We start from the raw sequence: 144,179 nt of genomic DNA, 5'->3' as shown, positions 1-144,179 counted from the left end.
TTTTTATTTTTTAGTATTAAAAATCTCTCTTCTGAAGTTTTCAGTACAAGGTTAGATTGAGCTCATAGCCAGGGACTATTTAATTTACACTTTATAAGAATTCTCTCACTCAATTCTCACATAAAGTGTATGTTTTTAGTAACTTTATTTTACTAATGAAGAAGATGAAACTTAGGTTGAACAACTTGCTCAAGGACACAGCAGATTCAGGATTCAGACCCAGATAGCCAGATTCTAGAATCTTTGCTCTTATCCAATGCACTGTTTCCCTTGGCTCCTCCCAGTAAGAATCCTGGGACTGTTGTCAATCAATCAGATTCTCCTCTGTGCATATTTACTTTGAACATAGCCAAGTCTTCATTCACAAGCAACAGTTGTAAGAATAATATCACCAAATTACAATGTTCTCATTTACTGAGAAAAAGTTGGGTTAAAAAGCTTTAAATCATTCAAAAGTAATAGAGCCTTTAGAAAATCTATCAGTGGTTATATTTATAACCACTAGAGGTAAATATAGAAACTTGTTTTGTAAGAAACCACCAGTCTTTCAAAGTGACTATATCATCTTGTATTCCCACCATCAATGAACCAATGCAGGACCTTGTTCATGCTAAATGCTTTACCACTGAGCTACATCCCTAGTCATTATTATTATTACTTTAAATTTAAAATAGGTTTTAGGTTTTTTATTTTCTTTTGTTGAGTTATAGGAGATCATAGAAACTTAGAAATAGATGGGGTTTTATTAGCATTTTAAAAGTTAGATTGTAGTAACTACAATTTATTTTTTAATTAATAAAATAAAAATCTATTTCTAATAAAATGATAATGGTGGGGGATCATTTTCTTGTAGAAAACCTTTTAAAAATGCATGACAAATCTCTAATAATTCTATTACAGGTTTAAAGTTTGACTAAGCATTGTAGTTGTTGGATTGCTAATATTGATGTGTTGTTAAATGATAGATCAACCTTTGTGCTAGGTAAGGAGAGAGAATACACCATAGTGGTTAAGAATATGGGTATTCAAGTTCGGATCTATTGTTGCCATTTATTAGCTAGATGACCTTGAGCAGATTACTCAACCTGTTTAGGTCTCAGTTTCTTTATCTGAAAAATAGGGGTGACAATATTACTTATTATTAAGGACTAAATCCATCCTCCAAAATTCAGAATTTGAAGCCTAACTCCCAGTGTGGCTTCATTTGGATGTGGTCTTCTCAGGAAATAATTAAGGTTAAATGAGGAACTAAGAGAAGGGCCATCACCCAATAGGATTAGTTTCCTTATGGGAAGAGAATGCACTCTCAGTTTCTCTCTGAGGAGCACAGAGGACAGGCCACCTGAGCACACAGTGAGAAGGCAGCCATCACCCACACCCTTACCAACCTCACAAGCACCTTGATCTTAACTTCCAGTGTTCAGACTGTGAGAAAACAAATGTCTGCTGTGTAAGCCTCCCAGTCTGTGGTGTTTTGTAAGGGTAGCCTGAGCTGAATAAAGCACCTACTTTGTAGGACTGTTAAATGAATCTACCTTCTTTGGTTTGTATCTTAAATATCCTCTAAAAGATCACATGTTGAAGGCTTGTTTCCCAACCCATGGTGCTTTGGGGAGGTAGTGAAACCTATAGGAGTCAGGGCCTGGTGGAAGAAATTTAGGTGACTGGAAGTGTGCCCTTGAGGGGGATATCAGGACATTGGCAACTTTCTTTCTTATTTTTTGTTTCCTGGCCACCATGAGGTAAACAACTTTACCCCATCATCTGCTCCTCACCATGATGTTCTTCCTTGCCACAGGTCCCAAAACAATAGGACCAGTCCATCATAGAGTAAAACCTCTGAAACCATGAGCCAAAATAAACCTTTCCTCTTTTTAAATTGATTTTCTCAGGTATTTTGTCAGAGCAATGGAAATTTGATTAACACACATAAATGTACACACACGCCTGTGTGCACGCACACACACACACACACATACACACACACACATACACACAAAGTGATTCGTGCAACGCCTGGCACATGGGAAGTTCTATAAGGATTAACTAGTGGTGTTGAACTCAGATCTGGACTTAGGATATTGTACAGTGTGTCATGAATAATTTTATATGGACACACTGAGTTTTGATAAACTTTGAGAAACTATTTTAAAATTAATTAAGGGGGTATATATTTTGTTATAAAGTCAATTTGGTCAGACAAAAGCAAACATACCAACCTAGATTAGGGCCAACATCTCATGACTTCTGCCCTTTCCCTACCTCTCTTCAAATGTCTGGATTCATATTTATTTTTAAAAAGGCACCCTGTTCCCCCTGCCAAATAAAATCTTACACCAACAATAAGTTGTCATGAGTCTCAGGGGAAATAGGAGACAGAGCAGGAAATATCTGTACAGAAAAAGGAAGCCTGTAAAACATAGATGGTAGTTGTAATTTTAGTGATTCCAATATGAATGGCATCAAGTTGAACTCTAATTTTAAAATAGTGGAGGCCAGAATGAGTAAATGTTAGTTTGAAATAACTGTTTTTCCTATTAATGTATTAAACTTATACATATTTGGATTCTTGTGTCTTCTGATAATTATTATGAAAGTCAATTTAAGATGGAAGAATAGTTTTCTGAGGAGGGTCAAGAACCATGAGAAAAGAAATAATAAATATTAAATGTAAAATATATTTTTGCTTTAATACTTAAAAAATATTAAAATATATTTTTGCTTCCAAAGTATCATGTTTAGGAGGAAGAGTTGAAGAAGTAGGGAAGAAAGGAAGAAACCCAAAGAAAGAGAGAAATTGGAGAAAAAGAAAGAAATAGAAATAAGTGTGGGGTGGGGGTGTAACTCAGTAGTAGAACATTTTTTCTGGTGTGAAATCCTTAGTTTGATCTCCAGTATCAAAACAAACAAACAAACAAACAAACAGCAGAGTTGTTTAAATTTTTTTTTTTAAAAAATTAGTTCTAAAGATTTTGAAGGATTTTTTTGACAAGGTCATTAATAAGATTCTTCCAAGGGAGAGGAACAATTTTCTCCACACTTTTGAAACTTAAATTGGGCTATTAATCAGTGCTTAAACCCCTTTCACTGCCCACACCCTGGAAAGAACAACCTTTGGCCTGTGACGCTGATGGACCTCCAGGTTTGGAGATTTACCACTTGGTCCAGTTCTATAGTAGGACTTAACTGGTGAATAATAGTGCAGTGCCCTCTTTCCTCAAGGATAGGGAAGGCCATGTCTGAGTTGGGTGATTCCATCTTGCTCACCATTTGCAATCCACCCCTGGATTGCAGCTCTGTAAGCTACTGTCTCCACAGGGATTGATTAGGTCCTGATAGAGGCCACCCATGAGGCTGTGGCATTTAGGATCACATATGTGGGGCATGTGTCAGATAGGAATGACAGATATCTTCACCTTCTCTCCTTTGTCTTTAGGCTATCCTCCAGTAAGAGGATAGTTTTTATAGTTTGGTAGTAGAGAAGGAAAGTTTAAATTCTTCCAGCCAGTATTTTTTGAGCATGTACTATGTGACAGGCACTGGGGATACAGACAGGCACTGGGGAAGGTATTAGAGTCTCTGCCTCCTTGAGTCTGCAGTCAGGGAAGCAGTAAATATCCCACATCATACCATATTTTGTACCCCTCTGCCCTTTACCAAATTAGTCACATCTTCCAATACACAGATGGAATCTTGTCCCCTCTGGACCCTTCCACTGGGCACCAAGCTTGTATGTCAGAAAGCTGAAGCAAATAAAAAAGAAATCTTTGATAACTAGAGAATAAATTATTTGAAAGGCAGCTGTTGCGTTTTCTCATTTTAAAAAGATTTTTATTTTAGATAATTCCTAAACATTATTTCACCCTATCTTGACCCTCATTCAAGTAAAGAAAAGCAAAACAAAACCTTTGCAAATTTTCTAACCCAGAACAGAATTCTTTACAACAAGGACAACCTCTGCAGCCTCCTGGTAGAAAGTTCATTCTTTGGGTTTCCATGATGACAGCCTCTCTTCCTTGCACCCTACCTACTTCTTATTCCCCAGGCCTAATTGGAAGGCTGGTTCCATCATCTTCAATAGGGTGGAATTAGGAACAGGCTGTAAGAGTGCATTCCTTCCAGTTGTTCTGGTTATTCTAGCGTCTACTCCCTCTTTATCATCTGAGCTGGCCTGAAACCTTACTATGATCCCTTAGCAATGGAATGCCTACCCATCTTTAGATCCCCACTCTTACTCAGCAACAGAACACTATTTTTTTTCCAGGTATTACCATCCCACCTTCCCAGCTTCTAGGTCATAAGGATAGTGGCAATCCCATCCCCCTAGCTAGGAATCCTGCCGGGTTTCTGTTCTCGCGACTAAAAGGCTCAGGGGTCACTCCAGTAAAACTGGGCTGACTGGGCTGCGCAAAATAACCACACAAGAGACACAAATACCTTTTTGTTTGGGGTCGCTCCTCTGACCTTAAGGGTCCGCAGGAAGAGAGAGAGGAGAAGCTATTCAAATGAGGCAAGGAGTCAGTTTCAGGGGGCTGAGTCTATCTTCATGATGTCCACTGTCAGCAGGTTGACTGACACCTGGGTAGGCCACACCCAAGGGCACAGTAAGAGAAGGGGACACACACAAGGCACTTCCATGGAAGATTCTATCCTAAACAGGGCAAGGAGTTATATTACAAAGGAACAGGTGAGCATAGCTTTACCCATGGGGCTGTAGCAAGACACACCCATGCATGAGACATGGACCCTCGGACCAAGAAGGGTGGGGAAAGCTCTGCCACATTTCTGTGACTGAGCGCCTCAGCACCCAGCCGGAGAGTGTGACTCAGTCAAGTGCAAGATTGGTCTCCCACAGAATCCATTTAGGGAGCTACTTGTGACTTGATCCTGGTCAATAAAATAAATAGGCAAAGAGAAGAGTAGAAAGACCTGTAAACATTTTCTTGCTCACAAAAGGAGACTTGTGAGAAGAGATATCGTTTGCAGCTACATGTGGAAAATGGCATGATAGCAGTCATCTACCAACTATAACCAGGCTAGCTTGAGAGCAAAACTGACTTGATGAAAAGGGTAGGCTAGAAAGTTGGAAAGAATGTTGGTCTTCAATTATGAATCTGAAGCTGCTGACTCACCTGACCCCAGGACTACCCTACCCAAGACTTCTCACTATACAATACATCACATTCTCCTTATTACTTACATCGGTTGAGTCAGCATCTTCTGTTAAACCTGAAGGGCTCCTGATACACTTCCATAAGCATGGAAGTCAAAGAATCACAACTGGGGATCCTGGGCTGGTTTTCATTCTTTCTTTCTTTTTTATTCTGTTTGGTTTTGTTACTCTGTAATTCCAGGAGGGAAAAAAAATGACAAGATAAGAAATTCATGCTGTAGATTTATTTGCTTATTTGTTTTTAGTTAGATTTTAAAATTTTGAGATAATTGTAGATTCACACATAGTTGTGAGAAATAAGATAGATCCCGTGTATCTTCTCCCAGCTCTCCTCAGTGGTACCATTTAGCAAAGTTATAGTAGGCTTCCCTTCATGCTCATCATCTATCATACAACAAGGTTTGTGATTTAGGATGAATTCCATGAAGTATCATGGGTTACATTAGGGGGCAATTTACAAAGCAAGAATCAACAAGAAAAGAGAAGAGATGGGCCAAGTTTCTCTGCTGGGCAGATGGTGGATGGGCATTCCAGGGGAGGAATGATTCCCCCTGATGTTCTCCTTATAGGGCATGAACGAGAACAGCCCAGTTGGAGGGAAGCTCTTTAGACTTTTTGAATAACATCCAGACTGGGGTTAGATACCAACGTTTTTATAGGAGTCGTCTAGAGAAGTCAGCTGTCTAGCACATGATGACTTGGTCTTGGGAATAGTTTGGGTGCAACCTCTCCTGTGGGGAAGACAGTGGGGGCAAACCAGATAAGCCACCTAGGTCAGTTGTTGACAATCCTGATTGTGGCACTGTGAGTCTTATTCACCTTTATATTCCCAGTGCTTGGCACAGATCCTGGCATATGATTGGTATATGAGCAATGTCTGATAACTTAATGAACAAATATACTTTGTGCCAATCAAAAACAAGAGATTTTGTTATTGCTGCTGGAACAAGAGGAAGGCTAATCATGTACATTGTTGCCCACATTTCTTGAATCCATGGAAGTCCAGGCACGTTCTGCTTTTACTTTGGTGAAACCTCTCAGAAGAATCTACAATTCTATGAGAAGGCTCCCCTGTCTCAAGCGAGATCTCCTTCTATTGAATTTCAGCCATTTCCTTGCAGTTCTGGCAAATCAAGCCAGCCTCTGGGATTTGTTACAGCAGTCCTGAGGCTCTCCATAAAGTAAAGCTCTGCAGGCAACAGCAACTCTGGAATTTCCCACAGCCGCTCCTAGAACAATCTTCTAAAAGTTTCAGGAGGTTAAAATAGATAAGGAGTTTAATGGGAAGTTAGCCACTGTTTGTAAAAACATTTTTTTTTAAATGAAAACAGTTTGAAAAATAACATCCTTTACACAATTTTCTTAGGACAGATTTCTAATCTCATCACTCCTAAAAATTCCTTTCAGAAATTTTCCCCAATGGAGTCCCTGTCTTGAAAGATTTTTTTTTAAATAAACAAACAACTCTGTAAAATAATAATGAATTGATTTTCCCAAGAGGAAATCAAGGAATCAAGATACTTTTTTCCCCCTAACTAAAATTCATTCTTGATGCTGTATTTTGAGTAAACTAACAACTACTTTTAAGTTTCCTGAGAAACTGAAAATAACTGGAGGAATTCTCATCCTCTGTCTACCCCGCCCCCTCAGACACTGGTCATTACTGTCCTCAACTGCTAGGTATTCTAGCTTTGAAACTAGTGTTCCAGGGGGTGCCAGGCAGAAACAGAATGAACTCTGCTAGGTCTTTTGCTATCTATTTGCTCTCCTTAATGGAAATGGGTGTTCCCCTGTGGCAATTATTCCTGACTTAAGTTCTCCCCACCTAGGGGCTGCTAGTCCCAGCTCTGTTAAGATGACATAGAAAGATGTAACAAGCGATCCAGCATAGCCAACACCTCTCACCTAAGAAACATTCCTTTAAGGTGTGCACTAAAAGTACTTGTTTCCTGTAAATGAATATCACCACCATGGTTTTGCTTTCTTCGTGGTATAAAGTTGTCAATTTAGGATGGGGGAAAAAAATTCCCAAGCAAGAGCACAGCAAAACAATAACTTTTGATATTTTCTAAAAGAAAAAAGAATATTTTTATGACTCTTACCATTGCCACAATACTTTTTGGGGGGTAAAGATTCAAATACATGGGAGCTTGGAAATCTGACCTTGGCCAGCACAAGAATAGAGAGAATCGGTACTTCTTAATTTCCCATTCAGGTTCTCAGTGTTCCAGGAAGCAGTTTGCTCAAGTTTCTTTTCTCCATTTAGCTCTCCTGAATGCCCAGCTTCAGTGCCCAGACATCACTGCCAAGGATCCTGCTGGCTCATTCAGCTGCCATTCAAAGAAATAGCCCTCCACATCGCCTCGCACTTGGAAGGCTGTCTTACAGCATAAAACAGGTGGAAGGACATTCTGCCTTTAGAGTTCTGCTGGCATGTCTCACTACTTCTATTTCCCAATGCCAAGAATGACAAAAATCTTTTGTGTATGTTCGGGGGTGGGAAAGACCAGATATTACTGTGAACAGCAGTTAACTTGGCTGTTCAGACAAGATTCCCAGGGCAGCTGTTATAACTCAGACAGCAATAGCTCTAACACTTGGCTCTGTTGCTAGGATAGATTGATAGAAACTTTGGAAAAATCATTTAAAAACGTAGGCTCTCATGATACTGTTGGATATGGTATGGATCAACTTATAGATAACTGAATATTTGCTAGTATTGTAACATAGAAGTACATAAGCAAAGTACTCAACTAGGATAGTGTTTACACTTCCATTTTAAACATCTGTTTTCAGTAAAGTCATTAGTTATCTGTTGGCAAAAATTTGAACTGACATATGATTTGCAATCTGTAGCTACATTTGAGACTGGGTTATCTTTTTATGTGTTGTCACAATTCTACTTAAAATAACAAATCAGTTAACTTCACAATGGAATTATACATTCCAGTTTGTGAACTTGCCAGTTGTTTGTTAGCCAAAGACTAACTCATGCTTAATTTTTAGTCTTGACACGTACATGTACACACACATAACCTTTTTTATTTTTTTTTGTTTGAAGAAAATATTATCTTAGTGTTCAAGAAGTAGTTATTTATACGAAAATAAGTTTGTACTTCAGTGGAAGATAAAAGTGCTGACTGAAATAAATTATTCCTGGAAAGTGAATTCTCAACAGTTCTATGAATCTCATGGCTTCCTAGATTTTACTAATGTTTATTAGTTTAAAAAAACAAAGTTTTATGATTTTGCTTTGAACATATCTGGACCAAATTGAAGATATGCAATTGTCCCCATTCTAGAATGAGCTTAGCACGGTCATTATTGACACAGTTAATGATTCTGTATCATTAGCAAAGCATAGAATTAAAGTTGACATTGGCTTCTGTTGACTTACATATTCATTTGGTTATTTGATTGCTGCTAGAAAATTAGACACACCAACACAGCCATCTGGCTTTCCCTGTCTGACCATTTCCTTGGCTTACTTACTGTGTCGCTTCCAGTTACTAATAATTGCCTCCACCTTCCTGGGTCAAAGTACAACATGGCCTCTGCTGCTGTACTGCCCAATCTAGTCTACCCTGCCCAGCAGCTGCCTCTCACCTGTGCAAGTCTTTTCTGTCATTTTTGTGCCCAGATAGGCTCAGTAGTCTCTGCCAGTTCTGCCATCTACTTCCTAGCAGATTCCTCAACTCCTGTGGTATCTTCTTCCTTCACATTTTTCCTCTTCTGGGGCCCACATCTCTAATACACCTGCTTTCTGCATCTCCTGACATCTTTCAGCTTGTCTGTTGGCACTTTTCATTTGCCCACATATTGATAAAGCCAAACCACAAGTTAAACTCTTGGCCTTATCATACTAATCTTGATTTCCTTTTTCTGACCTTTTGTATATGGCACTGATACTTGATCTTACTGTGATTCCACTCTAAGCTTTCTTATCTGCATTGTTTCTGGGAGAATTTTCCCCCCTTGCCGCTTTAAGGTGGGGAGCAACCTCCCCATTCCTGCTTTTGAACCTACAGCAATAGCCATGCTTCCTGCCCACTGTTGCCTTCTTTTTACTGCCTCTGAGCCAGGCCTGCTCAGCAGGTTCCCAGGCTGGCCCAGATTCGCTTGGATGCTCTTGTTACCACCTGCTTATCTACCCTCCACAATTGCAGCACTTTTTGGACAGGTTGACAATGTTGCCTCTGCTCATTTTGCTTAGGGCTCAATGAAAAAAATGCCTACAGATCAGAATAGATGAAAGTCAACATAAGTGGAGGAAATGAAACCAACTGTGAGGAAAGAGAAATAGGAAAGGAGATGGAATTAAAGAATCTAAGTAGAATTATTAGTAGCAGTAAGAATGAATAGAACGGAAGACCGGTGGGTATGATAGGTAAGAGATTGTGTTAGGAGTCTGTACTTGACCATGAAATCCTACCAACTTATAGCCTTGATGTTTGCTGGTCACATGCCCTTCACAGTTAAAAGACACAGTTTAGTGATCCATTCTATTTAATGAATAAATACCCTAGAAGAACTAATGAGAAAAAAAAACTAATGAGAATGAATTTAAGAAAGGAAGTTCTCTAATACCTTAAATATGATTTGTGAAGTCCATGGGGTAAGGCTGATACATAGAACAGCAAAGGAAACCTGTAACTTTAATATGAGTTTTAAACAATTTTATCATATCTGCAAGAGAGGAATATAAAAATGTGGAGAGGCAATGTGCTAAAAGGTTACATTGTAAGGATGGTTTCCACTCTTCTGAAATAAGGCAATATAGGGCAACCCCACCTAGTAATAAATTAGGGTTGCTCTCCATGAAAAAGGAGGGGGAAAGGTTGTTAAAAGGCAAGTCATCATCACAATCTACTTTTCCATGTAAATTATTATATATTTTTTCAAATAATATTGGTGAAAAAGATAACAGATGCTCAGACAATCACCAAGATTTATTTTTGCAGCATTAGTGTCTGTGTTGTCTATACCTCCGATCACACTTTAAAATTTACTTCAAGGTAAATGAGAGTTTAGGAAGGATTCTCTGTAGTCTCTTTTGAATTTGTGGACAACAGTTGGGACTTCGGTGGGAGGATGGGGGAGGCATATCACTGTAAAGCTTCTAATGTTATAAGGAAGACTATATTTTTAATTACACTCATTAGTCTGGAAATTAGTATTTCAAGACTGCTAGTAGTTTATATCTATGATTAGCTATCCACTAAATGACTAATTTTAAATAAGTCCCCTATATGACTGATTTTTATTTTCTGAGAAAGGATTGAGGGATGCAGCTTTAATAATAGAGTCATATCCTTGCAATTGAGGGATCCAGGAATAGTAAGGGAAATGGCCAAATAATCTGCAGGTGATTCCACCATAACACTCCTACAGTGGTATTCTTTATAATTCACCTACATACAAAGTACCTACAAATGTGACAATGAACCTGTATGAAAAAGTGGATCCTAGAAGTGAATCCTTTTCCTCCACAAGAGCAATGTTATAACGAGGGAAAGGATTACCACCAAGAACTCAGAAATAAATAGATTATAGATGTGAACAAAATGTACGATAAAAGCAAAGTTACAACTATATGCCTATATAGCAATTTAAATATTTTAATATGCTTTGTACTAAAAAAAATGAGTATTCATACACTGTGCACTTTCCTTATCAAAGTATTATAATAAAAATTTATTTCACACACAAAAAATGAATTTCTGCTAAAGTACATGATGTAAAATAAATTTTTAACCTTTAAATATTTTATTCATTTCATAGATCATTGAAAATGAGCACTAAGAGGTTCAACAAATTCATTTTAGAGATAAGAAAAAAAGATCAGTTAAATTAAATAAATTGCCAAAGGTAGGTAAGTCAGGACTAGACTACGGCACCACTGAATCCTAGTGTAAGATCTGGCACTCTTATCTCACAGCCTAGCAGTTTAGTAATTCATTCATTGATCTTCATGACATGTGGAAGAAACTTTGGGGGAATTATTTCAATAGCTCAGATCATCTTTAAAAAGTGTACAACAGCTGGGTGCAATGGCTCACACCTGTAATCCCAAAGACTCTGAGGGTTGAGACAGGAGGACTGCAAGTTTGAGAGCAGCCTCGGCAACTATACAAGGCCCTAAGCAACTCAGTGAGGCCCTGCCTCAAAATAAAAAATAAAAAGGGCTGGGGATGTTGGGATGTGGCTTAGTGATAAAGTGCCTCTGGGTTCAATCCCCAGTACCAAAAAAAAAAAAAAAAAAAAGAAATTTAAAAAAATAAAAAATAAAAACCATACAATAATGTCTAAAATATGTCTTTTTTTTTCTTAACCAGTTTCTTCTTGTAGACAGATGGAATTAAAATCATAGTTGTTTCAAATAATTGTCTATAATTCTTCATTCTCTCCACTAGATGGTAGATTTTTATGTGGTCAAACTGTCCAGTGATGAACTAAAAGTAGGGAAAATTGAGCTTAAGTCAAAACAAATGAATATAGTAGATTACTTTAGTAAAATGGATGAATTTTTAAAATATTAAGTTAAAAAAGCAAATTGCAGAGTATGGTGCTGTTTTTACAAAAAACTGAACAGTGGGTTGGTATGTAGTTCAGTGGTAAAGCATGTGCTTAGCATGTGCAAGATGCTGGGTTCAATTCCAGCAAACACCTCTCAATGTTAAAATATTCATGTGCATATATTTTATTTAGGAATGCATATATGCATTGGATGATAAACACTGAATTCGTGGAGTGGTACTTCTAGGGAAGGATATTGGAGACAGGAGCTGGGAGAGAAGATACAAGAGGTTTCATCTAAATCTGAAATATTTAAAAAGTTTTAAAAATACCCCAATAAAGAGCTTTGGGAAATATAAAAAAAATATTGATTAGACTTGGCCTCATGATGAGTACCCAGAAGTTCATTATATTATTCTTGATGCTTTTTGGTATTTTGGAAACATTTTGTGATTAAAATAAAAAGAAATAAAGAATGGTACAATCACATTGTAATGGGAGGGAACTGCATATTTGCAGGAAAAAAATTAGATCTTTAGGAACATTTTTTTGGTGTGTGTGTGTGTGTGTGTGGTGCTGGGAGTTGAACCCAAGTCCTCAAAATGCTAAGCAAGCACTCTGCTGCTGAACAGCCTCAATTACATATTTTATTTAAAATTTTATTGACATAATTCTATTTATGGATGAAGAACATTATACATTAAGACCCATTCAAGACTTAAGTAACCCAAATGCAAGCTGATGTCCTGACATTTTTGAGGTGTAGCCACTTCACAAAACTTCATTCCAAAAAACAAATCTGATTACAGAAGCTTTTGGAGATGATGAAGCTCTGAGGTGAGTGTGGCTGTGGCCATTTGGCTCTCACACTCTGGAAATATCCTTGTTACTAGTACTGTTGACATATGTGATAGGAAAGAAATCTGATCTACCCCAAGGCTATATGACAGGGTTATGTTGGATTTATCTTTTCTTGGTAGAATGGTAGTGGAGATTCACAGTCTCTCTTTCTCCCTCTCTCTCTCTCCTTCTCTCTCTTTCTCTCTCTGATCAGCCTGACAGATTTTAAAAATCCTTATCCCTTGTCCAGAGAACTCCGTAAATTACAGAATATTAAATTATGCCCAAACCTGGTATCCAAAATTCTGTATTACTTCCTCCTCCTCATCTATTTGAATGTATTTAAAACTATGTATTCTCCAACTTGTAACTCTATCTTTCCCAACAGGGTGAACTTGATATTTAAATTCCAGTTTCTTACTTAGAGTTCTGTCATCTACACCAAATTCTGTGTTTAGTTACTCTATTTATAGTTCACAGAATCAGAAATATGTTCTCTAATTTCACTGCTGTTTGAATTCAAAGTCCTTTCATCTGATTCCACTATTCATTAGTTTCTCTGAACAGATAAGTAAACTGTTCTTAGCCTACATTAAAGTAAGTGAATATTAAACTCAAGTTTTTCATTATATTCATATTTTGAGGCCCATCAAACATTTATGTTAAATTTCTATAATTCCTTTTTTCTGATGGAATGATTTTGGGTTAAAGTAGAAGGTTTTTTTTTTTTTTTAAACAATGACTTTCATTCAAAAATTATCAACCTAGCAAATGAGAGGGAGCAGCAAAATAAATTAATAAATAAAAATAGGGCTGGGAGATTATGAAAGAAATCAAGATCACAGATGAAAGTGATGGGTTTGGAGCATGGAAATCAAATTAAAAGAAGGTAGGATGGAGAAAAATTCATCCTAACAAATTGCAGATTTAATGGCATCCAGAAATGCAAATTGAAGCCAAATTTCTAAATTATGGTTTGTTCCAAGGTTTGATCTGTGATCCTAGAGAGAGTTAGCTTTAAATGTCCCTACCCAGGGGCCAGTTCTACATCTTTGTGGGAGATACTTTTTTTTTTTTTTCTCTTACCAGACACAATGACATTCATTACTTGCTATCTGCAATGCAGTTTTCTACTTTTCTAAAGGGAGAATATACTATGTCCCTGTCTCACAGTGACTTTTTTTTTCTTGAGTTATTTTATCATAGCCCTCTGAAATTGGTAGCTATGAAAATAGCCAACGTGTACGAATGAAAAAAAAAATTCTGATTTAAAATTGGCATAGGAAATGATGGGATGGTAAAGAATGGTAAAGAAACAAAGATTTCCTCTCCTCTCCTTGTCAAATCAAATGTCTTATTATCGAAGAATGCAAGACAATATTGCATACATGGGCAGAACTGTTTCTAAATAAAATGTCCGGCATGAAAAAGCTGCATCTGTTCCTAATTAAGCATTCTGTAAATAAAGCTTTGCTCTTCATGTCTTGTTTTCCTTGAAAACTTCCATCAGAGATAGTAAATGGTGTGAAGCAGTGGAGACACCCAGCGGCTAGTGCGGTTAACCACAGCAACAGCTTATTTCTTGGTGCACTGTTTCCTGTTTTGTATGTGTCCATTTCCTCTTGAAAAGATGACACCGAGTATCTCTAAACAGAAATTTAATAATTTAGTAATAAATATGAAATCCATGACTTGAATCTCACTCACAAATTAGGTCTTAGTCTAAAAGATGAAAGAATGTGTGAAAAAGCAACATTTTAAATTAGTATAAAGGAAAAACAACTTTCAATCCCGCCTAATTTATTTTTTAAAAATATAGTTTTTGTAAGACATGAAGGTAAGTTTCTTTTTTTAAGTACTAATTTCAATTTAGGAAAAATTGTATATAAAGACTGACACTTGAAACTTGAAATTAAAACTTAAAATTTGAAAATGTCTGACACCACTGAAATTTTCAACAAAGAAAATACATTAACATTTTAAAATATAGGACTGTGGGACTGGGGTTGTGGCTCAGTGATAGAGTGCTTGTCTAGCAGGCGTGAGGCACTGGGTTCAATTCTCAGCACCACATAAAAATTTAAAAAAAGGTTATTGTTATTGTGTCCACCTACAACTAAAACAAATATTAAAAAATATATAGGACTGTGAAAAGAACTGGTATATTTTATTTAAAAAATAAAAAGAAAATAATGTTGAGAAATAATGACAAGACTTGATGCTGGGTAAAGGAATAAATGAATGTTAAACATTTTTTTGAGTCTGGTAGGGTGGCTCATGACTGTAATCCCAGTGGCTCAGGACTGAGACAGGAGGATTGTGAATTCAAAGCCAGCCTCGGCAATTTAGCAAGGCCCTAAGCAACTTAGTGAGATCCTGACGCAAAATTTAAAAATAGAAAGGAAAGAAAAAAAATAATAAGGCCTGGGGATGTGGGTGGCTCAATAGTAAAGCACCCCAGTATCAACCCCCCCATTTTTTTTGAAGAGCGCTTTTTTCCTTATCAAAACAGTGAAACAAGTTAATTTTAAAAATTAGACAACATAGATCAACAAAAAGAAGTAAAGGCCAGGCACAGTGGCTCAGGAGACTGAAGCATGAGGATTGCAAGTTCAAAACCAGCCTCAGCATCTTAGCAACTCAGCAAGACCATGTCTCTAAATAAAATACAAAAAAAGGCAGGGGATGTGCCTCAGTGGTAAAGTGCCCCTGGGTTCAGTCCCTGGTACAAAAAAAAAAAAGTCAAATGCTTACTACAATTTCATTCTTAATACTTTGGTTCATATATTTCCAGAAAATTTCCTTATACATAGATAATTTTTCAAGTAAAAAGGATTTACCTGAATGGTGTTGAAAACCTTTAAGAGATGGAGCTTAGTGGGAGATTTTAGGTCATTATGGGCATGCCTATGAAGAGTATTATTCGAACCAGGGTGTGTGTGTGTGTGTGTGTGTGTGTGTGTGTGTGTGTCTTTTTTGTACATCAGGTAAATGGTCTTCCTCTATCACATCCTCCAACTATAATATATTGCGCTGCCACAGGCCCAAAGGAATAAGGCCAATCAGTTATGGAGTGAAATCTTTAAAACTGTAAGCTGAAGCAAACCTTTTTTCTTTTCAAGTCCATTATCTCAAGTATTTTATTGTAGTAATGCAGAACTGACAAATGTAACAGTTTTTTGGCATTGCCTTTTTCTCCTTATGTTATGAACAACCTCTATATCAATATCTATTCATCTATACGTAATTTAAGAATACATATAGTATTTCATTATATGGCTGTACTATACTTAATTTAACAAAATCTTTACTGTCAAATACTTCCTCTCTTCCTCACTGTCCCTTCCTTTCTTTTTTTTTTTTTTTTTGCAGTACTGGTATTGAATCCAAGGATACTTTACTGCTGAGCAAAATCCTCAGCCCTTTTTATTTCCTTGTTTTTAAAATTTTGAGACTAGGTCTTTACTAAGGTGTTAAGTCTGTGCTCCTCCTGCCTCAGCCTTTCAAGTAGCTGGGATTATAGATATATGCCATCTTGTTTAGCACATGCCTTTTAAAGATAGCATGTGCCTTTTAAGAATAGTTTAAAAATTATTAATTATGACATAACATAGAGAAAAGTACATATAATTTTACATACACTTTATTTGGGGGGAGGGAAGAATTTAGGGTAATTTATTTCCAGCTTAGCTAACTCCACATAATGCAGATCCAGTACATTGTACTCGTTACATGAAAACATCCTCTTCTCAATGAGAAACCAGCAATGTCCAAACCTTAACTTTAGCGATTTAACAAGTTATTCGTGGATTGAAACCAGAAAAACTATACAAAACCAAGGTTTCAAATTTAGTTTCCATTTTTTTCCTCATCCAGGAACACAGTGCTTTGCACACCAGATAGGTTCATCAATATTGCCAAGTTTAATTTAATTGAATAGTTGACAACCAATAATCAAGTACTTGACCTACATATATATTTTAACAAACAGTATAAAACAGTGTAACCACCATCCAGGTCATGAAATAGAACATTATAATCCCCTAGGATACATATAGCCCTTTCCTGATTGTAGTCCTCTTTTGGGGAATTTGATATCTATTACCAAATTACTTCCCAGAAATGCAATTGTTAGCACTCCTGCAAGACTATATCAGGTGTCTATCTTAGAGAATGGCTGTGAAATAACTTGCAATCAATAGTCAATACGAACGAACAACCCAACAAGTTATATGGAGTGTCACATTGGCATTGGTACAATTGTACTTTTATTTCTAAACAATATTTGAAAATATAATTCATTTTTGAATTTTAGTTTACTGTGGCTGCCTATGATATTTAGCACAGTACCAGGCATTTTTGGCTTATAATGACCTGAATAGGAAGCTCCCCCTACCAAGTCATAATCTAATGTAAGAGGGTCAAACCTAAAGGCACCCTATGGGTCTTATTAGAAAAGGAATGGAATGCATTTCACAAAGCATTCTCCCAGTTACCTTGCTTTTTTTCCTTAGGTTGTTCATCTCTAGGGGTCAGATTGAGGCAATGCTGGTATTTGATGTAGGTTTAAGAGGAAAAGTATCCTAGAGTCAAAGAGCAGAGCTTTTACTGGTGTGGGTCTCCAAACTGTATGCCTATAAATATCTGATGTATGTATTATGCATGTTTGAATGTATATTTAGATATATGATGTATGTGGGTCTGTACATATTTATGTCTTACACAGTTAGAATTAATTTTCCTTCCTCAAACCATATATATCAATTAAAAAAGAAGTTAGTGGGCTGGGGATGTGACTCAGTGGTAGAGGGCTTGCCTAGCATGCATGAAGCCCTTAGTTCAATCACCATCACTGCAAAAGAAAAAAATGTTAGTCATATTTCTTAGAAAAAATTAGTCTGACTTATGAGCTTGGCTTGACTAACAAGGACAGTCAGAATCCTTCAATGAGATCTGATACATGAAAGCCATAAGTCTTAAAGATATAAGTTTGAGGTTAACAGTAGTTATTTTTCCCTGCTTTGGAGAAGCCCTTCAAGGAACAGTACCAGTATATCATTTGGAGATAAGCAGGTTGGGGAAAAGGAACTCCTGGATCTAGTCATGTCTTTTTGATAGTTAGCTTACTGTTTCTTGCAATGCAATGAACTAAATGATACATAATCAGCAAATTTTAAAGTTTTGGATGACCACATGTTTTATATTAACAGCTTGACTAAAGCAAGTTAAAGTAAATAATACCCATTCTTATGGTTATTTCAAGATAAATTTCAATTGATTAAAAAAATGCAATGACTAATGTATAATGAGTGACAAATGTTCATATACTTTGACTTACTAATTTTTCCTGGTAATATATTTCAAGAATAAGGGATTAAACATACCAAGATGTCTATAGGAACATTATTTTTATAATAACAGTTGTGAACCCACAAATCTAATATTTGAGAAAAAGATAAAAAAATTATGGCATGTTTATTATTTTTTGAAACTCTATTTCTAACAAATATGGCTATACAGAAATACAATGGAAAAAAAGAGTTTACAAATTCACTTTTAAGTGAAAAAGGAATTTCTAAAATTGTGTATGTATACTATTATTACAACATTATAAAACTATATGCATTAATTGATTACATATACACATATAATGGAAATTGGAAGACAGGAGGAAATAAGAATAGTGGTTGCCTTAGGTCAACGAGTATACAATTAGACTGAAAGTTCTACAAATTTTAAAATGTTTTAATTTAAAAGAAAATCATAGCTGATAAACAATCCCCTGAAATAATCTAAAAATGGTTTCTGTTGATCAGTCAAAATGAGATCATATCTTCATAATGGAGGTTTCTAAAGGAATTTTGAAAAAACTGGAGAACCAATATATAAATGGTGAGGATCAAAAAATATTGTATCTCACAGAAATTTGAGAAAAAAACCAATGTAAACTTAAAATTTTTCTTTCCTTTCTTTAAGCTTACTTACTGCTTTAGGTTCCTTGGGATCTTCACAAATATTATTAGGAGGAAGCCTCAAAGTTTCCCCTTCCTGAAGTAGTATGATCTGAGCTGCAATTTGGGGCAAGAGTGAAGGAAAGATGGTTATGTTAACTAAAGAATGACTTTAATAGGTACAAAAGAAGAGATATGAGCATATTATAAGAGTTTCCAGTCACATGGGTAATAACAATAACTAGATTAAAATTCTGAGTTTGTCAGAGAAGGACCTGGCAGGAAAATGGCCTGTGTTATTGCCAATCACAAAATGAAAAAGTGGGTAAGAGATAAGAATTAGGTACAATACTGAATCTTATGGCTGTTTATTATGCTGGGTGAATAACAAGCAAGTTTACAGTCAATCCGGATGTTGCTTTCAGCTTTGTGAATTTCCTAGCAGATGTCTGAAGAGTGACGTCTCTCCATTGCTTTTGAACTTTGTCCCTGTGGAATTCTGTGGTTTCATTGCTTAGCTCTTTTTTGCTAAGTCTCTTCAATATGACCCAGACTCTCCCAGACACTCTGGTATCATACCCAAGATAGAGGACATGAAATAGTTATTCAAAGCCCCTACAAAACTGTAGCTGGAAGTGAGGTTAAATAGAAATACATAGGAAAATACCATAAAATTGTAAGATTTTTATGTCAATAGCTCTACTAATTACTAACAGGGTGACCATGAGCAAATTATTTCTCTACTGCTCATTTTTCCTCTCTGTAAAGTAAGTACTGTCATTCAATCAATAATATTTGTTGTTATTATCCCAAAAAGGATTGTATGGAGGCAATAATGGTGTAAAAATAACTAAGACATAGTATCTAACCTAAGGGACCTCATGGTGTAGTGAGACGGACTTTTTTTTTTTTTAATATTTTTTTAGTTGTTGCTGGACCTTTATTTTATTTATTTATATGTGGTGCTGAGAATTGAACCCAGTGCCTCACACATGCTGTGCAAGCGCTCTACCACTGAGCTACAACTCCAGCCAGTGAAACAGACTTAATGAAGACTTTATTAAAGAAGTAATTATCATATGGTCAATGCAATATTTGATTTTACATGAAAGCACACAGAAAGCATTTAAGGAGGGGGCAGAAGTTTTAAAGTGGCCTTCAGGATTTATCCTGAAGTGAATCAAAGAGATCATCATATAACAATACCTAATGAACTCCAAATTTGAAATAGGCATTCCACCAATGTTAAGTTGCTTTGTCTTCATTCTGGAGTGATCTTAGTTATATGTTCTTGCAACAGAATTGAGCATTTTTGCACTGGGCAATATCAAAGTTGTGAAACCTAAATCTCTTCAGGGAGATAACGTCTGCGTTCTTTAGGAATGATTGTTCCAAAGACTATGCTTGGGAGAGAAAGCTCTCCTATTACTTTGTAAACCCTGGAATGTAGCAAGTTTTCTTAGTCAAAGCTAGCTGGCTTTTTAAGAGATTCAACCTAGTTTACAAACCCTAGGGAGTCATGAAGAGCAGTATTTAGAGAAAGACCCAAGAAGGGGAAAAATTGTGAACTCAGCCAAGATTTTTTCTCCAAGAACTTTGGCCCTTTTCTTTGACTAGTTATGTAAATTTTTAAAAAGCGTTATGTGTGTTTTTGAAAAACAATTTTTCAAGATAATAAAGAAATATAAAAATCTGTATGTGTAGATTGTTGAATGCTTGGCATGAATGGATGAAGTAGGTTTCTGGTGTATAGTCTTTGAAGCATTTTACCTGTCATTTCCCCCTTTCTCACCCACACCAGTCTCTTTCCCTACTGGCTGACCTGAGTCTTAACTGGGCCTCCAGAAAGGCAGTATAGAAGGTGTTAATGAAGATATAATCTGGGGGAAATGTGAGGAATAATTGGAAAAGACTACGGGAAGGAAGAATCACGTCAAATTACTGTTTATCTTTTGCAAATGGGCTGAGATATCAACTTACATCATTTCTCTTATTTTCTTCTGCTTTTGGATGAGACATAAGGTAGCTGGGCATGCAGAAGGGTCTGTGACACCCCTGTTACCCTATTTTGTGTTTATAGTCACTGTGTGCTTGTCTTAATATCTCCAAAACTTCTTGAAGTAAGTATATTTTACTATTCCTATGTCCTCTATTGTAGTTACTGGCACAACTATTAATATAAATTGGATATAATCGGATATAATTGTAGCTTATACTACATCCTATGAAACAGATCACCATCTTTTTGGATGCTGTCTCCCAATTCTAGACATAATTAGGAGGTCTATCATAATGGCAGCATTCCTTAAGACATATCTGGTCTATAAAGGAAAGCAACCACTGAGATTTATAAGGATGTATGCGCTCCCCTCGCTAATGTCCTCTTCAATGCCTTAGAGATGGGATTATCTTCTGGGCCTTCTCATAGAATAGTGGAGGGGGTGGGTGTCTATGTAGTTAACATGTGCTATAGTTTAACATTCCTGTCTCCTTAAGCCCTTGGATTCCTTTCTCCACATCATGCCAGTAAAGCTCTGGCATCTCAGATGTGGGCTACCACTGAGTCCAAACTTCAGTCAACCAATCAATAAATTGTGAGAGCCATTCTTAGCCACATGAGCAAACACATTAGACCTATAATCTCTAGCAAGTGTACCCATAAGCACAATATGGTGTTGTATTTCACCCTTTTCTCTTTTTCTGATACTCTTAGAGTAGACTTCCATGCACATTCCCCAGATTTCTGACATATATTTGTTAAGTCTTGTGATTCTTTTGGTGTATGAGCTAGTTTTTCCTGGATTGTAGTGTATACCTGTCTCTGTGGAATACACTGAGATTTAACCCCAGTATTGATACAGTGGCAATAGCAGGTAGTTATGATGGGTCTTGAGAGTAAGGAACATCCCCTTTTAAAATTTTGCTCTGACGCTAGGTATAGTGATGCATGCCTATAATCCCAGAGGCTTGGGAGGCTGAAGCAGAAGTATTGCAAGTTCAAAGCCAGTCTTAGCAACATAGCAAAGCCCTGTCTTAAAATAAAAAATAAAAACAGGCTGGAGATATGGATTAGTGGTTAAGTGCACCTGGGTTAAATCCCTTGATATAGGGAGAAAAAAAAAAGAATACTGAATGAGGTTATCACTGAGTTTTTGAAGAAAAGAAGGCTTATTTCCAGAGGGTAAGCTGCATTCATCAATAGGGAATGCTTAAGGTGATGTAGAGTTTAAAGATTTTTATTTTCATTGGGTCCAAGTAGATGTCCCTATTCTAATTTTCAGAATCCTGTTCTTTACTATTTAGTGCCCTAACTGTCACATGAAAACTTTTATAGGATTATGAATTCAATTGTTTCTATAATTCAGCAATATTTAAAATAAAATTTTGCAGCTCGCGCATCGCGAATGCTTATAGTCCCAGCATTTGTCGGGCTGAGGCAGTAGAATCACTTGAGCCTAGAAGTTTGAAACTAGCCTGGGCAACATAGTTAGAACTCATCTCAACACAAACAAAAAAACAACACACAAAATAAAATTTTATGTTTGATTTTCAATGAAAACACCCTGATGTCTTTAAGTACTAAAAGATCCTTTTACACTTATCATGGAAGCCTTCTGTTCTTAGATTGTGACTTGAGCTGAGAGCTGAAAGATGCGAGTTTGGCATCTTATTTTTATAAAGGCTCGAGATCATTCACAAGAATCTATCCCATGCCACTGTCCCTGTAGTCATATTGATTGACATTATGATAAAGTGCAGCAAACATTTGCTTTAGTTGGTACATAATCATAATCAGAAGGTAACACCCCCATAAGCCATCATTTTCTAGCATCTCATTTGTTACTGGTTGGGGTTAGGGAAGGAAGCTTAGTTGAAACCAATTTTCAAATTCTATCTTTGTGTGTCTATTTCCTGGGACCACTCTTGATACCAATTCTGTATCAGTTGAGGTCCAGTCAAGAGACAGAAACCACACAATGCTTTAAACATGCAAGGTTAAGTATAAAGAATCATTACTTAGAATTAGAGTAATAAGGGGATAACTAGAAAGGAACAAAGAATATTCTAAAGAATTTAAGAATAACAGAGAGATCAGCCACAACCCTTAGGGTTAAGATAGGCAGTTACTGCTGAAGTCCAGTGAGTGTGGCTCACTGGATGTCAGAGAAATTGTGTTAGGGTTCAAAGCCACCTAAAGAGTGTGAAGAGATGCTGTTTATGGAGGTTGTATTCAGGGTATTCTGCTGCAAAGCCATTTGAGGGGGTTTTAGAGGAAACTGTTCATAGGCTTTGCTTGCAAATTTGCACAAGAGGGTTGCTGGTTAAGTTGTTCATGAAGTGGTGCTACACACAACTGGTCATTGGGCACTGGTGGAACTGGGTTCTGCAGAAGCAAGGAATGCTATTAGAACAGAATTCACATTCATTGTAGGGGCCTGCCTAAATTATCCAGGTAATATCCCAGTCTCCTCTTCTTCCAGTGTCTCTCTACTGCCCTCTACTGATAAAGCTTAATGTCACACCAGCTGGAAAATGTCACACTCATGCTGCAGTGAAAACTTTATAGGACTTAACTCTACAAAGCAAGCAAATAAGGGTATATTTGGAACATTGAAAAAATAATTTTATAATTGGCTCAATGAAAGGCCCATTACCTTTAACTGGAAAAAAATCTCAAAATGATTACTGATTTTCATTGTGGGCTCTGAAAGTCCTTTTAAAAAATATTTTTTAGTTGTAGTTGGACACAATATCTTTACTTCACTTATTTATTTTTATGTGGTGCTGAGAATCAAACCCACGGTCTCGCATGTGCAAGGTGAGTGCTCTACTGCTGAGCAGCAACCCCAGCCCCTGGACACAATATCTTTATTTTATTTATTTTTATGTGGTGCTAGGCAAGCACTCTACCACTGAGCCACAATCCCAGCCCTACAAATAGCCTTTTTGAAGAGCTGATAAAAGCCATGGACACTTCCTCTGGATGAATACATTTAGATCAGTGAGATTATAGAAATTGATGGCACACAGGGGTGTTATGATTATGATTATGGGCGAACTAAAGCAAATATTTGCTGCACTTGACCATACATACACACACAGTCCTATAGACAATTCAGGGGTATGCATATTCTGGATGTCTGTCTCTGAAGCTAGATTAAGAATTCCCTGGATTAGGGCAGCAACTCTTCCTCAAATTTGTTTCAATTTAGTGACATATTCTTAACTGTATTTGAAAGTAGGGTAGGAAATGTAAGATCTCCAAATTCTACTAAACTGTGTTTGCTTTTTAGCAACAAAGACAGCAAACATTTGAAAAATATAGCCAATATTTCTAAATTTGGAGGTAGAAAATTGATGAAAATTCTTTGGGAGAAGAGAGGCTGAATGCCAGTGGAAGGGCAGGCAGTTGTGAAATAATTGCAATATTGGCATTGGGATTAGGACAAGGATAGTCATAAACAGAAGGCAAGAGTTACCTATTATCACCTGCCATGCTTTGGTAAGATTTATGGTAGCTTGCTTCCAATATGGGACCAGTGGCCCTTAATTCCTGTTATTCATACATATTTTCTTCCCACATTGACTCAGGGCTGATCTATGTGACCCAAAGAGCACATTATAGATGACAATATGTGATTTATGAAATTATATTAAGGTCTCTTAGATCTCTTGTCCTGGGTGAATCCAGATGCTATGTTGTGAGGACCCTCAAGCAGTCCCATAAAGAGGCCATGTGGGGAGGAACTGAGGCATCACATCAAAAATTAGCACTAATTTGCCATTGTTATGAGTGAGCCACCTGGAGGGTAGATTTCTAGTACTAATTCAGTCTTGAAGATGACCCAATATTAGCTGGAATTTTGATTGCATGCCATGAGAGATTCAAACTAGAACTGCAGTTCAGCTGCTTCCCAAGTTTCTGACCCACAATTTTTTTGAGGTAATTTATTTTGCAACCAATACATTCTTTTAGGTCAAAATTCTCAAAAGGTGAAAAATAGAAAGGATTTGTGTGTTTTATTGCACACACATACACACACACTTGCCTCCAGCCACATTTCTGGTCAGTGAGATGCTATTTTGCTACAACATTCTCTAAGCATTATAAATCACTGGATTGAAATCGCCAGAGAAATTAGAAGCTTCTGTCTTAATCAAATGATCACTGTAAATACTGACTAGAAATACAGTTCCTGAGAAGCAGTAAATCCAACTGTCAAACCAGCTTATTCATATTTCTATTAATATAGAAACTGATTGAAACGTAGATGCATCATTATGGAAGCTATTCTACGGAAATCACAAAATGTCTGAACTACTATATGTACCAAAATTTATGAGTTATTATAAACTAGTGTGTCCAAAGGTGTCACTATTCTGAGAGATCTGGAAATCATTCTCAAGGCTGGTTGAAGGATTCAGGGCTCTTTTGTCTGAAAAAGGCATGCAAGGCACTTAATGTTTATTTGAAGGGAATAAGGGGAGACATATTTTGGACTGGTCAAGAGGGGAAGGGTAGACCTAAATACAAATGATTGGAATACAGATTTCAACTCATAATGATTATGGCTGTTTAACAATTGATCATGCTGCAGTGAAAACTAGGGTGCTTCTTCTTCCTGGAAAGGTTTAAACAAAGATTGGCTCATGGTCCTTCAGATAAATGGGAAGAGAGATTCTGGCAGTATTTGAAAGAGTGATCTAGATGGCCTCTAAGGTTATTCTTGAAAGTCTTTTCATCTTGAATGTTTCATATTATCCATGAATATTTTTAAATGAGAAAGTTCAGTGTAATGGAAAGACTGAGTATTACAATAGAATCAAAACTATATTTAAAAATTAATAGTTGTGTGACTTTGTGTAACAGACACCCTTTCTGAGCTTCAGTATCCTAACTACTGTTTTGAAACAGGGTTGTTTTGAAAATTCATTAAATGACATATCACTCAAAACACATATTTGGCATTTAAGGCATGCACAATATGCTTCTTCTCCCTTCTTCTTCTTCTTCTTTTTTTTAAGGAGATGTGGTCTTTCTATGTTGCTCAGGCTGGTCTTAAGTTTCTGAGTTCAAGTGATTCCCTGGTTTTAGCCTCATGAATAGCTAAAACTCCAGGCATAGCCACTCCATGTGGCTCTTCCTTCCATTTTCTATAAGATGGTTTAAATCAAACATCTGGGACCAATTAAGATTTTTAAAGTACAGTGTTGAAATAAACTAGTTTTCATAGGGTTCCACTGTTGGTTTTCATTTTTTAAAAACAATACACTTGAATGAGATTTGATTAGATGCTTTGTGGCACAGCATCTTAAGAAATGAAAAGAAGGGAGAAAGTGGAAATGGAAGGAATCAGAAGCCAGATGGCCAACATCACCTCTGAAATCTGCAACTGCAAGATCATCACTTGATTAAAGCCTTTTATCCCAAGACAGCAGTCAAACAAACAAATGAAAAACTCAAATATATCAACACCAAAAGAGCATTTAGCTTCCTGGAAGGTACTCCAAATTTTAGTAAGAAAATTTCACTAACAAACACTTGATTTTCTTTGAATTTTTAAAAGAATCTGGAATCTCATAGAATGAATCAGTATGTGCTTTTCTAGCCATTCTCTTTCTTACCTTGATGATTAAAAGAATTAGAAATAAACACTCCACAAACACTGGAAATCACGTTTTATTATTTATAAGTAATTTTCTTCAAATTTCTCATTTACCTTGTTACCGAAGACAGCTACCCAAATGGGCAGAAATTACCCTGAGTTAATAAAATAGTTTCCATGAATTGCATAGTTAATACTATTTAGGTACATTTATTACTATCACAAATTTTTTTTTTGTTGTTGTTCTTAACACTGTCATGGCTTTATTCAAAAACACAGTTGCACAAAAGTATTAATCTCAAAGTTTAAGGAGAGATTCTTAAAGAACTTAACGCACTATATACATACTGCAATACAAAAAGCATTAAAATAGGACCCCAAACTTCTACAAAATATAACCCCTCCCTTACTTATTTGCATGAAAATACCACCCACAAAGCTAAATAAGTTCTTAAAAGTTATCTGGAGGTTCATGTGTTGTTTTCAAACCAAAGAATTCTAATTTTGATCACACAATAAGATGATTGATAAGAAAGTCAATATATAGATTCCATTTTAAAAATAAGTATTTTATAATCTGGGCATAGTATGTAATGAAAATTCTTAGAAAAGCAGGGCATATCAATTGTTAAAAATTAGGAGAAAAAAAGTTAATCTTTTGTACTTTCTGATTCCCCTACTAAATTTATTCCAAGCGTTTTATTTCAGTCAGTTGTGCAACTGTTTTAGTTTCTCCACAAATAACCTTTAAAACGCCAAGTCATACATTTTAAACTAAAAAAAAACAAGCAGCAGTAGTACTACACTCATAATTTAGATGTGTCCCAGCAGAGAAGAATAGCTTCAATTAGTTTCCTGAAACCAACTTTTAAAAACTTTACAAATATTCAAAACAAAGAAAAAATGTTTAGATAGTCAAGAAGAACAAAGCAATTACCATGAACATGGAAGCTCCTTGACAAAAATAGAGATGTACTTGTCTATTCATTATATTTTATTTAGTAACCATGTAAGTAAGCACATACTCATACTTATCCCAAATATTCTTCTATTTTAATGGACATTCACTTGAAAATAAGTCTTAATTTTAATATTTAATCCCAAATATTTTTCCAACTGCCTACAATATTCCAATTAAATGCTAAATCTGGTAATGCTTTAAAACTATAGGAAAACTAAAAGGCCTACCCAGAAAAATTTTAAAAACTGTGCAGGGTTGGTATCCAAATAATTTGGGATGCTAACTTAAAAATTGACTTAAATGTCTCATTAATTATCAACAGGCAATGAACACTGATGCTAATTCAAAAACCCTACCCTGTCCTTTACTTTCTTCATCCTACTTATATGGTCTTAAGTGTTGTCAGTCAAGAAAGATTTACAATAAGCAGAACTTGCTGCCTAAAATTGTATCAATAACAATATTTGTATCTCATAAAATTCTCAGTTTCTTCCACTCTGTTTAAAACCCAGAGAGATCTGAAAAGGTGGTTGAAGTATAAGGCTTTTATAAGGTTTTCTGGGTATACAGAAGTTCCCAGCTTTCTTCTGGGATATAGAGAGGGGAGTCAACAAGAAGGGAAGGTGATCATAAAGAAATCGAAGAGAGGAAAAAAAAATGCACATCTAAAACAAAACAAAATAAACAACCATTGGCATGTTATGATCTGCAGCCTAAAGAGCGGGCTCACCTGTGTGTCTCACTTAGTATAGGCAATTTTTCCTTCAGAAATAAAATCATCAATCACCACAAAATCCATGAATTATATTACTGATTAGAACCTCCCCCAAATCCACAAACTATATTGCTGAATAGAACCTTTATTATTCTGCTTCTACTTTCCAACTTAATTCATGTGACAAAAAAACCACCCGAATATCCTTAGCTATTTAAAAAAAAAAGTCAATGCCTTCAAAATAAAGATCCCTGGATCATCTCTAAAAAAAATAATCAACTTATTCAAGAGACTACTGTCATTTCATATTACAGATGACTGTAATTTCAGTTAATTTATAAATAACTTTAAAATCTTATGAATGAAATGCACCAAACTTCATCTGTGTAAAAGCAATCATGTTTTAATTATGGACTAAAAATTACTAATACAATGAACTTGAACTTGAATTAGAAAAATTAAGCTTCTAAATATAATTGCTAGAGAATATCTTAATGGGGGAGTGTCAATGAAATTTTTTCTCTACATACAATGATCATTAATAGACTAGTAAATCTTAACTGGAATGATAAGGCAAAACTATTAAGAGCACACTTTTCTATAAAAAGTTACACATTATCTTATGTTGGGATAGCTATTGTACATGAAAAAATAAAGATGTAATCACTCTATTGCACACCCAGAAATGCTGGGGAACCTGGTCTTAGAATGATCTAGTCATCTTCTTCTTCTCCCATCATCTTCAGCATCTTGTTTCCTCCCCCCACCCTGCAGACCTTCTTCTTCCTCTTCCTCCTCCTCTTCCCCATCTTCAACATCATCATCATTATCTTCTTCATCCTGAATTTCTTCTTTCATCAAGTAAGAAAGGCCCACTTCTTCTTCTCCCTCTCCCAGTTCTGATCCTGCTTCATCTTCATCCTCCTCCTCCTCCTCCTCTTCCTCATATACTTCAGGTGGACCAGCTTCATCTCCATCATCTTCATCTCCATCCTCATCCTCCTCCTCTTCGGAGTCAGGTGCTTCATTATCCTCCTAATCAAATCCATCTAAGTGGACATTTGTGATCTCACAGTTAAACAAGTCAATAAAATAAGTCTTAATTTTAATAGCAATCGTTCTTTCACATTTCACATTTCCAATCTGCAACATGTACATGATTTTTCTTTTTTGGTCTGGTTACTAGGGACTGAACCCAGGGGTTCTCTGCCAATGAGCTACATCACCAGCCCTTTTTTATGTTTTATTTTGAGACTGATTGTCCTTGATAAGTTGTTAAAGCTGGCCTCAAACTTTTGATCCTCCTGCATCAACCCTCAAGTCGTTGGGATTATAGCTGTATGCCACCATACCTGGCATATTAATTAGTTTATAGCAGTCTCTCACCAACTGTTACTATCTTGTATCCCCTCAATAGTGATTATTTCTATCCCAAATTCCAAGTCAAACACTATCAATATTCTGGGGACCACCCTTTCATACATTGTTATAAACACATATATACATATTTTGACAAAAATGGTACATTTATTTTTTATTGTGGCCCATTTCAACAGCATCAGAACATTTTTTAGGTACTTACTCAAGTAGTTATAAAGTTAAAATCATTTTTGTCTGATACTACATGTTCATATATTTCAAATTATTCCACTTTTTTTTTTTTTTTTTTTGTATTAGGGATTAAACCCAGAGGCACTTTACCACTGAGCCATATCCCCAGCCCTTTTTATTTTTTATTTTGCGGCAGGGCCTCACTGAATTGCTTAGGGCCTTGTTTAATTGCTGAGGCTGGCTTTGAACTTGTGATCCTCCTGCTTAATCTCCTGAGTTGCCAGGATTATAGGTCTGCACCATAGAGCCTGGCATTCATTATAATTTTAGTTTTTGTTCACACTAGTGAATCTTTGATGGACTCTGCTTTAAATTGTGCCTAACATTGTGAAATGCACTTTCTGTCTTAATAATTGTTTTTATTCATTCATTTATTTATACCACCATATTCTTTGTTATTACTGGAGCAAAGAATTCCTTTTTAAATAATTGCTAGTATACATTTCAATAGCAATGTACATTTTCTCGTGCCAAGTTAAGATGGTCACATCATGTTTAAAGGATTCCTGGAAGTCTGAGTCACAAGCATAAGTGACAGGAGCTGTAGGGATGGAAGGATGATGGTGGTTGAGACTTCTTGGCTTAATAGGAATTTGAGATAAAAAGTTTTAGAAAGGACAGTCAAGCGTTTATATGATGACATGATGTTGCCACTAAGGACCTAGCTTCTGCCATGCTTGGCATGCAGACTTTCTATTCTTCTGCTTGTTATTTCATGCATGGTTGCTGCACCTCTAGCATAACATACCTTCAAAAGACAAATGTAGGATAAGGATGAGTTCTGCTCTATGGAGCTTGTCCTAAAAACTTTCCTGGGAACCCCAGTAGTAACTTCAAATTTCATTTCCTTTGCTTGACCTGTGTCATATGGTTGCTCCTAGCTGCAAGGAAATGTGAAAAAGTTTAAAAAATTTTTTTTATTAACCTAGAATGTTAAGGTTCTGTTTGGGTGACAGAGTAAACAAAGAGCAGAGTTTGCTATAGAAAACCCGATCACAGAAAGCTGTGGTCATTCCATGATTGGCAACAACGGGGATTTCACTTTTATTTCAGAACAGCACTTGGGAGGGTACCGCTAAGATAGGTAAAATGTCCTACCATAAAAAGGTGGTGTGTAATGGGGGAGGAGGATGGAAGGGATCCTGCTGCATTAGCTGCTGACTGGAAATTCTTCCACTTGGTCACTAATCCAGTGGTAGTTTGAAGTCCTTATTGTATTGAGAAAGAAAAAGACCAACTTCCCCAAATTCCCTGTATTATCAGTTTGCATTCTCCTGTAAGTTGAAGTCTGAAGCAGTGAAAATGCACATTAAACAAACTTAAATTTACTGACTCCTAAACCCATGCAAACAATGCAGAATAAACCAGCAATAAATTGTGGACTCAATCTCTGTTCCTATATCAAACCTATCCTAGTTGCAAGGAATGTGAAAAAGTTTAAATCAACCTCTGTTCCTATATCAAACCTGTAAAACGGAAAAATAATACTATTATCCCTCTTCAAGCCCCATTGTACTGAACACACAGTAGTAGGTATTTGATAAGCACTTGTCAACGTTTGTTAAGAGAACCAAGACAAATTGACGTTTGAGAGACGGCCATACTCCCTAATTATACCTCGCTTTACATGGACAGTTCATTTCCTTTATCAGCATGCAGTTGGGTAGGCAGGACTGTTCCCTAAATGGAGACTCAGAAAGGGTAGCTAGGTTCCCACAAAGCAGAGTGCTCCTTACACGATGTACCCATGGCCTCCCCTCCTGGCACCGTGCTTTGCAGATAGTCGACATTTAAAAAATTTTGAGCAGTTTGAGTCAGCATTAGGGAGGGTATTAACTTTAGCAGAGACAACCCATGGGAGGAAGAAGCACTTCCTGCACCTCCAGGGTGTGGTCAACAAATATGCTAACGTCACCTAAATTGGTGTTGGGGGCCAGGGTTGCACCAAGAGCCACCGCATTCAGGCCTCAGCCTACGGCGATGCGCAGCTAGGTTCAGGACGTCCAGTTACCCGCAGTGCAAACACCGCGGGAGGCGGCGGGGCTGACCCGGCCTCGCGCAGGGGCGTTCCGCGCGTGACGCACTTCCGTTCTGCGCCTTCCGGCTTAAAGAGGAGCTGGACCCCCTACACAACAACAACAAAATCTGCGCGCTCGGGGCCGGCGCCGCTGCCGTCGTCCCGCCCTCCTGCCACCTGCCGCCGCCTCCGCCCTAGGGGTCAGTTGGAGAGCTGGGCCGCGCCCTTTGGCCAACTTCTCTGACTGCTACCCGCTCCGCCTCGCGAGACCCGGGGTGGGCCGTGCCGGCCTCCGCGGAGCAGCAAGAAGGGAGCGGCCGCCGCCGAGAACGCCCGCCCCGACTGTGCTGTTGGCCGCCCTGTTGGGCGCGGAGGGCGGCGGTGGCGGGCCCTGCTGCCGTGTCTCAGGTACCCCTTTCCCGACTAGCCGCCCTGCGCAGCCCAGCTACTTCCCCAGCCTGCGCGGCGGGGCAGTCGCGTAGGGGCCTTATTGCGTTTCAGGTTGGGGGTTGCTGTAGGGGCGGGGCGGTGACCCTGGTGGTCGCGCCCCCACCCTTCCCATCCTGCTTTCTCATCGCTTTCTCTTTCCCCCCGCCTCCCTCCACAGTCCGGAGCCAGGCGGAGCCCGGACCTGGCGGGGAGAGCTGCACCCACGGCCGGGCACCCAGACCCCGCCGCCGCCGCCACCACCACCACCGTCTCTGTCCATCCTTGGTACTGGCAATGGCCTTCGTATCGCCCGATGCACTCGTGACTGAATTGAACACAGAATACTAAGAACTCACTTCCGTCCCCATCCTAGCCGCGCCGGCGGTAAACACTTCGGCTCATTAGGGCTCATTGCTGCTCCTCTTTGACCGTCCGACTTTGGGGCACCATGGACCAAAGTGGGATGGAGATTCCTGTGACCCTCATCATTAAAGCACCGAATCAGAAATACAGTGACCAGACTATTAGCTGCTTCTTGAACTGGACCGTGGGGAAACTAAAAACGCATCTATCTAACGTGTACCCTAGCAAACCAGTAAGTGTGCAAAGCCGGGCACAACTGCTCTGACCTGCTATGTTTTTGCCATGTACCTTCCTTCTCCTGGTTCATCCCGTCTCTTCTTGAATAGGTCTCTTTAGTTTTGAGGCTGTGGTTGTCTCCTGAGTGTTCAACCATTATTAATATCTTCCTGATGAAGACCAGTTAATTAGTAAGAGGGTGCAGAAATATCAAGAGACGTAAAATTGGCAGATATGGAAAGGGACCGTTTTCCGTAGTCATCAGCCTAAAAGGAGAATGACATGCATTCTTTTTTTTTTTTTTTAAAGATAAAGAAGTGCTACAGCCCTTCTACACTAGAATTCCATTTTACTCTAAGTACCTCATCCAGAAATTCGTTCATTGTGAAGATAATTTTTTTTCCTTGGAAATAAGTATATGATTCCAAAATTATACTTTAAAGCCTGGGTTTCAAGGAGCAAGTTGTATATTAATTTTCTTCCACCAGCACTCCTTTCTCGTTTTTCTCCTGAAGAGGAAGGACACAGAAATCTCTTTAATTTAGAATAGTCCTTCCAACCCTCTCTCCACCTCCCAACCATTTAGTATCTTTTTATTCCTTTCATAGGGAGTTCATATCACCTGTTTCCCCAAGATCAGTGTGACTTTATTTCCCATTCTGAAGCATATGTGGAGATTGCAAAGATAAATACAGATGGACAGTGTAGATCCATTTGTTTCTAAAGTCGGATTTGAAAGAACCTAATTGGTAGTTAAGAAGTCTTGAAATAGTTAATGAAAGAAGGTTAGTCTCATGTAGAGTGAGGTTTCCATATTCTTTGTTATATACATTTTTCATTATTGAACAGTGTTCATTTACTTAAACTTTTGTTTAAATATGGAAAAGGTGTGTATTTTAGGGTGGGAACTATTTTTGCATCAGACAGATATACACATGGGTTTACTAGAAGGCATTTATGCCTTCTAGTCTTGTTTTACAGCCTAAGTTAGGAAGACACTTAAGATATTTATGAATTAGGACTCTTTCAATGTTGCAGTATTAAGTTTGGTTAGGCTTTTAGATTTCTAGAATAATCAGGGAATTAGGACAATTATTGTGAAAACAGGAGGGTTAGAAAAATAACTCATTGGCATTAGCTGTGTTTGTCAGTATTTTATGATACAAATAATTTTAGTAGAGGGCAAAAACCCCCCTGAGGTATGTAAGTACTTGGAACAGAATAGCTGGAGCTCTGGTTTATTCAGAACTTTTGTTTAAAAGTTTCACATGGTAGCAATTTGTTAAAAAATTTCTGCTTTACAAAAAATTTTCTATTGCATATGATTAATTTTACACAATTTTGAAATGAAAAGTAGCTTTTCAGAGTAGTCAGAATTGAAAGTCATAGTGCTGTTCACAACAGCCAAAATATCATTTAATATCATAATAATAGCCCAAGTACATTCTTGATCATATATGTACTTATGTGAGATCTTTATGTTGTACTGTTAAAGCAAAAGGGACTTGGTCTGCAGTCTGATAGAACGAATTATTACTGTTCTGTAACTTGTTTTTTTTTTTTTTTTTTTTAAGTATTAGAGAAGGGAATATGAAACCTTTTTACCTTATCTGCCTGGGAGAAACCTGTTTTTGGCAGTTTTCCCCTTGTAGTGCTAATCACTAGTGGAGGACTGTAAGTGCCTTCGTTTATGAGCTGCTTGAGGATATCAGTTGCAAAACTTCTTTCTCAACCCTTCTGCCTTTTGTAGACACACAGAGATGCTTTTTGAGGCTTTACCAAATAATATGCATCCTATTCATGACTCAGCCTTGTGGTAAACCTAACTTTTTTATCCTCCAGCAAGTTTTCTCCAAGTAGATTGTAATATCAAGTAATAGACTGTCATTTCCAGGTTAATGAGATTTGGACAGGGGATGCATATGTTTACTATTACAAATTTCACTAAAAACTGTATGGTTATTAGATTTGGCAGGTTTACATTATGATCATTAGAGATTAATTTGAAGTATCACAGTCATTGAGCAGATCAACTGTTCAGTGGTATCCCATAGCTATGGTAGTCATCAACGTGGAACTTGGGGTCCTAAAAATTTATTTTTTGATGTTATTTTCACGATTAAGCAATAGTATAGCAGAAATTATGTTTTTTATGTCCACCCACACTGACAGCTTTTCAAGTGCTCTTTGGTGGTTTTTAAATTTTATTTATTTATTTATTTAGATAGGGTCTTGCTGTGTTGCCCAGGCTGTTATGCAATTTGTGGGCTCAAGAAGTCCTTCCACTTCAGCCCCCAAGAAGCTGGGACTACAGGCATGTGCCACCACTCTTGGCTGCTTTTTTTAAAAATATTTTTTATATCTATGGACCTTTATTTTATTCATTTATTTATATGTGGTGCTGAGAATCGAACCCAGTGCCTCACCCATGCTAGGCAAACGCTCTACCACTGAGCCACAGCCTCAGCCCTGCTGTTTGGTTTTTAAGAGATCATTTCTTGTGCCTCTTCCTTAATATCTGCCTGGTGGAGGTAGGTGGACTTGGAAGCAGGGGTTCCAGTGCCTTGTAGGAGTAGGAGTTCCCCCAGTAAGAAGGAGAAAAGTTGATGGCTTTGGATGATACCGTTCTATTTGGATCTGATGGGCCTTGGTTCCTGTGGCAGTGGCTTCTGGGAAAGTAAATGGGATCTGCTGGGGGAGGAGGAAGAATAGAGATTTGAAGTTGTCTTTTTTAGGATTCCTGTAAGGACAGGTCACATGTTTACATGCTGTTAATGGAATTCTTGCTAAACTCTATAAGTGTAATCCTGAAGTCTTAAGATCTCAGCTTTATGGTCAGATGTTGATTTGACTTAATCATAGGTGAATATTTAATCTCCATATGAATATTTAAAATTCAACTCCCCCTCCCCCTGTAAACTTACCATACATGTACCCCGCTCCTCAAAAAGCACATTTCTTGAGCTTCATCTATTTATTTAACTAGGATTTTATTGACTTGGCATTCAAATATCTATGCAATGTGAAGATGATGATGACTGTCCTTTGCTCTTATGAAGCTCAGGTCTAGTGGGGGATACAGACATATAAATAAGTAACTATACCACTATGGTGACTAGTGTTATACAGGAGGGGTGTAGTGTGTTGTAGGAGCACAAGGGAATGGTTAGCTTTTGTGTTGGGGGTGTTAAGGGAATGTAGCTATTCACAGGGTTCACAGGGACATTTACATTTTTCTTAAAGAGTTGATAACAGTTTTAAGGAAGGAGAGAAGTCAGAGTCTAATAATTTCCTGTTTTAAGTATTCTTTCATAGTTAATGTTGAATTGATGACTAGATGCTTTCTATTACTTTATCACATAGTAATACAGTCCTTAGTAGAAAGATGATAGATCTTTAGTGGGCTATGGAGGGGAAGGTACTTTCTAGGTAAGGATTCAGGAAGTTGCCATATTTATGAAAATATTTCCAAATCATTAAAATCTTCAGATGTGGATTTGAGCTCTTTTGCAGTTTAGTTAACTTTGAATGGTATTGATAATTGGTTTAAGCTTTAGTTTAGGAACTGGAAAGTGTACCAGTTCATATTGATGAGAGTATGAATAGTTAGTTGTGGATTCTATTCTAATATGACTTTTTTTTTTTTTTTAACTTGATGACTTTAGTTTTTTAGGTCCTGAAATTGGACTGTAGTGTGAAATCTGAAATTTAGGTAATTGCTACTAGATGGTGAAGATACTTGTCAAGAAAGGCCACTTTCACTTGAGTTTGGGACCTTGATCTGAGTTTAGACTTAATTATCAGAGAAATAGATACCTAAATGGTTGAACTTAATGTTGTTCAGTTAGAATGGACTAAGAAAACTTAAAAAATACAAATTTCTAAGTTCAATTATTTACTTTTTTCTTTATCTCTTTTTACTATCTGTTTTTATAGGCAAACTGTAACTAAGATGGACCTGACTCACCTTGAATTCAGTGTTAAAGGCAAAACTTTTTTTGCGCTTGCATTCCCTGTTTCCCATTTTCCAGTTCTGGGATCAGAGTGCTTCTTGATTGTCTCCTCTCTGGGTACATTCCCTCTGTCTTTGCTGTTCTTGCTGTTACACTAAAGCAGTGACTTTGAATATTTAGGTCTTTTAGCTTTGCTGATGAGCCGATCTGGTCTGTGCTACTTTTTCAAATTTTTCTTTTATTCTGAGATTGTGTTAGAATTAAAGCAAGAATAGAACCAGGCATATAGGTTCTATTCTGAGAATATATTCTGAGTCTTTAATAACATTCCATAACCAAAGTGCCTACAATCCAGAAGGAAGTCTTCCATTCATTTTCAGAGGAAGTAGCTTGTATTATATCATTTGAAATTTGTATCTCTTATTTTTGTAATTCCCTGTTACCTTACATAGGTAATTTTAAAAATCGGTCAGCGTAACCACTTCAGAACTCTTGATTTCAAGGGGCTATGATAATCCATACACATAGATATAAGACTGTTGTCTTATAAGTCACCGCAATATAGTTCAAATTTTTAAAACCATTTGTGAACAAAAGTACTATCAAATTGAATGTGAAGGATGATGAGAAATAGACTTAAGTTGAAAACTTTAATGACTGCTGACTAAAATTTCAGTCATTTAAAGCCTTTTTCTAGTATCTTTTTGGAAAAATAGAAGTACTCTGAAGGTAATGTTTGTTTTAATCGTGCATTAATGCTTTTTTAAAAAAGATTTTTTAAGAATTTGTAGTTTAAGTTTCCCTTCTTTACAGCCTACTCATTTGATTGTCTATAATCCTTTTATTGTCTATTATCCTTTTATTCAGCTGCTCTGATTTTTAGGCTACCATTTGCTAAATAGTTACTATTGTGTAATTCTACTTGCTATGCTTTATCACATTTATTTCTTATAGACACCTTATGGCATAAGGTTTATAGATGAGAAAACTTAAGTTTGGTGATTTTTTTCCCAAGGTCATAGAACTCTCAATAGAATTGGAATTTGAGTCCAGTTTGGTTTGACCTAGGCCCTTAACCATTTTATTCACATTAGATATGAGGACTGTAGAGTAGATGAAGAAAGGTAGTTAGGGTCTTGGCCATGTCAGTTATATCTATAAACTAAAAAGAACCAATTCCACTATAAAAAGAGGCAGGTTTGGATGGTTTGTTGTCTAATGGCTGTGATGAATGAGTAACGTAGCCTTGCTATTATGCTAACACTTAGCAGTCTAGTATGTAGTTATTTATGTTTATCCTGATAAATTTATAGGGAAGCTATGGGAATATAATCTTAACTCTGCAAACTACATTGTTGTGGCCTATATTTTCATAGTTTCTATGTTTGGGTATTCTCTATTGTACATACATCTGATATGTGAGTGACCAGTGAATGGAAACTGCTAAGCAGGAAATATCCCTTTGGAACTCTAGAATATTACTCTTTTTTGTGGGGTGGGGGTGGGTACTGGGGATTGAACTCAGGGGCACTAGACCACTGAGCCACATCCCCAGCCCTATTTTGTATTTTATTTAGAGTCAGGGTCCCACTGAGTTGCTTAGCCGCTCACCATTGTTGAGGCTGGCTTTGAACTCATGATCTTCCTGCCTCAGCCTCCTGAGCTTCTGGGATTATAGATGTGTGCCACTGCACCTGGCTCAGAATATTTGTGTTTAGTCTTTGTACCATTTGTTGCTGCAACGACTGGACAAGGCTGTTTGGGTAACCATGCTTGCATTCATAGTGTTTCTGAATTTCCTGGGGCTTTAGATTGGGTGAATTTAATTGTAAATGGAAGGGAGATGTATTCCAGTACAAATTCACACAATTTATTTTCTACAGAAATTTTGTGCATTTCCTTGTACTTAGTGCTTTAAAGCTGTTTGAGACTTTTGACTGAACTATATGTAAATACTGAAATGTTAAAAGTTATTACTTTCAAAGGATTTGAATTATAGTTATTTAAATTATTTTGTTAGGTAAAGACGATTACTCTTACTGATCCAGTACAGACTAGATATTTTACATTTTAAAAATTAAGATTTTAAAATTTCCAGGTGGATGGGCTGGGGATGTGGCTCAAGTGGTAGTGCACTCCACTATCATGTGTGAGGCACTGGGTTTGATTCTCAGCACCACATTAAAAAAATAAAGATATTGTGTCCACCTAAAACTAAAAAAAAATAAATATTAAAAAAAAATTTCCAGGTGGAATTTGATTATACTAAAGTCAAATGTAGTAGGAATGTGATTTTTAAGGCATACATAATTATGACATACATTTAATCTTTCACTTAAAAAATTTAATCTTCTAATACTGTGAATTTTTTGAAATATAAAAATATTGTTTGTTTTTTAAATTCAGCTCTCAGATTTTTGTATTAAGTGTATTTGAGTTGGATAATATTTTAAAATTTAAAAATATTTTGTATTGATGCATTATAATTATAAATAATAGTGGGATTCATTATTTTCATTTTTTAAAAAATATTTTTTAATTGTTGATGTACTTTATTTTTATTTATTTATATGTGGTGCTGAGGATCAAACCCAGTGCCTCACATATGTGAGGCAGGTGCTCGGCCACTGAGCCACAACCCCAGCTTCTTCATTTGTTTTTGATGTCTAGTTAGACATTAAAGTATATATATTAATATGTAAGTATATATATTAATGGTATATATGTAAATGTTTTAAAAAGAAAAAATATTCATATTTGGACTTATTTTTGAATAATATACGAGTAGGTGAGCTTTCCTTGCTTTGTTATTTTGCAACATCTGTTAAGTGAGTACCAGAACTTTTTTGACCCACTGTTTATTAAGGTTAAGCAGTCATTTATTTTGAATGGAACATTTCTGTGTCTGGGCTACTCAGAGTACCATTAGGATGTTTCCATCTTGATCTTGATCTTGTTTGGCTGAACTCTGCTGTACCATATATGACCAGGTTTTTCTAAGGTAGGATAGTGGAAGTGATAAAAGGTGTGTATCTGATAAGAGTTGCTATTTGTTATAGGAGTAAGTGCTGGGAAGAATAGTGGTGGTGTTAACAGAAATAGTTTTAATTATGTTACTCTGTGGAGCCAGTAGTTTTATCAGTAGAATCTTTTAATTGAAAATTTAGTTAGTACTTTTTGATTTGCTAATCCTGAGTTTCCTGGATTCTTATAAAAGGGATAGCTGTATTTTTTTTTTTTAATTCAGAGAAAAATGATCTTTATCATGTTAAGCTACTGAGATCTTGGGGTTTGTTATAACAGCCAGCATCACTTACGCAAACTAATAAAGAAAGGGATTTTTTTTTTTTTCGTGAGTGGTTCATTAAATTTATGGATAGCATTTTCTTTATTTCTTTTTATTTATTTATTTTTAAAATACACAACAGCAGTGGAGAGCATTACAATTCTTATTACACATATAGGGCACAATTTTTCATATTTCTCTATATAAAGTATTTTCACCTCAATTTATGCCTTTATACATGTACTTTGTTGCTATTTTTTTTTTTGCATTACAATTCTTAATACTCATACATACCACAATTTTTCGTATCTCTGTATATAAAATATGTTGATACTCAATTCAGGTCTTCATACGTGTACTTTGTATAATGATGTCCATCACATTCCACCATTCTTGCTAATCTCCTGCCCCCTCTCTTTCCCTCCCACCCCTCTTCCCTATCTAGAATTCATATTCCTCCCATGCTCTCCCTCCCTATCCCACTATGAGTCAACCTCCTTATATCCGAGAAAACATTCAGCATTTGTTTTTTGGGGATTGGCTGACTTCACTTAACATTATCTTCTCCAAGGCCATCCATTTACCTGCAAATGCCATGATTTTGTTCTTTTTTAATGCTGAGTAAAATTCTGATGTGTATATATGCCACATTTTTTCATCCATTCAAAGGACATCTAGGTTGGCCCCACAGTTTAGCTATTGTGAATTCTGCGATAAACATTGATGTGGCTGTGTCCCTGTAGTATGCTGTTTTTTAAGTCCTTTGGGTATAGTCCCAGGAGAGGAATAGCTGGGTCAAATGGTGGTTCCATTCCCATATTTCCAAGGAATCTCCATATTGCTTTTCAAATTGGCTGCACCAATTTGCAGTCCCACCAGCAATGTATGAGTGTACCTTTTCCCCCATATCCTTGCCAACACTTATTGTTGTTTGTCTTCATAATAGCTGCCATTCTGACTGGAGTGAGATGATATATCTTAGAGTAGTTTTGATTTGCATTTCTCTGATTGTTAGAGATAATGAGTATTTTTTCATATATTTGTTGATTGATTGTATATCCTCTTCTGAGAAGTGTCTGTTCAGGTCCTTGGCCCATTTGTTAATTGGGTTATTTGTTTTTCAGTGCTTATCTTTTTGAGTTCTTTATTTACCCTAGAGATTAGTGCTTTATCTGATGTGTGAGGGGTAAAAGTTTGCTCCCACGATGTAGGCTCACAGATTGTTTCTTTTGCTGAGAAGAAATTTTTTAATTGATTCCATCCCATTTATTGATTCTTGGTTTTAATTCTTGCATTGCAAGAGTCTTATTAAGGAAGTTGGGGCCTAATCCCACATGTTGAAGATTAGGGCCTACTTTTTCTTCTATTAGACGAAGAGTCACTGGTTTAATTCCTAGGTCCTTGATCCATTTTGAGTTAAGTTCTGTGCATGGTGAGAGACAGGGGTTTAATTTCATTTTGTTGCATATGGATTTCCAGTTTTCCCAGCACCATTTGTTGAAGATGCTGTCTTTTCTCCAGTGCATGTTTTTGGCACCTTTGTCTAATATAAGATAATTGTAATTTTGTGAGTTAGTCTCTGTGTCCTCTATTCTGTACCATTGGTAAGAAAGAGATTTTTCTTTTTTTTTTTTTTTTCATTTATATCTTTTTTTTTAAATTTTTTTTATTGGTTGTTCAAAACATTATAAAGCTATTGACATATCATATTTCATACAGTAGATTCAAGTTGGTTATGAACTCCCAATTTTACCCCAAATACAGATTGCAGAATCACATCGGTTACACATCCACATTTTTACATAATGCCCTATTAGTAACTGTTGTATTCTGCTACCTTTACTATCCTCTACTATCCCCCCTCCCTCCCCTCCCATCTTCTCTCACTCCCCATCCACTGTAATTCATTTCTCTCCTTGTTTATTTTCCCATTCCCCTCACAACCTCATATATGTAATTTTGTATAACAATGAGGGTCTCCCTCCATTACCATGCAATTTCCCTTTCTCTCCCTTTCCATCCCACCTCATGTATCTGTTTAATGTTAATCTTTTCTTCCTGCTCTTCCTCCCTGCTCTGTTCTTAGTTGCTCTCATTATATCAAAGAAGACATTTGGTATTTGTTTTTTAGGGATTGGCTAGCTTCACTAAGCATGATCTGCTCTAGTGCCATCCATTTCCCTGCAAATTCTATGATTTTGTCATTTTTTAGTGCTGCGTAGTACTCCATGGTGTATAAATGCCACATTTTTTTTATCCATTCATCTATTGAAGGGCATCTGGGTTGGTTCCACAGTCTAGCAATTGTGAATTGTGCTGCTATGAACATCGATGTAGCAGTATCCCTGTAGTACGCTCTTTTAAGGTCTTCAGGGAATAGTCCAAGAAGGGCAATAGCTGGGTCAAATGGTGGTTCCATTCCTAGCTTTCCCAGGAATCTCCATACTGCTTTCCAGATTGGCTGCACCAGTTTGCAGTCCCACCAGCAATGTACAAGAGTACCCTTTTCCCCACATCCTCGCCAGCACTTGTTGTTGTTGGACTTCATAATGGCTGCCAATCTTACTGGAGTGAGATGGTATCTTAGGGTGGTTTTGATTTGCATTTCTCTGACTGCTAGAGATGGTGAGCATTTTTTCATGTACTTGTTGATTGATTGTATGTCCTCCTCTGAGAAGTATCTGTTCAGGTCTTTGGCCCATTTGTTGATTGGGTTATTTGTTTTCTTATTGTTTAATTTTTTGAGTTCTTTGTATACTCTGGATATTAGGGCTCTATCTGAAGTGTGAGGAGTAAAAATTTGTTCCCATGATGTAGGCTCCCTATTTACCTCTTTTATTGTTTCTCTTGCTGAGAGAAAACTTTTCAGTTTAAGTAAGTCCCATTTGTTGATTCTTGTTATCAACTTTTGTGCTATGGGTGTCCTATTAAGGAATTTGGAGCCCGACCCTACAATATGTAGATTGGCGCCAACTTTTTCTTCTATCAGACGCAGAGTCTCTGATTTGATATCAAGCTCCTTGATCCATTTTGAGTTAACTTTTGTGCATGGCGAGAGGAGGGGATTCAGTTTCATTTTGTTGCATATGGATTTCCAGTTTTCCCAGCACCATTTGTTGAAGATGCTGTCTTTTCTCCAGTGCATGTTTTTGGCACCTTTGTCTAATATAAGATAATTGTAATTTTGTGAGTTAGTCTCTGTGTCCTCTATTCTGTACCATTGGTAAGAAAGAGATTTTTCAATCAAGGAAAAAGTGTTACAAGAAAGTTTGTAGAAATAAAGTCATATCAGTTTTGCAAGTTGAATTGAAAAATTTTTCCACATTTTTATTGGTGGGTGCATTAGTTATACATTTTGATGTGATTTGTTGTTACATATTTGTACATGCACACGATATAACAGTATAATTTAAAGTTAGATTTAATTTTGATTGAGATCTCAAAATCTGTACCTTGCTTAATGCTATAGCTTATAATAACAAAATAACTGGTTGAAAATTCAGTTAACTGTCATTTGTTATGTCTGACAAGTATTTTACCTGATATTTACATTTAATTAAACTGAAGAGGCAATATTTTTAGTGACAGAAAAATTTTCAAGTCTAATTTTTTTGCCTAATTTAGGCACATAAAGAACTTATTTTTCTGTTTTCAGTCATAGTAAAATGAAAGAATTTCTTTTCCTTTTATAACTTCAGATAATCTGAAGGCATTTGAATATGCAGATGAGATTAACAATATTTTTCTTACTGAGTTATAATTTACATACTATAAAATTTGCTCTCTCAAGGTACAAACATAATGGTTTTTACTATTTTCAGTAAAAGGGATACAGACCTTTTTGTTCTTGACATTATGTTCCACTTAGGGGTACACATGTGAATGCGATTACAGAATGTGATTTGTTTCAAATGAAATAAGCAGAGTGTGCGAAAGGGAATAAGTACTGTACTAAGTTTGTAAGTCAGGGAGACCTGGTTGAGGACGTTGTTAAAGCTAACATCCAAAAGATGATTAAGAGCCAGTTATATAGGAGCTGGAAGAGAGTAGTGCAGGAAAGGTGTGTGAGTTGGGAAAGAACTTGGGGATCTAAGTGAATGCCAGTTCTCTTCTCTAGTAAGGAGGAAAGAATACTATCATAAGAGGTTGGAGAGAGACAGAAGCCAGGTCTGGCCATAGTTAGGAAATTAGAATTAAATTCGGTATAGTGGACTCCTGCAAGGTAGGCGAGCCTGCGACCCACCGGAAGAAGAGGAGCAGCGGCCTGCTGAGAGGCAGAGCCGCCCCCCACCCCCCGCGCCTGCCAGGTAGGCGGAACTGTGACCACCGACAGAAAAGGCCCAGTGGCCCGCGGCGGGACAGAGCTTCCAATCACTCCTGCAAGGTAGGCGGGCCTGCGACCCACCGGCAGAAGAGGAGCAGCGGCCTGCTGAGAGGCAGAGCCGCCCCCTCCCCCTGCGCCGGCAAGGTAGAGGGAACTGTGACCACCCACAGAACAGGCCCAGCGGCCTGCTGAGGGGCAGAGCCGCCCCCCACCCCCCGCGCCTGCCAGGTAGGCGGAACTGTGACCACCTACAGAAAAGGCCCAGTGGCCCGCAGCGGGACAGAGCTTCCAATCACTCCTGCAAGGTAGGCGGGCCTGCGACCCACCGGCAGAAGAGGAGCAGCGGCCTGCTGAGAGGCAGAGCCGCCCCCTCCGCCTGCGCCGGCAAGGTAGACGGAACTGTGACCACCCACAGATCGGGCCCAGCTGCCTGCTGAGGGGCAGAGCCGCCCCCCACCCCCCGCGCCTGCCAGGTAGGCGGAATTGTGACCACCGACAAGAAAGGCCTAGTGGCCCGCGGAGGGGCAGAGCTTCCAATCACTCCTGCAAGGTAGGCGGGCCTGCGACCCACCGGCAGAAGAGGAGCAGCGGCCTGCTGAGAGGCAGAGCCGCCCCTTCCCCCCGCGCCTGCAAGGTAGACGGAACTGTGACCACCATCAGAACAGGCCAGACCTGCAACCGACAGAAAAGGCCCAGTGGCCTGAGGAAGGGTAGAGCCGCCCCCCCCCGCGCCTGCAAGGTAGGCGGACCTGCGACCCACAGGCAGAACAGCCCCAGAGGCCTGCAGAGGGGTAGTGCCGCTGCCTGCGCCTGCAAAGTAGGCAGAACTACGGCCACCGACAGAACAAGCCTAGCGGTCCGCAGAGGGACAGAGCCGCCGCCCGCGCCTGCAAGGTAGGTGGACCTGCTACCGACCGGTAGAGCAGGCCCAGCGGCCTGCCGGCGTGGTAGGCACATTGCCCCAATAGGAGGAGGGGCAGAGCCTCCCCCCGCGCCTGTGAGGGAGACTTTGCAACTATACAAGACCAATATAAATATATAGGGGGAAAATTCAATAGCACAACAGTTTCACCAAGTAGAAAGGAAAGCGAACAGTATGAAGAGACAAGGAAAGAAAGGACCACAAGCAATGTAGGTCAACTCAACGTTAGAAGAGGTAATAGCTGCAGCAGATGGAATGTCAGATAAAGAGTTCAGGATATACATGCTTCAGATGATCTGGAGTCTCAAGGAAGACATCAGACAGCAAAATCAGACAATGAAAGATCACTTCAATAATGAATTACATAAACAAATCCAAGAAGCAAAAGATCAACTATACAGGGAAATAGAGGTTATAAAAAACAAACAAACAGAAATCCTAGAAATGCAGGAAGCAATAAACCAACTTAAAAACTCAATTGAGAATACTACCAGCAGAGTAGAACACTTAGAAGATAGAACATCAGACAATGAAGATAAAGTATTTCAACTTGAAAAGAACATAGATAGCTCAGCAAGACTGTTAAGAAACCATGAGCAGAACATCCAAGAAATATGGGATAACATCAAGAGACCAAATTTAAGAGTCATTGGGATACAGGAAGGGACAGAGTTTCAAACCAAAGGAATGAGCAATCTATTCAATGAACTAATATGAGAAAACTTCCCAGACTTGAAGAATGAGACAGAATCCCAAATCCTAGAAGCCTACAGGATGCCGAATGTGCAAGATCATAAGAGACCCACACCTAGACACATTATAATGAAGATGCCCAACATACAGAATAAGGAGAGAATTTTAAAAGCTACAAGAGAAAGGAAGCAGATCACATTTAGGGGTAAGCCAATCAGGATAACAGCTGATCTTTCAACACAGACTCTGAAAGCTAGAAGATCCTGGAATAACATATTTCAAACACTGAAAGAAAATGGGTTCCAACCAAGAATTGTGTTTCCAGCGAAATTAAGCTTCAGGGTGGAAGATGAAATTAAAACCTTCCACGATAAACAAAAGTTAAAAGAATTTGCAGCTAGAAAACCATCTCTTCAAAACATCCTTGGCAAAACATTACAGGAAGAGGAAATGGAAAATAACAATGAAAACCAACAGTGGGAGGTAGGACACTAAAGGGGGGAAAATAATCAAAGAGGAAAACAAACCATGTTTAGTAACATAAATAAACAAATATGGCTGGAAGAACAACCCATATCTCAATAATAACCCTAAATGTTAATGGCTTAAACTCACCAATCAAGAGACACAGGCTAGTAGATTGGATCACAAAACAAGACCCAACAATATGCTGCCTACAGGAGACGCATTTGATAGGAAAAGACATACATAGGCTGAAGGTGAAAGGTTGGGAAAAATCATATCACTCATATGGACTTCGGAAACAAGCAGGAGTGTCCATACTCATATCAAATAAAATAGATTTCAAGCCAAAGTTAATCAAAAGGGATAAAGAGGGACACTACATACTGCTTAAGGGAACCATACACCAACAAGACATAACAATCATAAATATATATGCCCCAAACAATGGTGCAGCTATGTTCATCAAACAAACTCTTCTCAAGTTCAAGAGTCTAATAGACCACCATACAATAATCATGGGAGACTTCAACACACCTCTCTCGCCACTGGACAGATCTTCCAAACAAAAGTTGAATAAGGAAAGTATAGAACTCAATAACACAATTAATAACCTAGGCTTAATTGACATATGTAGAATATACCACCCAACATCAAGCAGTTACACTTTTTTCTCAGCAGCACATGGATCCTTCTCAAAAATAGATCATATATTATGTCACAGGGCAACTCTTAGACAATATAAAGGAGTAGAGATAATACCATGCATCCTATCTGATCATAATGGAATGGAACTGAAAATCAACGATAAAAGAAGGAAGGAAAAAGAATACATCACTTGGAGAATGAACAATAGGTTACTGAATGATCAATGGGTTATAGAAGACATCAAGGAGGAAATTAAAAAATTCTTAGAGATTAATGAAAGCACAGACACAACATATCGGAATCTATGGGACACATTGAAAGCAGTTCTAAGAGGAAAATTCATTGCTTGGAGTTCATTCCTTAAAAAAAGAAAAAACCAACAAATAAATGATCTCATACTTCATCTCAAAATCCTAGAAAAAGAAGAGCAAAACAACAGCAAAAGAAGTAGAAGGCAAGAAATAATTAAAATCAGAGCTGAAATTAATGAAATCCAAACAAAAGAAACAATTGAAAAAATTGACAAAACTAAAAGTTGGTTCTTTGAAAAAATAAACAAAATCGACAGACCCTTAGCCATGCTAGCGAAGAGGAGAGAGAACTCAAATTACTAGCATACGGAATGAAAAAGGCAATATCACAACAGACACTTCAGATATACAGAAGATAATCAAAAATTATTTTGAATCCTTATACTCCAATAAATTAGAAGATAGTGAAGGCATCGATAAATTTCTTAAGTCATATGATCTGCCCAGATTGAGTCAGGAGGATATAGACAACCTAAACAGACCAATATCAATTGAGGAAATAGAAGAAACCATCAAAAGACTACCAACTAAGAAAAGCCCAGGACCGGATGGGTATACAGCAGAGTTTTACAAAACCTTTAAAGAGGAACTAATACCAATACTTTTCAAGCTACTTCAGGAAATAGAAAAAGAGGGAGAACTTCCAAATTCATTCTACGAGGCCAACATCACCCTGATACCTAAACCAGACAAAGACACTTCAAAGAAAGAAAACTACAGACCAATATCTCTAATGAACCTAGATGCAAAAATCCTCAATAAAATTCTGGCGAATCGGATACAAAAAACATATCAAAAAAATTGTGCACTATGATCAAGTAGGATTCATCCCTGGGATGCAAGTCTGGTTCAATATATGGAAATCAATAAATGTTATTCATCACATCAATAGACTTAAAAACAAGAACCATATGATCATCTCGATAGATGCGGAAAAAGCATTCGACAAAGTACAGCATCCCTTTATGTTCAAAACTCTAGAAAAACTAGGGATAACAGGAACATACCTCAATATTGTAAAAGCAATCTATGCTAAGCCTCAGGCTAGCATCATTCTGAATGGAGAAAAACTGAAGGCATTCCCTCTAAAATCTGGAACAAGACAGGGATGCCCTCTCTCACCACTTCTGTTCAACATAGTTCTCGAAACACTGGCCAGAGCAATTAGACAGACGAAAGAAATTAAAGGCATCAAAATAGGAAAAGAAGAACTTAAATTATCACTATTTGCAGATGACATGATTTTATACCTAGCAGACCCAAAAGGGTCTACAAAGAAACTACTAGAGCTAATAAATGAATTCAGCAAAGTGGCAGGATATAAAATTAACATGCATAAATCAAAGGCATTCCTGTATATCAGCGACAAATCCTCTGAAATGGATATGAGGACAACTACTCCATTCACAATATCTTCAAAAAAAATAAAATACTTGGGAATCAACCTAACAAAAGAGGTGAAAGACTTATACAATGAAAACTACAGAACCCTAAAGAGAGAAATAGAAGAAGATCTTAGAAGATGGAAAAATATACCCTGTTCATGGATAGGCAGAACTAACATCTTCAAAATGGCGATATTACCAAAAGTTCTCTATAGGTTTAATGCAATGCCAATCAAAATCCCAACGGCATTTCTTGTAGAAATAGAGAAAGCAATCATGAAATTCATATGGAAAAATAAACGACCCAGAATAGCAAAAACAATGCTAAGCAGGAAGTGTGAATCAGGTGGTATAGCGATACCAGACTTCAAACTATACTACAGAGCAATAGTAACAAAAACAGCATGGTACTGGTACCAAAACAGGCGGGTGGACCAATGGTACAGAATAGAGGACACAGAAACCTATCCACAAAACTACAACTACCTTATATTTGATAAAGGGGCTAAAAGCATGCAATGGAGGAAGGATAGCATCTTCAACAAATGGTGCTGGGAAAACTGGAAATCCATATGCAACAAAATGAAACTGAATCCCTTTCTCTCGCCATGCACAAAAGTGAATTCAAAATGGATCAAGGAGCTTGATATCAAATCAGAGACACGCCGTCTGATAGATGAAAAAGTTGGCTACGATCTACATACTGTGGGGTCGGGCTCCAAATTCCTCAATAGGACACCCATAGCACAAAAGTTAATAACTAGAATCAACAAATGGGACTTACTCAAACTAAAAAGTTTTTTCTCAGCAAAAGAAACAATAAGAGAGGTAAATAGAGAGCCTGCATCCTGGGAACAAATCTTTACTCCTCACACTTCAGATAGAGCCCTAATATCCAGAGTATACAAAGAACTCAAAAAATTAGACAATAAGAGAACAAACAACCCAATCAACAAATGGGCCAAGGACCTGAACAGACACTTCTCAGAGGAGGACATACAATCAATCAACAAGTACATGAAAAAATGCTCACCTTCTCTAGCTGTCAGAGAAATGCAAATCAAAACCACCCTAAGATACCATCTCATTCCAGTTAGATTGGCAGCCATTATGAAGTCCAACAACAACAAGTGCTGGCGAGGATGTGGGGAAAAGGGTACACTTGTACATTGCTGGTGGGACTGCAAATTGGTGCAGCCAATTTGGAAAGCAGTATGGAGATTTCTTGGAAAGCTGGGAATGGAGCCACCATTTGACCCAGCTATTCCCCTTCTCGGTCTATTCCCTAAAGACCTAAAAAGAGCATGCTACAGGGACACTGCTACATCGATGTTCATAGCAGCACAATTCACAATAGCGAGACTGTGGAACCAACCTAGATGCCCTTCAATACATGAATGGATAAAAAAAATGTGGCATTTATACACAATGGAGTATTACTCTGCATTAAAAAATGACAAAATCATAGAATTTACAGGGAAATGGATGGCATTAGAGCAGATTATGCTAAGTGAAGCTAGCCAATCCCTAAAAAACAAATGCCAAATGTCTTCTTTGATATAAGGAAAGTAACTAAGAACAGAGTAGGGTTGAAGAGCATGAGAAGAAGATTAACATTAAACAGGGATGAGAGGTGGGAGGGAAAGGGAGAGAGAAGGGAAATTGCATGGAAATGGAAGGAGACCCTCAGAGTTATACAAAAGTACATACAAGAGGAAGTGAGGGGAAAGGGAAAAATAATACAAGGGGGACAAATGAATGTCAGTAGAGGGGGCAGAGAGAGAAGAGGGGAGGGGAGGGGAGGGGAGGGGGGATAGTAGAGGATATGAAAGGCAGCAGAACACAACAGACACTAGTATGGCAATATGTAAATCAATGGATGTGTAACTGATGTGATTCTGCAGTCTGTACATGGGGTAAAAATGGGAGCTCATAACCCACTTGAATCAAAGTGTGAAATATGATATATCAAGAACTATATAATGTTTAGAACAGCCAACAATAAAAAATTAAAAAAAAAAAAGAACAAAACAAAGACATAAAACTAGAATTCTATACCCTAAAAAAGTATCCTTCAAAATTGAAGTAGAAGCCAGACAAGGTAGTGCACGCCTGTAATTCCAGTAACTGAGGAGCCTGAGGCAGCAGGATCGCAAATTTGAGGCCAGCCTCACCAATGTAGAACCCTCAGCAACTTAGTGAGACCCTGTCTCAAAATAAACGATAAAAAGAACTGGGGATGTAGTTCAGTGGTAAATCAACACTGGGTTCAATCTTACTCAAACAAAAAATTAAAAAGATTTTGTTGCTAGGAGACCTGCTTTGCAAGAAATGCCAAAACAATTTTTTCAGAGATAGGAAAATGATATATGTCAGAAACTTGGATCCTCATAAAGAAAAAATGAAGTTTGGAGAATAAATAAGTTAAGGTTAAATAAAAACTTTTATTATCTTATTCTTATCTTACATAACATTTTGTTCTAAATAAGAACTCAATAATGTATTTGAATATATATATATATATATATTGAATATATGTATATATATTGAATATATATATATGCACATATATGCTTACATAGGATTTTGTGTGAGTGAAATGAATGATAGTAATGATACAGTGGCAGGATGGATGAATTAGAAGTATTTTGTTATTATAAGTATTTTTTTATGTATATTATAAACTCTAGCACAACCACCAAAATATGTAAAACAAAATGAGTATAACTGATATTCTAAGATAGGAAAGAAAATGGAATCATATAAAACTCTCAATTAAAAATGGGCACCCATTAAAAAAAAAATTCAGTATAGTGGTGATCCATCAGAGAGTGACAGGAGTGATTTTTGTTCTTAAAAGATCACACCAACTACTGACTTTAGAATGGAAGCAAGGAAATCAATTAAGAAGCTATTGCAGAAGCCCAGGGTAAGTAAGTAATAACGTTTTAGATTAGGAGATGGTGATGGAAGAATGTAGATATATCTGTGAAGGACTTGTAGAAATGATCTGTAGGATTTACTTCCAGCCAGATATGGGAGGCAAGATAAAAGAAAGAAGAATGGAGAATTATGCTTAGGTATTCTGCTTAAACAACTGATGGCAAGTTGTTTTAGGATAGGGAAGAAACGAGGAAAGTTTTGAGAATTGAGATCCATTGTAGATGTTTTGGCTTTGAGTTGCCTGTTAAGACATCTGAAGGTGTCATGTGTTGTTGCAGTTGGATATGAGTCTGGGTCTGAGAGGGAGAGAGAGGACTTGGATAGAGAGACAAATTTGTAAAACATATGAAGAAATCTAGCTTTTAGAATTGGATGGAGACTTTAGCGAAGGACTCTGTAAGGGCAAAGAAGAGTCATTTGAAGAAGTGTATAAATGCTTCATAATGTTTTTTGTGTGCCTTGATCCTTCTTCCAGAGGTGCCAGTGGGGAAAGCTGGGGTGTCTTTTCTTCTTGCAAATGTCAGGATCTTTTGCCGGGTGCTATTGAGTCTTTCCCTTGTCCTGGGACTTAGCCATTGCCCAGTCTTTCTGTTCAGTAGGTATAGGCTTTAAGAAGAATTTGGGGATAAGGGATTACCACTCTTTCTCTGGGTACTAGTAATACTAATTCAGTCAACTATATTTTGGGTCAAATAAGATTTGTGTTAGGTCTTAAAATTTAATTGTTTGTATATGTTTTCAAACTGGGACCCACAGTTTTCAAACTAGGAGTACTCAAAATCTTTGATAGTCTGGATGATCACTTTATAGCTATCAAGAGATTCTATGTTTTTAGCTAAATAATCTTCCTAAGTATGTTTGACTGGATTGTAGATTTTTTTTTTTTTTGTACCCGGGATTGAACTCAGGTGTGCTTAACCACTGAGCAACATCCACAGCTCTTTAATTGCTGAGACTGGCCTTGAACTTGTGATCCTCTTGCTTCAGCCTCCCAAGCTGTTCATATTATAGATCTGTGGTACTGTGTCCGGCAATTGTAGATTTTTCAAGCTTGGGCTTTTGGTGTCTGTAAAGTCTCTGAGTTTTTGTTTCTGGAACCAATTGTTCTAAAACCTATCTACTTGTGAATTATGAAAGTAAAGTTTTAAAATTAGATAGTCAATATACTTAATATATGTATTTTTATCCAGTGATTACAAATATAAATTTTTCTAGCATTTTTGTTTCTTATTTGGAAATGACACTTTTGATAAAGCATCTAATTAATGATAGCTTAATAGGAAAATGGAGATTATCCATATAGAAAACAGATAATATATAGATCATTTACATTTACAAGTAGTTGGTAAACTGCATTTTTCAATAAAAATCTGAAGCAAACTGACTCATGTTTTGGACATGAACTTCTTTTAATAAATTTTAAATTTTTTCTCTGTGTAGATAAAATGAATTAAGACTTCCTTTTGTTATTTACAAATGTCATTTTATTTTATTTTTTTAAAGAGAGAGAGAAGAGAGAGAATTTTTTAATATTTATTTTTCAGTTTTCGGTGGACACAACATCTTTATTTTATTTTTATGTGGTGCTGAGGATCGAACCCAGCGCCCTGTGCATGCCAGGCGAGCGCGTTACCTCTTGAGCCACATCCCCAGCCCACAAATGTCATTTTAATATGAGACTTGGAAGTTGTTCTAATATTGATTGGAACTGTCCTTTTTAATTAATAAAAGATAATCGTTGTAGTTTTAAACCTATTTTTGTGGTGTCTTAATCATGTTCTTAGGCATAATGAACATATGCAGTCTGATGTTACACATAACTTTTCAATACTTTCACATAATCACATTGGATATTGATGAAACTGCAAAATGCATATACTAGAATTTAGTACCTAATGTTCATTGAATGCTCACTAGGCATTGTGCTCAAAGAGATTGATGTGCATTTTATTGTTAATGAAAATTTAATTCTGTGAGTTAGATATTATTATTGTCCTCATTTTATAGAGGAGGAGAAAAGGAGAGGAGGATAGTAAGAAATAGTAAATATATACACCTAAATATATATAATATATACAAGGAGTTTTGCATGAAAGGAAAGGAAAGAAATAGAACAATAGCTGGAAGGAAAGTGGCATCAAGAGAGGGTCTGGAATTCTGTTTTATTCTTCTTTGGTGTTGAGAGTATTTTTAACATGGAAGTTAAGTATAGTGTTCAACCCTTTATGTAAGAAAGGAGGAGAAATAGAAGAATGTGTGTCCAGGTTTGTTATATCGTTAAAAAGAAATGATGGAAAGTAGTCTAAAATTATAAGGGGTATAGGGGACAAATTAAATTTCTCTGTACCTTTTTCTAAAGTTTTAATGTTATTCCCATGTATGTCATATACAATTTTTTAAAAAACCCCAATTAAATAGAAAATCATTCCTAAAAAGTAATTTAAGAACTTAACAGTATGATGATGGTCAAAGCAGTGAGAAGAATTATTTCAACTTACTTTGAAATGCAATATTTTGGTTGCATATTTCTAGTGGCATATATCTGAAGGATAGAAAAATGCTACAAGAAATCTTTGATTTCATATAATACTGATAGTAACAATTCCTTTATTGTGGGCTTATATATGGTAGGAGAAAACAAGTACACTTGCCAATGGCACATTTTTTAATGTCATTAGCAAGCAAGATTTTCAAGAAGATAAAATAAGAAAAAATGTTTAATTTAAATGGAAAATAAAAATATGAACTCAGGATTTAAGTTTCTCTTTCTAAAAAATACTTTTTTAGCTTTGCTCATTGAAGAATCCCAGAAGTGATGACAAGTAAAAATAAGCACTTGTTATCTCTCAGATTTTGGTCTTCAGATATCATTTCCTGTTAAAAGGAATCAAAGCTCCTGGAGCAATGACTGATTCCAGGTCTATAAGTACAGAGGATGAACCTAGGATTTTGTATCTGAAAAAAGGAAGCTATTAGAGTAGACACAGGTCATGCCATACTAGAACCAACTTAAAGGATTTTCTGGCCAAAGATGGAATAAGTTGAGTATAAAAAAGGGGGGGGGGGAGAAGATATCTTTATGTTGAAAAACATAAAATTCTGCAAGCTTATAATGATACTAAAAAAAAAAAAGCTTGTTGGTCACTGTAGAGGTGGTTTGCACAATCACCTTGAAAAGTGATAAAGGGAAAGAGTTATTTGTACATCTTTGCTGCTTATATGGACTGGGTAACTGAATAGTTTATAGATAAAGTTCTTTCAGAAGAATTGTATCTAATAGATACAGAAGGACTCATAGGATTTTAAAAAAATAACAGTTCTCTACCCTAATGAAATAGTAGAAATAATAGGCAAGTGAATGTAAGTAATCAGTAAGGTTAATGGGATCTTTATAAGGGATGGATTAGGCTGACAGTATCTGAACTAATTGATTGATCACAGCTTTATTAAAAGTAGATCATCTAATCCAAATGTGCTGATAATGATGTAATGCAGGAAGCACATAGCACTGTTATATATAAGTACTCTTGTCCAAGAAAAAGGAATCTGAATATAATCAATCCTGTACAGCTAACCACCACAGTGTATAGTATCAGGAGGATATAGTCAGCCAGAACAGATTGGGAAATTCTCTAAGACAGATTTCATGATTCCTTCAACAAATAACATGGGAAAAATGAAAAGGAAGTGTAACTGTTAAAAGATTAAAAGAAATTATAACAACCCAAACCTGTGTGTGAACCTCGTTTGAATTCTGATTCAGATAAACCATCTCTAAAAAATATTTTTGAGTAGGTGGGAAAGATTGAGCTGTATTGTATTACATAATAAGGATTTTTTTTGTTGTTGTTGAATGTGGTAACATTGGTTATTTTAAGAAAATGGGTTACAGATACACACTAAATCTTTACAGGTAGAAAGAGATGATATGTGTTGTTTGCTTTAAAATACTTTGGGTGGAGGAGAGAGAAAGGGGAAATGGAATAGATAAAATAAGAATAGAAGAATGTTTGTAGTGGTTGAAGCTGAGTAGTCTGTGAGTTCTTGAAGATGGTACCTGGGGGTTCATTTTATTTCCTCCACTTTATGTATGTTTGAGAATTTTTATAGTAAGGTACAAAAACTCATTAAAAAAAGACAGGTGTCCTTTATGCAGAATAATGATATGACATAGAAGTATCTGTTGATAACTTCTTTAAGTTCCAGTGTAATTTCTGGAGTTCTAGGGTGCAGGCCCTGGCTCTGGGGATCTCAATAGACCAAACGTGGCTACCTGTCCCAATATGCCAATCAAAGAGATGAACAATGGTAAAGGGCACTAACAGAGCTTTAATCAGTGTGACCACACAGGGAAGATTAGATTAGGAATTCATTGATCAACAATCTTTCAACAATTCTTTCAGGGGCTGACAGAAAATGTGAGGTTTTATAATAAAAGAAAAAGTTGGGGACTTAGGTGGGTAGGGTGTTTGCATAGCTGGCAGGCCATCTTGGTAAGGCCGTGGTCTGGTTGATCATTATTTCAGAACTGGTTCTGTGAAATTGTGGGAAGGCTATCATCACCTGAGGGGGGACAATTTAATTCCTAGGTGAGATGATTCCTTCTGTGTAGGTGGGAAGCCTTCCTTCAGTCATGGGGTGCTTCTGTCATGGGGATGAAATGCCTCATAGGAATAGGGTGTTTCTGTCATGGGATAATTGTTCCTGCTTAGTGGGGCAGTCTTATCATGGGATGATCTGTTCTGGGAGGCTTGCCATTGCTTGGGGACAATTTTATTTCCCTATCATAAAGATGCTTATCTATCAGACCTCTGGTCCTGGAATCTAAGATATCTGCAGAAGAAAGTGGCTCTGGGGGCTGGAGTTGTAGCTCAGTGGTAGAGTGCTTACCTAGCACATGTGAGGCACTGGGTTCGATCCTCAGCACCATATATAAAAATAAATAAAGTTATTGTGTCCATTTACAACTAAAATTTTTTTAATAAAAAATGTGGCTCAGAAGGAAAACAAATTAAAAGAGGTAAATGGAATTAGAAAGGGATAAAATGAAGTTGGTTAGGTCTGTGACTTGACTGTCCTTCAATAATCATGTTATAGAAATTTATAAAGAATTAGATAATTCATTTTTGCCAGAGGTTTACATCATTCATTATCTACTTAGCTTTTAACTTATATGTAATTTACACTTCACTGATGGTAAGGGTATGGGGGAAAAACAAAAAAATAAATTCAGTTTCTCCTACCATCCACAATACAGATACTTCTGTGACCTCGGCTGAAAAAAATGTGAGAATTTCTCCCTACCAGCAAGCAAGCAACTCTGTAGATAATTCTCCAGGAGACAGTAGCCGGGTGTCCTCTAATTCAGTTGAGTTCTGACACTGTCTGGAGATGGGCTCAGTCCTTCTCCCCACTATAGATTCTTAGTATGAGAACAATTTGTTATTTCTGACCAACCTGCTATAAATGAGGTTTCTTTAGACTCCCTTTTTGGTTTGGTTAATTTTCTAGAGCAGGTCACAGAACCCAAGAGAAACATTGACTTATGTTTACTTATATACTCTAAAGGATATTACAAAGGATCAGATGAACGACCAGATGGAAGAGATACATATGGGGAGATATGGAGAAGCGGTGTTGGAGAGCTTCTGTGTCCTTTCTGACATACCACCTTCTAGTGGAACTACTGCTACTACTAACATATTCTGTTGAGGAATTTCTCAGAACAGTCTTTTATGGGTGCTTTATTACATAGGCATGATTGATTAAATCATTGGCCATTGGTTTGTTATTTCAAAATTTGGCCTCTCTTTTTGGAATTTGGAGGGTGAGACTGAAAGTTTTAACTCTTTAATTACATGAGCTCTTTAGGGACCCCTAGCCACCAGTCATTCCTTAGCATGCAAGAGATACACTTATCATTGCAGAGTCTAGGGATTTCAGGAGCGGTATTGGAAGGAAATAGAATGAAGACCAAATACATATTTCACAACATTGTGGTACCCCACTCAGACTTTATATGAATTAATAAGAACTTTGGAGACTTGTGATATTTATCCAAAAAACCTCTTATGTTGTATTTGGTTGTTTTCATATGGAGTGTCTATTTACCTATTTTAGAAATGGCTACTTAAAGGAGAAACTGTACTTAACAGTTAAGTATCTTGGCAAACAGTGCCTTTCCCTTCATCTTTGGAGTATAAGGATACCTGAACCTCAGACCTTAGTCAGTAGGATAATTTCTGTTATGACTGTTTATAGTATATATAACTATATATATAGTAACTACTCATATAGTCTTTTATAATAGCCATGTTGAACATATAGTCTGTTTAAAAATTGTTATAGATTTTGATTTTTGGATTTAACAGTTGATATAGCTGATATTGTTTTAATAGGCTTATTTGCAGGTGAATGTTCAAGGCAAATAAATCTAATGAAGATGCTTCAATGTTAAGTATGCAAGCAGTATAGACATTAGCAGATTTATCATTAAGAATAAAATATGACAGAACTAACCAGTATATATTTTGTATCCTGGTTGCATATACAGATGACAACTGAATCTCCAAGTATTTGTGTTAAAGTTTTTCAAGTCTTGTGATTCTGAAAATGTATAAAGCTATTTGTGCACAGTGTCAGAGATAATAAAAACTAGAATAGTTACCCAAATTGTAATTAAATTCAAGTGGCTTTTGAATTAAAACCAATAAATTGTTCTGCATTATGTTAGTAAAGAAGAAAATAAGTCTTATGTATATATTTTAGATTAAAAGCACTGATAAAACAATGCAAAATAATTCTGGTGACCTTGAAATTTTATCCTGCTATTGACTACTTAAATATTCTTGTGTATGTGCCGGGAATTGCACCCACTAAGCCACATTCCAGCCCTTTTAATTTTTTGAGACAGTGTCTTACTAAGTTGTCCAGGCTGACCATGAACTTGTGATCCTCTGCCTCATCTCCTAGAGTCTCTGAGATTATAGGTGTGCATCACCATACCTGGCCTATTGTTAATAGGCCAACCATTTTTCTCATTTATGTAATATTGGAGGTTTTTAATGATAGTCATACATGCATTATAGTTGAAAAGACAGATTCCCAATTTTTCCTTTCTTTGGACCACAATTTAAAAATATGATAATTATTTGTATTATTATAGGTTTGCTGCCAGTTGCTGAGTACTTTAATTATCTTAAGTAGAAATTAGAAAAACAAATTATTAATTATGTCAGTTTTTTTGCTGAATTATCCCTAAAGGGGGTTTTATATTACCTATATTTAGTCATATTTTTCCCAACTTAAAATTTGTATAATTAGTAAAGTGATTTCGTTTCTTTATCCTATAGTTGACGAAGGATCAGAGATTGGTTTATTCTGGCAGACTGCTTCCTGATCATCTGCAGCTGAAAGACATTCTCAGAAAAGTAAGCTTTTCTTTCACTTTTTGAAACCAAATATATTCATTTTGTGAGAGATGTTTCTGCAGTTTTATCCAACTAGTTCAATTTTTATTTAAATTAACCCCTATGGTTTAGCCTAACAGGTAAAATAAATTAGAAAGTAAACAGTGTGATAGGTTCAGATTAGTTTGAGTAACAGTGTTATATTTTCATCTGATAGCTAAATTTGAGGAAGGATTATATATTTGTGTTGTTATTTGTCATCTTTTGGAAGAAAACACTAATGACTTATATAAGTGGTATAGGAATAGAGTGCTCAGTAGGTAGTGAAAGACTAGTACCAATTTTTCCTCTAATACCCTTTACTGCATGACAGTTTAATAGATTGTTTGGGTTGGAAGTTTCATTTCAGGATAGGAAGTAGAATGAAGTTCTACTTTTGTTCCCATCATCAAGCTCTGAATGCTAATCCTCATCACTAAAATATATTTATTTCAGTGTATCTTTTTGACAATGAGCTTGAATACTAGTTATTTTAATGGCAGCTTTTAGCTCATACTTATTTGTAGGATTTATACTTTGAAATTTTACTTTTTTGTGATTATAGCAGAGTTGAATAGCTTTATATTTTGTTTTTGATCTTTGAATAATTCTTAATATTGTTGTGGATAGACCTGATCTGATTTAGAAGATCTGCATTTTATTCTGATATTTATTGTGATGTTTATGTATACGGTTGTTTTTTCTGCTTAGTTGACATTTTAGCTTTGCCAGTGTGATTTGGTACAGTCATTTTCATTATGTAGTTTCAAATAGCTAAAGTGGTTTAATATTTGCCCCCTCAAAAATAGTGGAATTTTGTGGCAGATTCTCTTTTCTCTTTTTACAGTAGACTTTATTTTGGCGGGGCGGGGGGGGCAAAATAGGTTTATAGCAAAATTGAATGGAAGGTACAGAGATTTCCTTTCACATGATGAACCCATCTCAGTGCCAACATCCTGCACAAGAGTAGTACACTTGTTATCATCAATGCACCTATATTGACACGTTATCACTTAAAGTCCATAGTTTACATTCGAATTCACTCTTGTTGGTGTACATTCATTCTGTGGGTTTTGGCAAATGAATAATGACATGACTCCATTATAGCATCATGCTGAATAGTCCAGAAAACCTCTGTGTCTGCATGGTTGGTTTTTTTTTTTTTTCCTGTTTATAGGCATTTCTGCTGTCTGCTTTGAAATGCAGATATCTTTACTATTTTATCTAAAGGATAGCTTGGACCTACACATGAATACTCTTTAAAAGGCTTTTGCTGGGCTGGGGTTGTGGCTCAGCGGTAGAGCACTTGCCTAGCACATGCGAAGCCCTGGGTTCGATCCTCAGCACCACATAAAAATAAATAAATAAAATAAAGATATTGTGTCACCTACAACTAAAGAAATACTTAAAAAAAAATTTTTTTTAAAAAGGCTTTTGCTGCCAGAAATAGTTTTAGAGAAGAAGATTTAAAAATTAAACTGCTTTAGTGGAAGAACTGTTAGATCAAGCATTTTGAGCAGTATGTTTACATTTTGAGTAGACCATTGAACTGGTTTTGTTAAAGGCATTGTTAAATTTTGCCATTAGCTTTACTTGTTTAGTTATAAAATATTTTATAGAAATGTTCCCCAAAAGTGAATGAACACTGAGTTATGATTAGTATGAAAAATTTGAACCTAGGTTTCTAAGGGTAAACATTCTATACTTGAATACTTTTTTTTTTTTTTTGGTACCGAGGATTGAACTCGGGGGCATTGAACCACTGACTATGTTCCCAGCCCTGTTTTGTATTTTATTTAGAGACAGGGTCTCACTGAGTTGCTTAGCTCCTCGCTTTTGCTGAGGCTGGCTTTGAACTCAAAATCCTCCTGCCTTAGCCTTCTGAGCTATTGGGATTAATAGGCATGTACCACAGTGCCCAAACTATACTTAAATACTTTTTGATATTCATACTCAGAAGCTGAGAGAACATTGTAAATTAGTAGCACCTTCAAGCATATTTTATGTCACACACTGTCTGTGATGTCTTTTCTTAGCATTTTAATCCCATTAACTTCTTCCCCTGAATTCCTAAATCAGTTAGAGTTTGTGCTTCTCAAGTTTTATGCAAGAGACTCTTTTATATGTTTCTCTAACTATGCTCTAATGTACTTGTTGTCTGATCTCTTAACAAATGTCTTGAGACTTTTTAAGGGGCTGAGCTTATCTTTCTTGGGTTCATCTCATCATTAAGCATGATTCTAGGTTCATGGTAGGCAGTTGATAATCAGTTCTTAGTTTCTAGTAGTTTTGCTTCCCTTTCTCACCACTAAAAATCTCTTGTTTTCTTTCTGCCTCTTTTTATCATTCTGTTGTTGTTGTTTTCATCTTCTTCTTTTTAAATTGCTAATGCATCATTCTTCTTTGACCTTTATTTTTTCCTCATCTTGTACTAGCTTTGTCTGAGTGTAAAATATGCATGAACTAAGCTTAAATGCTATGCTTAATCATTGTTTAGCATATTTTCCTTCAGTTGTAGGTTTGTGGAAACACATGGAATGTTTATAGAACAGAGTTTAAACATACGTATAATTGTTCCAGATAAAAAATGTTTGACTTAAAAATTGGGCACATTTCAACAACAGCTAAAATTAAGACAAATGAAACTACGATGAAGTTATTTGAGTTTCTTTTATGGGTGCTAACTCTAAAGTAGTTGAAATAATTTCACTATTGAAAGTTGGTAGGTCTAAGCTTCATGGTGACTCTTAACAGTTCTGATATTAAGGTGCTATTTCTTTTATATATTGAAATAATAGATTCCGTTCTCCCAACTTTATAGCATTGTTTGCTTCAAGACTGCTTGGAATGCAAAATAATAATTTTTTAATATAGCACATACTTAGATTATTTTTCAGACATGGAGGGAAAATATTGAATTCAATATTTGAATTATATAATTAATTCAAATATTAAAATGGCAAAGTTACCTTCAAATGACAACAGTTTATTACTAATAACTGGCTAGACTAGAAAGGAATATAAGTTTTAAGTATTTTAGGTTAGGTACTAACATTTTTGAATTATATTTTCTAGGACTCCCTTTTAAATATGTAATCTTCTTTAATTTTAGCAAGATGAGTATCATATGGTTCATCTAGTTTGTACTTCTCGGACTCCTCCCAGTTCTCCAAAATCCAGTACCAACAGAGAAAGTCGGGAAGCGTTGGCATCCAGCAGCAATTCTGTGAGTTGTTTTAGGAGGAGTAAACATTGAAGTTTTCTGATTCTTCTTCTTCTTTGCCTCTCAAAATCTAAATGGAAAACAGAAGAGATGTAACCTGTGGGTTTTGAGATTGTTTTTTGAATGATTGGAATATGGCATTTAAAATTTGTTTTTAGAATCCTATTTACTATGGGTTATAATTTACTGAATGGCAGGCATTAATAGAGCCTATCTTCACAGTTTAATTAATGACTGAAATACTGAGAAAACAGAATTATGAAATGGTTATATTATATAGATTTTCAGGCCAGTGAAATTTCAACAAAATAATGTATCTAATGTATTTGTTCAAGGTAGGTTAAATTGTTTAAATTTGCAAATACCTTAAATCTTCTTGAAATAGTAATTGATCAAGGATTTTGTATGTATTTTTATTTTAAATCACTGGATTTGGGCATACATTCAGACTACAGGGGAAGAAGTATTTAATGTACTTACCTATTTTACCTATTTCAGACTTGGTTTATTTATCTCTCTGTTTTTCCATCTGTCTAAAATTGTTTTGAAAATTTTTGTAATATTTGAACTTTTCAATTTAACCGTCTCTACAAATTTTAAAGACATTGATACTGATATCTTTTTTTAAATTATTTTTGATTTTTCCATTGAAGTTTAAACGATAGATTTGGAGTGAGAGGATTGGGATTAGTGGAAGCTTGCTTTAAACTTCAGGCAGGTAGCTATGATTTGGATAAGTATACTTTCCTTTTTATCAAGAATCTAGCCAAAACTTTTAAAGAAGGGATGAGTGGCAGGAGTGATAACTAGTTGAAATATCTTCCAATACATGCTAGTAAACTGCTTCTTTATGAAACTAGGTTTCTAGTTGTTCTACTTAATAATATAGCATGGTAAGTTCTAGTAACAACTATAGGAATTTAGCTTACATCAAATGGAAATATGCTTTATCTGAACACCCAAGACTCTTTATATGCTTCCTACCTTGATTATGACCAAGGGTCAAATATTGGCATTGGCATGAAGTTTTGTATGTAGTCTTAGACACAGTTGTATTGCTTCGGATTTTTGTTAGGAAAGAACCTTCTGATTTAATTGACTTGTCTAGTGATTCCTAAGCTATGACTTCATGTCATTAGTATGTATATTTTTTTTCAGAGTGTTAAGAAAAATTTAAAGAATATCAAAGGAATGTTAAATTGAATCGCCCTAAATATTTTGTGGCTCAAAACCTTCAGAGGGATTTAAAGAAAAAAAAAAAAAGTGTTAAAAATCTAATCACGAAAGAATTACCTAAAAGGTCAGAAGTCATTAGGTCTAGTGAAATTAGGCTATGTTGATGAATGACTAGGTTTTTCTTCTATTAACTATATTAATGAATATTATATCAAGATGTTCCTTTAGTGAGAAATCTTGCCAAGAAAAGCCTTTCCAAGTTTATGTCCCAAATAATTGGAGTCTTTATTTGGTATCTAGTTTGTGTGAAGTAGCATAATTTTTTTTAATCTTAAAAAAGATTAGTGCATTATAGTTATATATATAATAGTGGAATTTATTTTGACATTCATAAATGCCTATATTGTAGTTTTCTCCATTTTTATCCCCAGTACTCCCTTCTTCTCTACCTATCCCTATTGCTTTAAATTTTAGTGCATTATAGTTATACATAACAGTGGAACTCATTTTAACATTCATAAATGCATATAATGTAGTTTTCTCCAGTACTCCCTTCTTCCTCTCCTCCCTCCCCCTATTGCCTTCCTCTACTCTGTTGATCTTCCATTTAATTTACTCAGTGCATTATAGTTATATATAAAATTGGAATGCATTGTGATTATATTCATACATGCACATAGCATAATTTGGTCAACTTCATTCCCCAGTTCTCTCCTTTTCCTTCTCCTCCTCCCCGAATTAACATCTTAAAGCTTTTGTTAGTTTTGCAAGAGACCTATGTGCTTGGGACCAAGACTTCTGTCAATTGGAAGGCAGTACAGGTAAAATACAATTTCACCAAAGTTGAAAGGATGTTAAAACAATGTTATACCCAACTTTTACAAAAGTGAAAAAACTGTAATTTATATAAAATGAAATTATGTTTTAAATTTACATAAGACACTTGGATAAACTACTTTCAACAAACAGAGGTGATATTTTAGGCACTATATTGGTTAAGGTTATTGAATCAGTGAACATGAGAATTAAAAAGTCCTGTTTGGTATCTTACTCATTTTGTAAAAAAACAATATTTGTTTGTGGCATCTGTGAACTTATAGACTTTTAGAACTGAAGGGAATCTTGAAAATCTGGTTCAGTCTCATTTTCTATAAGAAAATAGAGATTCTTGAGAGATTAAGTGAATCTTTAAGGTTGTCGTCTTTGTTAATATCAGAGGTAGCATCAGATTGTAGATCATGTATTCCTTCTTGTTCCTCATCATGTTAAGCTAGTGTGTTACCAAGAGCATGTTACACAGTACCTGGTGCATAGTATCTATTTAAATGACCTAGTAATTAGTTTTATTGAGCATTTTCTGTGTGTAGGCATCATGAAAGGAACTTTGCATTCATTAGTTTAATCCAAAAATGTGGTATGAAGTTTTTGTTTATTGTTCTTCTACTCAGCTTTATGTAGTTGATAAATGCATTTATGTATATTGTTTAGTTAAGCAGTTTTAACTTTCTGACTTCTTTAGTTTTATTAAGATTGAATCATATTGGGTCATTTCTAAAATTCAGTTACTTTGCGGAGGGTATTTATGAGTACATTTTTTAGCATGCCTGTAATCTTGTGAGTGTAATAAATTAAGTTTCCTTGAAAAAAATAATTCCATTTTTGTTTTAGAGTTCAGATCATTCAGGATCAACAACTCCATCATCCAGTCAAGAAACTTTGTCGTTAGCTGCCGCGTCTTCCTCTGAAGGATTGAGGCAGCGTACCCTTCCACAAGCACAAACTGACCCAGCACAGTTTCCATATGTAATGCAAGGGTAAGTGAAATTAGGGTGCTTGGATCATACTTTTGAGTAGGTAGACGCCTAGGAAACTAATTTTTTTTTTTTCCTTCATTCAGTTTCACTATTGAGTTACTCAATTTACTCTTCTGGAGAGTAGGTGGGTGAGGGAGGGTATACTTCTGAGAGTAGGAATTGCAATCTGTTTTTCAGATCCTCCAGGCTTAGGAACAACTGAGATAGAGTAAAAAACCACCCTGGCTTACAAAGATACATGACCCTTCTATATTATCTAGAATCACTGAATTGAGTGTTCTATAGAGGAGGCTTTTAAAGAAGCTTACTATGCCTACCTTATGTTTAACAACTACAACAGGCCTCTTTAGTTTGGCAGTTCTGTAGGAAATACAGCTAGCAGCCACAGGGTAAAAGCACATTTTTCAGAAATCAGAGATAGGATCTTAGAAAATATAGTTTGGACCTCAGTTGTTGTGTGAAGGCAGATGCTTTATTGGGATACTTTCATTTATTTATATTTTGAAGTAAAGGAAATGTAAGTAACAGGTAGTGATGATTGCTTTGCATTGTACATGAAACCCTGGGGCTGTAGTGTGTGGCACTGTTCCCGGTGTATGTTGGTGAGCTAGAAATGGCTAGGACGCAGAATGGTAAAGGAGGTGATGTAACTGAGGACTGCTATACTAAATAGGATAGCATGAACATTCAGGTTCACACCTTTTACTTAGAACTTGTATCTTAGTTCATTTTTTAATATAGAAGAATAAAACTGAATATACAGCAAAATATAAGAAGCCTCATTTGTCTCATATTTCTTTAGTATAAAGACTTTCGTGTCAAAGTAAGCATTTAAGATGAAGCTGGTTATAGACTTTTATAAGGCCCTATGAAAATATTTTTATTTTTAGAATATGATAAGTATAAGCCAAAACTTAGTTATTTGTAACAGGCAGAGTTCTTAGAATTTTCATTGTGGAACAGTAGCTTATAATACTTTGTGTCTTATGACAGTGATTCATTTCCTTTCTTTTTGTCAGAGTAAGACAGTACAGTGCCTCTTATACAGATGATTTTACTTATTTTATTTAGTATAGTGGCGGAAGGTGGGAGTTTAAAAAATAAGCCTAGAAGAATATAATATGATATATTAATAGTGGTTCTCTCTGGATGATTTTAAACTTTTCCGTACTTATTTATTTTGTAATAAACAAAATAAAGCTTGTAAGATAGCAGGTCTTCAGAAAAGACATATCAGTAAAAGATTAGTAATTTTTCTAAACTAGGTTATAGGGGAAATCAGTCAACAAGAGAGAAAAAGAATTAGCTATATTGGCACCAAAGTAGACATGTAGACCAATGATACAGAATAGAAGACACAGAAACAAACCACAAAAGTACGATTATCTCTTACTAGACAAAAGCGCCCAAAACATACATTGGAGAAATGATAGCCTATTCAACAGATGTTTCTGGGAAAACTAGAAATCCATATGCAGAAAAATGAATCTGTATCTCTCATCCTGTACAAAAATCAACTCAAATTGGATTATAGACTTAGGCACTAGAACAGAGACCTTGCGCCTAATAGAAGAAAACGTAGGACCAAATGTCCACCACGTTGGCTTATGAACTTCCTTAACCAGCCTCCTAAAGTGCAAGAAGTAAAATCAATAAATCAGATAGACTCAAACTAAAAAAGTTTCTTCTCAGCAAAGGAAACAATAATGTGAAGAGAGAGCCTACAGAATGGGAGAAAATCTTTACCACATGTACCTCAGATAGAGCATTTATCTCCAGGGTATATAAAGAACTAAAAAAAAAAAAAAAACCCAAATAATCTAATCGATAAATGGGCTAAGGAACTGAATAGACACCTCACAGAAGAAGAAATACAGTCGAACAACAAACATGAAAAAATGTTCATCATCTCTAGTGATTAGAGAAATGCAAATCAAAAATAAGATTTCATTTCACTTAAGTCAGAATGGCAATTATCAAGAATATAAGTACGATAAGTGTTGATGAGAATATGGGAAAAAGGTACACTCATACATTGCTGGTGGGACTGCCAATTGGTGCAATCACTATGGAAACCAGGATGGAGATTCCTCAGAAAACTTGGAATGGAACCACCATTTTACTCAGCTATCCCGCTCCTTGGTTTATACCCAAAAGACTCAAAATCAACCTAGTACAGTGATGCAGCCACATCAATGTTTATAGCAGCTCAATTCATAATAGCTTAGCTATGGAACCTACCTAGGTACCCTTAAAAAGATGAATGGATAAAGAAAATGTGGTACATATACACAATGGACTATTACTCAGCCTTAAAAAGAAGGACTTTATGACATTTGCCCATGAGTAGATGGAGCTGGAGAATATTATGCTAAGTGAAATAAGCGAAACCGAAAAGAATGTTTTGGCTGAATGTTTTCTCTGATAAGTAGATGCGGATCCATAATGGGGGGCGAGGCAGGGAGAATGTACAATGATTATGCAGAGGGGAGTGAGGGGAAGGGAAGGGGTATGGGGATGGGAAGGCCAGTGGAAGGAGATGGACATTATTACCCTATATACATGTATGATTGTACTACTGGTGTGATTGCACCATGTTCAGCAGGAGGAAGGAGAAGTTGTGCTCCATTTGTGTACCATATGTCAAAATGCATTCTACTATTATGTATAACTAATTAAGACAAATTAAAAAATTTTTAAAAAGCCAGCTAATTAAGGTATTATTACTATTTTTTAGCTTTATAATGAAATTTATTTTTATTTTTCAAATTTCTAAAATTTAAAAAATGTGTTCTTTTTAGCTATACATGTCAGCAGAGTGATTTTTTGTTGTTGTTGTTTTTTGGGTTTTTTTGGTAGTACCAGGAATTGAACTCAGGGGCACTGGACCACTGAGCCACATCCCCAGCCCTATTTTGTATTTTATTTAGATACAGGGGCTCACTGAGTTGCTTAGTGCCCTACTGTTGCTGAGGTTGGCTTTGAACTTGTGATCCTCCTGCCTCAGCCTCCCAAGCCGCTAGGATTATAGGTATGCAACCCCAAGCCCAGCTAGTAGAGTGTATTTTGACATATTATACATATGTAGAATCTAACTTATCGTAATTAGGATCCCATTCTTGTGGTTGTACATGATGTGGAATTTCAGTGATTGCATATACATATATGAACATAGGAAAGTTATGTCAAATTCATTCTACTGTCATTGCTAATCCCATCCTCCCTCCATTCCTTTCATTCTCCTTTGTTTAATCTAGTGAACTTCTGTTCCTCACCCCCACCTTCCATTGTATGTTAGCATCCACATATCAGAACATTTGGCCTTTTCATTTTTTGGGACTGGCTTATTTCACTTAGCGGGATAGTCTCCAGTTCTGTCCATTTACTGGCAAATGTGACAATTTCTTCTTCTTTATGGCTGAGTAATATTTCATTGTGTGTATATACCACATTTACTCTATTCATTTATCTGTTAAAGGGCACCTAGCTTTGCTGTTGTGAATTGTGTCACTGTAGTATGCTGATTTAAGTCATTTGAGTATATACACCAAGGAGTGGGATAACTGGGTCAAATGATGATTCCATTACAGATATTCTGAGGAATCTCCATATTGCTTTCCAGAATGGTTACACCAATTTGCAGTCCCACCAGCAATGTATGAATGTACCTTTTCCCCTACATCTTCACCAACATTTATTGTTACTTGTATTATTGATAATTGCCACTCTGACCAGAGTGAGATGGAATCTAAGTCTAGTTTTAATTTATGTTTTTGTAATTGCTAGAGATGTTGAACATTTTTTTGTATGTTAACCATTAAATAAACCTTAAATTATATAACTGATCTTAAATTATAATGCAGAGCTATAGTAACAAAAATGGCATGGCATTGCATAAAAACAGACATGAAGACCAGTGGAACAGAATAGAAGACTCAGAGACAAACCCACATATATACAATTATCTCATACTGGACAAAGTGCTATAAACATACATTGGAGAAAACATAATCTCTTTAACAAATGGTACTGGAAATCCATATGTAGTAGATTGAAATTTAACCCCTATCTCTCACCCTGTACAAAACTAAAAGTGGCTCAGGGACCTAGGCCGACCAGAGACCCTTCACCTACTAGAAGAAAATGTAGACCCAATTATCCATCCAGTCAGCCTAGGAACCAAATTCCTTACAAGACTCCTGAAGTGCAAGATGTCAAATCAAGAATTGATAAATGGGATGGTTATCAAACTAAAAAGCTTCATAGCAAAGGAAACAAGAACATGAAGGGAGAGCCTATAGAAAGGGAGAAAATCTTTGCCACCTGCATCTTATATGGATCATTAATCTCCAGGATATATGGATCATTAATCTCCAGGATATACAGAGAACTCAAAAAACATACCATCAAAAAACCCCAAATAACCCAATCAATAAATGGGCAAAGGAACTGAATAGGTACTTCACAGAGGAAGAAATTGAATGATCATAAAGGTATTATTAAATGGATTAGAAAAATCTGAAATAGTATTTATTTTGCCAGAAGTGAGGGGGAAAATAGTAACAAAACTGTTCACTTAGGGAATCTATTTGAGCTTCACTTAGGGAGTCTATTGCTAGATAATATGGATTTTTAGTCAGCAGGGCAGTATAGTTTAGTGTTTACACAGATGCTGAAGCCAGCCTGCTTGGGTTTAAATCCAGAATTTATTCATTCACTGCTTAAGCAAGTCTCTTCCCTACTATGCTTTATTTAGTTTGTTCATTACTTGGAGGGCAATAGTACTTATTGGATTTCTATATGGATTAAAAGAATTAGTGGATGTCAAGTGGTTAAAACAGTAATAATAGGTGCACAGTGATGTGTTAGCAATTACTTTTAAATTCATTCATCCTTATGAGTGAATATTGGACATCCATTCAGCAGACAATTTATAGGCATTTTGTGTGCCTGGTACACTAAAGCATTCAAATGAATGAATGCCAGTGCATAGTGCTAGAAAATAAGACTTTATATTTGGAGAGAATACTTTATGATTTATAAAACAATTGATAAGATAGTTCAATAAATACATTATTTAGTTCAACAATGAATATGTTTTGACTATATAGTTGTTATATTTTAAATTTTATTTAACACAGTCTTAAATATACTAAAGCAGTAATATGGTGACCTGAAATAATTCATCATCAAAATAAAAGCTCTGCTCCTCATTTTTAAATTCCAGTAAAATTTACATTTAATTAGTTAGGCTTGTGTTTTCTATCATGTAGGTTAGTATTCTCAATCTTTAGAGATTTTATTAAAATTTCTGATTCCTCTTTCCTTCTCCCTGAGATTTTCAATCACTAGTTTTGGGGTGGTTTTTAGAAATCTGCCAACCTAACAAGACCTGTGAACTTCACTTTGAGAAGTCCTTATGTAGAGGATTAGTTGTCTAACCAGCTCATGAGGAAACATGAGAAGGGCATAGCAGAACTGCACATCACCACACTGTCTGTCCCTTTACAAAGTCACATTTATAAATCTTACTGTTTTTTGGCTCATTATGTTGTGCTGTCACATTTATTTATCTTAACTCTAAAAATTGATGACTGGTTTATAGAATAACCAGTTTTTTATATATTCAGTTTTTCTCTCTGAAATAGTAATAGCCCTTGTTTTATAATAAAATTGAAATCCTACTCATTATACTGTTATGGTTTAAATATGAGGTGTCCCCCAAAATTCATGTGTGTGACAGTGCAGGAATGTTTGGAGGTAAGATATCATGTAATTGGTGAATTAATCAATTTTAATGGGTTAATAATTTGAATGGATGAATGGTGATAACTGGCAGGTAGGGTGTGTTGTGGAAGTAGGTCACTGGGCTTGCTTTGGGGGATTATGTTACCTCTACATTCAGCTTAAGCTCTCTCTCCTTGTTGGCTGTCATGAACTGAGCATTTTTCCTCTTCCATGCCCTTCTGCCATATTCTGCCTTGTCTCAGTCTTAGAACTAAGGAATCAGCTAACCATGGATTGAACCTCTGAAGCCATGAGCCAGAATAACCTTTCCTCTTCTAAGTTGTTCTGTCAGGTGTTTTGGTCACAGTGATAAAAAGCTGACTAATATATACCTTCCTATGTTGTCTGTTTTTTAAAGTAAAAATTGCTTGAAGCCATCACTCAAAAATAGTTGCTACTTACATTTTTATAAATATGTTTTAAACACTTTTCTCTGTCTACTTTTTCAATGGAAATATCATACTTTTTATTTTATTTTATAAATGCTTTTAAAATAACATAGCTTGGATGTATTTTCAGATAAATATAAATCTTCAGCATTTAAAGTCTGTTTTTTTAATTATCTGGATATACTAATTGTTTACTCTTCTATCAATGGAAAGTATATTTATTGGTTTTGAAACTCTCAGTTGCATACAATAAAACTCTTGTTTTTCTTGCTCCCAGGTTTGTAAGACACCCAGGATAGCTATGCTTCAGGCTGTAGGTTGAGTTCAGTTCTGTTTCATGTTGTTCCTTCTCTGTGGATCAGTAATTCCCTAGGACATGTTCTTCTCATGGTAAATGACAAACACAAGAAGGCAAGCTAACCCCTGAGCATATTTAAAACCTTATGTGTTACATTTATTAATATTGATTGTCCAAAGCAAGTCACAAGGATACTCATTATCATTGGCATGGGGGAGATATTACAAAGTTACAGGTAGTGCTGTGCTAGAAAAGCTTAACAGCTGGCGTTTCTGCAGGAAAAAAAAAATAAGCCCTGGATTTCCTGATTTCTGTGGTGTAAATACTCTCACCGTGGCCAATTTTAAGACACCAAGGTTTGACTCACAAAATTCCTGAACTTTAGCCATCAGCTCTTGTAAGCCAGTATGCATCAGCACTTACCACCTTTGCCACTGTGTGGCAGAGGTTTACATATGATTCTGTTATCAAAGAGTGAATAATTTGAGACAATTGTCTAACATAAATATTTGGGTTAACTTTTTCCTACTAAACTTCACTGAAACCAACATTCTTAAGTATGGTCATAATTTTAGGATACATTGTGAGAAGCGAAATTCCTGAGTCAAAGTGTTCTTAAGACTTTTTGAGGCTCTTAAAGATTATTGTAAAATTCCAGTAAAGAAAAGTTGTATGCTATGTTATTCTGCCAGTAACAGTTGTTAAAGAGCATGTGTCCCCATATCTGTGCACATACTTGCCATTGTGATAAATTGGAATGTCCTTGTTTTAATTTGATACAGGATAAAGTGACATTCTATTTTGTTTTATGAATTGCATACTTATTGGTTCATTGATATGTTGAGAAATTTGTGACAGTTCTATATCTAAAAGGATATTAATAATACTGAGTATCAGCACAGGCTAGGCATTGTATTAATAAACATTTATACATGCCTTTCTTCATTAAACTTTATACCAACCCTGTTGGTCTACGTACAATATTCTCCCATTTTATGGATGGGGAGAATAAAGCTTAAAGGCTAATATAATAATATAGCTTATTGAAATTCATAAACATGGTCAATGTCAGGACTAGAATTCAAATCCATATCTGAATTATAAGTCTTTGTTCTTAACAATCTTACTGAAGTGGCTATTTTGTCTATCATTTGATTAAGTATTTTTTCTAAAAAATACTGTCTATCATTAGTATTTTGACTTTATAAATACAAATGAAAAGATAGTAAAGAATATTGAAATAGATAATGGACATTGTAACTCATTATTAAGTTCTGTTGTTTAGGGAATGAGGACAAGTAAGAAAGTCTGTCTACATGTGCACTAGAGATGCAACTTTTTTTTTTTTTTTCCAAATATTTTCCATCTATGGTCGGTTGAATTCTTAGATGGAGAATCCATGGATACAGAGGACTGATTGTATCAGCAGTTTCCTTGTTGTGAATTTTCTTGGGCCATGAGAGACCAAGTTATTCTCTTACTTTGTTTTCCTTGCATAAAGAATAAAACATTTTCTATGGAGACAGACATATTACACATCCCCAAGTGTTACATTTCCCCTATGTTTCTGCTATTTTATTTGACTCTTTGCCCAAAAGAGAAACTATTTTCAGTTGCAAAAGCAATATGTGTATATTAAAGAGTAAAAACAGTAAACCAAGGGGAGAAATTACCCTATCCACTCATCTAGAGACAACTACAGATTAAACATCTCTAATCTGAAAGTCTAAAATCCAGAGTGCTCCAAAATCTAAAACTTCTTAAGCACCACCATGGTTCCGTGAGTGAAAAATTCATGTGACCAATTGCAGTGAAAATGCAGTCACACTAAATGTATAAAGTTGCCACAGTCTGGCTGGGCACACAATCACGAGCCACCACACAGCTTGTAGATTCAAACAGCAACTCTTTATTCCCGAACTCACACCAGCCATCTACAATCACGTTCTGGGGAAATCCACGTTCTCTGCCCAAATCCACCTCCACTGGGCTTCTATCTCTCAAAAAATACTGTCTGAATCCCGTGAGAACTTAAGGGGAACTCAGGCAGCAGGATACGCCCTATTCCCAGCAGGAATAATCTTAAACCTTAAACCTGGAACCTAAACCGGGAACGCCCTAATCCGCCTTGGTCCTTGAACAAGGTCACCTACATTCAATGTCACTGCAACATGGGGTACGCTGGCAAGGAAATTGTCATACCTACTTGGCTAATGGCTCCCAGCATAAAGTTACCTTTAGGCTCTGGGTATTAGGTGTATATGAAAGGTAAATGAATTTCATATTTAGACTTGTCTCCCATTCCATGGTATCTGATTATGTATATGCAAATATTCCCAAATACAAAAACAGCTGAAATATGAAACACTTCTGTTCTCAGGAGTTTGGATAAGCAATACTCAGTTTGTATTTAACAGTTAACATTCCCTTTTAGTGTCTTTTTCTTTTCAAATGATTTTCTTTAATATAGCTGTAATTCTTTACTGTGTTGTTTACCTTACATGTTTTCATTCAGCGTTGAAAAATAAACTAAGTGAAATTTACAATTTACAAGTTTAAGTAATTGCTTACTATCAGTACTGTATTTTTAGTGTTTTCTTGCTGTTCACATAAAGTTGTTCAGTACACATTTATTGTACTAAATTAATTCTACAGATATAATAATGAATAAAGCCCTTTCTGTATTCTTGGGAACACATACTTTGGTTAGAAAGGAGAATAAACAGGCAGTTTCTTCCTTTTTGCTGTTTCTTAACAGCTTATACATGTGCATGGTACCATAAAAAACAAACAAAAAAGTATACAAGAGTTTCATTACTATGTGTTCTAGTTACCCAATTGCCCTCCTCAGAGGCAACCAATCTTAGCTATTTCCTCTGTATTATTCCAGGGATATAATGTGCTTACATGGCATACATACACATGCATGTATTTTAACATAAATTATAGCATTCTTTTATACATATTGCATTCTTTTATACATACTAGACTACAGCTTGCCTTTTCACTAAATATGTCGATAATTGTTTTATATTAATGCAAAATAGCTGCCCCATCTTTTATAGTTGCAGAATATTCCATAATGTGGATTATTGTTGAGAGCCACAGCCGAAGGGGCCCCAGCAAACTTCCAGCTGCCAGCAAACTTCCAGCTGCCGGCTGATGATTGGCTCACAGCGGCCCCAGCAACATCTAGCTGATTGGCTCCTCGGCCCCAGCAACATCTAGCTGATTGGCTCCTCTGCGGTGATGCTCATTGGGCTGTTTCCCTGCCCTTTCAGACCACGGAGCTGCTCATTGGGGGACTTTTTTCGCTCCGCCCACGTGACCCAGCCAATCGGCCTCAAGAGCAGGAGGATTGTGGGAGGCGGAGAGAAGCTTGTGGGGGAGAGAGAGGCTTGTGGAAAGCCGGTGGTGGCAGTTGAGGCTCTGAGGGTTTTTCCTGAGAGGCTGTTTTGTTTGGCGTGTGTGGTTCTAAAAATAAAGTTAGTTTCTTTTGACAAGTGGCTCCTGATTGTGCCCAGCCAGACTGTGGCATTTGGTGGCCCGTACGGGGAACGAACCCGCGACCTTGGCGTTATCAGCACCAACGATTCGCTTGCTCATAAGCCAGGTGTTTTAGTAATGGCATTGCTTGTTCTGTATTCCCAAAAACTCTGGTAGCTGTTTGAATAAGCCTATCTACAAATTCAGCGTAAGGTTCATTAGCTCCTTGTATTACCTTAGATAACTGACCTTGTAAACCTCCATGTCCTTGTAAAGTCTTCCATGCCTTAATTGCATCTGCAGCAATTTGTGCGTATACGCCAGGATCATATGCAATTTGTTGCTGCTGATCCTCATAAGGTCCCTTTCCTAACAACATATCTAGATTTCTCTGAGGATAACCAGCTGCTGCATTTCGCCTAGCCGTCTCCTTGCAAAATTCCTCATTGGCAACCTTCCATAACAGGTATTGTCCTCCATTTAGCACAGCTTTACACATATTAGCCCAATCTGCTGGCGTCATGTTCAAGTTGTTAATGGATTCGACCATGCTTACAGTGAAGGGTGCTTGAGGACCATAGGTTGTTACAGCCTCTTTTAGCTGCTTCACTGTTTTGAAATTTAAAACTTGGTAAAATCTCTGCCCTCCTGCCTCAAATACAGGGCATGTTAATATTTGAGATCTTGTCTCAGGATCCCAACTATCAACTGCGGGGGTTGGGGACCTCCCAGCATATGGAGGTGGCCTTGTTAGTTGGACACTTACGTCCTCTGGTGATAGAAAGGTGTTAGTAGCAGTCTCCTGTAGAGGTGGTGCTGTTGGTTGGACACTTACACCCTCTGGTGATAGAAAGGTGTTAGTAGCAGTCTCCTGTTGTAACTTTCCCCCTGATGGCTTTTTCTGTTTTACACTTTCTTTCTCTGTCTGACTAGCTTGAGAGGCCTTCTCTTTTACTTGAATCTTTTCCTCTGTCTAACTTGAGAGACCTTCTCTTTTACTTGAATCATTTCCTCTGTCTGACTAACTTGAGAGACCTTCTCTTTTACTTGAATCAATATGTCTTCTTTCCTCTACCATTGTCTGAACTGAAGGCTTTGGACTAAGCAAACAAGATATGAACGTCCACAATGGCAATGTGCCAACTGGCAGAGTCCCTGGGCTTTTCTTTTCTATTCTTTTTAAATCTTCACCATGATGGTTCCATTGTGATATATTTAACAACTCCTCCTTAAAAAGCCATGGGCTACATTTTTGTATTGTATCAACGTATGCCCTGATTGTTCTTGATTTTACTGAGATGCCTCCTTCCTCTAACAATTTACTTAACACTCTTTCAGTTTGTTTTTTACTAATTTCTGATCCCGTATTTCTACTATAATACAACCCAACAAGATAACGCCTAACAAAACTGAAACAGAGTGAAACAAAATTGGAATAACACAAAATCATTATAATAGCCTCCTGAAATGTCCATCCGTCCTTTCTCCCTATCTGTTCCTCAGATGTGAGCGGTTTTTCTTCCATCTTACACATCTCCAGGGACCGGCAACTTAAAACAAAAGTGAAACAAAATAACAAAAGAAGAATCTTAAAATGGCTACCCATCCTCTCGCCCTGCCCTCAGGGGCGAGCAGTTCACTTACCCTCAGTCGCTCCCCGTGCTAGCCACCAAATGCCGCAGTCTGGCTGGGCACAATCAGGAGCCACTTGTCAAAAGAAACTAACTTTATTTTTAGAACCACACACGCCAAACAAAACAGCCTCTCAGGAAAAACCCTCAGAGCCTCAACTGCCACCACCGGCTTTCCACAAGCCTCTCTCTCCCCCACAAGCTTCTCTCCACCTCCCACAATCCTCCTGCTCTTGAGGCCGATTGGCTGGGTCACGTGGGCGGAGCGAAAAAAGTCCCCCAATGAGCAGCTCCGTGGTCTGAAAGGGCAGGGAAACAGCCCAATGAGCATCACCGCAGAGGAGCCAATCAGCTAGATGTTGCTGGGGCCGAGGAGCCAATCAGCTCCTCGGGAATGGAACCACCATTTGACCCAGCTATTCCCCTTCTCGGACTATTCCCCAAAGACCTTAAAAGAGCGTATTATAGGGATACAGCTACATTGATGTTCATAGCAGCACAATTCACAATAGCTAGACTGTGGAACCAACCTAGATGCCCTTCAATAGACGAATGGATAAAAAAAAATGTGGCATTTATACACAATGGAGTATTACTCTGCATTAAAAAATGACAACATCATAGAATTTGCAGGGAAATGGATGGCATTAGAGCAGATTATGCTAAGTGAAGCTAGCCAATCCCTAAAAAACAAATGCCAAATGTCTTCTTTGATATAAGGAGAGTAACTAAGAACAGAGTAGGAGAAGAAGATTAACATTAAACAGGGATGAGAGGTGGGAGGGAAAGGGAGAGAGAAGGGAAATTGCATGGAAATGGAAGGAGACCCTCAGGGTTATACAAAAGTACATACAAGAGGAAGTGAGGGGAAAGGGAAAAATAATACAAGGGGGAGAAATGAATGACAGTAGAGGGGGTAGAGAGAGAAGAGGGGGAGGGGAGGGGGGATAGTAGAGGATAGGAAAGGCAGCAGAACACAACAGACACTAGTATGGCAATATGTAAATCAATGGATGTGTAACTGATGTGATTCTGCAATCTGTATATGGGGTAAAAATGGGAGTTCATAACCCACTTGAATCAAAGTGTGAAATATGATATATCAAGAACTATGTAATGTTTTGAACAACCAACAATAAAAAATTAAAAAAAAAAAAATAAAACAGCACTCTCTTCCTCCAAAAAAAAAAAAAAAAGTTCTCTGTAAATTTTGATGTCCAATATGTTGCTTTTTGTGTGTCTATGCTGTTTGTTCCTATTGCTTTTTAAATTAGGAAAGCTCTTCGTCCAAAATTTTGGTAAATAATTCTCATTTTCTTTTAGATGATCTCTTTATTACTTTATTTTAGTCTACTTGAAATTTATCTGAACAAATGGAAAAAAGTGAAGCATTTAAATTTCCCTTTCCCTACCACCAACTTTGGTGATCACTTTTTCTAGCACCAGATAATTTCCTTCTTGTTTAATGATGCATCCTCCAAAATATATTAAATTCTTATATGTTTCATTGATTTCTTTTTATATACTTTAATATTAACTTGTAATTTAATATCCAATGATTTAATTCTTGTTTTTATGGAGGGTGCTAAATGTGTATCATGTTATCTGAAAGGTAATAAGCACAATTGAAAATTATAGTATGCCAGCTTGAGCCTGGAATGTATTTTAGCAATTCTGTATAGTTCAGTAGTTTTTTTTTTTTTTTTTTTTTTTGTACTGGGCATTGAACCTAGAGACTCTTTGCCACTGAACCACATCTTTAGCCCTTTTTATTTTTTATTTTGAGTCAGAGTCTTACTGAGTTGTTTAGGTCCTTGTTTAACAGTTGATGAGACTGGCTTCGAACTCGGGGGATCCTGTTACCTCAGCCTCCTGAGTTTCTGGGATCATAGGCCTGCCCCACCTTGCCCAGCTAGTAGTTTTTAATTTATTGGAATAAAAGGAAGAAAGCATGTAAGAATCATCTAGGGGAGTTCATTTAGTTTGGCAACATGTGTTCAATAATTGCCTTGTGTTTTGGACTGTAATAGGGTGAGGTGGGAAGCTATAGAAAAATTTTTGAGTGATTATTTGTGGCTTTTCTTCTGTCTACTTTAAAAAACAATGACCAAGTTCAGTCTCCCCATTTTTCAACTTCAAGTAACAGATTTGTTTGAGGTTGTGTTTCTTATTTATAGTAGAGATTGGTGGAGCTATGCTTTCAGAGGAAGGGGGTGGTTTTTCCTCATTGGAAACCATCTTACTGGTAGTACTTGCTTTAGATAGTTTTCAGAGAAGTATCAGCTTCCTGTTTTATAAATGCTGAGATCTTTGTAGAAATTTTTTTATAATATTTCTCTTCCCTGGTTTTCTTTCTAGGTTTGTTCAACAATTCACATCTTTTTAAGGGAAGAGCTGTGTTAAGGTTTTATTTTCCCTTCTTATACAGGACTTGTCAATTGCCCGGAGCCACTTTAAGAAAGCTTCTCTGCTTTTCCATCTTAATTGAGTATTCAGGAAAGCTTAGGAAGTAGGGGGAAAACTGTTATCAGGAGACTCATATTGGCTCCCATTACTCCTTCAAGGATAAGGAAAGTTTCAGTAATACATAGGGAACATTGAAGAATATGGAAATGAGTATTTGTGTCTCATTTAGCACCAGGTTTCCTAAAGTACAGCCTCTTGGTAAGTTTTAGCCCTTACCCCCAGCTGTTCTAAATTAGATCTCTATTATCAACTATTACCAATTGTATGTGTAAATGGTTTTTAGAATATATAATTATCATTAATTACTCATCACACACTGGGTAAACAAACTACTATCAGTCCAAGATAAAACTCAAGTAATAGGGTTGTGGCTCAGTGATGGAACTCTTGCCTAGTACTTGTGAGGCACTGATTTCTATCTTTGGCACCACATAAAAATAAGTAAATAAGATAAAGGTATTGTGTCAGTGTACAACTAAAAATTTTTTTAAAAAATTCAAGTAATATGAAGGAGAGTTAGCAAATTCATAAATTCTGCGCTTACTTATATGTGTATCCCCATAGTTGTCTGGATATATATGAATTTCTACAGATCTCACATTACACACTTTGGAGACATGTTCTGAGATAGGGATTGTGGGGAATTAAAAACAAAACTAGGCTGACATTTATGGAATGTAGGTAACAACCCTCTGTGGAAGATTCTGTTATTAGCTTCATTTTAGAAATGGAGAAACTGAGCTGGGGCTGTAGCTTAGTGGCAGAGCACTTACTTGCCTTGCATGTGTGAGACACTGGGTTCAATCCTCAGCACCACATAAAAATAAATAAAGGTATGCTGTCCATCTACAACTACAAAAAAAAAAGAAAGAAATGGAGAAACTTTGGCATAATGAAATAATGAATTTATTTTTTTTAATTTTTTAAATTTTTAAATTTTTTTATTGTTGGTTGTTCAAAACATTACATAGTTCTTGATATATCATATTTCACACTTTGATTCAAGTGGGTTATGAAATCCCATTTTTACCCCGTATACAGATTGCAGAATCACATCAGTTACACATCCATTGATTTACATATTGCCATACTAGTGTCTGTTGTGTTCTGCTGCCTTTCCTATCCTCTACTATCCCCCCTTCCCTCCCCTCCCGAAATAATGAATTTAAATGAGTTTCTCCACAAGCTTACTGAATTAATAGAATTTTAAGCTTTAAAAATATATGCATAGCCAAGTGTGGTACATCTCTATAATCCCAGTGACTTAGGAGGGTTAGGCAGGTGGATTGCAAGTTTGAGGTTAGCCTCAGCAACTTTTTGAGGCCCTAAGCAACTTAGACCCTGTCTTAAAAAGTAAAAAGGGGTAGGTGGGAATGTGGTTCAGTGTTTGAGCACCCACCACAGGAACCTCTCCCCAATTACGTATAGATTTAAAGATACGTATGTGTACACACACTTTCTATATGCGCACAACATTTAGGCCACTCTTGGCTCTTTAAATGTATTTCACAGATTTTTGTCATCTTCATTTTTATTTTGCAACTAATTAGCTCGTGTGTGTGTGTGTGTATGTATGTATATATGTGTGTGTGTGTGTATATATATATATATATATATATATATATATATATATATATATATTGGTACTAGGGATTAACTCATGGGCACTTAACCACTGAGTCACATCCCTAGCCCTTTTTATATTATTTACAGATGGTCTCGCCAAGTTTCTTAAAGCCTCACTAAGTTGCTGAGACTGGCTTTGAACTCCTGCCTCATCCTCTTGAGCCGCTGGAATTACAGGCATGCACCATTGCATCCGGCTGACATTTTTAATAATATTTTAAGCTAATATAAAATTTCATTTGGCTCATTTTCTCATTCCTCAAGACATTTTGTCATGAAATTTATTTTAGGACTTTGGTTCTTAAGGAGAATGTACATAAAGTACTTTTTGGCTTTATGGGCTGAGATGAGAAGATAGGAAATGTTCAGGCTTGCTACACACATTGTGAATGACTTGCTTTATCTATATACTTGGTCATAGGTTGCATGGTCTTATTTGAAGAATGTTGAAAATTTTTCTTTCCCGTATGATTTGAAACATTTTGATAATGGTTGACTTGAATTCAGAAATAAAAATTGAGAAGAAGTGCTTTTAACTCTTGAAGCATTGAAATACTGTATTTTTTTCATTTCTTTATTGCAGAAACATAGACAACCAGTTTCCTGGACAAGCTGTAGCACCTGCAATCCCAGTGTATCCTGCTTTCAGCCCACTGCAGATGCTGTGGTGGCAACAGATGTATGCTCATCAGTATTATATGCAATAGTAAGTTAATCTGAGTTCATTTTTTTTTTTTCAGTTATTCACTGTTACTTGCTTTATTTTGTATTTTATCCTAAGTAAGTTGATTTGGGATTTTATCTGCTTATGTATTTAATCAGTTATTCAAAATTATGAGAAAGAATTCAGGAACATCTCAGCAGATACTTTATTTTAAATTTACTTGTCTAAAGGAAAAAGGGTTCACCTCTAGTTCACATGAGGTAAACCTGGCCTTGGCTCCTCCCCTTATTACATTTATTAGTATTCAGATGCTTTTGCTAGTAAAACATTTTATAAATTCAAGAGGAGAAGACATAGGAGAGTTTTACTGGATGGCAGCAGGTCTACATGAAGAGATAGCTTATAATTAGTTTATAAGGTAATTTAATGAAAAAGAAGAGTGGTGAATGTGGCTATTCTTATTTCTTCCACCTCTCCCTTGTCATCTTTGACTACTAGACTGAGAGAGCATCTTTTCCTTAGCTGCACATGGATCAATCTTGGCTCCACTTTTCCACTGGAATTTGCACTTACCTAAAAAATATGGTACAGGAGTTTTGATACTCCATATTAGGTTTATGAAGAATATCTTAATTCCATAGGAAGTCTTTAAAAAATATAGTATGGTAAAGCTTTTTGTTCATTAATTTTTTTTTTTTTTTTTTTTTTGGTGAATATTTCAGTCAAGCTGCAGTTTCAGCTCAGGCCACATCAACTGCTAACCCAGCCCAGCCTGCTGTATCACAGCCTCTAAATTTGCCACATGTTCCTGGAGAAGAACCCCCACCACCCCCAAACCTTGTGGCCCAAGAAAATCGACCCATGAATGAGAATGTTCAAATGAATGCACAGGGAGGTCCAGTGCTAAATGAAGAAGACTTCAATCGTGACTGGCTAGACTGGATGTACACATTCTCACGTGCTGCCATTCTCCTTAGCATTGTTTACTTCTATTCTTCTTTTAGTCGGTTTATCATGGTAATGGGAGCCATGCTACTGGTTTATTTGTGAGTGATGTTCATGAACTTGTGGGTTCTTTTAATTAATTTCTAAAATTGTTCAGCACAGAACCTGACGTAGGATATTTGTTGTAAATGTTGAGTTCAGGGTTATGGATATTATGCTTTGAATACCTGAAATATTTTTATACCAAAAGCAGGGACAGGCTATGTTGAGAAGAATGTTTATCAGAATTTTAGAATCAGTTTTTGTTTATTGTATTTTATTAAAATTATGAATTCAATGAGATATAGCCTTTTAATTAGAACTTGAAGAAATGTATGATGTACTCCTGCCTAAACATGTTTGTTTTAATTATAGTTACCAATAGGATGTCCTATCAATACAGGTCATGTATTTTCACAAGTAGACTGATTTTTCCCTTGTCCCTCTCTACAACAAACCAACAAATATCTAGTTATATTTCATTTTGAAAAATGCCAAAAAAGGTTTGTACTCCCGATCTCTGTTAATATCTCACATAGAGTCATTTAAGCCCATGGTAGACTTAGATTTAAATTGATTTTTGTTTTGCTGTCATTGCTTTGAGAAGGGTAGTTCCTGACCTGAAGTGTGGGAGATTTGTTTTTTTTTTTCATTTGTAATAGTTTCATCATTTTTCTTTTGTAGGATATTAATGTTTTGTAATGTTACAAATAAAAACAATTTCAACCTATTTTCTCTTTCCTGTATTATACTGAACAGACACCAAGCTGGATGGTTTCCTTTTAGGCAAGAAGGAGGTCAGCAACAGGCTCCCAACAACATTGATGTTAACAATGATGGGCAAAATGCAAACAACTTAGAACTTGAAGAAATGGTATGTTATTGAAGTTTTGTTAAACTTTAAATACAGATATTTCCTTAGCATTGTGTGGGACCAACATATTCTGTAAATATTTTTGGAATGGCACGTGAAGAAAAGCGAACATAAATTTTGGTGGTTTTATTGGTGAGAATTTAGAATATAATACCAGATTAGTCATGTATTAAAATTAAGTGGGAAGGACTAACATTCTTCCTGAAAAAGGCCTAAAAAGGAAATTATGCACAAGATGAGACTTTATTGCATTACATTGGTGGGTTCCCCTTTAAACTTGACCACCAAATTGAAGAATATGTAAGTTCAAATTTATTAGTTTTGACCTTCCCCAAAATTTCTAATGGCAGCTTGGGAGGCTGAGGCAAGAGGACTGCAAGTTCAAAGCCAGCCTCAGCAAAAGCAAGGTGCTAAGCAACTCAGTGAGAACTTGTCTCTGAATAAAATTCAAAATAGGGCTAGGGATGTGGGTCTGTGGCTGAGTGCCCCTGAATATGCCCCAGTTATCCCAACTCCCCAAAAAAGATTTCTAGTGACCATGTATTAACCATTTCTGATTAAATGCACATATTCTTCCTTTCCAAAAAGAACTTAACTCTCTTTTTCTTTTGTGAGTTGATACCAGTGGTTCAGATCACTCAGGAGTATGTTTCTTGTTTTGTTTAAAAGGAGCGCCTTATGGATGATGGGTTTGATGATGAGAGTGGAGAAGATGGAGGTGAAGATGTCGGTGCAATTCAAAGGCCTGGATTAATAGCTTCAGCTTGGTCTTTTATCACCACCTTCTTTACGTCACTAATACCAGAGGGGCCTCCCCAGGTTGCCAATTAGACCTGAAAAACTGTGCCTGCAGCAAAGGAGGGTCTGACTTTAGGAAAGTGGTTTAAATAACAGTGCAATTTCAAAAAAAAATTTATAACTTTCTTTTGATCATCATGTACAGAGGTGTTCTTTTCTTTAAGCTCCTCATATGAATATTTTAAGCACAAATGGACTACTAAATGTGTGATTTTTTTTTTTTTTTTTTTTAAAGATCCTAACAGAACATAGCATAACAATATTGGTCTTCCAGGTTTTTTTTTTTTTTTAATTTCAATTATGTGTAGTGTATCAAGACAGACTTACTTGGGCATATTATTTCTTTAAAGAGCTGCTTCAACTATAAATGTCTATAGCTAGTAGCCCAGCCCTTCAATGTGTAATTTGAATAAATATATCTATTTTCTGTGAATTATCCTGAAAGTTTTAAACAGAATGACCTCATAGTTTTTAATAAAGAATATTATTTACCTAAAATGTGCTAGTAGCATCTTGCCCAGCCATAAGCAATAAACTTGTCAATAATCTTAATTTTGACATTTCAATAAATGATGGAAACTTTCTATTTTAAGGGCATGTATCCCATCTGTTGGAATTAGTACTTTAAAAAGAAAAAAAGGCAGCTCTTCAGTGGAATTAACAGTGATATAAAATGTTTGATACAGGCAGTACTTTTATAAAAAAAATGCCAGAAATTGCTCCCTGTAATTTTTTAAATAAAAAGTCAATTATGAATTATGGTAAATGGTCTTATGGGATATTTGTTCAAACTTTCAGTAACTAACCTATTTACCTGCACAAATCTATGTAAACTTCAGCTGTTGTTTAGAAGGGTTGCTGAAGTCTTTAAGGTCATGTTTACCTTTTTTTCCTGTCTGATGGATATTTCCTAATTCTTAGGTAATCTGGAGCCTTTGCAGTTTATTTAAAAATCTCTGTAAAAGCCAATGTAATATTTCATAAGAAAGGAGTAAAGTTTTATAAGATAGCCAATTAAAATCAAACAAATGTGGATGGGAGAACTTATGTCATGTGAAATGCATTGTAAAATTATGAAGGTACTACTGGCATAGGAATGTATAGTTAGGTAACAGAACAGAGTGGGAGATTTAGAAAATACCTATGAATTATTATCTAAGTTGTTTACTTATAATGTTAAAGGTGACATTTCAAGAGGTAACTGGTTTACCCTTTGAAAAGTAAAATTAGGCTTCTATCTGTATGTGTCAATGAAGACATCATGACTCAGAATCAAACCATGGAAATATGAGTAGAAAATATAGGAAAATAATATTGGGGTAAGAAACTATCTTTATAGCAGAATTCCTAAAAGAAAAGATTGCTGTGTATGTAATATTTTAGCATATATAATTTAAAGACAAATAGGTGAAAAAAAAGATTGAAAATATAATAAATGGAGTCTCCAGCCGGTAGAAAAAAAAATTGAGGTCCAGTTTAAAAAAAGAAAAAGACACCCAATTAAGAAATGGGTGATAAACACTGGGGTGGTGGGGGTGGAGCAAAGTACTATAGTATCTAGAAGTTACTATCAACTTTGTAAGATGATACTTGGTATTGAAGCTATAGGGGAATGTGAAGTAGCAAAATTGTGTGCCAAATCATTCATTGTCATCCTGTTATTCTTAGAATAAAGATAAAACTAACATGATTTACAAAATCCTGAAAGATCTGGTAGCTCTTGCCTCCTTTCAGTCTGAGCTCCCTCTTAATTTCTGGTCTTCCAATTCCAGCACTTTCCCCTTCCAGGACTTTTGAAATTGCTGTACTTTTTGCTCAGAACATAGTCCCTTCCTTTGTTTCATTAATATTAATCATGAATGGACATCAGCACAATTGCCAGTTCCCTTACGGAAGCCATTCCTTGGAAGTACAATTTCCTTCTTTGCATTTAATGATGATGTTGTTTACATTTGTTTCTTTATTTGACTTACCACAACATATGAGGGATTTGAGGTTGGGGAGTATTTGTGCTCATTTATTATATCCCTAGCCCTAGAAGAGTGCCTGGTATTTAACTCAACACTGAGTGAGTGCATACGTTTCAATCAGCAAAAGTTTGAAAAGATATCCTGCATGTGAGATTTAGCTTTCAAGATATTCATGGCATTTTTTTTTTTTTTTTTGTAATTGGAAGAAATTAGAACTAACAGTTATTCAACAGAGGAGTACGTTTGAATGCTGTTTGAGTCCATGACTAGGGATGGCTTTTCAGGGCTGATGGAATCCTTGCATCTAGAAAGAGGGTCTGAATTTTAATCTGGGAGTTAATTGTTAATGCTGGCAGAAATGCTCCATGGGTCAGATCCTAAGGCAGGGTCAGGGTGGGGAGAGAAGATGGAGTTCTGTCTCTTCTGTTGGGAACTAGAGAGAGGAGAATTGGAACTGTGGAATTTGTGGGGGACTGGCATTGTGGGGGACACTACTCTGGAAGAAATGAGCAGGTCACTGCACTGCAGCCTCAGGCTGAGGTTTAAGGAGAAAGTTCCTAGTCATAGATCCCCCTTAAAGGGGTGTGGCCAGGGGTTCCCTACGTTTTTAATTCCCTTATATTAGCCTCACTCTTAGTAAATCCTCATCAAAAAATACAGTCCAGGGGCTGAGGCTGTAGCTCAGTGGTGAAGTGCTTGCCTCGCATGTGTGAGGCATTCAGTTCAATCCTCAGCACCACATAAAAATAAATAAAGATACTGTGTGTTCATCTACAACTAAATAAATATTAAAAAAAACACAAAAAACTACAGTCCAGTGTTAGCTGTGTATTGGATGATTCAGGGAGGGGCTCTGTCCATACTGGGGCCAGATGGTGTCAAAATGGCTGTGGTAGCTTAGAGATCATTTCCAGATGGCAGGAGAGCAGCACAGAGAAGCCTAGGCTCTGTTCTTAGACCAAGTGATGGCTGGTGACAGCCAGGATATATGTTTCTGGAACATGTTAATATTTGCATATTTACAAGTCCTTACCTAAGAACTTCTCACAATTACTTACACATCACATTAAAAGCTAGACTTTCTGCAGTGAGAGGTGGGTAAAAGAAAAGTGATTCTGGACTGGAGAGTTGGACCTTTGCATTGTAGTTTGGTGACATTTGATGCCACAACCCGTCAGGATTTTGACTGGTTTCTTTGGCTCTTTTCATCATCACTACTGAAATTTGGCTTTTCAAATTAGTGGGAGAAAAGGCCCTGTTTGCAGCCTCAGTTGTACAGTCCCACTGGCAGTTTTGCCTCATGGTACTGCAGTGTGGTGACTCACACATCAGCTTTTAGTTCTGAGTAAGAGCTTGGGGCCTGTTGTGTGGAATAGTGGTGCGGGATCTGCAAAACTGGCCCAGGCTCTGGCATGTAGTTACCTCAACTACCAAGTTGTTTGGAAGGCCCAGTGTGGCCAGAGGGCTCCCTTTTGTGGGTGGTAATGCCAGCATCACAAGCTTGAACTGCAGCCTGGGAAAGTCATGGAAACCTGCTGCAGAGTGTGTAGAAAGCATGTTTATTGGATCTTACATCTCACACATTAATGAATTATGAATTATTCCAACACTTTGGATGTTTGAATGTTCAGACATTTAAGAAGAATTAAAACATTTAAAACCAAAGAAATCAGTGGTAATGCTGTTGATGTCAAGTTCTGTGGAGTGACGCAAGTCTTATTAAAAAATACTGTGGAGTACTTGACAAAAAGTTGTTTCTTATAGAGGGAGCCCATAGTAACTACTCAGCTTTCCTGTTTCAGAGCCCTCAGGTTTCTTTACTGGTTAAGATGCTTATTAGTAAATGGGAAGAAGCCCAAGCACCATGAGGCCTCAGCCATGGTGAGGATTGGACACAGAAGCTCTGACTCTTCTTTCCAGAGCAAATCCCTGTGGTTACATTTGGGGGGTACACCCTAGGGGCCCCAGTCTAGGGGATCAACTTCATGAGTTATGTTGTCAAAGCTCACTTCCTGATCCTACTGCTAAATTCTCTCTTCCCCCAATGGATCTACTTTCCAAAATAAACCTTCCAGTGTCTGCATACATTGCCATATGGGGTGGCAAGCCATTGCACACAAGAATCTTAAAACCACAGGATGAACAAATGGGAAGATTATGACCTGTGTAGGGTCCTTACCTGTTACCACCTCTCAAGGAGGAAATGCAGGGGAGAGGCTGGTTTTGTGCCATCCTTTCCAGCTACATAATAATAAGATGATGAACTAGAATGCTCAAACTCTTATTGATATTTGAATATTGGTTGTATTCGTGCTCTGTGCTAAGCATTATACCTGCAATTTAAAAAGTCCTTACAACAACACATATGAGAACACCAAGATTTACATAGCTTGCCAAAGTCACACAGTAAGTACATAACAGATTTGAACTGGTGTCTGTTCTACTCCAGATTTTGCACTCTTTAGAAAGTAACTAATTATACACAAATAAGGCTTGTGGAGACCTGGCTTTAGGCAGACTGAAGAGCTTGTCTTACACCAACCCTTCTGCTGAGAAAATTGGAAAAGCCAGAATATGCATACTTATTAAGGCACTGGAGGGTTGTTGAGAAAGTAAGAGCCAATATTCCAGAGTTGAAACCTACAATTGGTGTCATTTTTTTCCCCTCAAAGCACTTGCTAATTCAAGGACAGTGGCTGAGAAACTGAATAAATCTTGTAAGACTTTTTGGTAACAAAGCCCAGGATCCGAGTTATTCTGAGGTTCTTGAATTGTCTGGAAAATGATGAAGACACTAAAATAGCAATCAATAAAGCAAGGGGGCACATTTCAGTTTCTGTGGTATTTCCTAAAACAATGTAAGAGTAACAAGATAATAGCTGGGGAATTTGAAATAGCAAAGTAATCCAAAAGAAGTCAAGTAAGGAGTAAAAGCGCCATAGAACCAATGGGAGCAAGAGAAAACATTAAGAAGGTTGATTTAAACCCAGATGCATCAGTATGTATATCAAGCACATGTGGATTAAACATTCCATTTTAAAGACCATATTGTCAGCCTGGATAAAGAACAAAACTGAACAACCTGAGACTTAAAAACAACACAGCTTAAATATCAGGATACAAAAGAATTGAAGGGACAAAGATGAGAAGAGACCTATCATGTAAGTGAAGCAAAAAGAAGTAGGTAGGTGGTGCTTGCCTGAAATCCCAGTGGCTCAGTAGGATGAGGCAGGAGGATCACAATGTTCAAAGCCAGCCTCAGCAACTTAGTGAGACCCTAAGAAACTCAGACCCTATCTCAAAATACAAAATAAAAAGGGCTGGGGATATGGCTCAGTGGTTGAGCGCCCCTAGATTCAATCCCCACTACCCCCCCCCCCCAAAAAAAAAAGCAGGTGTGTTCTAGATAGTAGGGGATTAGGGGATCAGATAAGAGACACTTTCTAGGGCCAGGGGAGTATTTTGTAATGATAAAAGGTTCATTTTAGCAGAGTATCCAGCCTGCAGAGGTAATTGAGCTGCCTGTGAGGTTCACAAAGGTGCCCATAGCCCTGCCTCACCTTGGAGCTGGTCAGAGAGGAACTAGATTAAAAAGTATACAGGGAGACAGGAGGAAGCAAGAGAGAGATTAGAGAAAAACACAAGGGTGGAGCATACTATTAAAAGGCCAAGAAATGCAACATTTTTTTTTTTTTTGGTAAATATGATGTGAGTCCTATGCATGCCCCCTGCCCTAATTTTGGGGGTCAGAATCACTAATAAATGTTAATGTTAGCTCAAAATTATCAAAAGCTTCCTGATATAAGGGCTTTGCATATGTTCATTTAGTATATCCTCACAAAAGCCCTGGAGGTTTCCATTTCACAGATGGGAAAACCCGCACTGTTAGAGCGTGCAAAGCAAGTCAATGTGGTGCCAGAGTCCCTGCTCTTGGTCATGGAGCAGACTCCAGATTTTATAATCTGACTCTGGATAAATGTTATCATTTAAAAAAATTAGTGTTTTGTGGCTATTCATGATAGATTCATTGTGGTATATTCATATACATACATAGGAAGGTTAGGTTCATTCCATTATTCTCTTATTCCATCCCTCCACCTTTCCCTCAGTTCCCTTCATCTAGTACACCAATCTGTCTTCTATTTTGATGGAATTCCCTCTCCCTTTTTTTTTCTTTCTCTTTTTCTCTTTTATTTTGTACTAATTTCCAAATAACAAAGAAAATATTTGACCTTTGACTTGGGGACTGGCTTATTTCACTCAGAACGATAATCTCCGGTTTCATTCATTTACCAACAAATGCCATAATTTTATTCTTATTTATGGCTGAGTAGTATTCCATTGTGTATATATCACACTTTCTTTATTCATTCATCCGTTGATGGGTTCCTGGATTGGGTCCATAGTTGTGAATTGTGCTGCTATAAACACTGATGTGAACGCATCCCTATAGTATACTGATTTTAGATCTTTTGGTCCCAAGGAGTGGGATAGCTGGATCATATGGTGGTTCTATTCCTAGGTTTTTAGGTGTTTCGATGCTGCTTTCCAGAGTGGTTGCACCAATTCTCACTTCCACCAACAATGTATGACTATACCTTTTCACCCACATCCTCACTAGCATTATTATTTGTATTCTTGATAATTGCCATTCTGACAGGAGTAAGATGAAATCTGGATATAGTATTGATTTGCATTTCCCTGATTGCTAGAGATGTTGAATATATTTTGTATATTTGTTGGCCAATTGTAGTTCTTTTGTTTAGTTCTTTTGCCTGTGTATTAACTGGGGTTTTTTTGTTGTCAAATTTTTGAGGTTTTTATATATTCTGTGTATTAATGTCCTATCTGAGGAGCAGGTGGCAAAGATCTCCCATTCTATAGGCTCTGTCTTCATGCTCTTCATTGTTTCCTTTGCTATGCAGAAGCTTTTTAATTTGATATCATCCCACTTATTGATTTTTGGTTTTATTTCTTGATTTTTTAGGAATATTATTAAAGAAGTCAGTTTCTGTGACATATGTTGAGATGTTTGGCTTAAATTTTCTTCTAGCTATTGTAGAATTTTCTGGTCTAATTCTTAGGTCTTTGATCCACTTTGAGTTGACTTTTGGGCAGAATGAGAGATAGACATATGGATTTCCAGTTTTTCCAGCACCTTTTGTTGAAAAAGACTATCTTTTCTCCAATGAATGTTTTTGGCACCTTTGTCTAGTATCAGATAATCGTATTTATATGGGTATGTCTTTGTGTCTTCTATTCTGTTCCATTTACTGGTACCATGCTGTTTTTGTTACTGTAGCTCTGTAGTGTATTTTGAGGTCTGGTATTGTTATGCCTCCAGCATCAATCACTCTTTTTGCTCAGGATTGCTTTGGCTACTCTGAGTCTGTTTTTTTTTCCAAGTGAATTTTAGAATTGCTTTTTGTAGTTCTGTGAAGAATGGTATTGGTGTGTTCTTTCCATCTTCTAAAGTATTTTACAATTTCTACCTTCAGTGTTCTTTAGTTTTCATTGTAGAGGTCCTTGACATCCTTCATTAGATTGATTCCCAAGTATTTTATTTTGTTTATGTTATTGTGAAAGGAAAATGTTCCCAATTTCTTTTTCAGGAGATTCATTATTGTAGCAACATGATTGATTTATGTATGTTGATCTTATATCTTGATACTTTACTAAATTGTTTTTTATCAGCTCTAGAAACTTCTGGTGGAGTTTTTTGGGTCTTCTAAATATAGGATCATCAGCAAACAAATAATTTGAGGAGTTCTTAGCCTATTTGTATCCCGTTAGTTCCTTTCTCTTGCCTGATTGCTCTGGCTAGAGTTTCAATGTTGAATGGAATGATGGGACTGGGCATCCTTGTTTTTAGAGGAAATGCTTTTAGGTTTTTTTTATTCAGAATAATGTTGGCCTTGGATTTGTCCTATATAACCAGTGCAATGTTGAGATAAGTTTCTTCTATCCCTAGTTTCTCTAGTGTTTTAAACATGAATGGGTGTTGTGCTGTACTTTGTCAAAGGCTTTCTCTGCATCTATTGAGATAGTCATGTGATTCTTGTCCTTAAATCTACTTACATGGTGAATTACATTTATTGATTTGTATTATGTTGAACCAACCTTGCATTCCTGGGATTTTTAAAATGTGTTTTGCATACAGTTTGCCAATATTTTATTAAGAATTTTTGCATCTATTTCACCAAGTATATCTGCCTGAAGTTTTCTTTCCTTGATGTGTTTTTGTCTGGTTTTGGTATCAGGGTGATACTGAATTCATAGAATGAATTTGGCAGTGATTCCTCTTTTTTCCTTTCATGGAATTATTGAGGAGGATTGGTATAGTTCTTTTTTAAGGGTATGGCAGAACACAGCTGAGAATACATCCAGTCCTGGGCTTATCTTAAAGTTTGAAGGCTTTTTTTTTTTTAAATGTGTTTTTTTAGTTGTAGATGGATACAATACCTTTTTTATTTATTTATTTTTGTGTGGTGCTGAAGATCGAACCCAGTGCCTCACACATGCTAGGTGGGTGCTCTAACACTGAGCCACAACCTCCAGCCCCTAATTTGAAGGCTTTTTTTGGATAGCTGCTTCAATTTCATTATTTGATATTGATCTGTTTAGATTTTTTTATACACTCATGGTTCAATTTGGGTAGGTTATATATCTCTAGGAATTTGTTAATATCTTCATGATATTCTAGTTTATTGAGAGTAAACTTTCAAAATAGTTATTGATGATCCTCTGGATTTCATCTATGATGATGTTCCCTTTTTCATCTTTAATTTTGTTAATTTTAATCTTCTTTCTCTTTATTTTGACTAGTTTGATTAAGGGTTTATCGATTTTGCTTATTCATTCAAAAAACAACTCTTTGCTTCATCAATCCTTTGTATTTTTTTATTTTCATTTTTATTAATTTCAGCTCTGATACTAATTATTTTCTGTCTTCTACTGATTTTTGCATTGATTTATTCTTTTTCTAGGCCCTTCAGGTATAAGGTTAGATTATTTATTTAGTATCTTTTTATTTTTTAATGTATGAACTCAGTGCTATAAACTTTCTTTTTAGAACTGCCTTCATACTGTCCCAGAAATTTTGATGTTGTATCACTATTCTCGCTTGTTTGTAATAATTTTTTTATTTCTCTCCTCATTTCTTCAGATATATATTCATCATTCAAAGTGTACTTTTTAATATCTAGATGTTAGAGTGGTTTCTGTTTTTTATCTTGCTGATTTTTTTTTTTATCTTACTGATTTCACTCCATTATGATCTGATAGGATGCAAGGAATTTTCTCTATTTTTTGTATTTGCTAAGATTTGCTTTTTGGCCTAAAATATGATCTATTTTATAAACTGTTCCATGTGCTGCTGAGAAGAAAGAAAATTCAGTCGTTGATGGATGAAATATTCTATAGATGTCTATTAGGTCCATTTGATTAATAGTATTTTTCAGTTCTGAAGAATCTTTATTTAGTTTCTGTCTGGATGATCTATCTAGTGGTGGGAGAGGTGTGTTGAAGTCACCCAATATTATTGTATTGTGGTCTATTTGATTCTAAATATTAAGAAAAGTTTGTTTTATGTATGTAGATGTGTCATTATTTGGGGGCACAAATATTTACAATTATTATATATTGCTGGATGATTCATTTAACCAGTATGAAGTGACCTTCTATGTCTCTTTTGATTAATTTGGCTTGATGTCTATTTTGCCTGATATAAGAGTAGTCACCCCTGCTTGTTTATGGGTAATATTTGTATGATATATATTTTCCCATTCTTTCACCTTCAGTCTGTGGATGTCTTTGCCTGTGAGGTTTGTCTCTTACAGAAAACATATTGTTGGATCTTGTTAATTAATACAATCTGCCAATCTTTGTCTTTTTTTTTTTTTTTTTTTTTGGTGGTGTTTGGCATTGAACCCAGGACCTTGTGCATGCAAAGCAAGCATTCTACCAATGGAGTCATATCCCTAGGCCAATTTTTGTCTTTTGATTGAAGAGTTTAGACCATTTATATTCAAATTTACTATAGAGAGATGCTCTTTATTTAGTGCTATTTTGATGTACTTCTAATGTTTAATTCAGACTGGAGTCTCCTCTAATTGATTATTTTTCTAGTGCAATTCATATCTATGTTGGTTTTCATTTTTATTTTTTATTGCTTCTTCATGAAATAATTGAGTATGTTTTGTAGTATAGGTTTTGTTATGATGAATTCTTTTAGGTTTTGCTTATCATGGAAGGTTTTTATTTCATCTTCAATTCTGAAGGATTATGTTTCTAGGTTTGGTAATCTTGGTTGGTACCTATTTTCTTTCAGAGTTTGTTATGTATTATTTCCTCCTGGCTTTTAGGATATGGGTTGAGAAATCAGTTAAAATCTGAATTGGTTTACCTCTAAATATAACCTGCCATTTTTCTCTTGCAGTTTTGAGAATTGTATCCTTATTCAGCATATTAGGCATTTTCATTATAATGTGTCTTAGAGAAAATCTATTCTGACTCTATTTGGATTTTTACATGCTATTTGAATTTCCATCTCATTTCTAAGATTTGGAAATTTTTCTAATATTATTTTATTGAAAACATTGTGCATTCCTTTAGTTTGTATCTCAGAGCCTTCATGTATCCTAATGATTTTTAAATTTGGTCTCTTGACATTATCCTAGATTTCTTGATTATTCTCATGCTCTCTTAACATCTTTTTTCCTTGTGGTCAACTTTATTTTCCAATATTATATACTTTGTCTTCAAGGCCTGAAAACCTATCTTCAAAATGATCTAATCTATTGGTAATGCTTTCCATTGGATTTTAAATTTAGTTTATTGAGTCTTTTATTTCTAGGATTTCTGTTTGTTATCTCTTGTCTTTTTATTGAAGTTGTCTTTCACTTCCTATATTTTCCAATTTCACTACTTATGTCTCCTTTTAGGTCACTGAATATTTTAACTAGGTACTTAAGTTTTTTCTCTGACATTTCCTACACTGTGGTGTTGATGAAGTCAGTGGTTGAAGTATTTGTTGTGGGCTGTTTGGGTGTGGTTTCTTCCTTTGCTTTTCCATATTGTTTATATGTATGTCCATCTATTGGGTTGGTTATTGCTTCTCCTTTTGAGCAAGGAACTTCTTCATGAGCTTCTTTCTCTTAAGAGCCAGGGTTAGGTGAATATCCAGGTATTGGTACTTTAACTTCATGTGTGGCCTCTGCTGTTGCCAGCGTCAGCACCACTTTGAGAAAAGCCACTGAACTCTATTGACTTTCAGAGCCAAGCCACATACTATTCAATCTTATGGAAAGTGAAAAACTTGTTGATACTGTTCTCCACAATCCCTCTAATCCAAGTATAAACTTGTAGTCAAGCTCTCTCAGATCAGTTTTTCCTTCACTGCCTTCTTTCTGTGTTGTGGGAGATTGGAAATCACTACCTAGCTCTGTTCTGCCATCTTCAGGACCCCCTGACCCCCACTTTTTTTTTTTTGGTACCAGGGATTAAACTCAGGGGCACTCGTCCACTGAGCCAAATAATCCCTAGTCCTGTTTTGTCTTTTATTTAGAGACAGGGTCTCACTGGGTTGCTTAGTGCCTCACTTTTGCTGAGGCTGGCTTTGAACTCACAATCCTCCTGCCTCTGGCTCCTGAGCCACTGGGATTACAGGTGTGCACCACTGCACCTGGCCCTAGCCACATTTTAAATAGGGAAAGAACTCCAGGAACAGTTCTTAACTCCAACTATTGTGAGTTAAGAGCAGAGCAGAGACTCATCTGATTCCAGTGCTTTTTCTTTTTTGCTTCTTCTTAAGTTACTCTGTTTGTCGCACCAGGAAATTAGAGTGAATTTATTAAATCATGGTGTGTTGCTTTTTCAAGGTGGTGAACCTTTGTTCAATTGCTGGTTACCTTCCCATGGCTGTGACTGGAATTGTGGCATAGATGACTCAACTTCTCTAATTTTGGCACTAGATGGTGCTATAACACCACACATCTCTACTGCTGTGGGTCTTGGACAAAGTTTCTGCAGCATTTGGGGCACTGGTGAGGAGGATGCTACCTTACTTCAGTATGAAAAAGCATGGAAGAGAGGAAACTTTCTTGGCCCTAATAATCTAGTCTTTGATGCTAAATTCTGGGAATGCTGAAGACTTTCAGCTCTGGGACTTGCAGCCAAGCCTTTTTGTGAATTGAGTTCTTTGTTTTACCCAGTCCTGGGGAATAGACTTGGACACACACACATCCACTTCAGAGGCTCCTGTGGGGGATGTGGGATGTCTAAGCAGCAAAGAGCTTGGCACTGTGTTAGATACTCAAGAGACTACAGATATACAAACTCCGTTCTTCTGTAATCCCAGTGGGCTACAGTCCTGGCTCTCCCAGCCACTTTCTCACCGCCTTTCGGTTGCTTGGGGGGGGGGGGGGGCTTGCTGGAGGCTGAGGAGCCTTTTGGTGCAGGAACCTGCATCAGACTCTGCTCTCACATCCTGGTGAATAATTGTTGAGCACCCTCTAATAATACTGTTTTGGAGACCTTGTCCTAAAGTCAGTGAGTTTCCATGATTTACTTGGACTCTCCAAAAAGGTCAGGGTTATGAAAGACTGAAGAACTGCCACAGTCAAGGAGGGGGACTGGAAGAGAAAAAAGATAAGGCAACAAAATGCAATATAGGCTTGTAGTCCAGAAAAAGGACATTAGTGGAGCAGTGACGAGAATTGGGTGTAGTCTACAGCTTAGTTAATAGTATTGCTCTTTTATTTCTTGATTTTGGTCATTGAACCATGGCTATGTCAAATGTTAATATATGGGGAAGTTGGGTGAATGGTGTATGAGAATTTTTGTATTGATTTTAAAATATTTTGGGGGTCAATTTTGAGGTTATTTCAAACTTGAAAGTTAAATAAAAAATATACATTTTAAAAATTTACATGTTTTATATATCACCATCATAGAATATTTCAAACCTACAGAAAGGTATAGAGAATAGGGACATCTCCTTGTACAACTTACTCAGAAGTGTTGGTGGGAGGCACTAGAGTGAGGAATAGAGTGGTTTTTGCAGAAATTAACTGTTACTCACTGTTATCCTGTGATTTTTCTATGTCCAGACTCCACTTGATAGTTAAGTTGGACCATTATTTTTCAGGCAAAGGCCATTTAAAATTTGACAGCTTCCACATAAGGACAAATCCTCCTATCACTCTGCTTTGTGCACCTGTTCTGCTGTCCTCTCACTAGTGGCTTAGTATATTTTTTCTTTCTGCATAGCTTCCTCACAACCTCTGCTGGCCATGGCCCCTCGCTGTCCTGATTCTGCCTCTCAGTTAGGCTCTAGGTAACCTTGCAATTTTAGTCCCTGTTGTTGACTGCAGGATCCTTACTATGTTTCCCAGTCCAAATTCCTGAGAGTGAGAAACTGATTGGCTTAACACAAAGTCTTTGACAGACTGCATCACATTTTGGGAGCTGGCACAGATACTGGCTTCCCAGGGTTAGTGCTAACCTGGTTCTGTCACCTGCAGCCTGACAGTGAGGGGAGCTGGGTGGGAGGGCTCACTTAGTGTGGCCCCTTGAACAGCAGCTTCAATGTCAAATCTGCTTCTAAGGGATCTGGGCACCGAGGCTCTCCTGTTTCCTGGGTTGTTCTCCTGGAGAAGCAGGAGAGATAGAGATAGAGGACTAAGAGATCTCTGAGTGGGATCACGAGGGTCTAGTACTTTGTTATTATACAACCAAACATTTGTACACCACTCAGAAGTTTGGTAACTCCACTGTATAATCATGATCTAATTTTGTGCACATTTTGGTAACACTTATATGACTGTATTGCAATTGCTTTTTTTTCTGTTTCCTCTTATAGGCAAACAACAGGCAACATGAAGGCAGAGACTATGTCCCCTTATCAATATCTTTAGTACTGATCCTACAGCTAATATTCTAGAGAAATTTTAAAAATATTTTTATTTCATTTTTATGTGGTGCGAAGGATCGAAGCCAGTACCTCACGCGTGTTAGGTGAGCGCTCTACCACTTGAGCCACCATCCCAGCCTAGAGATATTTATTACATGTAAGAATCAAATAATTGAGACCACATTTTTTGAAGCTGACAACTGCTCTTACTGTCTTACTACTGAGGAAGTGGAGGCATAGTTAAGCAGTGTGAAGGCATATGATTAAATGACTGGGCTCTTTGTGGCCCAGTCCTACAGATCTGCATTCAGAGAACACCCAGTGTGATTCTCTTCCCAACATATGGTATCTCTCTCCATTCTTCTTCCCATACCAGAAATAAGCATCAGAAGTTGATGCTGGGGCTTCTGGGCTCTCTGGGTATTCTGAGCCCCTCTAGAATGGTGAAGGGTGCTCCTTTGTTTTTCTTAAAGTCAATGTGTGGAAGTCCATTGGAAGCATATTTCTTTCTTTCTTTTTCCTCCACATTTTTTATTGGTTCATTATAGTTGATGGGACTTGTTGTTTCACAGTCATACCTGCACATACCATAACAATATAATTGGCCAATATCACTCCCCAGCACTTCCTCCCTGCTCCCTCCCTCCTACCTCTTGCTCCCTTTAGTCTACTGATCTCCTTTTGATTTTCATGAGATTCTTCTCCATCTTTCTTTTCCTTTTTCCTCTCTAGCTTCTTCATATGAGAGAAAACATGTAACCCTTGACCTTTTGAGTTGGACTTATTTTGCTTAACGTAATGGTCTCTAGTTCCATCTGTTTTCTGCAAATGACATAATTTCATTCTTCTTTATGTCTGAAGAAGACTCCATTGTGTATATCTACCACATTTTCTTTGTCCATTCATCCATTGCTGGACACCTAGGCTGGTTTCATAGGTTTGGCTATTGTGTATTATGTTGCTATAAATATGGGGATGCGTGTATCACTGTAGTAAGATGACTTTAATTCTTAGGATAAATGCTGAGGAGTGGGATAGCTGGGTCACATGGTGGTTCCATGCCTAGCTTTTTGAGGAAATTCCATATTGACTCATTGGAAGCATATTTTAGTATCTTTATGGATTTTCTTGTGAGATAACTACAGAGCATAAAAGTATTGACTTCATTAAATCAGCTTGTACCTGTAATGTTTATCTTGAGACTCTGGATAGCATAAGGATTAGGGACACATTGGAAATGGGGAATGGGGATTTTGGGACAGGTCTGGATGTGGGGAGTTAGAGGTAGAAGGAAGAAGAGCAGAAGATAGACTTCAGGTGGAAGGATGCTGTGGTTTGGATATGGCTAGAGTGTGTCTCCAAGGATCTGTGTGTTAGGAGCTTGGTTCCTAGTGTGGTGGTACTGACAGGAGGTTCGATTTTTAAGAAGCAGGGCTTAGTGGAAGTTCCTTATGTCACTGGGGTATTGTCCTCAGAAAGGACTGTGGAACCCCAACTTCTCAGGCTTCCTGTTTTTCAGATGTGATTTCTTTCCTCATGTATTTCTGCCATTGTGACTCCATCCCCCGTGAGTCCCCATGTAGGAACCATGCACTTGAATCTCCATAGCCAAGCTAACTAGACTTCTTTATAATGTTAGCCTGCCTGAAGCATTTCATTATAATAATGCAAAATGGACCAGCAGACTGGTTTGAATACAGGATTGAAAGGTGAGAAATGAATTGTACAGAATGTGAATGTGGAGGAATTCTGAGAAATGGCAGCCAATGCTGGTGACACAGATGAGACAACTGGTAATTTAGGAGATTATTGTTAATGTCAAAACCATCATATACAATTATAGGTTAAAATGAAAAATTTGTATGTGCAATTAAGTTACAGTAAAGACCTCAGAGAAACTTAGCTTTTGTATTAGGTTATTTTGTAACACCCCAATTTCTTAGGGAAACAATCAGTTAATTCTCAGTTTGTGTGTGTGTGTGTGCATCTCCACTGACTGCATTTGGCTTTTTTCTCTAGTGCCCACCAGGGTACCTGGTCCACACTGGCCATCCATATGAAGAAAGATGTTCATTGTACTATTACTAGTAGTATAAAAAAATGGAAAACAACAATATAAGTATCCAAAAAAGGGCATGGTTTGATAAAAGAGTGTATATCTACTGGATGGAATGTCATGTATCCTTTATATGATGGTTGTAAAAACTATGTTGCAAAATAAAAAAAAAATGCATTTACATTTTTTCAAAAAATTTCCCTCTTGTGTATCCTTTCTTAAGAAGCTGCTAGATGTTGGGTTTCAGCAGAAACAAACAGATGACAGAAAAGGCCCTCCCAATTGCAGACACTGGAGTCATGAGTTACAGACTTTAAAATAGCTATCGTGACTATGTTCAAGAAATAACAAAAATCAAAAATCAAGAGTAAACAAAAAAAAAAGAAAAAGAAAAAAGAAGAGCTCTGGGATCCTGGAATCAGGAAGTTCAACACAGGGGAGAGGTGCAGAGAATCCCCAGGGTGATGATGAAGGAAGGCCCTGGGATGATCACTGATGGCAGAGAGAGAAGGCAGCCAGTGCATACTGAATCCCATGCATTCCAAGATCCCGCAGCCTTAGTACTGTCCTTCTACTCTGAGGAATAAATGCCTGGGTGAGAATGGCCCAGGTTCTCCTCAGCATTGGACCCCATTCTTGTTCCCTCTTAATGCTTGGGTTAGCTTTTAACAGCCTCTGAGAGCTGATGGAAGACCACTGTGAATTTAAAGAATAAAATTCAGAGTAACTTCCTCCCTCTGAAGCTATTTCTGCTGGACATGCAGTAGTTGGTCCAAATTTTAGTTCTATTAGACGTCCCACCCGTGTCAACTCCTGTGATTTCCAAGGGTCACCCATGACCTTGCCTGCTGGCATTCCCAGAAAGGACTCTTGTAAATTCTTAGGGAAGCTGAAGTCAGACTATGACTCAGGCAATTTGTCATCTTTTTTCAGGAGCCTTTGTATAATAGTGTCGATATTATCCTTTTCTCTCACAGATTTGTGCTTCCTGGCTACTTATAAATTTTTTTTTCTTTTTTTCTAATTATTAAGAAAAGCAAAGGAATAGTTCCCACAAGAGACAGGAATGAGAAAGGGCAATGTGGCCGAGGCAATGTGTGATGGCCAATCCTGTTAGGGTATAAAAGATAGTCACATTTGTCAGCCTTCTTTATAGTAGAGTGGAGGCCCCGTGGCAGTTCCAAAGAAAGTAAAATGTGTCACTTCTAGAGAAAGGCATTTAAAAGCAGATGTAAGTTCTCCATGGTCTCTCATATTTGTCTTACCTGACTAGAAGTTTAAAAAAAAGGACCCAAGATGGTAGAATTATGTATTGGAAGCAACCCAGAATCTTCAGTTACTGTTGGAAGTGTCTAGCAGAGCTCCTCAGCCAACATGGACTAGGATGTGAAGAATAGCTACATGAGTTGCCCCTTGTTATGGGTTGGATATGAGGGGTCCCCCCAAAGCTGTGTTCATTCAGGGATGTTTGGAGATGAAATGATTAAGACTGACAGCTGTGATCTAATCTGTCCATCCTAGTTTAAATGGACTGGGTGGTGACTGTAGGCAGGTAGGCTTTGGCTGAAGAAGGTGGGTCATTGGGGGGTCTTTCCTGGAAGGGTGCATCTTCCCTGAGGTTCTTTGCTTCCTCCCTCTCTTTGCTTTCTGGCTGTCATGAATATAGCAGCACTCCTCCACCATGGCCTTCTGCCATGATGTTCTGCCTTACCGTGGGCCCAGAGCAATGGAGTTGGCCCACCATGGACTAAACCTTTGAACCAGAAGCCCAAATAAACTTCTCCCCCTCTAAGTTCTTGTCAGGTATTTGGGTCAGAGGGATGCAAAGCTGACTAACATATCTCTTATCCATGGTTTCAGTTTCTGTAGTTTCAATTACTGCAGTCTGAAAATATTGCATGGAAAATTCCAGAAGTAAACAGTTCATAAATTTTAAATGGTTTGCCATTCTGAGCAGCATGATAAAATATCATCCCACTCAGTATTGGTATTGTAGTGCTCATCTTTGAATAACTCTTGTGTAATAACCTAAGGCTACACCACAATGCCTGTGTCACTCACCTCACTTCATCTCATCCTGTAGCTATTGTGTCATTTTGCATCATCATAATAAGATGAATACAATGCAGTAACATATTTTGAGAGAGACCACATTCATACAATTTTTATTGCAATATACTGTTAGGGTTTGGTACTATCTGTTGTTTCAGGCATTCATTGAGGGGTCTTGGAATACATTTCCCGCAGATAAGGGGGACTCCTATAAATGTATGTGTCAATACATTTATATGTGTCAATACTATAAATGTAAGGTCAATGAGATTTGAGATTTTGAGATCTGTCTGTAGCTGCTTTAATATACTAATACAAGTTCACAGGGGTCTTCTAAGAGCACTAAAAATAATCTAGTTTTTAAACTGGGTGCTGAGTACATGGGTATTAATTTTATTATTATTTTTGAACCAGCAGATATTTTTTATACTTTCCATATGTAACATAAATCTCACAATGAACAATATCACACTCTCCTGTACATTTTGACCCCCTAATATTGAGAGTTAATTGATCTTTTTCACTTTGGTCCAGCCAATAGAATGTGAGGGAACATAAATTGGAACAGATTTGGGAAAGCTGTTTCATAATCTTTTTCAAGAACCTAATTGCTATCTTTTGATTCAGTAGTTCCACTTCTAAGAGTTAAAGCTAAGGAAATAATCCTAAATATCGGGAGAAGTTTCACGCAGAAAGATGCACATTGCAATGTTATCAATAGCAGTGAAAAATGGAAAAAGAAGAGCATGGTTTGTTAAAGTTCTATAATGACTCAGCGGGATGTCATGCAGTTTTTCTACAGGATGGTTGTAGAGATTATGTTGTAATCTCAAAAATGTAGATGAGAGGATAAAAGATGAAAAAGAGCAGGATACAAAATTGTGTCTATTGGATGATTATAGCTACGTAAAAAAAGAAGCCAGTGAAGCAGAAATCTCTATGCCTGACATCTGCCATATCCCTCTTATACATAACTGTTTTTTAGACCATGACTTCGAAGAACAACAATAATTCGGGTATAAGCATAATGTCTATAAATAAGGTCTATGATTTATAACTTCTCATGAAGTTTTACATGGGAAGCTTTCTTCTTTTAGAATAGTTTCAAAATTCAAATACAGATTTAATACATTTGATTCAATTCAACAATACAGGGGAATACTTCCACACATTGGCGTCTGAGGATGGCAGAGGGAAGAATGGATAGGAGGGATCACAAGGTGGGAAGGGCCAAGCTTCCTTTGTTCATGACTGGGACTTTCTGTCTAATGACCTCTAGAGTTTTTCCCATTGTGTCTACGACCTTTCATCTCATCATCTGAGAAGAAATCACAAGGTCTATTATTATAGTATTCCCTTTTCCTCAGGGACTTCTGATCATCCAAAAAAAAAAAAAAAAAGACGTGAAGACAGGAGACTGATGGATGAAGAAGTCAGTTTCTAAGAAGGTAGGTTTATCTTCCCTAGACTCCCCTCTCTCCCAGGAAGGACCAAACCAAACTCCTTTACACCTTCACTCTCCATTGTTTAAATCTCTTTGGTTAAACTGCCCATGTTTTAAAGCAGGAAGACCCATAGTGTCATAGTCTTACTGCCTGCTTATCTTAAAGGCAAACATTGGAAATTGTTGTCAGGTTGAGATTTTAGTATGGGATTGATTCCAAACATAGAGATGTCATGTGGGGTGGGGCATTAAAGGTCTCAAAGGCCTTTAAGTGCCCTAAGACAGTTTCTCTTTGGAGGGCTGTCAGGCTGATGGAATCTCAGATCACAGGCACAGATAAGGACAAAGAGGGAAAGATACCAACAAAGATGCAAAAATGTCCATAATGAACTCATGTATCTTGAGGAAACCTCTAATCTAATGATAATGGATTTTGTTGAGAAGATTGTACCCGAACAATTAATTATTCATGGCAGAGACATCATTAAGATTTCATTTTGTTTAAAGGCCTCTAAGTGACTTGGGAAATTGGGTTAAGCTGGAGAAGAATTTCAAGAAAGAGACAAGGGAAAGCTTTTCATTATATTGACTTTTAAAAATATTTTCAAGATAGATATTACGGATTGGCACATAAATTATATCCCAACTGAAAACCTTCAATGATTTTCCTGGGCAAGAGTCTGCACATGGTGGCTGGTGGCCTGGTGTGGTCAAATGGAGCAGATTGATGGAGATTTAGGAAAAAGTTTGGTAGATTTATTCCAGAATTTTACAATAATTTGCACAGGCTTTTTGGTTTCTCCAGAAATCAGAGGAACCTCCTTGAAAACACAAGATTTGTGCAACCTGTGGAATTTGCACTCCATGATCATCCCCCAGGGCCCTGTGGAAGGTAAGTGCCTGTTTGCTGACAATGTTAGGAAGGACAGTTTTATAAAGCTCTTAGGTACCCATAGTGTCATAGTCTTACTGCCTGCTTATCTCAAAGGCAAACATTGGAAATTGTTGTCAGGTTGAGATTTTAGTATGGGATTGATTCCAAACATAGGGATGTAGTATGAATTTTCAGGGGGGCATTAAGTCTTAGGTCTATGGAAACTTAAGAAATGTCTGTTGAATTGATTCAGAAATTTGGTCTATGTTTGTACACTGAGATTCCAGGAGAATGTCTGGCACTTAGTAGGTGCTCAGTTAAGTATTTGTTGAGCAACATCAAGGTTGAAATAGTAAATCAGGGCATGCCTGTGTGGACAGTATCATACCATCCAGGAATCACAGTGGGAGGGGTGGTGAAGAGACGCCTCTTGTTGCCTTTTCTTGTAACACCTTCAGGATCATAAAGTAGTAGGGTTGGCACCTTAGTGCCATAGGGATAGAGTGGCAGAGATGAAAGACATGCTGATAAGGAACCAGGAAAACATGAGCTAAGTTTTAAGCTGTCCTTGGCCAATGACAGAAGCAGCAGCAGCAGCAGCAGCAGCAGCATCCGCCATAGACCATGAATTCTGTCTCAAAGGAACTGCACATTGTAGGAGGAGGGAAAGGGCCAAAGAACAATCCAAGCAAAAAAGGGTAAATTGTCAAGGTAGGAGGTGATCCTTCCAGTAAAGAAATAAGGGTGTGCCGAACGAGATTTTTGTTTACAAAACTCTGCTTTAGCAGTTTTCAGAAAACTGTCTCATGGACATAAAATAAGATAGTTCCTTATCTTTATGAATTTCTAGGGATCAAATTTTATAAGTGTTGCTTCCAGTCAAAATTTACATGGTTCTTATGCAACAGTGTCTCTGATTTTCAGCAGCAGTGCGATTCTTCCTGCAGCTCCCTTATTTTGATACCGTAGTTAAGGACACATTTATGTGTTTCTCTCTCTCAGCCTCTCTGAGCTGCTGTTATCCACAGCGGCGAGATGGCCTGTTGTCTTCTAGCCTGACATACCACAGCCAGAATTCCATGGCGTGGTTTACACATCTTACAGCTGAAGGTTTAGGGTTGGGGCTCTGGCCTACCTCTGTTGAAATCAAATCCTGTTTTCAACACTGCTTTCTTCAAGCTGAGATGAGGAGGGAAAATCTTGCCCCTGAGGTTGGCTCCAGGGCCCTGGACTCACTGAAACCTAAGCTCTGGGACAAGGCAGAGGCCAGTCAGAAGGACATGTTTTTTTTTTTCCGGGAGCTTAGCTTGGGGCCACATGGAGAGAATTTATTTTTATGACACACAGGCACATTTGCGGGTGTGGGAAAGGAGACTGGTGTTTGCGATGAGGCTTGGGATGTTTCTATCCTGACCTGTTTTTTTTCAGCTGATTAGTAAGTTGTGGCTTCTTGCCTCTTAAGTCTTAAGAATTTTAGGATTCCAGTCCCCAGCAATGGTTTACAGTAAAGCTTTAAGCTCTGCTGTCTGGTTTCTTCACTAGAAACAACAGAATTTTCTGAGGTGCCTTTCTTTCTTGACCTTATCGCAGGCCTCCCCAACTCCCTCACCCATCCTCAAATGGGGTTTTGGCTTCTGCTGGCCACACAGCTGGGGACTGTAACTAGTCCTCGGGAATGCAGAGTCTTGGCAATCCCTTAAAGGAGTGCTCAGATTTGAATAGGAAAGGATTGTTCCAGAAAACTCACGATGTAAGGAATGTTCCATTTCTTTATTAAAGGATCACAAATGGTGAGAGTGCTAACATCAGTTATGAAATTCCAAAATCCTCGCAGGCATTCCTGAAGTCTGCCTTTATCTCTCGCCCTTCTTGTCTAGGATCAGATGACTGTATCTATGTGGATTTGTCTCTGTGTCTTCTGTTCCATTGGTTTTCATGCCAATACCCTGCTGTTTTTGTTACTCCAACTCTGGAGTCTAATTTGAGGTCCGATATTGTGGGAACACCTACATTGCTAGGAGATAGAATCTTAACAGCTCAGGAAAATGGCAGAGAGAGGCCTGCGGTCATTAGATTTTTCTGGAAACCATCTTTGCCATTATCCTCTGGGGTAGAACCCAGGTACTGGACCTGTTTCTGGGCACTCTTGGCCAGCACAGTAAGTTAATTGTAGGACGTTCCCTAACCACTGCTGGCCTTGATGATGTTCTCAAGGTCAGGGGCTCATGTTTTAGCTTTCCGACTTCCATACAGCTATGGCCATCTGGGCTCTGGCCACCTTTGGATTTTTTCCTGAGGAAACCTGCTGAAACCTACAATGTGGAGAAGACCCTTCCCCTGGGGGCAGAGGAGCTCCTGCCTCACTCTCAGCCTGGCTGTTGTGAAAATGCCCAGTGGGTGAGAAAAATACCTTGCCTGGGCCCCACCCCAGTCCAATGAAATTGGAATCTTTAGCAATAGAGGCCAGGTGATGGGTATATTTTAAAACTTTCTGGATGATTCTAAATGCAGCCAAGGTTAACCACAAGTGCCCTAGGATACAGGGCTGACAATTTCTTCCTAGGGGAAAGAGATAAAAGTCTTTTCTCCCTCCAGATAATCCAAAGCAGCCAGAAAAAACAGACAAATAAGCAAGTTGTACACTTATTTCTGAGTCTCTGTCTTTTGTTGTCAAAAAGGTGCAGAAGCTAGCTGGATGAGGTGGCGCACACCTGCAATCCCAGCAGCTCAGGAGGCTGAGGCAGAGGATCTTGAGTTCAAAGCCAGCCTCAGCAAAAGTGAGGAGCTAAGCAACTCAGTGAGACCCTGTTTCTAAATAAAATACAAAATAGGGCTGGGGATGCATCAAAAAAAAAAAAACTGCAGAAAGTAGAATTGCTTATTTTTAATTAAATCCTTAGGTTGAAATTTTACATATGAAATTACTAGATATCTTTGAAACTTTTGAGACTTTTTAAAATAAAATTTACAATTTCTATAAAAGCGAGAAAAGTGCTTATATGAACCCTTTCCATTCTAGTAATTTTCAGTTTGAAATAGTTGTCAGTTTGGTACACAAAAATGTCTCTAATGTCTTCAATAAATATTTATGTTCATTATAGGTTAATTACTGTATTGAACAATGTTACTTTCATTTGAAAATGTTTATTCCTTATTGATATGGATCATTTTTCATACATCCAGCAGCTAATTATATCGCCTTTTTATAAAGCTCATGCTGGCTGTGGTGAGATGGACCCTGGAGAGGGCTGGGGGCCAGAATGCAGGACAGGAGATGGGCCAGGAGCTGTCACAGGAGTGCAGGTGTGAGAAGGGGAGATGATAAGTGACCAGATTTGGGATATACTATAGAGGTGGAGCCATTGGGATATGCTGATGGATTATATCTTGGCTGTGAGAAAAGGAGGGAATCAAGAGGTTTTCAGGCTTAGCAATGGAGCAGATGGAGCATCAGTTTCTGAGATAAGGAGGGCAGGGGACTGAGATGTAAAGATTTAGAGGAAGGGTGAGGTGGCTTGTTTTGCTTCCAGCTGGAAGATCAGGAGAGTTGGGAAAGATTCCAGGGTTCATCATTTTAGGGGTTATTCTCAATTGAATATGCTCCCCCCAAATTCATGTGTGGAAATTTAAATCCAAATTTGCATGATAATGGTATTTGGAAGTGTTCTTGTGCTTTGGGAGGCAAAAAGGATTAGATAAGGTCATGGGGGTTGCCGCTTCTCCCCCAATGTCATTTCCAGCTTTATAAGAAGAGAGAGAGAGAGAGAGAGAGAGAGAGAGAGAGAGAGAGAGAGAGACCTGATAGAGCACGCTTGGCTCTGCCCTGCTATGTTCTGATGCAGTAAGAAGGTTCTCACCATGTTCTTGGACTTCCCAGCCTTCAAGCCGTGAGCCAAATAAACCTCTACTCTTTATAAGCTTCCCAGTCTGTGGTAAGCTGTCTTTCACAAATTTTTTTTTTAATAATCTTTTCCTAGATTTTCTGTTTTCTGATTTTTAAAAACTCAATCTTTTAAGCATTTTTTTCTATATTTAAATATTATACTTTTAAAATATGACTGCAAAAATATAAAAATTTGCTGATTTATTTCTATATTGTTAGGCTTATATGTTTCCAAATCTTTAGAAATATGTGACACCATGAGCATTTTGTGTATGTTCGAGTGTTTATGTATTATTTCTAAATTATTCCTTAGGATACATTTCCAGGATTTCAGCTGTTGCCTCTGTATACAGATGGTCCATGACTTAGTTTGACTTAGAATTTTGGGACTTTACAATGAGTGCAGAAATGTACCCACACAACAATTCTGATTTTCACTTTTATTATAGTAGCCAATAAACCGTGTGAACTATTCAACACTTCACTATTCAACAGGCTCTATGTTAGATGATTGTGCCCAACTGTTGGCTAGTGTAAGTGCTCTGAGTACTTGAAGGTAGTCTGGCCTAAGCTATGATGTTTGGTAGGTTATCTGTATTACATGTATTTTCAGCTTATTGTATTTCAAACGTATGGTAGGCTTATTGGGATACAACCTCATTGAAAGTCCAGGAGTCTGTATATGTAGGGCTTGAGGTCATTTCCATGATCATTTTGCTTTAGTCTTTGATACATCATCTAATCCAGGACCACGTTCAATTATTCTTCTATTGCTCCAGACTAGCCTGCTTCTCCTTGTCCCACCAGGACTCCTAGCCTCCCTCAAACCATACTTCCTTCACCTCCAGCCTATCCCTACCCTTCTACAAGTCCACAAGTAATTTTGAAATGTATCATATTTGTGCTGAATACACCACTAAGGACGTTCAGTATTTTGCTTGTGGAATCTGTTTGGACAAATGATAGCATAAAAATAATCTGGAGGTATTATGTCATAGAGGAAAAGATATGAGGGTTCAGAGAGCACAAAGTGTCAGTTTTAGCTTTACTATTTTCTAGCTAATGTCAAGGATTCTTAAGCATGTAGTTATGTGCTTTGAAAATTGACTAAGGCCAGTCATTTATATTCTGAGTGAGTCTTAGCTACTCAATTGAAATGGTTAGAATAATAATAACTACACCACTGTTGTGATATGCTCTATAAAAAAAGCAGATGAAATACATCCAGACTCAGATCTGGTGTGCAATTACATTGCTTTCTCTCTGTTTGTTTTTCTTCCATTCTATTTTCTTTCTCTTACACATCTTTAGAAATTTTGGTAAATACCAGAGCCCTTTGTGGACCCAATTTAAAAAAAAAAAGAATGAAATTAGATAACATGTCGCCTAGATCCAGCTGTAGTTTTTCCCTCCTTTATTCATTCAGTCCAGGAGGCACTTCTGTTAGAAAGCTCTTTCTGTGAGATGCAGTGGAATAAACTAGAGGTTTCCATGCGCCACTGTGCTAGTATCCTGTTTCCTTCACCAGTGAAATTCCATTGTTACAAGAAAGAAAGTGCCTGATGATACCTGGATGGAAGGGGTATTGGTGATGTGCATTAAGATGCTAGGTTTCCATTTCATTATCTCAGCTCTTAAGCATTCCAGTAGGCACCTGCAAAGATGCTGGGGTGGGTGAAAAGTGGACCCCAGCCAGCATTTCCTAACGTTACTGGGATTACTAGTGTGGGGCCAAAGTTTCATCCTTGTCTACTGAGATTCTTCATTTTGTCGGAGAAAACAAAAATGGATCAAAACAGTGATGCTGTTTTAATTTCATCCGAGGAAAATGATGCCAGGTGAAGCCTGTGCCTTTAAGACAGGCTGACCTGCCCAAACACCAAGAGGGTGATTGGCAAATAGATATGCAGTGGTGCTTTTGCTCAGTGGACTCCAGTTTTGGATACTAGTCACCATCTCACGTTGGTCTCATGGTGACAACGCTACTTTTGCTGCATGGATTTGGTGTTTGTACATTGTTTCCCCAGCTTTGATTCTCGTGTGGCTTAAGAATTCCAGATCTGGCCTTCCACCTCTTGGTTGCTTTGAGAAGGTGACTCAGATCTACTTTTGGTCCAAGTAGCAAAATACCTTACTGGGTTCTGATCATGTTACCTTATCTGTATATTTGGATTAATAAAAAATAGCAATACTGATTTCCATCAACCTGGCTGAGGAGTCTTCTCCTGGTCTGCAACTGAGGCTTCAGCCTCAGACCTTCTTCTGAAGTTTGATGACCCGGGTGAAGGTCATCATTTGCTTAGCAGTGAGACCAAAAGTTTGCGTTAACTTCCACCACCATCACCGCCACCATGAAGACAAAATAAAGTTCCTCCATGACAGTTTAGAACATGAGGTAATAAATTTGTGTTGTTGTAAGCCACTAAGTTTGTGAGAGATTGTCACAGCTGCAAGAGGAAATTAATATATGTTCTATAAGGAAAAGTCCCCTATTTTCCATGATGAATTTTTAAGCAAAAAAACACACGAACATATTAGTTTAAATTGTTACTTAAAATGCTTGAATTACAGAATATAAATTAGTTGCTTTTCTAGCCAAAACATGGATGTTTGGAAACCAAAGAGAATCAACTGTTCCTCCCTTATTGAGCTAGTTAAATAGTGAGCCCCTTAGCTTTAGGCAGAGGATCTAGATAGATCCAAGAGCTTTTTGCCTTGGTGTGTATCTGAGCTTGGCTCTGGCAGTCTGATGTCAAAGAAAGGCTAACCCAGAGCCTGCCTGCCATCCAGAAGCCAGAGTGCCTTGATGCCAACATGCCTGGCCTGTCTGCAGTCTTTAGAGCCTAGAATAGCCCCCTGGAGCTACCTCCTACCATCTCAGTAACACAAAGAACTACAAACAGAGATGCTTTTCCTAATTCAGGGTACTGATCTTCCTCTCTGCTCTTGTCTTTGACCCTGGCCTGTGTATGGGGAAGAAGTGCTGGTGTAGGGAGTGGGCAGAGGAAGCAGAAAGAGGAGCTTACTCTGGGTGCCCATCCTGCCATCACCTAGCAAGGTCTTTAGAGAGTACTAAGGCCCCTGCTTGCATGTTATGGGGGAAGGGGTTCAGGCTATAAAACAGGCAGGATATGGAGAGTATGTGAAAGAGGATGAGAGGGGAAGAAAGAAGAAACTATGTTGTTTGATTGAGTCCTCTTAATCTCTTAATTCTAGCCTGAAATTTTTTACTGGTCAATCTGGATAAGGGACTTTGCAATTTGTTACCTCATTTTAGTTTCCATTCATTATATAGAAAAGGAAACTGAACACTTGCAATGTGTCTTAGGCCACTGTAACAAACATACCATAGATTGGGTGGTTTAAACTACATTTATTCTCACAGTTCTGGAAGTTGGGAAGTTCAAGAATGTGATGCCAGCAGATTTGGTGTCTGGTGGCTGCCTGTGTCCTGGTTTCTAAATGGCAATCTTCTGACTGTGTCCTCAGATGGAGCAAAGAGATCAAGAGAGCTCTCCAGGGTCTCTTTTGTAAGGGCATTAATCCTATTTTGGGGGCTTCACCTTTAGACCTGGCCACCTCTCAAAGGCTCATCTCCTTATACTATCAAGTCCACAGCAGGATTTCAACACATGAATTGTTTTTTGGGGGGGGACGTAACTCATTCAGTTCATAACATCACAGTATGAGCAATATTCTAAAATCTTCATAGAAACCCTTAATTCATTCAGAACCTAGATTTGGGATGATGAGACCAATTGGGATTAAGTGTGAAAAAAGTTTCCCTTTACCCTCTTTTCAATACTGTTCTGTGGCAAAGAGGATGGTTATCTACATTCAGAGTTCACGGAGCTTTCCTTTAATGATGGTTGGCCTGGCCACAGGAGCTCTGGTAGCTCAGGAGCTTAGGAGGCAGCCCCCTCTGAGTCCTATGAAGCCACACCAATGGCAGTCTGTGCCACTTGGGGGCTCCTCTGAGCCACTTTCAGAAAACAGCAGTGCTGAGAATGTCCTTCCTGCGGGGTGGGGAAATACAGGCTGATCCTTCTTAGCCTTCTACTCTGTGGACTCTAAGGAGAGCTTTAAAAATCTCCTTGCAGGAGAGGCTGGGGTTGTGGATCGCAGTAGGGTGCTCACCTAGCACGTGGGGGGCGCTGGGTTCGATCCTCAGCACCACATAAAAATAAATAAATAAAGGTATTCTGTCCAATTACAACTAAAAAATAAATTAAAAAATATTTCTTGGAGGAATTCAGGAGTGCTGCAGGGAGGAGGAACACCTTCTATGTTGTGTAGTTGAGCAGAATAACTAAAGTTGACAATGATTAATTATAAATTTCAAAATAGCTAGTAGACAGCAGTTCGAATGTTCCTAACACAAAGAAAGAATAAATTTTTGAGGTGATGTCTATGTCAATAACCCTGATCTGATCCTTGCATGTGAATATATGTATTTAACTATCCCACTATACCTCATATAGATGTACAATTATGTGTCAGTTAAAAAACACGTTAAAAATATTGTTCTGGGGACCCACCTGAGACCAATGAACTCAAGTCAAGGTTGTGAATCAATTGGCTTTTCTTAGGACCAAGACCTGGTTAACCTCCCTGGGTGACATGACCAAAACCCTTCTTTTTAATTTCTTGTCCCAATCTAGAGCTGTAGAAAAAAAAATGAATGAATAAATGAAGATGCCAACTAGTTTCTGAAGATCTCATCTGGTTGCATCAAAGATGCAGAAGCTACCACTATGAACATCCTTGGTTAAACTATTAAATTAAAAATTTAAGTATGAAACTGGACATTTCAGAGACCACGGAGACAAATTTCCTGATAACGTGCATAATCTTTCCAGAAGAATAGGGAGTGCCATTTCCATGAGCCTTTGCCAATACTGTGAATTTATATTTAAAAAGTTTTTGCCCATTGGTAGATGAGATATTGCTTTCCATCTGTGCAATAAATATTCATTGAGTAGTCATTTTGTGCCAAGCATTATATTCAACAATCTATTATTTTAATTTAAAAATGTTTAGTTGCTTGCTGAGATTAAATAGCTTTTCAGAAACTCATTATTACATATACATATGTATTTCCTATTTGAAAAGCTCCCTGTGGCTGTGGTGAGACAGACAGACAGGGAAAGGAGGATGGGGAGCCCTAACGGAGGATGGGAGATTCATCCAGAGTTATCTCAGGAGTGTAGGTGGCAACTGAGAATGGTCGGTCTGGCGTGTGAGTAGTGGAAAATGATAAGAGGTGGTCATATTTGGGAAATGTTGTGGAAGCAGATCAAATAAAGCTAGTGGACGGCACGTGGACTGTGATGGAAAAAGAAGAATTGAGGATGACCTGGAGGCTCTGCAACTGAGTGGGTGGGGGAAGAAGGTGCAGAGCAGGTGGAGTGGAGGAGGTGTGCCAGGATTTCTCTTTTTTTATTGTAATTTTTTCTTTCATTTTTAAATTTTAATTTGTTATATATGACAGTAGAATGCATTACAATTCATATAACACATATAGAGCACAATTTTTCATATCTCTGATTGTACACAAGTAGAGTCACACTATTCGTGTCTTCACGCATGTACCTAGGGTAATGATGTCCGTCTCATTCCATCATCTTTCCTAACCCCATACCCCTCCCTTCCCCTCCCTCCCCTGTACTCTTTTCCCTATCTTTAGAATTCATCTAATCCTCCCATGCTCCCCTTCCCAACCCCGCTATGAACCAGCCTCCTTATATCAGAGAAAACATTTGGCATTTGTTTTTTGGGGGATTGGCTTACTTCCTTAGATTTATCTTCTCCAACTCCATCCATTTATCTGCAAATGCCATGATTTTATTCTTTTTAAATGCTGAATAATATTCCACTGTGTATATATACCACATTTTCTTTATCCATTCATCTTCTGAAGGGCATCTAGGTTGGTTCCACAGTTTAGCTATTGTGAATTGTGCTACTATAAATAGTGATGTGGCTGTGTCCCTGTAGTATGCTGTTTTTAAATCTTTTGGGTATAGACGGAGAAGTGGTATAGCTGGGTCAAGTGGGGTTCCATTCCCAGTTTTCCAAGGACTCTCCATACTGCTTGCCATATTGGCTGCACCAATTTGCAGTCCCACCAGCAATGTATGAGTGTGCCTTTTCCCCACATCCTCGCCAACACTTAGTGTCAGACACCTATCACACAAGTGGAGATGCTGAGTCACAAGTTGGGTTCACAAAACAGGAAATTGAGAGGGATTAGGCTTGAGATACAGATTTGGGAGTCAGGTTATAGAGAACATTTAAAACAGCTGGGTGGATGGGATTGCCTAGGGAGAAAGAATGTAGAGAACCCAAGACTGAAGACCAAGACTCAGAGTGTGTAACTCTAAAATTCTGGGAGAGGAGAGTTCAGCAAAGGGGAGAAAATGAATGACTGAGGAAATAGGAGGAGGGTTGGCTTGTTGTCAAATAAAACTAAAGGAGAAATATTTCTTTTTTTATTTGTTCTTTTTAGTGATACATGACAATAGAGTATATTTTGACATATTTATTCAAACAGAGTAATTATCTTATTCCAATTAGGATCCCAGTGTTGTGGTTGTACATGATGGTGAGGTTCACTGTGGTATATTCATATTGTACATAGGGAAGTTGAGTTAGATTCATTTCACTTTCTTTCCTATTCTGTTCCTCCTCCCTTCCCTTCCTTCTCCTTTGTCTAATCCACTGAACTTCTATTCTTTCCCTTCTTCCCTTATTGTGTATTAGCATTTACATAGTAGAAAGAACATTCTACCTTTGATTTTTTTGAGATTGGCTTATATCACTTAGCCTGATAGTCTCCAGATCCATCCATTACCAGCAGAAGTCATAATGTCTTTCTTTTTATGGCTGAGTAATATTTCATTGTGTATATATAACACATTTTCTTTTTTCACTCACCTGTTGAGGGGCACCTAGGTGGGTTCCATAGCTTAGCTATTGTGAATTTAACTGCTATAAACATTGATGTGGCTGTGTCACTGTAGTATGCTGATTTTAAGTCCTTTGTGTATAAACCGAGGAGTGGGATAACTGGGTCAAATGGCGGTTCCATTCCAAATTTCCTGAGGAATTTCCATACTGCTTTCCAGAGTGGTTGCATCAAGTTGCAGTCCCATCAGCAATGTATGAATGTACCTTTTCCCTCACATCCTCATTGACATTTATTGTTAATTGTAGTCTCGATAATTGCCATTCTGACTGGAGGGAGATGGAATCTCAGTGTAGTTTTAATTTGCAGTTCTCTAATTGCTAGAGATGTTGATCATTTTTTTCATATATTTGTTGACCATTTGTATTTCTTTTTCTGTGAAGTGTCTGTTCAGCTCCTTTGCCCCCCTTTTTTCATTGGGTTATTTGGTGTTTTGGTGTTAAATTTTTTGAATTCTTTGTATATCCTGGAGATTAATATTCTATCTGAGGTGCAGGTGGCAAAGATTTTCTCCTATTCCAAAGACACTCAAGGAGAACTATTTCAAGAAACATTAATGGTGTTGATCACTGACGAGGTAGGAAGTGTGTCAGGGACAAAATGTTGATCTTAGCTTTGGCTCTATGTTTTTGAGAGCTCTTTTCTTGGTGTCCTTTATGACATTTTGCAGTGAAGAATTTATTCATAACCCTTTATGGCTGTATTTAGACATATACAGATATGTAAATACAAAAATAAGTAAGTATAACTGCTTTAATAATAACTTTAAAGCATAATTAACCAATTGTATTTCAAAAACATATATATTACATTAGATTTATCATCTTAATACATTGTAATGATTTTAATCATCAAGCAATAAAATCATATAAATTATATAGTATACATATTAATTTACTCTGTAATTATTATAACTAATGTAGCCAACCACTTGTATTATTATAATTAACCAAAAATAACATGCTTTTGTCCCCAAACACAAGAGAATAAAAGGAAGGAACTGCTCTTGGTATCCAAAGATTAGTTATTAACTCAATTTGATATCTGCCTGAGGTCTTAAAGTTGCTGAAGGTTATGTTTTCAGTTAATGCAATACTGTTTATGTTTTGTTTGTAATAGTTAAAGAAATTTTATAAGATTAAACACCTTACATAATACCCATTGTTACAATTCTATTTAGTTCTCATACCATGGCTCCACAAGAGGCTCCCATTTGCATCTTCTTTTTACAGATAAGGTATTTATAAAATACTTGGTACTATCAGGCAGGCACTTTTTAAAAAACTTCACAGCTTTATTTTCTTAATTTGTTCTAATTAGTTATACATGACAGTAGAATGCATTTTTGACACATCATACATAAATGTAGTAGAGCTTCTCATTCTTCTTGTTGTACATGGTGTAGAGCTACACCGGTCACGTAATCGTATATGCACATAGGGTAATAATGTCCAGTTCATTCTACTATCCTTCCTCCCCCTATACCCCCTCCCATCCTTTCACTCCCCTCTGTCTAATCCAAAGTACCTCTATTCTTCCCTAGCCACCCCATCCTTGTTGTGAATTAGTTTCTGCATATTAGAGAAAACATTTGGCCTTTGGTTCTTTGGGATTGGCTTATTTTGCTTTGTTTTGATACTGTTTTAAAAATTGTAAGCCAGACATGGTGGCACATGCCTGTAATCCCAGTGGCTTGGGAGGCTGAAGCAGGAGGATTGCAAATTCAAAGCCAGCCTCAGCAAAAGCAAGGCACTGAGCAACTCAGTGAGACCCTGTCTCTAAATAAAAAAAATCCCAAACGGGCTGGGGATGTAGCTCATTGGTCGAGTGCCCCTGAGTTCAATCCCCAGCACCAAAATAAATAAACAAACAAACAACAACAACAAATATATATATATATATATATATATATATATATATATATATATATATATATATATAGTGGTAATTTGGTTTGGGTCTGGACAAAAATTCCCCTTAGTAATTTCTAGGTGTGCTGTTTATACTAAAATATAAATGAACAGTTTTTAGGCATTTTAGAAAGGTTTGTTTTATAGTAAAGAATTCAGAGAAGTACTGCTATAGTTTGGGTCTTAAACATTCTGCTAAAGCTTAGGTGTTAAAGACTTGGGTCCCAAGATGATGCTACTGGAGGTGGTGGCGCCTTTAGGGAAAGGTAGGGCCTAATGGGAGGTCCTTAGGTCATGAGGGGCGTGCCCTTGAGGGAGAGTGTGGGATTCCATTCTTGTCTTCTTCTCCTTGCTCCCTGATTTGTGATGAAGTGAGTTGTTCTGGCTTCACCAAATGCTCCTGCGATGATCTGCTGCCTTACCGTGGGCTCAAAACAATGAGTCTAATCAGTCACGGACTGGAACCTCCAAAAATGTGAGCCAAAATAAAATTTTTTTTCTTTATAATTTGATTATCTTAGGTATTCATGACAAGGATGGAAATTTGACTAACACAAGTACCTGTCTATTTTTAAAGATAGTCAATATTTATATAGGTAAAAAAAAACAACTTTATATTTGCCTTTTAACTACAATACAGCATTTGGCAAACAAAGACAACACTTAAAATGAAAAATATCTTCTATAGCTGACACTCATAAGCTATCCATACTATTGTTAGTGGACTGGTAATTAAAATTAAAATATAGTTTTTAGACTTCCTAAAGGGCAAAATAAAAAGTAATGGCATATAAAATTATGACTTTGTAAATAATGTACCCATCATTTATAAAACTCTAAAAATGATAGTTCCATCTAGGAAAAATATATCTCCTAAGCATCCGTAGTTGCATAAACCAGTAAGAAAAGTTGCATAATTAAAAATTTCTTTCTAAACAAGACAAAAGAAAGGTCCGTGTTTCCTGGTATAGTTTTAGAAAGCCAATATTGGGTTTGTTTGAAGATTGAGTTGATTTTAAAGGCACTCATTTCTCTTTTCAGGTTGTGAAGTTGGAAGAAATTTTGATGGTGGTGGCAATAGTGGGATCCATACATGGTTTCTAGTAGGGGGAGAGGAGACAGAGGAGGGGGAAAGAAAGAATTATGAATTCAGGTCAGAGACCTCAGATACTCTGCATGTTTTTTTCCCAGATGGGAGGAGGAGGTGGGTCAACCTAACCTGGCAGCTTAGGAGAGAGCCAAGTGGGGGGAGAGGGCGGGTCCCCCTTCACGTGAGGGAGGCCCACTTGCTGGAGAGGGACTAGCTCTGCACCAAGTGCTCCATTGGAAAAGTTACTGTGGTGAGGTGACTCATTGTCCATCTTTTCACTACTGAACTTTTCTTATAAATTCAGCTGTCTCTTGCTCTTGTTCTGGGCCTGGGCTTGTCTTTCCTGTGTTTCCTTCTCAGGAATTAAGTTGTTTCCCGTTAGTACTTATGATTTTCCTGCAGGTTCTGGGTTCTTGCTGACAATCCTAAAGGACAATGTTCTTTAAGGAAGATTCTAGCTCCTCACACACACATTGATCAGAACTGAGGTGGTGAGTGATTTTATATTTCTCTTGAATCACTAGGAGGTTTTTTTTTTTTTTTTGGTGCTAGATGTATCTCTTTTAATATAAAGTTGGCTTTGAGATAATCAATATTTGTGGGGAAAAAAATGATGTATAAAAAAAAATTCAAACAAGACCGTAGATGTCACTGACTCACTCCCGTAAGAGGCCAGGGAAGTCAAGGTCAGACTTCAGGTCAGATGGGATCATGCAACCTTTCTGCTTCTCTAAGGACTTCCAAGGAGAGCTAAGCAGAAGGCTATGGCCTAGCATGGCCCTGAAGCCCAGCTCTGAGAACCATCCCATAGCGAGGGCTCTATCAGGACACTCCACAGTTCACCATGGAGTGGCCCCATGTGCTCAGCTTAGAACCCATGCCAGCACCTGGGAAGTGGTACAGGGTTTGGGGGCACTAAGACAGGGTGGGACAGGTTCAATGAAGAAGTCCCTGGGATTGGCCAGCACTTCTTTCTCCCTCCCTCCCTCTCACTCTCTCTTCCATAATTAACTTTGTGTTATGAAAAATTTCATGGATCAAAACATAAGGAAAAATTAAAAGGCTAGTAAACCGATGCTACATTGAACAGTTGTTAACATTTTCCTCTGGTTACTTCTATCCATTTTTCTTTTCTTCTGAATCATTTCTAAATAATGAACATTTCAGCATGCATTTGAAAATAATTTACACATTGTACTGTATTTCCTTTGTGTCATTATGGTATGTAGTTAACCTCATTTCCCAGATTTAGAAAGAAATTGAAGCACAGAGAAGACAGCGAACTTGCCCAAAGTCACAAAGTTAGAAAATTGCAGAACCATAATTTATATTCAGTTGTGGCTAGCCCCAAAGCCTGGGGAGGATCCTACAGTGATCTTTCTGACCATTTAGGGGAGAAGGGGCCAGGCAGTGCCCCTGGTCTCTCAGCTCTCCAACACCTTTTTCTTTTTTGAGATGGATCTTGCTGTGTTTCCCAGGCTGGCGTTGAACTCTTGGGCTCAGGTGACCCTCCTGCCTCAGCTCCCTAGTGGCTGGGGCTGAAGGCATGTTCCACCACATCTGGCTCTCTCTAGTACTTTTGAATCTCTTTTTAGCTGATAGAGTATGGGCCCAGGCTCATGGTGTTTGCAGACAACAAGAGCTCTCTCAAACTCAATGGCATTTTATTGTCTTTATGTTTAATTTCACACATCTATAATTTGTAGCTAAAGTTTTATTTATGCCTATGTTTTATATTTTAAAATACAAGATAGTAGATATAAATATCCATCTTATACAATGTTACTTAAGAAAAAAAATATGCATCATCTCTCCCAAAAGCTATTAAACAAGTTAGAATATTGGTAGTACGTGGCCAAAATGATAGCAAAATTTGTGACTTTAATATGTGAATGGGTGAAATTTTAAGAATATTGTTATAAACAATGTGATGTGGCTGCTGTGGGAATAAACCACCCTTTCTCCTGCCAGGTCTGAACCCTTAGGATGTATTTCTGATCCTTACTCCTGTCCCTTTGTGGTCTTGGCCATGGCTTATTTCTTCCTGCTCCCGTTTCCCACCTTCTGGACACCTTCCACCTCTCTTGTGTTCTCAGCAGCAGATCCTTTTTGTGGGGATGTCAACCATGAGATAGGCACCTTTCCATGAACAGATTAAAAGGTGGGATATATACCCATCCTTAAACCTTGGTCATTTCCTCAGACACTTTCTAAATAGCTAAGCAGTCTTCCCTAATGATAACCACATTGACAATGTCACTAATAAAAAGAGTGGACATCTGAGTACATACATTGTGCCTGGCCCTTTGATTCACCAATGCTGAGTAATAAAATAACAAGAGGTAGACTTAATCCTTGATTATACTAGTTGTAAAATGTCTAATAAAATTTTAGAAAAATATATCCAGAGAGAAAATAGACTCAAACAAGAAATAGCAAGAGAGTGGGTAAAAAGGTAATTTTAAAAACACCTGGTTTCTATGAAGTGGTACAGGGTTCGGGGGCACTAAGATAGGGTGGGACAGGTTCAATGGAGAAGTAGCATTAGAATGATACCAAGGAAACCCAAAGTCCCCAAGTGAGGCAGCTGAGAACTCTAAACTATAGTCCAAAACACAGTGACATGGTGACACACGCAGCTGAGTATAGAAGTCTCATGTGAGCTTGGAAGGGACAGCACTGCAGAGAGCCCAGAGTACCCACCCTTCCAAGAGACTAAACAAAGAAAAGAATTTTGGTCTTGTAAATGTATGGAAAGTCAAGTGTAATTATGGAGTGGTTTATTGGGACCCCACAATGAGTCACACCTCTTGATGATTTTGCTCAACTCATTGTAGGTAGAGACTCATGTAACTCAAATCCTGCCTTTCCACCATGGCTACATGGTGGAGACAGACTGTGAACTGGTAGAATGGTACTCACTCCCTAGTTCCCTGGGTGGGCTGATCTTGCTAAGACTGCAGCCTGCTTAGATCACACACTTTGCCTCTATAATATCCCCATATAGTTGACCCACACTGAGGCCATTTTATTCTCATAGCAACCTTTGTTCTGGACCCTATTTATCTTTCCAGTTTACAGCAGAAGCCTGAAGATGAGAGCAGTTCTACCCTGTGCACAATCACTAGGCTGTCCAGTGAACTAGCTATAGTCAACCCAGGAAGTTGATTCTCAAGTCTATACTCATAACCTCCATGCTATCATGGCCCCTTCTGTTCTCAATCTTGCACCTAAACTATAGTCCTTTTGCAAATATCCTATAGGAGAGGGCCTGGTGGAACCCTGCCAACAGGGGAACTCTCGGGGCTAGGTTTGGCCCCATGCTGGCCTATCCTTGAAGGTAGTCCTTGGAAAGATGAACAGAGAGGTGGCTACGATATCTGATGACCTGAGGTAGGCTCGGACTTCCTTTGTTTCTTTGGGTCATGGTCAGATTTTTCATAGATCTCTTACTTTTTTTTTTTTTTGGAAATCATTCAGAAATACTTATTTAGCTACAAGTTGGCTTTATGTTAAGTGGGAAACACAATTAGCATAAAATTGGTTCACCCATTCTGTATAAATATAAATCCACAGACAACCTCAGCTGTGGCTGGAGTCTCATTGAGAAAGCACTGGCCTCTTAATTGGTGAGTTTAAGCCATTAACATTTAGGGTTATTATTGAGATATGGGTTGTTCTTCCAGCCATATTTGTTTATTTCTGTTACTAAACATGGTTTGTTTTCCTCTTTGATTATTTTCTAAAATCAGTTACTGGGAGCCATATGCAGGCAGGAAAGCCATACTGAGTTGATGAAGAACCACTGACAGGTGCCACTGGGCCTCTGGTCACCTCTCCAGGGTAGAGGGAGCAGGCACAATGTTTGTAGTTCTTTGTACTGGGGGATTTCCCTTTACACCATCTTTCAGGACTGTCTCAGAGGGGAGCTATAGTGTCTTAGTCCCCTTAGATAGCAGGACCACAAGCTTGAGTCTCTTCCAAGTCAGTTCTGGTCGTGGGGAACTCTCCATGAGGCCACATAAGAGGTTGAGAGAGAGAAGGTTGTGCAGCAGGATCAGGGACATCTGGGCCACTCACTCCTCATGCAACCCACCAGAGCCTTCAGGACTTGGTGGAGCTCCATCTCAGGTATACCACTCCCACCTGATGACGAAGCTCTGTCTTATGTTTTCAATTTATTGCTTGCTGGCACATGTTAGGCAGCTCAGGCCACATGTTGATTTGGTGGTACATTTGGTGGACCAACTCTTATCTCTCCTGGGTCCCAGGAGAAATCAAAATGCTGTTTCACCAAAAGAGAATAGTTATCAGCAGAGATTTCACAGGATTGTTTCCAAGTTCTTAGAATCTGTGCTGTGATTTACATATAGTGGTTTGCCAGACTATCCTCACAGAATCCCACTGAGTCTTCAAGCACCACCTGTTTTTATGGGCTCTATGGCCCAAACAAGCAAACTGAACAGCAGCCTGCACCTATTGCAGAGTCTCCTTTTGTTCTGGATTCCACTTAAAACCAGAAGCCTTTTGGAACATTAGGTAAATGTAACAAGCTCAAATTAGGTATATTTGACTTCAAAATCCCAAGGCTTACAATGAATTGTGCTTCTTTCTTAGTGGTATGAGGGGCCAACAAAGAGCTCTTTGACAACAAAGAAAGAATATGTTGACAAGTCCCGGATCATTGAATCCCTCCATTTTTTTTTTTATAGAGATAGAAAGCCCCTGATTTTTTATGAAATCCTCCCCCACCCCACCCACCATCTGTCATGCAATTACCTTACCCATGGGTCTAGAATCATTACTTCTTCCTGCATACCAGATCCAGTCAATGGAATATCATCCATGCAATGGGTGTTACCATGGAAAATGTGATTAAAATTCTTGTAAAGCAGGGCTGGAGAATTGATGTACCCCTGGAGCATGCACTGAAAAAAAATTGCTAGTCTTCTCAGATGAGAGCAAATTGTGTTTTACTGTTTTTGCTATTACATGTAGAGAACTGAGCATTTGCCAGAACAATAGCAGCATGTCAGGTGCAAAGGGATGTGTTGGTGTGCTTCAGTGATGAAATTATAACTGGTTAAATTTGTGACAATTTACTGTCACTCTATCTACTGCACAAGCCAAATCAGCAAACTGAATGAGGATGTGATAGGAATCCTCACCTCTGCATCATTCAAGGTTGCTTCAGTGATGTTCATCTCTGCAATGCCTCTAGGAACGCTTCAGGTTTACTGTTTACTATTTTTGTGGGTATAAACAATTGAGTAGCTTTTCCTATAACAATACTCTGAGCATAAAAATCAAATGGCTGCTGCTTCATTTTGCTCTCTAAATCTCATGCCTTAGACTCAGAGCCTTGCAGATTTTACACACATGCATACACATGCACACACACACATACATGCACGCACCACACAAACACAATTTATTTTTGTGTTAAGGGGTTTGCAATTCCTTTTAAAGCAAACTAACATAACTAATATGTAGGAAAAAAAGGAGACAACATTTCCTGAAGGAAATCAACCAGTTCATTAATTGTATCACAGTGTAAGCAAAAATTATAGATGAAATTCTGAATTCCATATGGGAATTTTTTTCAGGGCACTTTTCTCAACAATGTTTCTGTTCACTGAGCAAGATCACTTTCCTTGAGAAAACATGTTTTATCCATAGCTTCAGTGAGTGAGGAACACTAATGTATTAATTAATTTTTGAGTATTCTTAAATATAACTGAATCAGCTTCAATTTGCCTATATAGATGGACATTTTAGTGGTTCATAGCAAAATGTAATAAACTGGATAACTGTAGGCTTTAATGTAATATCACACAATCCTATTACATCTCAATTACTTTTTTGACCTTTTTAGGATAGTTCTTGCCTTAAAAACACACATTATCTGCAGTTATAGATGTCTTCTTCCTGTGTTATGCCAAGGAAATCAATAGATCAGAAAGAATTAACATCTTACTGTGTCTTCCATTTGTAATATATAATGTCCCAGGAAGGGCGTAATGCATACCGCCCAGACATAATAAATGTTTACTGAGCATTGTTTGTGGAAAGCTCCTCATTTTTTCATCCCCATGATGTCACGACCTTAATAACATCTCTTATTTCCTTTAAATTAATAATAAATTCAGAATCAATTCTATGGTTGTTTACATGAATCAGGAAAAGTGAGAGGGTGGCTAAGCTCAACATAGATTTTCTGCTGAAAATTTTCTATTGTGTTTTCAGATAAATAATAGTGTCAGTCATATAGCCTATATAGAACTATTCACAGTGATAGTACTGTCATGTATAACTAAAAAGAACAAATAAGAACATAAATTACTGTCACTAATACTACTGAAAACTCAGAGGTTCAAAATATCATTTTATGTACAAATAACAATTTCAAAAGTACGTATAGAGCCAGGTGTGGTGGGGCACACACAGCTGGGGAGGCTGAGACAGAGGGATCACCAGTTCAAAGCAGCCTCAGCAAAAGTGAGGTGCTAAGCGACTCAGTGAAACCCTGTCTCTAAATAAAATATAAAGTAGGGCTGGGGATGTGGCTCAATGGTTGGGTGCCCCTGAGTTCAAATCCCTGGTACTAAAAAAAAAAGAAAGAAGGGAAATATCTGAATGTATTGTGTGTATTTAGGTATGTGTTTCATTTGTTTAATTGTCATAAAAAGAAACATCAAAATGTCTATACTTTAAATGATATTTTTTTGGGGGGTGGGGGTAGTACCGGGGATTGATCTCAGGGACACTTGACCACTGAACCATATCCCCAGTCCTATTTTATTTAGAGACAGGGTCTCACTGAGTTGCTTAGCACCTCACTTTTGCTGAGGCTGGCTTTGAACTTGGTGATCTTCCTGCCTAAGCCTCCTGATCCCCTGGGGTTACAGGTATGCGCCACCGTAGCCGTAGCCGGCCCAATGATTTTTCTATTGTTGGGCTGTTTTATCAGCAAAGATGTCAGAAACATTTTTAATGAATGTAAAAAAAATAGATTAAAAGCTTATAAAAATAAGTTAAGGGCTGGGGATGTGGCTCAAGCAGTAGTGCACTCGCCTGGCATGCTTGTGGCCCGGGTTGGATCCTCAGCACCACATACAAACAAAGATGTTGTGTCCGCCGAAAACTAAAAAATAAATATTAAAAAAATTCTCTCTCTCTCTCTCTCTCTCTCTCTCTCTCTCTCTCTCTCTCTCTTTCTCTCTCTCTTAAAAAAATAAGTTAATGTACCCATCTAAAATTAAATAATGAAACCTATTGACATCTATTATGTACCAGGTTCAAAGTTATATTTGGGGTTAGCAAAGTGGAATAAGGTGTATAACTCCCTTGGAGACTGTTGGTTTAGTAGAATGAAGGTTACACTAAAAAAAGCACAATACCAGGAGACAGGGCAAGAATTAAGGAGGTGTAGGTATGGCAGTGGCACAAAAGAGCCTGTGATGGGTTCTACTTGGAGGAGCCAGGGAAGAGGGAAGAGGGGATGAGCAGGGTCCTGAGTGCTGGGTGCATAGGAGTCTGAGAATGAAGAATGTTAACTTCCCAGCCTATGACTGAGGAAGGCGAGGGGAAGGTGGCACCATATAAATGTAAGCACCATATAAATAGTAGTTTACTGGTTAGGGAATAATGACAAGAAAAGAGTCTGTGCATATGCAGTTAAAAAAAAATTAACTCCTTTCCAAGTTTGGTTTAATGTCCGGATGTGAAACCCAGGGATACAGAAGGCCAACTACACTGATAAGATTGCTCAATGTAGATTACAGGTATTTTGGTATCTTATTTATCCCTGGAAGAGAGATAAAAGATGAAAAGCCATATTTATATTGGGTAGGAATAAAGCCTCCTGGCTTTTGAAGCACAAAAATCTGAAACAAAGTTGATTTTTTCTGAGCAGAATTCAACTCTCCTAGACAGTGATTATCAAATCAGTCCCCCAACCCTTCTTCATGTCTTTCATAACAAATGAGATTCTTCTACAAGAAAGTTATTTCCAGTCCCATGGTGCCTGATTCTGAGGAAGCTGTCCTGTTTATCACAGAATATCTCAATGTTTGTCAAAGTGGGCAGATGGAGGGAAGATAGGTGGGAAAAAAATCCCACAAAAACAGTTTTCCTCCCTTTGCAGTGATCCAAGCCTGTTGTCAAATTATTTCCTCATATACTAAGGGAAGGCCACGGAATATCCATTCTATAAACCATGGAGGACACACATTATTTTATTAAAATGCCCGTAAATATTGATTTGGAGAGAAAATGATATGAAAATGTTGCAGTGACTCAATAAGGAAGCAAGTGTGCCAAGTATTACCTTTCACTTGCGAGCATTTTAAGAATGAAAAGTCACAGGTACAGACCTATGGTTACGTATTTCTGTGCATTCTATCCATTGGCACATGGACATGCAAATGACTCTCCAGAACACCCAGCTGTTACCTTGGCATGAGTCAAATATATCAGTAGTTTGTTTTTGCTTGCCTTAAGTTTTTTTTTTTTTTTTCATCTCAGTAACATTTTGTTTTTTTACTTAAAAAATTCACTGTATGCTCTAGATTCTACCATTTAATATTGCTACTCTTGAAGCCACGTGGCAATCCAGTGGCTTCCTTTGACATTATTACCAAGGTAGAACTTTATTATATAAATTCCATAGTATAAATTATCATATTCAGTTTATGTGTGTTTAGTATATATTGTAAATACCCAGATAGTGATTAAATCAATTTATACATGTCTTGTTGTTATTCAAAATGTGTGCCTTACATTATTTCATTTTAATAAAATATTCTGAACCTCTAGGCTAACTTTGAGTGTGGTCATATTCCCCTCATCTCAGTGAAGCTATGGAATGAATTAAATGTGCAAACAGGTTATATATGTCACTATTTAATGGACAGAATGACTTACCATGTTATTGTTTGGGTCTTCAATGTTCTCCAAAAGCTCAGGTGTGGAAGGCTTGGTCCCCAGCTGATGGTGCTGTTGGGAGGTGGTGGAAACATTAATAGGTGGGCCTAGTTGGAGGAAGTAGGTCATGGGTGTAGGTAGGGTCATGCCCTTGAAGAGTATGTTGGAACCTTGGCTCCTTCCTCTCACTCTCTTTGTTTCCTAGCTGCCATGAGGTGAGCTGCTCTGCTTCACCGTGCACACAATACTGTGACATTCTGCCTTTTCACAGACCCAAAAATGGAGCCAAGCAACTATGGTCTGAAACTCCTAAAGCTGTGCACCAAATAAATATTTCCTTCAGGTTATGTGTGGTGATACACCTATAATCCTGCAACTCAGGAGGCTGAGGCAGGAGGATTGTAAGTTTGAGTCTAGCTTTAGCAACTTCAGAAGACTCTGTCTTTAAAAAAAATAATAATAAAAAATAAAAAAAGAAGTCCAGGGTTGTAGCTCAGTGGTAAAACTCTCCTGGGTTCAATTTCCAGTACCAAAAATCAATCAATCAATCAATCAACATTTCCTCCTTATAACTTTATTATCTCAGGTGTTTTACTCTAGTAATGAAAAGCTGACTAACATAGACTCTGTTAATCACATCATAGGAATTTATATACCTGTTGTCACTCATCATATCTGAGCTGCTGTTTCCTCATCTCTCAAGTGGGGATAATTTTGATGACTCCACAGCTTGTGGAGTGAATGTGAGAGAATTGCTGAGATACCTGTAACATGCCTCACATGTTATATGGTACATGCATGTGCATAACAAATAGTAATTTGAATTTCTACTTCTCCTTTCCTCTCCATCTTTCTCATTTTCATTCCTCTGCTGTCCCTCTAAAAGCATCAATGTGTAAGCATCTGGCTTTGTGCACAGGCACCAGTGCTCCAAGTAAAATGGAATACTTGTTATGAATCTCTTCATGCACTAGGTGGGGATGAAAGTAAGATGGGACAGAACAGAAGCTGGAAAGAAATATGGTCCAAGTTTCTGGTAAAAAAAAAAAAAGACTGGGGTGCCTATGGCTGGGAAATTTTTACGAATTTACAAATTTTGTAATTTCCAAATGCTTGACTTGCACCTGCAGAGATTATGCTGTAACTCTGTGGGGTGCAACCTGGCACGAGAACTTTCAAAATCTCCCCTGGATGTTTTCAATGTGCAATGAAGTTTGGAAATTGTGTTAACGCAACTGTGGTCATCCCTTTGTCCCTGGAAACCTTCAATATCCTGTGATGATGGTCTGCTTTTGCCTTGGTTAAGGTGTAAAGATGAAATTGTTTTAAATGGAAACATTGGGTTGGCCTTGAAACATTTGGTTGGACTTCTGTACCAGGTGACTGGCAGAGTGGCTGAGGAGCTTATGTTGCACAGAAAAGGGACAATGCCTTCAGCCTTCTAGTTACTACATTGGTGGCTTTGGTTCTTGATGGGAGATTGACAGATAAATTCTTTCTTAGAAAGAGCCATTTAATAAATCCCTTGAACTTGCCCATTGTCACTGAGTACAGCAGCACACCCTGTAGGAAGGAGCAGTCTGGCAGAGCTATGGGCCAGAGCACCGACTTAGGTCATATGATTGATGTTTCATTGTCTCCTTCTCCTTTACCAGGTAACCCCAAAATGGCTTACATAGAAATAAATTTGGATTCTCATTTCCTATATGCCATCAGAAAGAGAGTGTTGAAAATTGTGGAAAAGAGACAGATAGGCAGATACAATTTGTTTTTACACTTGTATACAAAGTGTGTGCTGGCACACATGTTCACCAAGAAGACATACCAGAAGGTCTCTAGGGGAAACACTATGCACAATACCTCAAAGCTGGAACTTTCCAAAAGGCTTTTCATAGTAGAATAAACATAAACAAAGGATACTGCAGCTGTACCATGGAGCAGGGTATGGAAATTAAAGGAAGGACCTAAAATTACATTTAACAATATGGATGAATATCACCAATAATTATGTTGAGGGAAAGGAGCCAAACATGAACAGGTGCTCACTCAAAGCTTTCATTTATGCAAACTTCAGAAATGGGCAAACTTTACAGCATTAGAAATCAGTCAGAATAATGGTTACTCTCCAGGAGATGGTGATGGAAGGAGGTGGGGAAAGTTTAGGATGGTGATTCTGTTCTATTCCTGGGTCTTTATCCTGGCAACAGGGTAAACTCATGCTGTGGGGAAACTCATGGAGCTTTATTTACACTTAGCTTTTGGCTTTGCTATACTTCAATTAAAAGTGCAAAGAATGTAATAGATGGAAAGTGTTGAGAATTGTTACTGCAGCTTTAGATATAACCATCCCATACGACCCTGGACTCGAAAACCAGGGCTGTCTATACCAGCATATGAAAGTTCATAATGATATTCCAAGATTCCAATGATATTCAGTGTTCCAACAATATGATGCAGTTTTCGCCATAGTGAACAATTATTTCAGAGCAAAGAAACTTTATTCCCTTCTTTATCCTGACAGAATTCTTTTGGGCCCATGCATCAGCCCTGATTTAAATTGGTATAAATGAGTTGATTAGTTAGCAGTTGACCTAGGGCAAGTCACCCATCATATCTGAGCTGATGTTTCCTCATCTCTCAAGTGGGGATAATTTTGACGACTCCACAGCTTGTGGAGTGAATGTGAGAGAATTGCTGAGATACCTGTAACATGCCTCACATGTTATATGGTACATGCATGTGCATAACAAATAGTAATTTGAATTTCTACTCCTCCTTTCCTCTCCATCTTTCTAATTTTCATTCCTCTGCTGTCCCTCTAAAAGCATCAATGAGTATGCAGTACAGGTTGGAAGGAGAACTCCATTCCAGATAATGTAGGGGGAGTGGCAGGCCCATGTTCTCCATATGGGGCAAATGTCCAAGGACAGATTAAAAAAAAAGATAGTTACAAAGTCCTTAGATTTCCTACAACAAAAATAAGGAGTTGGATGTGTTTCAGCTTCATCCCTCTTCTCCAAGCAAAGTGACAATTTATTCTCTCCTTTTTATATTTTCAAAAATTCTCTTTAACCATGTACACCTTTTCCCAGACTATTTCAAATCCCCACCTCTTTTATTTCAAGCCTAAACTGGATCTAGCACTTCTAATGCTGGGTTATAAGCTCCAGCAAGGGAAGTTGGTGGTGGTGGGGAGTACTCTCAGGAGAATCCCTGTTACTTTCTGTTGGAGGAACAGGGACTGCTGAGGCTTTTACAGTTGTCGAAGGGGACTGACCAAGGTGGGACTGTGGCTCACATGCACCTCCTCTGGTAATGGGCTGATTTGCTCTGATGTCTCAGTAGCACATGCAAATAGAAGCTAGCAATTGGGGACAAAATGAAATCAGGGGATGTCAGTTTCTAAAGGTACCATCATGACTATGACAGGAGGATGTAGAAAAGTCAACACCACCACTTTACTGCCTGAAAGGGCAACTTTTCCAATCTGCCAAGGGAAAAAAATGCTGTTTTTCAATATATGAGGACAGAAAACAAGAAGCACCGGCATTTGACAGTCACTATTCTCTGGCTATGTGGCAAAAAAGTCTCTGAAATGAGTCAGCTTCAGACAGGCAAGCTAGGTTTGAACCCTGGTTCCATTACTTGCCACCTGTGTGTCTGTGGTAGCCCACCTCAACTCTTCAGTTTCCCCCTCCTCATCTGCAATAAGACGAGGGGGGCAGTCTGTGATTCCTTCCCAGGGCTGCTTTGAGGAGGAAGAGGAGGAAGAACACATACAGCTCTGTTGGCACCTGTCAGTTCCTGTTCCCTAGTCCCAAATGGAACCTGTTTTTTTCTTTCCAGACCCCCTGTCAACATGTATTTAGAAAACCAAATTACTTGCTCAAACTTCCAAAAATATTTACTCTTTCTAGACTCAGGCAGCCACCGGAGAGTGTTTAGCTAAGTCGGGGAATTAAGTGTGCGATCCTCACTCCAGCTCAGAGGGCCTCTGGAGCTGCTTTCCTCTGATAACTTCTGGGTAAAATCAAAACACAGCAGCTCTATGTTGGTTCCCCAGAACCCTCTGGGAGGGCCTGGCTATTTCTGGAATGAAAGACATGGGAAGCAGGATGAGTTCTGTCTCTGTGGGCGGGCGGCCCCAGGGCTCCCTTTTCTTCCAGTGGGGCCCTGTGCTGGTAGTGTTTATCAGTCAAGGCCCATTCCAACCTCCCCTGGGGGCTCCAGGGTGTCCCAGGCCTCTTCAGGCCGCACAGCAGTGGCCTGACTAAAAATCACTTTACTCGTTCCCATTTTGCAGGTTTTAGAAGCCATAAGTGATTGCCTTAGGCTTTATAATCTCTTGTCTTTTACATGGTCTTTACAGCTCCAGAATTTGTCAATCTCTACCATGTCTTCATTGGATTCTCATGATTTTTGGAGGTAGGAAAGTATTGGCTTGTTAATAGATAAGGAAGTAGAGTAGCAAGAGTTTTTCCATAAGGTTCTGCAGCAGGTGATTTGCCTGGAGCTCCTGGCAAATCCTCACCTTGGGGTGGCAGGGAAGAGCGCAGCCAGGAACCCCAGGCTCCCACAGAACCTCACCACAATGTGTTGCAGACCAGCTCTGTCACTAATTGGCTGTGCACCCTTGCCGCAGTCTGGCTGGGCACAATCAGGAGCCACTTGTCAAAAGAAACTAACTTTATTTTTAGAACCACACACGCCAAACAAAACAGCCTCTCAGGAAAAACCCTCAGAGCCTCAACTGCCACCACCGGCTTTCCACAAGCCTCTCTCTCCCACACAAGCTTCTCTCCACCTCCCACAATCCTCCTGCTCTTGAGGCCGATTGGCTGGGTCATGTGGGCGGAGCCAAAAAAGTCCCCCAATGAGCAGCTCCGTGGTCTGAAAGGGCAGGGAAACAGCCCAATGAGCATTACTGCAGAGGAGCCAATCAGCTACATGTTGCTGGGGCCGAGGAGCCAATCAGCTAGATGTTGCTGGGGCCGAGGAGCCAATCAGCTAGATGTTGCTGGGGCCGCTGTGAGCCAATCATCAGCCGGCAGCTGGAAGTTTGCTGGGGCCCTTTCGGCTGTGGCTCTCAACACACCCTCAGCTAGGTCAATTAATTTTGCTGAGCCCCAGGCTCCTGGGAAGGGCGGGGAGTCATGAGGGTATCCAGTTCATGGGGTTATTGTATTGACAGCCCTCATAAGGCATCCAGAACATGCCAGCATGTAGTGGATAATAAAACCCGTTTTTCTGTCGCAGCAATCCTCTCTTTCAAAGGGAGTTGTTTCTTTCTTTTCTTTTCTTTTTCTTTCTTTCTTTCTTTTTTTTTTTTTTTAAATCTGAAGACTTGTGAACCAGGAGGTGGAGCCATGGCCTTGTTGCTTCTTTGGGAGTTGGTATGAACAACTCCTCAGCATCTCGGCCCAAAGGAGTCTGATGCTGTATTTGAAGAGCTTTGTGCAATTCTGAAGCAGGCATGTGCAGGCCTGTGGGAAATGCCCATATTTACACAATGCTCCCTCCACACACTTCTGCAGATGTGCTCAGGATGGTAGGTGGGAGGCCTCTGAGAATACCGAGAATATTGACCCTCATGACCAAGCCTGGCTGCCTCCCTGGCCAAGAGATGGACAGCAGGGCAGAGAGGCCTGGGGAGGAGCCATGAAGAGTGAGATACAAGGCTAGATGGAGTCTTGTTTTGGTTTCTGTCAGATCTGCAGGTGGAGGGTACATGGAGATCTGGCCTTCACCTCAGATCTCCACACCATTAGGCAAGGCCTGGAGCAGTGGTTCATTTGAAGGAGCCAACTTCCGGGTGTGTGTGGCAGAGGAGGCTGGGCAAGCAGAGTGTCTGAGATCCCACCAGGTTCAGGCCAGGCTTAAAGCTTTGGGCAGGGACAGAATGCTTCCTGCTGACCCTCAGTGTTTCATTCTGTGTAAAGGGAGCTCGACTGCATGACTCCTGCATGCTAAAGGTATGACTGGTGCTTGGAGAACATAGTTAGCCTCAGGATGGGGACTGGTCACCTGAAAGACCAAGCATGATTGAAGGGTTGGAACTTATGGCCCCACCACCGACCTCTAAGGAGAGGACAGGGCAGGAGATTGACTTCATCATCAATGCCAATTATTTAATCAATCCTGCCTATGTGATGAAGCTTCCATAAAAACCCCATGGCATGGAGTTCAGAGAGCTTCTTGACCGGCAAAAACATCATGTGCTTGGAGGTTGGTGCACCCCAAGTTCATGGAGACAGAAGTCCTACTTTTGGGACTGCATGGGAACTTGCCCTGGGCACAGTTTCATCTGACTGTTGATTGGAACTCTTTATAATACCTAAGTAAAGTTTTTGCATGAATTCCTATAGTCACATGATTACTTTGCAGTTAGTTCACAGCTCCTCTTCCCTGTCAGCTATAAATTCCCTGCTACCAGGGACCCTGTTCTGCTTGGTATTCTCAGGACCCAGCCTGATCCTTCACATGGTGGGTGCTGGAGAGACATTTATTCTGTAATGACTATAGTGTAATATGATCACGTTAAGTTCTTAGTGACAGTCTGTTGCCAGGACACATGCTGCTGCTGCTGCTGCTTCTTTTTTTTTTAAAAACTTTATTTTATTTATTTATTTTTATGTGGTGCTGAGGATCAAACCCAGTGCTTATACTTTCCAGGCAAACGCTCTGCGACTGAGCCACAATCCCAGCCCCAGGACACATGCTTTTAATGTGAGATTTTTAGAAATAATGCTGCTTAAGTTTACATTTCTTTTGATGGAACTTCCATGTTTGTGGAAAACATTTTTCTCAAAATGCTGTGCTAAGTGGCTTGACTTTTAAAATTGTTTTTGGTGCTGGGTTTATTGAACCCAGGCCCTTGTGCTTGATAAGCACATATTTTACCACTGAGCTCCACCCACAGCCCAATCTTGACTTTGATTTGCCTTAAGCCCTTCAAATTACCTAATGATCTATTCACTGTATCCAATGCTTGGCATAGAGGGTGTGCTCAATGGATACTGCTGTCATCATTTTTGTAGTTAATATTACCAGGCATGTACTTCTCTGTGCTGGGTGTTTGCAATGATGATAAACCAGTTATAGCAAGAATAACAAGTCCAATAGCAAGAATTTACTCTTCTCAGCCTGGCCATTTCCTAAACTATTCTTATGCTGAGGCATGTGATATAGTAGTTCCCCATTCCAGGACTCATAGCTGGTGGCTAGTTGTCCACAGGTAGTCCTGGCACAGCTGGTGTGCCCACTAGCATATGAAATGCATGCTTTGACACTGGCTGCACACTTTGCCCCAAAACTATAACTGTGAGACAGGAGCAGAGGGGATGATCATGAATTGCAAGCACAAGCTCTATGGTCACTAAGCTCTTTGGTCCTGGATAAATCATTCTGTTATCACTGGATTTTCACTCCAGGAACTCGAGTTGTACACTTTTTGGTGGAATCATAATGCCATGAGGAGGTAGATGTTCATCTTTTGCTCCCTCTTGTCCTTTATTTTGAACTTTATTTCCCTATAGCGAACCTCCCACCAGTTACTTAGTAAGCCTTTCAAATTCACTTTCAGGAATCAAGATAATATCAGGAACACATACTTCAGTGTGAAGTTGATTCTGAGGGTTCCCTTCTGAAGAAGTGACCGTGGATTCTCATTATTTGCAGTGGATATAGCCCACAAATTCACACAAACACTGAGTTAGGAATGAATGTCTGTTCCTGGGAGAAATACAGGGTGAGGTTCCTTTGAGTCTCTGGTCACAGCATTTACATAAAACACTGTATTTATTATAAGGCATAACCTTGTTTTATTTGTGTTTCTTATTTAATATATATTTCTTACAAATAATTAACTAAATGCAGTGCTTTTAGAATAATAAAAAAATTTCTGGGGCTGGGATTGTAGCTCAGTGATAGAGCACTGGCCTAGTATGTGTGAGGCACTGGGTTCAGTTCTCAGCACCACATATAAATAAATTAATTAAATAAAGGTCCATCACATCTCTAGCTGTCAGAGAAATGCAAATCAAAACCACCCTAAGATACCATCTCACTCCAGTAAGATTGGCAGCCATTAGGAAGTCAAACAACAACAAGTGCTGGCGAGGATGTGGGGAAAAGGGTACACTTGTACATTGCTGGTGGGACTGCAGATTGGTGCAGCCAATTTGGAAAGCAGTATGGAGATTTCTTGGAAAGCTGGGAATGGAGCCACCATTTGACCCAGCTATTCCCCTTCTTGGTCTATTCCCTAAAGACCTAAAAAGAGCATGCTACAGGGACACTGCTACATCGATGTTCATAGCAGCACAGTTCACAATAGCAAGACTGTGGAACCAACCTAGATGCCCTTCAATAGACGAATGGATAAAAAAAATGTGGCATTTATACACAATGGAGTATTACTCTGCATTAAAAAATGACAAAATCATAGAATTTACAGGGAAATGGATGGCATTAGAGCAGATTATGCTAAGTGAAGCTAGCCAATCCCTAAAAAACAAATGCCAAATGTCTTCTTTGATATAAGGAGAGTAACTAAGAACAGAGTAGGGACGAAGAGCAGGAGAAGAAGATTAACATTTAACAGGGATGAAAGGTGGGAGGGAAAGGGAGAGAGAAGGGAAATTGCATGGTTATGGAAGGAGACCCTCAGGGTTATACAGTGGAGGGGGTAGAGAGAGAGGAGGGGAGGGGAGGGGAGAGGTGGGGAGGGGGGAGGGTGGAGGATGGGAAAGGCAGTGGAGCACAACAGACACTAGTATGGCAATTTGTAAATCAATGGATATGTAACTGATGTGATTCTGCAATCTGTGTATGGGGTGAAGGTGGGAGTTCATAACCCACTTGAATCAAAGTGTGGAATATGATATGTCAAGAAATTTGTAATGTTTTGAACAACCCACAATAAAAAATTAAAATAAATAAATAAATAAATAAATAAATAAAGGTCCATCAACAACTAAAAAAAAATTAGAAAAAAAAATTGCTCCAGCAGGTGACATCTCTGAAGAAATTACATTCACAAGACATTTGCCAACTGTGCTGTCCACAGCCCAGTGGTCTAGGGAAGTGAGATAGGTTGCTGAGAGACCAAAGAAGACACTTGGAGATGGCACATGAGACATAAGGTTTACTAAAAACTGCTTATGGGGAAGGTCCAGTGGCGATGGGCTGGAAGAGTAGTACCTCCATCCCTCAGGATGCTTTGTCAGTGGTGACTCCCTTCCTTATGGCGCTACTCCCGAATGACAAATGGTACCTCTGTACTTCCTGGTACCTCATGGCACTTTGTGCAGTGGCAGCCAGTGGGAAAAACACTTGTCTTCTCCATAGTGCTCTGTTTCACATCACTTTTCAGGGAGAGGGTTTTATAGGTGTTAAGGTGTGAATGTGAGGTGTCCCCCAAAAGCACGTGTGAGACAATGCAAGAAGGTTCAGAGGAGAAATGATTGGGTTGTGAGAGTTACTCAATCAGTGAATTAATCCCCTGATGGGAATTAACTGAATGGTAACTAAAGTAGTAGGATGTGGCTGGAGGAGATGGGAATTGGGGCGTGGCTTTGGGGTATATGTTTGTATCTGGCAAGTGGAGTCTCTCTCTTTGCTTCCTGATCATCATGTTAGCTGTTTCCCTCTGCCATAATCTTCCTGACATGATGTTCTGCCTCACCTGGAGCCTGGCGGAATGGACTAGGCTCTCTACGGACTGAGGCCTCTGAAACCTTAACTCTCCAAATAAACTTTTCCTCCTCTACAATTGTTCTGGTCAGATCTTTTAGTCACAGTGTCAAAAAGCTGACTAAACTAATAGGTTAGGTTACAGAAGAATGATATCATTAGTTTGCTTTGTCCAATTGTGTGACCAGCATTTGAAGGAACTTAGTATATGAGCAAGAAGGCAGTTTCTACAGATAACACTAGTTTGTCCTAGTTTCCAGCGTGTAAGAGAGAGTCAGTGTTCTTCAAGATATACTTATCTGGACATTCTGTTCCAGGCCTGCTTTCATTGTTCCTTTGACTTGGCTAGGTTCTTATAAATGGAAAGGGAGATTTCAGGAATGTGGTGTTTTACTGTTTTTTTTTTTTTTTGCAAGGGTGACAAACAGAAATATAGACAAAGGGAACTTTGCTATTATCTGGGGCTCTGGCTTCCCATGTGGATGCTAGAGAGGTTCTTTCTCTGATAGGGAGGCCTGAATGGTCCTTAATCTGAGCAGACTGAGAGGCTGGCAGCCCCTATTTCCTCTAAACCCAAACTTGAGTCTTGAGTCTTGCCACTCTAATCTAAGGAGAGTCCTCGGGTCTGAAGGTGCACAAAGAGCACATGCACACACACACACATGCCAGTGAGCAGCAGAAGGGATGCAGAGGGGGGTTTCTCCCAATATCAAGAGTAGATCTGGATTCTGCTTCAGTTGCAGTCATTTTGAGCCCAGGGCAGTAGCCTGACTTCAACTTGCACCGTGGTGAGAGGTGAGAGTATCCAGGGAGGGAAAAGGGAAATGGGCTGCTCAGGGTAGTCCAGAAGCATCTACATTTCTGACTTCTAGGAAAAAGAGAAAAGGAAGTGATGTTTGAGCATACTCTACAGGAACAGAAGTATCTCATCTCTGCAGGCAGGTGATGGGAAGAGTCTTATGGGGAGGAGAACTTGAAAGGGCCAAATTCACAGGCATAGCAACATTTATTTCCATACAGTGACTCCATCTGCCAGCCCAGAGGCTGACAACATGTCCTTGACATACACTTCAGTTTTATCCCTTGGAGTGGAAGAAACTGGCAGACAATGAGGGTGAGGTCAATAGGAAGGGGAAAAGAGGCATAGGGTCTTGAGTTCATTGTAGGCCAAGGCAGATAGTATAGAACTGAACATTTAGAACTGGACAATGAAACCAAGTCAGGGCAGAGTTTGCTGGAAGACCTCTGGGAGTGGGCTGGGAGTTTGGTAGACATTAGACCTTTTTGTGGCCACTGGTTGTATCTTTGGAGCATTTGTCTTGTGTTTGGAGAATTTTCCACTCTATTAATCCTGCTTCCTCTAGACTGAAGCTAGAGCTCATTCTTTTAGCCTCTTGAATCCAGGCCACAGACACAGAATCTAGTAATCTCCACCTACCAGCTCTATGAAGTCCAAATCAGAAGTAAGCAACAAGAGAGAGCTGGGCTTGGTGGACTCAATCTTTGGATGAGGGGGTGGTGAAGGCACCATTGGTGCATATGTGGTGTCAGCTGCATGGTGGAGTTCAGCCTGATGGCCTGACCCCTTGGAAATTCTATGAGTTGCTAGATATATTTTAGTAGATTAATTTTCTGTTTAAATTGGGAAGAGTGAACTCAGTGGTTTGCAACTATGAACCTGAGAAGTGGAGGATCAGAAAAACTGCTCCCATTTCAGAATTGCTCGCTTGTTTTCACTGGAGGCTGAGCTATGAGGCATAGATGGATCAGGCTGGTGGAAGTGGACTTGAGATTGGGAAGGAGGAAATGACCAATAGCATGATTTTTAGCTTTGACAGCACTGATATTTTGAACTAGATAATTCTTTGACAGAGGCAAGGGACTACTGTATGGTGTTTAGAAACTTCTCTGGCCACTCCCAACTAGTTGCTAGTAGCACCCAGCCTCTACCCTGTGACAGTAAAAGAAATTTTCAAACACTGCCAAATGTACAGGGCATTGGCTGAAAACCAATTTAGCGTTATCACACCTAGTGATAAACCTGAGTGGGAAGGACTGGTGTGGACTTCCAGAAGCACAGTGCTGTTAAATTTATATAGTATTTGTAACTTGTAAAGATATATTTATGCAAAAAACATAAGTAGATACATAGATGTGCATAAAGTTATTGCATAATATATATTCATAGTTTCTCAATTGAGTTAGAAGAACCCCTTTAGAGGAGATATCTCAGCTGATAGACAAATGATACGTCAGGCCTTACCCTTCTGGGCTCTGTTTGGGCTTTAAATACAGTGAGAACTTACAAATTTAGTGCCTTTTCATGGAATAGCCACAGACTCATCATTCACAAAATGGTACCCAAATATGAACCAGCTGTTGGGGTGTACAGGTAGACTTTCAAGGTCCAATGGTTCATGAGCATTTTTCTTTAAAGCAGTAAGCCTATCTTGATTCTCATCAGGAACATTATGATTTTCTAAATTTTAAGTGGGTAGGAAAGGCCTGCAGTTAAGGTCTCCCTTTTAAGCATGAACACTAAATTAACTCAGGTTGCATCTTTGGAAAACTCAGTTATAAGTAATAAATGCATCAGGCTACTGCTTTAGGGTTACATATTTCTTGTCTAAATTTTATTTTTTGACATATGCGGATAAAAGGCCACTTGGAAGGAGTGATTTATTGGTTTCCATTCCTTATCACCTCACCTTACTGAATTGGAGCTGTGGGCTAGCCACCCGCAGTAGCTTCTGCATGGAAAGTCAGACCCTGTCAGCACTCCGCTCCTGCAACTGTAATACCCAGGCTTGCACTAAAGTGCACATTTTCCAGAAACCAAACCAGCATTGTTCAGGGGTATTCAAGCCATGATGGCAGGAGAGCTTTTCCTCATGTCATTTAGTTTCCTCATGTTATCTCAGTTTCCCAAAGGTAGTCATTTGTCTGCTTGCCTGTCACAAAGACCTCTTGTTAAATATCAGTTCAGGTTTATTCTTTTTTTTTGGTGTGACATTGTAGGATCTCAAAGTCAAGTTTTTCAAATACCCAAATGTCATTCCAAACATCTGCTTCAGATTTGATCAATGTCCAGTTAGTCATTTGTATTCATTTCCTGTGGCTACCATAACAAATAACCACAAACTGGGTGGTTAGGAAACAACAGATGTTTATTCTATCACAGTTCTGGAGGCCAGAATCTGAAATCAGATTTTTAGCAGATGTGGTTTTTCTCTGGAGGTTCTGCAGAGAAGTCTGTTCCTTGCGTCCTCCTGGTTTCTGTGGCTCTAGGTGCTCTCTGGCCTGTGGTGCAGAACTCCAGGCTAGCCTCAATTTTCATATCCCCTTTTCTACTTGGGTTTGTGTCTTGCTCATCATTGGATTTAGAGTATTCTTGGAAAATCAAGATGCTTAATTTTATCTGCAAAAATCCTTTAGCCAAACAATGTCACATTTGCAAGCTCTGGGCACACATATCTATTCAACCTGCTACACTATTTTTGCTTTTTAAGGGGACAAAGAATTTTTTAAAAATTCCATAGCTATATATTATAATAAAAGCATAATAAACTAGAATTCATTTGTATTTCCATTCATAAACCTTGTAAGACTTTACCAAACATTTGTATATTAGGTCTCTCTTCCAATTCTCTATCCTGTGAGGTAGCCAGGGATGTGGTTGCCACTTTAGAAACAAAGAGTGGGGCCTCTGAGGGGTCACAGTAAGCCACAGAACATGCGAGCACCAGAGCCTAGCCCTGGAGTAGCCTTCCTAACCCTGCCACCCACCTGCCCTTTGCTCTTCCACATGGACACCTGGGCCTTGGCATTGAAAATGTCATATGGCCCCAGCTTCCATTGCTGCTCGTGTGCAAAGACCTTGCTCATATCCTCCTGATGAATTTGTGCCTGTTCTGCCAGTTGGCCTTCCCAAAGTGATGGTTGTGGAAAAGTGCAGGAAGGCTGATGGGTTGAAAATGTATTAGTTTTCATGGGCCAGACTGAAGCCAATGGACCCTGGAGGAAAAGCCTATGATTTTTGTTGTTTCAGCATAAACAGAGAAGATTATAAAATAAGCATTTAAAAAACATGAAAATTTTAAAATTGTTTTTGTACTTGTAGATGGATAGCATACCTTTATTTTTTATGGGTTTATTTTTATGTGGTGCTGAAGATCGAGCCAGTGCCTCACAGGTGTGAGGCAAGTGCTCTGCCACTGAGCTACACCCCCAGCCCCACATGAAATGTTTTGATAGAGAAATATATGACTTTTTACTTGTAGATTTTTCTTCTTGTTCCTCTGTAAAATTTCATAATTTCCTTTATTGTGTATATTTATGGGGAACAACATGATGTTTATATATATTATATATGATATATTATATTATATATTATATCATCTATAATAGCATATTTTAGCAAAATTAATACTTCTATAAACACAGATCTTTCTATTTTTATGTATTTTTATGATTTTTATATGCTTCCTAATTATTATTCTTTAGTTGCTATTTTGAATAACTTTTAAATATGCTATAATAAAATAATAAAAATTTAAATATATAATAGAATATTTGTAATATATATTATATAAATATAATGTATATTTAAGATAATAATACAACATATATTATATAATATATTATATTTTATAAATTATATAGCATAGTATATATCATAGAATACATTAAATATATATTATAAATAATATATAATATATTAAGCAAATATATTATGATATATAATATATATAATATATAATAATGTATGTAATAATACATGTAACATTATATATTATATATAAAATATAATAATATATGAAATGTATAAATAATATAGAATTTATGTAATAATATATGTAAAATATATAATATCTATAATATGTAATTACATATTATATTATATATAATTTCATGTCATACATAATATATAATTACATATAATATATAAAATATATTAGAATATATTAATATGTATAGTTTAAATATATTATATTTAAATATATTATAAAGTATATAATAATTATACAATCTATAATATATAATAACTATATAATTATATAATCTATAATATATTAGATATTATATACTATGCTATATGTAATATATAAATATATAATTATAAATCATATAATATATTTAAATATATATTATATATTATATATTTAAATTTTTTGAGAACAGTTCATACTGTTTTCTTTTTTTTTTAATTTTTTTTTTTATTGGTTGTTCAAAACATTACAAAGCTCATGATATATCATCTTTCATACATTTGATTCAGGTGAGTTATGAATTCCCATTTTTACCCCAAATACAAATTGCAGAATCCCATCAGTTACACATTCACAATTTTTACATAATGCCATATTAGTGACTGTTGTATTCTGCTGCCTTTCCTATCCCCTACTATCCCCCTTCCTCTCCCCTCCCATCTTCCCTCTCTACCTCATCTGCTGTTGTTCAATTCTCTCCCTTGTTTCCCCCCCTTTCCCCTCACAACCTCTTATATGTAATTTTGTGTTACATTGAGGGTCTCCTACAATTTCCATATGCTTTCCCTTCTCTCTCCTTTTCTCTCCCCCCACTCGTCTCTGTTTAATGTTAATCTTTTCCTCATGCTCTTCCTCCCTGTTCTGTTCTTAGTTGCTCTCTTTATATCAATGAAGACATTTGGCATTTGTTTTTTAAGGATTGGCTAGCTTTGCTTAGCATAATCTGTTCTAATGCCATCCATTTCCCTGCAAATTCTATGATTTTGTCATTTTTTAGTGCTGCGTAATACTCCATTGTGTATAGATGCCACATTTTTTTTTATCCATTCATCTATTGAAGGGCATCTGGGTTGGTTCCACAGTCTAGCTATTGTGAATTGTGCCGCTATGATCATTGATGTGGCAGTATCCCTATAGTATGCTCTTTTAAGATCCTCAGGGAATAGTCCCAGAAGGGCGATAGCTGGGTCAAATGGTGGATCCATTCCCAGCTTTCCCAGGAATCTCCATACTGCTTTCCAAATTGGCATCACCAATTTGCAGTCCCACCAGCAATGTACAAGTGTACCCTTTTCCCCACATCCTCGCCAGCACTTATTGTTGTTTGACTTCATAATGGCTGTCAATCTTACTGGAGTGAGATGGTATCTTAGGGTGGTTTTGATTTGCATTTCTCTGACTGCTAGAGGTGGTGAGCATTTTTTCATGTGCTTGTTGATTGATTGTATGTCCTCCTCTGTGAAGTGTCTGTTCAGGTCCTTGGCCCATTTGTTGATTGGGTTATTTGTTATCTTATGGTTTAATTTTTTGAGTTCTTTGTATATTCTGGATATTAGGGCTCTATCTGAAGTGTGAGGGGTAAAAATTTGTTCCCAGGATGTAGGCTCTCTATTTTCTTTATTGGGTATAATTTACATTCTCTACAGTGCACATGGGTTTATTTTTCTCTGTGTCCTTGTGAAAACTTTCTATGTTTTTGTATTTTTAACAAGTAGTCCTAACAAAAGGAGTTAATATCTTGTGGGTTTTTTTTTAAAATATGTTTTTAGTTGTCAATGGACATTTATTTTTTTATTTATATGTGGTGCTGAGAATCAAACTCAGTTCCTCAGCATTTGAGACAAGCACTCTACCACTGAGCTACAACTCCAGCCCCAATATCTTGTGTTTTTAATTTGTATTTTTCTAGTGATTACTGAGGTTGAGCTTTTTTTTTTTTTTTAATACTTCTGGGCCATTTGTATGTCTTCTTTGAAGAAAAGTCTTATGAAATCCTTTGTCTATTTAAAAATTTGGTTTCTCATATTCTTGGTATTCAATTGTTTGAAGTCTTTATATATTTTGGATATTAATTTCTTTTCAGATTATGATTTGAAATATTTTCTCCCATCTCTAAGTCTCTTCACTCTGCAGAAGCTTTGAATTTGATGCAATCCCACATGTCTCTTTTTGCCTTCATAGCCTGTGCCTTTGAAGCCACATCCAATATCTTTGCCAAGACCAATGTCACAATGCTTTTAAACCTGTGAGTCTTTCTAGGAGTTTTACAGTTTCAGGTCTTAATGTTGAAGCCTCTAATGCATTTTGAGTTGATTATTGTGTTTGGGGTGAAATGAAGACCCAATTTCATTCTTTTGTACGTGGATATTCCATTTTCCCAACACCATTTATTGGGAAGAGTTGTGTTCTTGTCACCTTCATCAAAGATAAGTTGACTATGGATGTAAAGATTTATTTCTGAGCTCTCTGTTTTGGTGCCAGTGCCAAAGTGTTTTGATTATTATAGCTTTGTTGTAGGTTTTGAGGTGAGGTATTGACCTGCAGGGTATTTTATTTTATTTTTTGTTTTGGTAGGATCGCTTTAACTATCCAGGGTCCTTGAGGTCTCATATAAATTAGGATTATTTTCTGTTTCTGTGAAAAAA

General features: G+C 37.7%; 1 protein-coding gene and 1 pseudogene across 3 annotated transcripts; one reads left to right on the top strand and one right to left on the bottom strand.

Annotated features, from left to right (window-relative positions):
* Positions 1 to 26,153: 26,153 nt before the first annotated feature.
* On the bottom strand, positions 26,154 to 31,443 carry LOC131424801 (acidic leucine-rich nuclear phosphoprotein 32 family member E-like; annotated as a pseudogene).
* Positions 31,444 to 31,481: 38 nt separating this feature from the next.
* Herpud2 (HERPUD family member 2) lies at positions 31,482 to 84,756 on the top strand. Of its 3 annotated transcripts, XM_046460596.2 has the most exons (9): positions 31,482 to 31,799; positions 31,999 to 32,415; positions 58,679 to 58,756; positions 61,887 to 62,000; positions 64,842 to 64,987; positions 81,254 to 81,376; positions 82,057 to 82,380; positions 83,078 to 83,192; positions 83,862 to 84,756. In XM_046460596.2, exons 2-9 carry the CDS (start codon positions 32,269 to 32,271, stop codon positions 84,021 to 84,023), a joined length of 1,209 nt encoding a protein of 402 aa, XP_046316552.1. In that variant the 5' UTR covers positions 31,482 to 31,799; positions 31,999 to 32,268; the 3' UTR covers positions 84,024 to 84,756. The 3 variants fall into 3 exon arrangements, with proteins under 3 accessions (XP_046316552.1, XP_058440429.1, XP_058440428.1); XM_058584446.1 differs by lacking the exon at positions 31,999 to 32,415; XM_058584445.1 differs by lacking the exon at positions 31,482 to 31,799 and having other exon boundaries at positions 31,840 to 32,415.
* The last annotated feature ends 59,423 nt before the right edge of the window (positions 84,757 to 144,179 follow it).

Source organism: Marmota monax, unplaced genomic scaffold (genome assembly GCF_021218885.2).
Source record: "Marmota monax isolate L192 unplaced genomic scaffold, Marmota_monax_Labrador192_F-V1.1 WCK01_AAM20220418_F8-fsc00107, whole genome shotgun sequence".
NCBI classification, from domain to species: Eukaryota; Metazoa; Chordata; class Mammalia; order Rodentia; family Sciuridae; genus Marmota; species Marmota monax.
This window is presented reverse-complemented; position numbering and strand designations above follow the sequence as displayed.

Bases quoted from the DNA above. Each gene is read 5' to 3' on its own strand.
- Herpud2 (XM_046460596.2), top strand. From the start codon at position 32,269: ATGGACCAAAGTGGGATGGAGATTCCTGTGACCCTCATCATTAAAGCA. The intron at 62,001-64,841 runs GTGAGTTGTTTT...TTTTTGTTTTAG, and splicing joins TGGCATCCAGCAGCAATTCT to AGTTCAGATCATTCAGGATC. The intron at 81,377-82,056 runs GTAAGTTAATCT...TGAATATTTCAG, and splicing joins CATCAGTATTATATGCAATA to TCAAGCTGCAGTTTCAGCTC.